Source organism: Centropristis striata, chromosome 20, assembly GCF_030273125.1.
Source record: "Centropristis striata isolate RG_2023a ecotype Rhode Island chromosome 20, C.striata_1.0, whole genome shotgun sequence".
Lineage (NCBI taxonomy): Eukaryota > Metazoa > Chordata > Actinopteri > Perciformes > Serranidae > Centropristis > Centropristis striata.
In genome coordinates this window covers 31685137-31829315 of record NC_081536.1, presented here as the reverse complement: position 1 = coordinate 31829315, position 144179 = coordinate 31685137, and the positions used below count along the sequence as shown (strand labels likewise).

The 144179-nt window shown below is 38.4% G+C and overlaps 2 protein-coding genes across 3 annotated transcripts in view; both read left to right on the top strand.

Moving 5' to 3' along the window:
- The window catches only part of LOC131993744 (regulating synaptic membrane exocytosis protein 1-like), a 142287-nt gene extending 122841 nt beyond the window's left edge, over positions 1-19446 (top strand). Inside the window, exons 24-35 of the mRNA XM_059359751.1 lie at positions 887-943; positions 1848-1913; positions 5073-5182; positions 7530-7648; positions 9142-9302; positions 10232-10446; positions 12419-12451; positions 15783-15945; positions 16828-16940; positions 17158-17259; positions 17942-18081; positions 18564-19446. Coding sequence (XP_059215734.1) covers positions 887-943; positions 1848-1913; positions 5073-5182; positions 7530-7648; positions 9142-9302; positions 10232-10446; positions 12419-12451; positions 15783-15945; positions 16828-16940; positions 17158-17259; positions 17942-18081; positions 18564-18782 — 1498 coding nt within the window. The 3' untranslated portion in view covers positions 18783-19446. The remainder of the gene's footprint in view (positions 1-886; positions 944-1847; positions 1914-5072; positions 5183-7529; positions 7649-9141; positions 9303-10231; positions 10447-12418; positions 12452-15782; positions 15946-16827; positions 16941-17157; positions 17260-17941; positions 18082-18563) is intronic.
- Positions 19447-40006: 20560 nt separating this feature from the next.
- LOC131993850 (B-cell lymphoma/leukemia 11A-like) lies at positions 40007-113689 on the top strand. Of its 2 annotated transcripts, none has more exons than XM_059359908.1 (3): positions 40007-40354; positions 44390-44839; positions 109803-113689. In XM_059359908.1, exons 1-3 carry the CDS (start codon positions 40300-40302, stop codon positions 112049-112051), a joined length of 2754 nt encoding a protein of 917 aa, XP_059215891.1. In that variant the 5' UTR covers positions 40007-40299; the 3' UTR covers positions 112052-113689. The 2 variants fall into 2 exon arrangements, with proteins under 2 accessions (XP_059215891.1, XP_059215890.1); XM_059359907.1 differs by having other exon boundaries at positions 44387-44839.
- The last annotated feature ends 30490 nt before the right edge of the window (positions 113690-144179 follow it).

The window sequence follows — 144179 nt, the reverse complement described above, 5'->3', positions numbered from 1 at the left end:
AGTCTTTATGCTAGACTTGCTAATATCTTTTGACTTTGGCTTCATATTTAAAACAAATATGAGCGTGGTATCAATCTGGGAAAAAAAGTGAATAACCATAATACCCCAAGATGTCAGAACTATTCATTTAAACGTGATTATAACTGGAATTGTTATGCAGTTACAGTACAACGTCAGGGTCTCAGGTCATTTGACCAAATACAAGATAAAATCACAAGCTCTTCTTGCCACTTCTTGCAATTCTTCTTCAAATTGCTTCCTATTGCTAAGCCTGAACTCCCGAGTCACTGAGCTGGACACAGTGAGAGTGAACATGACAGACAAATGTAGAACTTGTTCTACTTTGTTTCATACTGTGTCACTCACATTGTGTAAAGGTTGCTTGTATAGTTCCTCAGCTTGTTGGTTGGTGGTGTTTTTCTGGTTTTGTAATCTGTTGCGTTAAGAGTTGTAGCGGTAGACTTCGTAACTTCCTGGTTGCTGTTGTTGTTGCCGAAGTTTTGTCCCGCTGTTGCTTCCATTACCTTTTCCTTCGTAGGCTTGAGTTCCCAGTTTGCTCTCTCCTAAACTTAGCAGTCTGTACTAGTTACAGTGTGAACTTCTTGCCTTGTTGAGTTTGCTTCCTGCAGTCTTTCCGAGTGTACTTTCTGTTCTGGGAATTTGCATCTGCAGCTTCTGTGTGCTCGCCTTCCTTCTCCTCTCAGGCTCTAAGAAGCCTCTCTTCTTCAAGGCTAAGTGCTTAGCAATGACTTAGAATTCATGATGTTCATAATTCATATCAGAAGTGTGTCTTCGTGTGTGTGTGTGTGTGTGTGTGTGTGTGTGTGTGTGTGTGTGTGTGGCGGTGCATGTATCATCCTTGTCATCTTCATGTCCATGAATGGAGAATATGGATGCTACTTCCTACTCAAGAGACTTTAATTCACCTCAGTACAAAGAAGAGGTATACACACACACTTACGTTCACACACACACACACACACACACACACACACACATTCTTGTACTTCTATCTTTGTGAGGACCCTCATTGGAACAGTGAATTCCCTAACAAGGTTATAGTAGTTTTGGATTTTTCATCAGTTTTAGTTTTAATTTTGTTGTGAATTTTTGTTTTCAAATTCGATTAGTTTTAATTAGTTTTTAGAGTAAATTTGCTAGTTTTAGTTAAGTATTTCTTTTAAAATGCTTTAGTTTTAGTTTAGTTTTTATTAGTTGTAGTTTTTTGTAATGGGGTATTTGTTGGGTGGGAGATTAAAAGAGGTCACAGTAAATTTTGCCTTTATTTCCTTTGTCTGATCCATCTTCATTATGTATGAAAAAAGTTTACAAGGACGAAAACGAAGGACATTTTCACTATAATTTAGTTAGTTTTGTAACCCAAACAATACAGTTTCAGTTAATTATCATTATCATGTAACCTTTAACCCTTAAAACAAAGTCTGAAATCTCAAAAAGCCTTTAAAGAAGTGAGGACCGGCCGAAATGTCCTCACTTTGCAAAAATGTCCTCACTCTGTTGGTTAAAAACGTGTTCTGGTCCTCACTATGTAGGAAGTATGAGAACACACACACACACACACACACACACACACACAGGGGCCCAGTTACAGATGAAGCATGAGTGTGTGACACCTCTTATTCATATCACAACCACACCATCCATCACAGCATGCCTCCCATTTCCTGTTTTCCACATCATAAACTTATAAGGCCAGTGACAGAGTCAGACTCTTCTAAATCTAAGTGATGTATCCTCCATCATGCTCTCTTCCATCCTCTCATCCATCCATCCATATTTTTTTTTCTTTTCTGTATTGTTCCCTTTGCTCATCCACCATTCTCCAGGCAGCCTCGGACCCTGGAGACACCTGAGTGTCACACTCTTGGCAGGAAGCTCCTTGACAGTAGCAGGTAAGACATGTACTGGAGCCTCAGCACATGTCAGGCAGCACTGTGTGACGTCGTTACAGGGAGCTTTTATAACAAATAAACAGATCTATTGCTGGTAGCTTTTCAAATCCATTCACCAGTTTTAAAGAAGCCATCTATTCTTAAAGTGGTCTCAAGCCACAGGATTAATATTACGGAGGAAGGAGACGATCAGAGGTTTAGACGTATCCAGATTCCTTAATTGAGTAAAAGTAAAGGACTAAAAAAGACACAAAATGACCAAAGAAGACACAAAATTACTAAAAAAAGACAAAAAATGACTAAAAAAGACACAAAATTACTAAAAGAAAGACACAAAATGACCAAAAAAGACAAAATGAGAAGACAGAATGACCAAAAAAAAAAAACCCTCAGAACACACAAAATGACAAAAAAGACACAAAATTACCAAAAAAAGACACAAAATAACTAAAAGGACACAACAACAGACACAAAATGACATAAAAGACACAAATGAGCAAAAAAGACACAAAATGACTAAAAAAAGACACAAAATGACCAAAAAGAAGACACAAAATTACTAAAAAAAGGACACAAAATTATTTTAAAAAAAGACACAAAATTATTTAAAAAAAGACACAAAATTATTAAAAAAGACACAGAATAACAAAAAAAAGACACAAAATTATTTTAGAAAAGACACAAAATTACAAAAAAGACACAAAATTACAAAAAAGACACAAAATTATTAAAAAAGACACAATTATTTAAAAAAAGACAAAATTTTTATTAAAAGACAAAATTATAAAAAAGACACAAAATTATTTTAAAAAACACACAAAATTCTTTTTTTTCAAAAAGACAAAATTATTTTAAAAAGACACAAAATTATTTAAAAAAAACACACACAATTATTAAAAAAGACACAGAATTACCAAAAAAAGACAGAAAATTACCACAATTCCTCTTGTGAAGGACAGAAAGGTCCAAACACCATCCACAACACATTTTAATTGAGTGTCATATCATTTTGAGGACTTTTTATTTATTTGTATTCTGTTGCTTTTCTCTTCTCCATCTTTCCTCCCGTTTCTGTTCCTGCATGCTGCTGATTTCACACTGTGTTGCGGGGCTTTTGGTTTGTATGGCACTCGTGTGACTGTGTGTGTGTGTGTGTGTGTGTGTGTGTGTGTACCAGAATCAAGCCCACCTCCATCTTAAGGGGCTCCAGAGGGAAGAAGGCCCCACTGAGGCCCCTTGGTAAGGGGAACCAGTCACCAGTCTAACCCACTGACACACAACCAGTAGATCTACTGGAGAGGAACAGCCTCATTATGTTTGTGTTTGTGTGTGTTTCACTGCTGTTGTTGTGTGTTTGTGTGTCACTGGTGTATGTATTGTGTTTAGTCATCTCTGAGCAACTGTTGTGTTTTAGCTGCAGTAATTTGTTGATGTTTCCATGTAAAGCAGGGGTCTCAAACTCGCGGCCCGCGGGCCAATTGTGGCCCTCGTGACGATATTTCGTGGCCCCCACCTTGATATGAAAGTTTAATGTGAGTTTTATATGAATGGCACTTTACCGTGTTGTGTGTGGAAGGTCCCTTTAATTACTTTTTAAAAATAATTTTGTCTTTTTTTATAGTTTTGTGTCTTTTTTAGTAATTTTGTGTCTTTTATAAATAATTTTGTGTCTCTTTTAGTAATTTTGTGTCTTCTTTTTGGTCATTTTGTGTCTTTTTTACATCATTTTGTGTCTTTTTTTAAATATTTTGTGTCTTTCTTGGTAATTCTGTCTTTTTTGGTCATTTTTCTTTTTTAAGTAATTTAGTTTTTTTTCTGTCATTCTGTATCTTTTTCGGTCATTTTGTGTCTTATTTTATAATTTTGTCTTTTTTGGTAATTCTGTGTATTTTTGGGTCATTTTGTGTCTTTTTTGTAATTTTGTGTCGTTGAGTAATGTAGTGTTTTTTCAGTCATTTTGTCTTTTTTGGTGATTTTATGTCTTTTTTTTTAGTAATTTTGTGTCTTTTTTTTTTTTTTTTGGTCATTTTGATACTGCCTCCAGCGGCCCCCAGGTAATTTGAGTTTGAGACCCCTGATGTAACGAAAAAATAAATCACATTCAAAGATTTCCATTTTGACAATTTATACTATAATATTTCAGCGACATGCCAAAACATACAGAATTAACAAACACTTCACTGTGAAACAGGTTTTTTTCTGAATGCTTCTGTTCTTGGTTCTGCAGTGAGAATGTTTCTCAGTGAATGGATGTCTGCAGACATGCTGGGATTAGTGCTTGAAGGCTTTCACCTTGGCTCTGTGTTCTTCCACTCTCTAAATCTTTATTTGCTGCTCTTTCTGCAACAGGATCCCTCACTATCAGCCCCTGAGCAAAGCTTCACTCTGCTTCACTCTGTCAATATGTCGTTGCTGCTGATTCCTCACTAAACTCTTGTTGCTCTTCTTTCTTTTCCTATAACCACATTCTGTCACTTTAACTTTATATCTGATGATTTTTGGTAATTTTGTGTCTTTTTTTTGTAGTTTTGTGTCTTTTTAAAATAATTTTGTGTCTTTTTTTAAATAATTTTGTGTCTTTTTTTTAGTCATTTTGTGTCTTCTTTTTGGTAATTTTGTGTCTTTTTTGGGTAATTTTGTGTCTTTTTTGAATAATTTTGTGTCTTTTTTTGGTAATTCTGTGTCTTTAAATACTTTTGTGTGTCTTCCTTTTGGTCATTTTGTCTTTTTTCTGTCATTTTGTGTCATTTTTTTAAATTTTGTGTCTTTTTCGGTAATTCTGTGACTTTTTTTGTCATTTTGTTTCTTTTTTAAAATAATTTAGTTTTTTTTTCTGTCATTCTGTGTCTTTTTCGGTCATTTTCGGTCATTTTGTGTCTTTTGGGTAATTTTGTGTTGTTTTTTTTTCACATCTTAAGACAAGAAATATGAAGCAGTTTTCTTTCTCTTCAGGTGAACTTATAAAGTCCAAATGATTCTGTCTGAATGTGACCTCTGACCTGCAAGGGCCCGGTGCTGCAGCGTTGAACCCTGAATCACAAACTTATTAACTTAAATTCCATTTTCTCTCCATTCTTTTCATCCTTGCTTTTGTTCATTCTTCTTCTCTCTCCATCTCTCCCTCCGTCTGTCTGCTCACTATCATGTTGTTTGTATCAGGGGCCACCTCCAAGGTGGTGCGTCTCTTTCCTCCTCAGTGACGTCCTCCTCCGCCCGCAGAGTCCGGCAACTCCCACAGCTTCCCCCCAAGAGCAGCACCGCAGAACAAGGTACGTGTCCATGACTGTGTTTTTAAGTGAAAAAAAAGAGTTGTTACTTGTGCTGTACAGGACTATTATTTTTATTATTAGGGCCTCGGGGCAATCGCACCGAGCACTACTGTTATACTGTGGATTTCTTCTTATTCGTCTTGCGGACGCAATTTCGTCCCGCTACTAGTCCTACAACTTGAAGAGTTGTAGGACAAATTATATATCAAAACGTGCGGTTTGATCGGGATCGGTGTGCTATTACTTTTCTCTACGGAATATGATTTTTTCGCGACGTAAGTCGCAAAAAACTGCCCAAAATTTTGCATTGAAATGAATGGGAGGGCCGAAAGAAAATGAGCAAAAAAGAACATTAATTGAATATTTTCAGACGTCTACTTCTCCGGCATAATTTCACCTAGAGACTCCATTTAAACTTTAAACAGTAGACACAAGTCTTGTGTATCGGTGTATTACTTTGCGTTTCGATAGGTCATATAGTTTTTTTATCAATCCCTGTTCAATGACCATGATCATTTTTGGAGAAATTCTGCACACACACACACACACACACGCACACACACACACAGGTAACTTTATGTGATTTTCACTACACACACATACACACACACACATTTTGAGATTAAAGGGCATAGTTTGAAATCTCTGAAGAGTCTCATCATAGTGTACACACACCGGCAGTAGCCCCCGTGGCCCTTTCAGAATTTCCCCAGAGGAAATTTTCTAGTTATTATTATTATTGTTATTATAACAAAAGCATGCACATCCTTTTTTGTTATGGACAAAAGAGTTTATTTGAAAAAATCAGACTTTGACTTTTCGGGACCCGAAATGGTCCCTCTCATACAAATGTATGTGATGTATAAATATTTTTTTTCACTTTCACCGCATCAAACAGCTTGAAAATGTTTTTTTAAATTGAGCCAAATTAAGGCTTTAAACTAAATTGTGTTACAGGACTATAAAAAAATATCTTTATTAGAACATGGTCGATGGAGTTTTGCACACAATGACCCAACCCTAATGGAATATACTGCTGCAGTACAGCGTACCAGCAGTCATCCCAACACAGTTCTTTGAGAGCCGGTGAAGTTCACTGAGCTGTGTGCACCTTTGGATGATATTATTGATTCAGACATGAAAGTGTGTTGTTTTCCAACACATCTGTGACTTTCACATCAGCTGCAAAGGTGTGGAGGTTATTTTTAGCAACAGTGGATGTGAGAAAGTTACGGTGGCGTGCAAGTAAGATAAGACACAACTGTGATCTTACAGTCAAACTTCCGCAGTTCCGCACTTCAGCACAAAAATTTTGCTTACATCTGGTGTGAACACGCCATTCATTTCTGGCGTAGCTGCTGGTTGTCTGGCAACCTCACAGTGGTGACGGACTCCAGGAAGTCATTACTCTCTGCCTAAAGACAGTCTGCCAAAAAAACCTTTAAAACGACAAATTGTCTATATCAATAAAACTTTAATCATGCTGTTTAAGCCTTTGAATCACAACATGGGTCTAAAGTGACCCGACAGAGTTTTTATGTTCTATATCTTTGACATAAATTATTTTCCTCATTCAGTATTCCAGGTTTTCCTCAATTAGTTTGTTTTTGGTCATCATACATCCTAATTTTATGTTTTCCTTAATTCATTTTTTAATGAAATTCCCTTTTGTTTCACTACTCTTCTAATGCACAACATGGGTAAAAAATAACCCATATCCATTTTTAGCTAAGTAGCTTGCTAAGCTAACTACTTAGCCAACCTTTTGGCTAAGTATTTAGCTAAGTAGCTTGCTAAGCTAACTACTTAGCTAACTTTTTGGCAAAGTATTTAGCTAAGGAGCTTGCTAAGCTAACTACTAAGCTAACTTTTTGGCTAAGTATTTAGCTAAGTAGCTTGCTAAGCTAACTACTTAGATAACTTCTTGGCTAAGTAGTTAGCCAAGGAGCTTGCTAAGCTAACTACTTAGCTAACTTTTTGGCTAAGTAGTTAGCTTAGCAAGCTACTAAGCCAAGTAGTTAGCTATGTAATAATACAAAAACTTTTTTTCTTCATAAAGTATGAGAGGCAAAATGGAAATAATGATCTGTTGTTATCAAAAACAAGATATTTAAAGAATACTTGGAATATTTAATCATAAAATAAGTTGATATCAAAAGATAGAGCACAGAAACACACAGCAGCATTAAATAACATGGACATGAACGCGGGTCACTTTTGACCCCTTGTTGTGCATTAGAAGGGGGGTCAATATGTTGTGCACCAAAGGGTTAAACTAATTGACCGGAAGAAAATCGTGTCAATTTTGCACAATTAACTAATTTTTCCTGTGTGTGTCTTTGTGCAGCCCTGGTAGCAGAGGAGTGTGTCCGTGAGCTCACGAGGAGGGTTCATTCCAACCGGGTGTCCGCTGCCACCACCTCCAGCCAACAGGACCTGGACCGAGCCCTCAAGAACAAACGGGAGGTGGGCCACACCTTTTTTTTTTTTGGCTTTATTTATCCTGACGGTTCACTTTAAAACCGACTCATCAGGAGAATGGAGGGGGATAATAATAAGGCTTCCAGCCAGACAGCATGGGCCATAATGTTGCTGAAGTGCATCGCAGTGAATTGCATTTACTGTCTCAGAAAGTAATAAATTATCTTACAGTAATGGTGAAGACCACTCAATAAAATGAATTGGTTCTATGTGGGCAGTCACTGAAGAATGGACCTACGTAACACCTCCAATATACTAATCCATAGCGGCTGCTCCTCCGGTCCCTAACTTACAGAGAAGTGACAGTTTAATGGCCGTATCCTGACTTTCACACATGTCTACATGCCGGGAGTTTCACTTTTTGTATGTGTGGTGTCAGTCCTGTCTCTGTGATGCATTACACCGTCCCCCATCTGACTGAATGTGAAATGTTTTAAATCTGACGGTATATATCACCAGCACAAACTGAATAATATAAAAAAAAGTGTAGCTGTATTGATTCAAGATTTATAATGGCTTTTATGCTCTGTTGTAAAATCTGAATTGTTAATGTCTGCGTAACAGACGTGATATGTCCGATTTAAGTTTTTAGAACATATTTTTCAACTTAAAACTAATAGGTATCATAGAAAAAATTAAATTGAAAGGAAAAGTCTCACGGAGACCCCATCTACAGCATAGATACCCCATTAATTGTTGTGCCGGTACCAAAAAATAAAATGTCCAGCTGAAATGACTTAATGACTACAGACCAGTAGCCCTCACTTCTCACATCATGAGACCTTGGAGCGGCTGATTCTACGCCTACTGAGAGCTGAAGTCAAAGACAAACTTGACCCCCTGCAGTTTGCATACAAACAACACAGCAGGTTGGGGAACTGTGTTTCTGGGACATTAATGAGCAGCACAGGGGCTCCACAAGGCACTGTACTGGCTCCACTCCTGTTCACACTGTACACAGCGGACTTCAAATACAACTCTTGAGTCCTGCCACATCCAGAAGTACTCGGACGACACTGCTATTGTGGCGTGTATCAGGAATGGACAGGAATCTGAATATAGGGATCTGATAAAAGCCTTCAGTGACTGGAGAGTCACAAGAAATATCTCCTCCTGAACACCTCAAAGACTAGGGAATAAATTGTCCTTCATTGTGCAATATATTTATGAACACTAAATAGCATCATATCTGCTTCTGGCAAATTGAATTTAAGACTGTGCACCTTACCTATGTTTTACATTATATCTTATATATTTTTTTCTTTACATTTACTTGCCTAAGTATGTGTATGTTTATGTTTATATTGTATATTTTTATGTATGTTATTTATTGTCGCACTGCTTTTTGGAGTCAGCTCTCAAATCTCATTGTACATGTGTATAGTGACAATAAAGCTATTCTATTCTATTCTATTCTACATCGCCCAGCCCTACTAGTATCTCCTAGAAACGTTTCGTGTGATATTTGTCTCCTGCAGCTCTACAAAGACCAGAGGAGGAGCAGCGAGAACGTTTCCCATAAGTCCTCAGACAGTGATGTCAGCGACGTGTCAGCCATCTCTCGAACCAGCAGTGCCTCTCGCATCAGTAGCACCAGCTACATGTCCATCCAGTCAGAGAGACCCCGGGGACGCTTCAGGTACATGCACAAACCCACTCACCAACCAAAATAAACCCTTAATTCACAGAGCGAGATGTAAAAATACTGTGGCTCTACATGCTGTTTTCCCTACAGTCTCCAGATTCTCAGTTATGGAGGCACACCATTAAATTAGCAAAATAAAATGACAAAACATTGGGGAGTATTAAACTTACACATAATGAGCCCTATTTAAAGGATTTTAGTGTACGGTCTAAAGTGCATGGTGCAGGTACATTTAGGTTGTGTCTGAATATAATAAAGAGCAGTAATGTGTGTGGAAGGTCCCTTTAATTACTTTTTTTGTAATTTTGTGTCTTTTTTGGTCATTTTGTGTCTTCTTTAATAATTTAGTGTTTTTTCAGTCATTTTGTGTCTTTTTTTTTTAATTTTGTGTCTTTTTTTGTCATTTTGTGTCTATTTTGATCGTTTTGTGTCTTTTTTTTAGTAATTTTGTGTCTTTTAATAATTTTGTGTCTTTTTTAAATAATGTTGTCTTTTTTGGTAATTTTGTGTCTTTTTTTTGGTAATTTTGTGTCTTTTTTTGGTCATTTTGTGTCTTTTTTTGGTCGTTTTGTGTCTTCTTTAAGTATTTTTTTTCTGTCATTTTGTGTCTTTTTTGTCATTTTGTGTCTTTTTTGGGTCATTTTGTGACCCATACCAGTATGTTTTATGAGATTAGCAAACTACTCTTAGTTGTTAAAAGTGTAACACCAATGCTGGTGGTATGGTTGAATGAAATGACCCCTTTTAGTATTGAAGTACTCCTCTAAAACATGCCATTTACAACCGTTGAAAGGTACTGGAAAAGCTTGAAAATGGACCTTGAAAGTGCTTGAAAAGTGCTTGAATTTGACCACTCAAAAAGCGTACCCTGTTTAAGTCTAGTTTGAAAATATACTTATTTTTGGATGACGTGTGACTATCAGCAGGGCCATGCGCGCAACGGGCCGCCACATGATGAAGAGCACCAGCGTGAGCGGCGAAATCTACGGCATGGAGCACGCGGACGGCAGCCAATCAGACACGGCGCTCGGGAGCCTGGGGAGCGGGATCAAGAATCGGCGCTCGAGCCTCAGCCAACGTGTTGTCGCCATCCTGCCATCCAGACGCAGCCGGAGTACCTCACAACTCAGCCAGACAGGTCAGACTGAGAAATCATCACACAGATACATAACATACAGCAGCAGTAGGCCTACTTACTTACTAACTGAAGGCCTTAACCCATTTAGGCCTAAAACGGCTGGAAAAAATGCCTGTAAAACCTCTGGGCGATTTTAAAATTACCCCCTAAAACCTGAACAAAAGTGTCAACGCTTCCTACTCAATAATAGATTTTTCAGCCTCTGTAGCAGATAATGAAAATACAAAAAATGAAATACAAAAAGTATTTGAGAGCTTATAGATGTTATGTCTGAACTCCCTCCGCTATAGTCGTCTTCCTCCATGATTTCAGTTCGGGGAAAGTCCCATGATGCATTGCGACACTCCCACATGTATTCGCATTTTGTGTCTTTTTTTAGTCATTTTGTGTCTTTTTTGGTCATTTTTTAGTCATTTTGTCTTTTATTAGTCATTTTGTGTCTTCATGTGTCTTGTTTGAGTCATTTTGCATCTTTTTTTGTAATTTTGTGGTTTTTTTGGTCATTTTGTGTCTTTTTTTAGTCATTTTGTGTCCTTTTTTGTCTTTTTTGTCATTTTGTGTCTTTTTCAGTCAGTCTGTGTCTTTTTTTGGTGATGATTTCAAAGTTCTGGAAAAGTCCCATGTTGCATTGCGACACTCCCACATGTATTCTGATGCATTTCATTGGCCAAGAGATTGAAAATAGGTGGAAAAAACTCCAAATACTACAAAATGACGTATCCGCTTTCCCGGCTTTAATGGTAGAATAACGCAATAGTGCCCCAAATTTTAATGGTAGAAATGCGGTAATGCTTTCCTGGCTTAAATGGGTTAAATATGCAGCGTGTGTCATTTCATCAAAGAATCTCCACCACAATTATTTTAAGACATTAGGGTAATTACTGTAAATAAATAATACCATCGCCAAGAGGATTGGCAGCCTCCAATGGCATCCAGTCTGTTTTATACTGTGTGGTAAATCAGTCTTTGCCTTTGGAAGATGATTAACAAACTAAAAGTCTAATACAAAATGTATATCAGTAAAGCTGAAGCAGCAAGTTTAGCTGGAAAGGCTATTTAAAAAATTATTTTTCTGAAAGCCTTTATGTATATATTTTTTTACAGCATTAGAGCATCTTTCCAATCATTCTAATGGCTTATGAAAAATTAGATAGTCTATTTTGAAACTTCCTTTGTGGGCCGCCAAAGTCAGACATTTTTTTGTACACTGTACACTGCTGTATGTTAAAATAAGATAGGATAGAACTGTATTCATCCCAAAGGAAATTTTTGTTCCAGATTGCTACAAAGTTACAAAAACAACCACAATATATGATAATATAAGGGGGAAAAACAATGAACAAAATAGATTCCAATATATAATATAAATATAACAATATTAATAAAACAATATAAAAAAAATAAAAATGTTCCAACAGGCCACAATCAGCCCAACGATCTGCAATTTCCCAATGTATTTGCAGGGGCGTGTGTGCGAATGCATTGCTCAAATCCACCAGAAACAAAATTAAACTCACCAAAAAAACATCTTTGTTATTCTTTCCACAGTTTCAACTATCACCAACCAAAATAAACCCTTTATTCTTTCCACTGTCTGAATATAATAAAGAGCAGGAAAACTGACTTTAGACCAGTGTTTTGTTCAATGGTGCATTTTCTTTCTTTCTGATTTCAAACCAAGTCAACTGAAAATGAGTCAGAATAATTTAAAATGAGTCTGGTTTATTTGGTAAACGCACTTTAATGAACAGGCCCCCGGTTGCCTCAAGATTATAGATTATGGATTCAAAAAACAAACTGATCACTTTTGGGTGAAAACACACTCTAACATGCTATAAATAGAGACGTCAATGCCAGATAGACAATAACACTGTCAACGTATAGATTGTTTTATCAGTGTATCCAGTTTTGTTGTTTCTGATGATGTTGTTGTTTATTGGCTTTGTGTGTGTGTGTGTGTGTGTTATTTCAGAGGCGGCGGGTAAGGCGGCGGACAGACAGAAAGGTAAAGCAATAGTTAGACAGAAAAACAGACAGTTTGAAAGGAAGACAGTCAGACACTGTAGGTGATGCTTCTAAGGATTGAAGTGCCATGAATGTGCATAACTGGTGCATGATAAACAAAGCATGGTGATAGATTATATAACAGGATTAAATACATTATGTAGCAGCTGTTAAATGTCACATCTCTGATGTTTTTCTAATTGCAGAGAGAGATGTTAATAAGATAATTAATAAAGTAGGGCTGCACAATTAATAGAATTTTAATCGCGATCACGATTTTGGCCGCCACGATTAAATTAACCTGATCGTCGGCGATACACCATTTTAAAATGTGGCTCCAACCACCAGGGGGCGGGGCCGTTTTTCTCCCCTGAAAAAAGCCTGGTTGCTGATTGGATAGAACACTAAGCAGGGTGTGACGTAGTACTCGACGCCACAACAACATGCGGCATTTGTAAAAGCCAGGGAAGCAGTGTTGCCAACTTAGTGACTTTGTTGCTATATTTAGCGACTTTTAAGACCCCCCTTATCGACTATTTTTCAAAAAAGCGACTGGCGAAAAAATCCAGCGACTTTTTCTGGTGTTATTGGAGACTCCTTCTTACTCTTCTTAACAAGCCGCGGGGGCCGGTGGCTCTTCTTAACGAGCCGCAGGGGCCAATGGCTCTTTTTAACGAGCTGCGGGGTGGTCAGCGGCTCGTTAAGAAGAGTAAGAACGAGTCGAAAGCGGCACAGTCCTCCTGCAGCAGTCTTTCCCAGCTGCAGAGCCGGAGAGGATGTTAACCCCTTAGCGTCCAGTCTGCAACCTGCTAACAGGCTAACAGTTAGCTCTGTAGCAGTACACTCATCTCTGTTTGTTTACAACAAGCACCAGACACTAAAAACTGTTCCTATTGTTTGTTTAAAAATAGTGCAATAAAAACACAGATGTTTTCCCTAACGTGATGAATAATCGTGATTAATAATCGTGATTACAATATTGATCAAAATAATCGTGCATCCCTACAATAAAGCATCACAGTTCATTTACCAAAGAGTCACAGATTCAGACAACATAGAGCAAAGTCAGAAGGACAGGAGATTGATAGTCAGGGAGAGTTTTAGAGCAGACTCTGGCAGACTTATAGTTATAGATTATAGTTCCCAGCACCTCCAGCCCTTCCTGAACTCTGTCTCCGGCACGCTTCCTTACTCCACCCTCTTCTGTCCCCACTGTGTTCAGTTTTTCAAGAAGCCTGGCTGATTCAAAAATCATTTTCTCAATTGTCTTTTGATTGATTGCCTTTTTATTTTCACTAGGCCTGTCACGATAACACATTTTTTAGGACAATGTATTTTCCCAGAAACTATCACGATAAACGATAGTATCATTGGTGTCGTTTTAGGACCATTTAATGCCACTGATGTAATTATTTTGGAGCGTAATAATCCATCCTTTTCTACAGCAGTTCATTTTAAAACATTGGGATTTATATGTGGAAATGCTGCCCCCGCGACCCGGCCCCGGATAAGTGGACGAGAATGGATGGATAAATAAAACATTAATATCTATAGACGACAATTAAAACAAATGAGACTCTCAGGCTCTGTTAACGGAAAATGTACTTAGATAATTATATTATTATATATTATAAATAATATATAAACAGCTGTTGGGAGATTTTTTGGGCAATTCCCCATGCCTGTCAAACATTTGCAGTATTACAAAAAAAAAGCACAAAAAGTCTGCGTTAAAACGTGGACAGAGAGAAGCAGTGTTGATTGCTCATGTAAACAAACACAAAAAAGGTATCGTGTCCATTTTATATGTCAAATGATAAGTCGATATTGTAATTATCGTGACAGGCTTAATTTTCACTGCTTTCATTTCACCGACAAAAAGAATATAAATCTCAAACACTGCTTTTCTTTTTGGGTGGACTGAAAGGACATCACGTGTTAATAAAGAAACACAAAGAGAAACAGCAGGCTTTTAAAAAGATTTGACCTCTCCCTTTAAGTCCACATGTACACTGTATGTTTTTTTTGTACTTGCCAAACATTGAAGATTGGGGTGGATTGACTAAGCCATGTTATCTTCCTGCAGTGACCTCATCATCTTAATAACAATCTTATTTTCGAAAAAGGCTGTGATTTTCTACAAAAAAACCTTTTAAAGCATCCTGAAAAATTGTTATGTATTTATCGAAAATGTTGGTTTTTGTTGGTGAGATTACCATGGAATATAACTTGCATGGGATGACCTTCATACTGCTGAACCTCAGCCTATAGTATGGGCTGCAATAATGTGCCACCGGAAAAACTGAATTAGAATTATTTATATTTGAATATGAATTGCTTAACTTGAATAATTGCATTAAATAACTGAATTTGATATTCACATAATTTGAATTTGTATATTTCAATTTGAATCATTGCATTGAAAAACTGAATCTGAATTGTAATTTGAAATTTAATTTATTAGTTTGGAACTGAACATTCAGTTCTCACAATTTAAATTCAGTTTGCGAAATTCAATCTCAATTTTCTGCGACGATCATCCGGGTAGTTGAGGCAGAGCAATGAAGTGCAGAAGACGGATATGCTGATTGGCCGAAGAGGCGCTATGGCAACCGGGTGGCAACGAATGTTACAAAAGAAAACAGTGGTGCTGATTGGCCGAAGAGGCGCTATGGCAACCGGGTGGCAACAAACGTTACAAAAGAAAACGGAGGTGCTGATTGGCCGAAGAGGCGCTATGGCAACCGGGTGGCAACAAACGTTACAAAAGAAAACGAAGGTGCTGATTGGCTGAAGAGGCGCTCTGTGTATCTGCACTTGATTGCTCTGCCTCAACTACCCAGATGTTTGTTGCAGAAAATTGAAATTGAATTTCGCAAACTGAATTTGAATTGTGAGAACTTTAAGTTCAGTTCCAAACTAATAAATTCAGTTTCAAATTACAATTCAGATTCAGTTTTTCAATGCAATGATTCAAATTCTACAATACAGATTAAAATGATGTGATTCAAATTCAGTTTATTATTATGATAAATAATTAAAATTATACAAGTTAAGCAATTCAAATTCAAATATAAAAAATTCAAATTCAGTTTCTGGTGGCACATATTTCAGCCCATACTATAGTCTTATCAGTTGCTTCCTTGAATTGATACAAACACATTGCTGTATAGTAGTAGTGTATTCCTAGTTTTCCACATTCTGTGCAGTGAGTTTGTCTGTGAGTTTTGGGTAGGTATAACATCAGATGCCTGATAACTAATAGCAGCCTTGGTTAAAATATAAACACATGCAAAGTCTAACACTTTAACGCCTCCTCTTTGCCCCTGAAGCTTCAGCAGGTAAAAAAGTGGGTAAGGGCGCCAGCAGCAGCATCCAGAGGAGCGTGGAGACGGGCATGGCGGTGGAGTACCCACGGGGAGGCTCCGCCATGAACCGACAGGCCAGCAGAGAGTCGACTGATGGCAGCATGAACAGCTACAGCTCTGAGGGGAAGTACGTACACACACAATGCATGTTGTGAAGATGATGTGTTCAGTGTACTAGAGCAGTGATTCCCAACCAGGGGGGCCCGACCCCCCAGGGGGGCGCCAAAGATCCAAGGGGGGTCGTTAAGCCCTCTTGATTTTAAGGGGTGTAATAAATCTAATGGGTTTAATACATACATCTATACCTATAAATTTGAAAAAAGCCAATCTACAAGCTCACAACACATGGCAAAGCTTCATGCAAGTTTTAAACGTCTGCTTTTTTCATTTAGCATATAAGTGTAAATTTACACTAAATTTATACCTCTTAAAACCGAAACTCCACACAAACTTGGTGCCCCCATGAAAGCATAAACTACACTCATTACAAAGTGTAGTTTCTTGAAAAATGGCCACCATATTGAAAAGTTTTGATCCTTGTGTCTTTTGCTATAACTGTACCAAATTTGATGCTCCTATCACATATTATCTATTGTTAAACTGGAATTTAATCTAAAAACAGTTGTGACTGGCGGCCATCTTGAAAAATGGCTGCCATATTAAAAAGTCTTGATCCCTCCACATGTTCCCCATGTCTCTGGCTATAACTGTACCAAATTTGATGCTCCTAACTCATATTATCTATTGTTAATGTGGAATTTCATCTTATCGTCACTGGCGGCCATCTTGAAAAATGGCCGCCATATTTAAAATTTGCCGTGCCTCCACATCTAATTTTGTTCTAAATGCCTTTGGCTACAAGAATACCAAATTTGACAATAAAATGCACAATCCTTCTGGTTTTCTGCCCCACTACTAACTTATATTTGTACCCTTATTTGCAATTCCTGGTATGTTTTTTGAGAGCTGAAGTAGTTAAATAATGTGTGTGTGTGTGTGTGTGTGTCAGTCTGATCTTCTCAGGTATGCGGTTGGGAGCCGACAGTCAGTTCAGTGACTTCCTGGACGGTTTAGGCCCCGGTCAGCTGGTCGGCCGGCAAACACTGGCCACACCTGCCATGGGTGAGTGACGGCTCCATCACATACAATTACATTACATTAAAATTAGAAGAATACTGTAATGAAAGAAAGAAAAAGTCCTTATTTCTCACTGTATGTACTTTTGCCTGTCGAATGAATACATTTTTTGTTTTTTAAATAGAAAAATACTATAATGTACTTCACCTTTATCTTTATTTGTGTCTGATGTGGTTTATATGTGTTATATTTGTGCATACAGGTGATGTTCAGATCGGTTTGATGGATAAGAAAGGTCAGCTGGAGGTGGAGGTGATCAGGGCACGAGGCCTTAACTCCAAACCAGGCTCCAAATCCCTCCCAGGTAACACACACACACACACACACACACACGCACACACACACACACACACACACACACACACACTTTTTTTCCAGTACGGATGTGAAATTGGTCTTAAATTGTATTCAGTTCAAAAAGTGGAAATAACACATATAGATCCTTTACACACAGAATGAAACATTTCTTGTTTTAATGTATTTAATTTCTTCTATTATAATCTATTATAATGATTATGGCTTACATTTAATGAAGACCTAAAATTCAATGTCTCAACCAAATTTTAATATTACAAGATCAATTTTAAAAAGTATCTTTAATATGGAAATGTCGGCCTCTGAAAAGTATGTCCATCTATATGACTCAATACTTGGTTGGGGCTATTTGGAAATGGACTTTTCCATCATATTCTAATTTATTGAGATGCAGTAGATGCTGTCAGTACCTGTGCAGCCCGGTCACAATTTGAGCTGTGAATAAATTCATAAACTCTGGAAGTAATTCCAGACCTCCAATGTTCCTTTATGTTTTTTGTGCTTTTTTTCCAGTACGGATGTGAAATTTGTCTTAAATTGTATTAATTATGGTCTTTAAAAAAGTCTGAAAAAGTCTTAAATTTGACCTGTTGAAACCTGCAGACACCCTGACACACACACACACACACACACACACACTCTCCCTCTAACCCTCCTCCCTCCGTCCCCAGCTCCCTATGTCAAGGTGTACCTGCTGGATAATGGAACTTGTAAAGCCAAAAAGAAAACCAAGATTGCACGAAAGACCCTGGAGCCGCTCTACCAGCAGCACCTGCTCTTCGAGGAGAGTCCCCAGGGCAAGGTGCTTCAGGTAATCTGCTGTGTGTGTGTGTGTGTGTGTGTGTGTGTGTGTGGGAGAGAGTGTACCTAGTGACACTTCAACCTAAAATAAACTGAACAACCAACAATGGCCATGCAGTAGAGAAAGCTTTTAAAATGACGACATAAAAGCTGTGTAATTGTCTCTCTGTCGATTTGAGACTTGATAACTTGAATAGACTCTGCGGCAAAAACTGAACTTGAGACTTAAAAGCAAAAAAACATTCTAGTCTCAAGTTTTGACCTGTTACCATTCTGGAGCTAACATAATATTAATATGACTTTAAAGGGAATATACCATCATTGTATACTACAGTTTGTCATGACATGTTCTCATTTGCAACTTTGCTTGGATTTTTCTTAAAATTACTTGACTAAGTAAGGCAATAAAATATAAAAAATAATTCATGAATAAAGTGATTGTGCATGTCAACTCTTCCTGCTGTAACTCGTCTCTTCCGTTCTGTCTTCCAGGTGATAGTTTGGGGCGACTATGGACGATTGGACCACAAATGTTTCATGGGTGTAGCACAGATATTATTGGAGGAGCTGGACCTCTCAAGCACGGTGATTGGCTGGTACAAACTGTTTCCGCCGTCCTCATTGGTGGACCCTACATTAGCTCCGCTCACGCGGCTGGCGTCTCAGACGTCATTGGACAGCTCAGGACCGCCACCGGGCATTCGGTCCTAGTGACCGAGTGGCGACCGATAACCCCGCCCCCCCAACCCAAAATATCCCTTAAATGACAAAATAATGGACCACAGCTACTGGACCAGAACTGAGCAGAGGGCGGGAACACGCCCCCCCCTCCCTCCCCCACCGAGGACGACGACGAGCCCTCGGCCAACCAATGAAAAGCCAGACGGAGCAACAGGGAACGAGAGAGAGAAAGAGAGAGAGGGAGAGACAGAACTAGCCAATCAAAGCTTAGCTGGAGTCTGACAATCACGTCTCACACCTTCCCTCTTCCTCCTCTGTACGCCTTTTTGTTTTCTAAGCTTTGCTTTCTTTGTGTTCTCCTCTGAGCTGCAGCAGCGGAGGTTCCTGTCCAACATTCTTCACTTCTCGCTACTGTCTTTCTTTCTTTCTTTCTTTCCTCCTTACTTTTGTTGTGCAGCCCAGATCAAAGTGGAGTCCTCCACCTAGTAGCCCCTCCAGCCAATCAGAGCAGAGCTTGCTGTAAACGAAGTGTGGGAGTTAGCGAGTAGCTTCATTCAGCTGCACGTCACGTTGAGGTTGGCTGTCGTCTCTGCCGGTGTTACTGCGGTAACCCTGCGGTAACCCTGCGGTAACCCTGTGGTAACCCTGCGGTAACCCTGTGGTAACCCTGCGGTAACTCTGCGGTAACCTTGTGGTAACCCTGCGGTAACTCTGCGGTAACCTTGTGGTAACCTTGTGGTAACCCTGCGGTAACCTTGTGGTAACCCTGTGGTTACCCTGCGGTAACCCTGTGGTAACCCTGCGGTAACTCTGCGGTAACCTTGTGGTAACCCTGTGGTAACCCTGCGGTAACTCTGCGGTAACCTTGTGGTAACCCTGTGGTAACTCTGCGGTAACCTTGTGGTAACCCTGCGGTAACCCTGTGGTAACTCTGCGGTAACCTTGTGGTAACCCTGCGGTAACCTTGTGGTAACCCTGCGGTCGTGTACGAGGGGCATCGGTTTGGCGCGGTTTGGTAACCTCTGTAGACGAACGGAGCCTGCACACGCACGTGCACATTCTTGTCGTGATATATGAAAGCAAGCACAAGGAAAGCTTGACTCCTTTAATCGGACGGAATAAGAAAAGTTTTGCTCTTCGTCTAAAAAGAACGAAAATAAGAGGCCAAATTGACTTATTTTGCTTCTTTTTTTTTTTTTTTTTTTCATTTTGAATCATTTTTTCTGTCTTTGTTTCGAGTTCAGAATGGCGCCGTAAGGTGCAGACTCCCTCTGTGTATGTGTATGTTTGGTTTTCGAGCGATAGTGCGCCAAAGGCCGACGACGAAGGTCCGGTCACGCTCGCCCGAACACCCTTCGCCCACCCCACCCTCCCTCCCTCCCTCCCCCCCTCCCCCCACCCTTAACCCCTCACACTCCCCCTGTAGGAGGGAGCAGCATGACTCGGGGACACCCCGCCCCCGGCCCCAAGCTGCATGCACGTTTCTTTTTGTTCCGTTCGTTTCGTTTTTTTGTTTTGTTCTCTACTTTTTTGTAAAATAGAAGACGAGACAAATTAAAAACGAACAAATTCTCAAAAAAACAAAAACAGAAAAAAAGACTAGACTTATGTGTGTTAGTTCCACATACTTTTAGGCCAGCTTGTATGTTGCATGTTCTTGTACAGTTTGCTCGTACTGAATATGAATACAAACCGAGAAAAGCCAAGCCATCCCCCGCCCCCTTTAAACAGGAGCGGACCAATAGGGGAGGGATATCAAACTCCGCCCAGGCCACGCCTTCCACTCTGGGTCTAAATATCCATATTAGGAAGTCTCCGAGAAAAAAAACCAACTTCTCTTTGTTTCAGTTTTTTCTTTGAACCCTTTGAACAACAGTGCTGTTCTGTAGTACTGAGCATCCTCGAGCCCTATCTGACGGTGTAGGTGTCTAAACTGTAGTTTGAGACAGTCGGGGCTGGAGACAGAGATAGAGAATGTGTGTATAACAGCTAAATGTATATGAAGTATAATTATGAGTTTGACAGAAGTTATAAAGATATAGATATATGAATATAAAAAGAGTGTATCTGACTGTACACCCGTCACACACACAAACACACACACATACACGCACATACACCTTGTACATACAAACCAGGATGAGCGGCTTGAACTTAAGTTATGAACAAACAAAAAACAACATGGCTGACACACAAACATTCCTGGTCTTGTTGAAGGGAAATCGCGTCCTGTGGATGTGCTCGAGCTGCTGAGCGGCACTGAGCCACAAGGGGGCGCTAATAGGCCTTTATTTTTGTCCCAGTTGCAGAAAAACAAGCAGAACCAATTAGAATAAAGTTTACTTTCTTCTCCTTATAAAACCCCCTCTCCCTCTTACTGCTATTGGTTTGGACTGGACTTCTAAAGCCAATGAGAAATCTGATTTTTTGCAGACATATTTTGCGGACGTTTCTGTTGAAACCCTTGGCGGTGTGGCCGACTGCCCTTTCCTTTGTCAGTATTACTCCAGGAATACTGATTGTTTACAGCCCATGGCTCCCCACTCCCAAAACCACGATTTTAGACGAAAGACGAAGTATTCACTGCAACAGTTCTTGTTTGTATAACAGATGTGGCTCTACTGATGTGTATGTTTTATATTCAAGAGTTCATTTTTATTATTTACAAATAAAAGACTGTGTGGAAGAAGATCATGGCTTTTTGGAACCACTCGTCTCATGTTATTGTGCAGAAGGAGACTTGAATGTGATTGGTGCACATACACAGATTCATCCAGAACAATACATGGTACAGGCTGTTTTTTCCATATTCCAGGACTTCATGACTGGAGTAAAGAGAGGAGCTGCTGTGGGTAAAAATTGTTTTCCTCTATGGAGTCTTGGGCTGTTTTGTCAATTTTTGGACTTTTTTTGGTGATTTTTTGTCTTTTTTGGTAATTTTGTGTCTTTTTTGGTAATTTTGTGTTTTTTTTTTGTCATTTTGTGGGATTTTTTTTGGTAATTTTGTGTCTTTTTTGTGTCGTATCTTTTTTTAGTTATTTTGTGTCCTTTTTTTAGTCATTTTGTGTATTTTTTGTGTAGTTTTGGTCATTTTGTGTCTGTTGTTGTGTCTTTTTTAGTCATTTTTTGTCTTTTTGTGTCTTCTGTGGGTTGCTTTGGTCATTCTCTCTTCTCATTTTGTGTGTTTTTTTGGTCATTTTGTGTGTTTTTTTGGTCATTTTGTGTGTTTTTTTAGTCATTTTGTGTCTTTTTTTTTGTCTTTTTGTGTCTTTTATTAGTCATTTTGTGTCTTTTTAGTCCTTCAGAAATAATTTGAAATGTTGCAAATGTGAACAAAGGTGTCAAATCTAACATATAAGAGGGTTCCATCCAGTTCTATCATTTGATACTAAATCTATTTGAGCTTGTCTCCAGTTTTACTTGGTATATCATCATCAAACTGAAACTGGCCTCATGGAGTTTACAGCCAGAACTTTAGAGGTAAATTTACAGTAGGGCTCCACGCTGCTTTGTTTTCTAGTCTGGATGGAGTCAACAAGTCTGGATTATTTGGAGCTTTTGGACACTCCACAGGGTTAATTGTCATATTAATAACATATGCTGGGTTTTAGATGGCAAAATAAGAAAGTTGAATGTTGACTTGGGCATTTTTATTTGTATTATTTTCTGACATTTTTACCATTATGTATGCACTGTGCACTCTCGCCTCACAGCAGGAGGGTCGTCGGTTCGACTCCAGCCTGCAGCTCTTCTGTGGTGACTCTAAATTGCCCGTAGGAGTGAATGAGAGCGTGAATGGTTGTCTGTCTCTACGTGTCTGCTCCTGTGACCTGAGTTTGAAAAAGCAGTTAAGGAAAATGAGTGAATGATTGTATGTACTGTGCAAAAGTTGCAGGTGTGGAAAAAATGCTGTAAAATACGGCTTTAAAGGGTGAAAATGTTAATTGTTATTTTTACCAATTAACAAAATGCAAAGCAGGAAAAATCGAATCAATATGTGGTGTGACCACTCTTTGCCTGTTCCTAAGATTTTTGCACAGCACACATTTTTATACAGATATGGAAAAAATTATTAGACCACCCTTTTCTTCAATTTCTTGTTCATTTTATTGCCTGGTACAACTAAAAGTACATTTGTTTCAACAAAAATAGCTGATAAGAGTCTAATTTAAGAGCTGATATCTAGACATTTTCCATGATTTTCTTGATAATAAAAAAACTCATTATCAAGAATATATATATAATTTATATATAGTTTAGTAGGTAAAGTTAGAAAAAGCCATATATGCAGGCTGAGCTTTGCAGTGGGTCCAGTACACATGCTGATTTGCTTTGCTCTCTTTTTTCATGCCGTCTGTTCCAGTAAAAATCTCAATTTTAATAATTAAATGATTTAAATTATAATGAAAGAAATTTCAAGACTGAAACTCATATCACACTGGTAGTTGTTTATTGTTATGATAACTGATAATAGATGATAATCAGATTTCTTTGCCTTTCTTTTTTGTTTTACATTTACCACCACATCAGCTTGTCTTAATCATGTTGGTTTTATCTACAGTGAGGATTGACTCGGGCTAATACTGCCCCCCAGTGGTGAGAGGTGGGATAACTATCATGTTTAATATCCTTTCTGATACAGTGTTTATTAAGTTCACTCTATATAACTCTCAGGGCAAGAATCACCTTCATTCTGTTTTCATTTCAGATTTTGTGTACATCATTTCTTTTTTTCTTTTTTACTTTTACAGATATCAGGACAAATGACCTGTAACAGGTACATCAGAGTGCAACATACACAAACACACACAACAGGACTAGGTTTTCAGGGTTATGATGGTTATACTTCACATCTTTCATCTGGGACTCTTAACTCATTTACTATTAAACAGAATTTGAACCTGGGCTAGAAAACCTTATCTTCCTGCAGGTAAAGCCGCTTTAAAATATGTCATTCAAGCATATTTTATTTAGAGGAATTGATTCAAACATGTAGCGACACAGTCACTGAAGTGTTGTTTGTTTTCAACCACACTGTAAAAAATGTCTGTAGATTTTACGGTGAAAAACTACTAAACCATGACAGTAAAAGACCTTAATATGATAAATGGGTTAATTCAGTTTCAGTAACAATGAAACACCGTGAATGTATATATCAGCCAAAACATTATTTTTTACAGTTTAAAAAAAAAATACATTGGCACCGTGTTTGTAAGAAAAATATACTGTAATATATAAGCATCACCTTTTGTAGAAAAAAAATACTTTTTCTCACTGTTATATGTACTAAACACCATATCTCTAACAAAAATATACTGAAATATTTAATGGTAAAATCTTTAATTCATGCATATTTTCTTGTCAATTATATGGCAGAAAAGAGTTTCTTTTGATGGAAAATGTTTTCATTTATACGGTAAAAAGTGGTATAAAATGGCAATCTTAAACGTGAAATCAACAGTGCTAATATCATTTTCACCCATCAGGGCTGTTTCTTCTACCACCTGATATCCGGAATGAGGCGGGTCTCACTCGCCGAAACGCCCCTAAATTGAATAGGAGCCGTCCGGAGCGGACTTTTGGCGGGACTTTTTCCGTCCCTCTAGAAGAGCAGGGTCTTTTTTCTTCTCTGATAAAAGCCTGGTTGCTGATTGGATAGATCGCTAAGCAGGATGTGACGTAGTACTCGAAGCCACAACAATACGCGCCATTTGTAAAAGCCCGCGAAGCAGTGTTTAGCAGTATTTAGCGACTTTTCAGACTATTTTTCAAGAAAGCAACTGGCAACAAATCCAGCAACTCCTTCTTACTCTTCTTAACGAGCCGCGGGGGTCGGCGGCTCTTCTTAACGAGCCGCGGGGCAGTACAGTGTGTATGTGAGTCAATATCAACATAAGGTGCCTTTGAGACTTCCCCATTTAAAAAAAAAAAAGTTCAGATTTTCCATTTAATTTTAATATTTATTGTATTAAGAAGATGTTATGCTGTTAGAAATGCATGTTGGTCAAGCTCCCACACTTTTTATAAAGTAACTATAGGCAGACAATGTACATGCAAACAGCAAAATTTGTCTAATTGGGCTAATTTTAGCATTTAGTTTAGCATGGATGGACCTTCAGTTAGTAACGTGACTCAGTTAGCAAGTTGACTGAGCATTTATAAAGTATCTTCTTGTCAATTATATGGCAGAAAAGCGTTTCTTTTGATGGGAAATGTTTTCATTTATACTGTAAAAAGCCCCTAAATTGAATATGAGCCGTCCGGAGCGGACTTTTGTCGGGAATTTTTTTTGTCCCTGTAGAAGAGCAGGGTCTTTTTTCTTCTCTGAAAAAAGCCTGGTTGCTGATTGGATAGATGGCTAAGCAGGATGTGACGTAGTACTCGACGCCATTTGTAAAAGCCCGCGAAGCAGGCTATAGAGACTATTTTTCAAGAAAGCAACTGGCAACAAATCCAGTAACTCCTTCTTACTCTTCTTAACGAGCCGCGGGGGTCGGCGGCTCTTCTTAACGAGCCAGCAGTACAGTGTGTATGTGAGTCAATATCAACATAAGGTGCCTTTGAGACTTCCCCATTAAAAAAAAAAAAAGTTCAGATTTTCCATTTAATTTTAATATTTATTGTATTAAGTAGATGCTATGCTGTTAGAAATGCATGTTGGTCAAGTTCCCACACTTTTTTATAAAGTAACTATAGGCAGACAATGTACATGCAAACAGCATGTAGCAAGTTGACTGTTTACTGTTTAGAAAATATATTTCAGATTTCAGAAAGGTTTTTATATTACCTGATATTTCACTATGACATATAATATAGTCTAGTATAATATAAGCGGAAATACTTATTTTGCAACTAGCCTCTGTTTCATTCTCCATTAAAGGAAGACAAATTGACAGGATAAGTGTCACTGAGAGCGTCAGAGGGCTTCTTAAAGGGACAGTGTCCCCATAATGACAGGGTGGACCGCAATTTCAGGGACACATGAAACATGTTTGAAATGAAAATAGAATATAAATGATCAAAATGACTCATTTTATCAAATAACTTGTTGCGGACAATATAGCCATGTAATTGAAAACATGCTGCCAAAATCCTGTACATCCAATTTAAAAAAAACAGTACAAAATGAAGGAAACACATTTTAGGAGACTTTTCATTGTACTGATATGTGTGTAAATATTTGGCCATTTATAATAAGACCTCAGAGTTTCATTATGTTGCTCCATTTTCATGATGACTGGGCAATTCTGATGAGGACACCAAAGGCACTTTATAGTGATATTGGCCCATGTGTTGCTGCTGCAGGCAGTGGCGGTTCTAGACCAGTTTTACTGTGGAGCCAAGCAGGGGCCCGAGTTTAATCAGAGGGGCACATTAAAAACAGCAAATATGATATTTAAGCATTCAAAACCTTTATTTTAGCTCATTTAAAAATCTAATTTAAGTATATTTGGAAGATACAAATAAATGTATTGAAACAATGAGACTTACCAACAATAACAACTATTTTTGTACGACAATGACATTTCTCATTTTTGTCCACAATTACTTTTTTTATTTTGAAAGTGCAGTACAGTGAGAATGATCTTTTTTTATATATTTACAAAAGCTTTTATTGCACAGTTAAACTATTATACAATATACACATTCTGGTTTCCTTTTGTGTACGATGAGATATTGTTTGAACAAAAAATAGGTCAGAATTGTTCCGTCTCTCATCTTTACAAATTGATCATTTTATTATTAATTTGACACAGGGGCCTCTAGAGGCCCCTGTTTGGGGTGGGTGATTTTACATATTTTTTGGGTAATTTTACATTTTTTTGGGGTAATTTTACATATTTTTTAGGGTAATTTTACATATCTTTGGGGTAATTTTGCATATTTTTTGGGGTAATTTTACATATCTTTGGGGTAATTTTACATTTTTTTGGGGTAATTTTACATATTTTTTAGGGTAATTTTACATATCTTTGGGGTAATTTTACATATTTTTTGAGGTCGTTTTACATATTTTTTGGGGTCATTTTACATATTGTTTGGGGTCATTTTACATATTTTTTGGGGTCATTTTACATATTTTTTGGGGTCATTTTACATATTTTTGGGGGTCATTTTACATATTTTTTGGGGTCATTTTACATATTTTAGGGGGTCATTTTACATATTTTTGGGGGTCATTTTACATATTTTAGGGGGTCATTTTACATATTTTTGGGGGTCATTTTACATATTTTTTGGTCATTTTACATATTTTTGGGGGTCATTTTACATTTTTTTTTGGTCATTTTACATATTTTTTGGGGTCATTTTACATATTTTACTCATTTTTGTGCACAATTACTTTTTTATTTTGAAAGTGCAGTACAGTGAGAATGATCTTTTTTTATATTTACACAAGCTTTTATTGCACAATTAAACTATTATACAATATACACATTCTGGTTTCCTTTGGTGTACAATGAGATATTGTTTGAACAAAAAATAGGTCAGAATTCTTCCGTCCCTCATCTTTACAAATTGATCATTTTATTATTAATTTGACACAGGGGCCACAGCAGGGGCCAAGGGCTTCTTCACAGGGGCAGTGGCCCCTGGAGGCCCCTGTGTAGAACCGCCACTGGCTGCAGGAGGTGGTCACTTAGCAATCTCTGTTTGTTTACAACAAGCAGCGGAGACTTTGTGCATAATTAGCCATGCTGGTTTGTTTATGATCAGCTGCTGACGTTGTGCACGGTTAGCGACGGTGAAAACCAAACGTCACCTCCAGAGTCTCTAAATCCCTCTGGGGGCCTTTTTTGTAATGGAGACACGCAGAGTGAGCGGACTTTTTGTAATGGCGTGGCCTGAGACTTTCCCGGTGGAAACTTTTCCCCCCTAAAGGAAACACACACACACTGATGTCAACAGGGTTCTGGCAGGCCGAGCCATCAGGAGAAACCGGAGGAAGGGTTTCAAAACCAGCAGAACCAGGTCGAGGTGAGTCCTGCAGAACATCCAGAGAACCTCAGATCCAACAATTTAAACTGGACTCAATGTGTTTTTCATGGTGAGAAACTATTTCAACCAGTTTTTTTTAGTATTAGTGAATAAGTAATTGTTACTAAAATGTGGCTTTTCTACTATTTTTAGTTTACCGTTGTAGTTATTTGAATTATACACAGTCAAACTTTAACTTCAACTTCATTGTCTGGGGGGTGGATCATTCTGATGTAATGATTGATTGATTGATTGATTGATTGATTGATTGATTGATTGTCACAGCAGTCCGGTATTTAAGTACAATAAAATACTGACAACAATAATAACATATCACATAACATAATATATTATATATATACATATATATGTATATATATATATATATATATATATATATATATATATATATATATATATATATATATATATACACACACACACACACACAAGATATGATATGATATATTGTACCATTATATATGCATATAAATATAAGATATACATACAATAGATAATGTACTAAGAGTATAAGAATATGTAAATAAGAATGTGTGCAAAAGGACAAGAATAGTGTATAAATATTACATATAATATCATTACGAAAAATACACATATCACATATGACGTGAAGTAAATGTTCCAGTATTTTGAGTAGAGTGTTGTACAGGTACACAGTGCAAAAAGTGACAGTAGATTTCTTGCAGTTCAGTAATAGTGGCAAAGAGTAAGTGGTAAAGAGAACATAGATTAAACAGAAAATTATAAATAAAACATATAATGAAACCTTGTTACACAGTTATATATAAATGTATATGTATAAAATGTAATGCACATCATTGACAGCAGCTGGGACATTTCTAGCTCTTTAGTGCCACCTTGTGGTGAGTTGTATGAACTGCAGTAGTTGGTAAAACCAGTGGAAGCAAATGATTCTCAGTTTTTATCTGACTTTACTGGTATGACAGTAAATGCAATGGGCCTCATGCAGGAACATTATTTTATTCTTATCTTAACCTCATCAAATATATTTATAAATGCTTTTTAATCCTAAAATTGCTTCAAAGTAATACAAATATTGTTAGTTATTTGGTGAATTATTCACTAAAAGTAATAGAGTGGAGTTAAAAGTTGAATATTTCCTTCAAAATAAGAGAGAAAATAGAAATAATTGACTTTATGTGCCGTTTTTATAAAAGTAAATCTATTAATCCTTCAAAATAAAAGCAGGCAACTAATTTACTGTATGCAACAAAGGCTAATCAGGACTGATTTATTGTCTATATGGTTTTAAATACATCACAACTTTCATTGATTACTTGTCTATGATACTTGAGTTGAGTGAAAGAATTGATGAGGTTTCAACAATATGGAAAAAACATGTTTCACAAACATTTGAATCATTGGATAAAATCCTGGGCATGAAAATGTTCACATTTAAGTACCAGTCATTCCCAAAAATAAAACACCCCTAAATCCATCATTTGGTGAGATTATAAAGCTGCATTTACACTCATGTCTAAACCCCCCAAAATAATAATAGAATCATTCAAATTTGCAGAGAAATCTACCTGAAACCACTTTTCAAATCTTCTTTTTTTCTTCTTCATGTGTGTCTAGCACTTCTCCAGCTGCAGATCCACTCCTGTTCTCACTTTTTATTTCCTGTTGTATCATTTTAGGCTCCTTTATAGGCAAATTCATAGAACCCAGTAATGAGTTATGATGATCTTATTGCCCTTCACGGTGTATTTTATTACCAAACTCTCCAAAATAAAAGAAACTTGTCTTGTTAGCCGCCAGACTCACTGACAAAGAAGAGAAATCACTTAACTCTTTGCAGCTGGTTTTAAAAATAGTCAAGGTTTTTTACTCTGTGCCTTAAAAGCGCTCCATGGTCTGGCTCCATTATACATGTGCGAGCCTTTGTGCCCACACAGTACTCAACCTTTAGATCCGGATCTTCTTTCAGGGTCCCAAAACTCTGCAACAGCCTTCCTTTTCACCTCCTTTTCATTCTCTTCTCATTTCTATAAACTTGTATTTCTCTGTGTGCACGGCCTCTTTTTCTTCATTTTCCAAGTTATTTCTGTTTATGCTGTCTTTTTCTCTCTTTCTCTCTCCTGCAAAGCACTCACGCAAGTAACTTTATTTTGAAAAGTGCAAAAGTTCATAATCGGTGGCAGGTGAAGGTGCTTAAAATTCCTGAAAAATAATTTTGCTGGAATGAAGTATAATAACGTCCTACGCTTTATTATAAGATCAGATTCAGTATTCAGATTTCCTTTATTGTCATTGCACAGAGTAACAAAATTAGCCATCAACCCGTCCAAAATGTATAAAACACACATACAATATGACAGAGGTGGAAGAAAAGAAATACAGCACAACGTGAGGAGAGGAAAGGAGGAAGTTAAGTTAAAAAGTTTCCTTCAAAATAAAGGTATAGGAGGGTCTTCTGTTTACTATATATACTGCACCAAGTCTTAACTTTATGCATAATCATACACCATCATGTATTTTTAATTATATTGGGCATTATCAATTTTAACGTGCAAAGTAATTTCTCACTAAAAGTAACATAGGGGAAGTAAAAAGTAGAATATTTCCTTCAAAATAAGAGAGAAAATAGTCAAAAATAATTGACTTTATGTGCTGTTTTTATAAAATTGAATCTATGAATCCTTCAAAATAAAAGCAGGCAGCTTATTTACTGTATGCAACAATTGCTAAACATGACTGATTCATTGTCAATATGGTTTTAAATACATCACAACTTTCACCGACTGCTTGTGTATGGGTGTAAAAAGTAGAATATTTCCTTAAAAATAAAAGTAGCAGGAAATAGAAATAAGCAATATACTCATATTCATAACTCATATTTGTGCTCCAATGCTTCAGTAAAAGTAAACTAGATATACTGCACCAAGTCTTATCTTTATCCATAATCATACACCATCCTTTATTGTTAATTATATTGTGCATCACTTACTCACTAAAAGTAACATAGTGGAGGTAAAAAAAGTAGAACAATTCCTTCAAAATAAGAGAGAAACTAGTCAAAAATAATTGACTTTATGTGCTGTTTTTATAAAAGCAAATCTATGAATCCTTCAAAATAAAAGCAGACATCCTATATGCTGTGTGCAACAAATGCTAGTCAATATGGTTTTAAATACATCAAAATGTTCATTGATTGCTTGTCAATTATTGTTAATTATATTGTGCATTATCAATCTGAATGTGCAAAGTAATTTGTCACTAAAAGTAACAGTGGAGGTAAAAAGTATAAGCATTCCTTCAAAATAAGAGCAGCAGAAAATAGAAATAAGCAACATACTTATACTCATGACTCATAATTGTGCTCCAGTGCTTCAGTAAAAGTAACACTCCACCTAGGGATGATTTTCCACTCATAAAAACAAACTGATTGTTGATCATATGACGCAAAAAGTAATTTCTCACTCAAAGTGACATAGTGGAAGTAAAAAGTAGAATATTTCATTCAAAATAAGAGATAAATTTGTCAAAAATAATTTACTTTATGAGCTGTTTTTATAAAATTGAATCTATGAATCCTTCAAAATAAAAGCAGGCAGCTTATTTACTGCAACAATGCAACAACAATGCTTTATTGTTAATTACATTGTGCATTACTAACTCACTAAAAGTAACAGTAGAGGTAAAAAAGTATAATGATTCCTTCAAATTAAGAGAGAATCTGGTCAAAAAGAATTGACTTTATGTGCTTTTTTTATAAAAATTGAATCCTTCAAAATAAAAGCAGGCAGCTTATCTATTATATCCAAAAGGGCTAATCAGGACTGATTTTAGAAAAAAGCAACGTAAGTAAATCTAAGTAAGTAAAGCAAGTAAATCTATTAATCCTTCAAAATAAAAGCAGGCAGCTTATTTACTGTATGCAACTGCAACAAAGGCTAATCAAGACTGATTAATTGTCAAAATGGTATTAAATACATCACAACTTTCACTGATTTCTTGTCTATGGAGATAAAAAGTAGAATATTTAAGAGTAAAGTAAGTAAGTAAATCTATGAATCCTTCAAAATAAAAGCGGACGTCCTATATACTGTATGCAACAAATGCTAGTCAGTTCATTGGTTGCTTGTCAATTATTGTTAATTATATTGTGCATTATCAATCTGAATGTGCAAAGTAATTTCTAACTAAAAGTAACATAGTGGAGGTAAAAAGTAGAATATTTCTTTCAAAATAAGAGTAGCAGAAAATAGAAATAAGCAACATACTTATTCTCATAACTCATATTTGTGTTCAATACTTCAATACAACACCATGGATGATTTTGCACTCATAAAAATGACATAAATATGACGTCAGCACGCTGTTTCCCAATGGGTCCTCATACACAAGTTCAAGTCAGACATTTAGGGTGCAAAAAGGAAAAAATTTAGCCCACTGTGCATAACTGAAATGTAGAATATTTCCTTCAAAATAAGAGTAGCAGAAAATAGAAATAAGCAACATAGCCTACTCATAACACTCCACTATGGATGATTTTGCATTGATAAAAACAAACTGATTATTGATCATATGACGTCAGCACGCTGTTTTCTCCACAATCCAAAACGGTCCAAGTTGAAGTCAGAAGAAATGAGACTTGAGACTTTGTGTTGGTGAGAGGCCTGAGTGGATCAGAAGGGTGTCGAGTCACATTAGATCTGTTAAGCCCCCCCCCCCCCCTCTGACGGTGTTAATGGTTTAAGGCCCCCCCGGTTCGGCTGGTGGCGGAGCTTCAGAGCCCATTAGAAGCGGCGCAGTGATAGCAGTCATTACCGCAGTATTCCCCGTCCTGCGGCCGGCCGGCCGGCCCGCACCGCCCCTCACCGCCGCTTAATCTAATTAGAAAGCCGGGCTCGTGGCTTTTGGGCACGAGGGGGGGTCCTTCTATTGATATTCATTAAAAATACATGATTTATCACTAAGCTCTCTGAGGTGCGGCCCGCTGGAAACAAACGCTCAGCGAACATTTACTGGATCCAACTTCATTTAGAGCCGCTGATCTCTGAATTATTAGGCTGGATTAATAATCCTCAATATTTAATATTGCACCAATTATGGCGTGGGTGGTGAAATTGTTACTACCTTTATTGGCAGCCTATTATGATCAATATGAACGCCCTGCTAATATAATAATAAAAACAATTAGACGTTGATTATTATAAGGAATGTTATAAGAATTAGACAAGCATCATAATAAAGTTATAATATAAAGTTTACACATGCATTTGTTCTTTAGATTTGCACCAAAAGCAACAAATAACTAAATAAACATCGTTTTTACAACCAAATAATTTCACCTTTAAGCATCTATAAAGACAATATTTTTCTTTATGATAAAGTTTTGCTAAAACGGCACTAAAATTTCAAATATCTCATCATTATATTATTGTTTTTTGTTGTTGTTTTTTAATATGAAGATTTGGTTCGATCCATAAACACCAATGAACTGGTTTCAGCTCCGATAAAGACGTTTGAATTAGACAATTATTGTATAATCCAAAGCCATAAATCTTGACAAAAATCTATCATAATTTATGATATTTTCTGATGTGGTTTAATTCTCAAATGAAGCTGCAGCTCCTCCGTGTCCTCTTCACTCTGTATTCAGCACAAAGCTCCTTCCTCTCCGCGCTCCTGTTTATTTGGTTGATTTTAATGAATATTTCCAAACTTATCACATTTTAATTAATTTCTAAATCTAATCCGTTCCTTATAGTTTGACGCTCCGGGCCCTCCGCGGCGGCTGCAGCCTGCAGGGGCCCCATTTCTAACACAGCTTACACTGGCGGTGTGCGGACACTAGGGGGAGCTAGAGTCCGTGTTTGGAGACGTGGAGGCATTAAAGTCAGTGGAGCTTTAGATTTAAACCGGGGATCTTTGCATATTTTATTTGAACTATTATATATATTATATGACTATTAGATGAGCTAATTCCCTTCAAAATAAAACACAACTGATGATGTTTCTTTAGGAAATGTGGGATAAACGTGCGTATTTATCAGCTCTTTAGAGCGGATTTTATCATTTAAACGCACCACAGTTGCATACTTCTTACATTTATACTATATTAAAGTTTTAAAAAATAGTTTTTTTGCATCAACTTTTGCATCAGTTCCACCCTAAACCATCAAGAACTTATAACGATGATGTGTTCAAGAACACCTGACAGCATCAGCAGCACAATAGGCCCCTTCAGACCACTATACTGTTACATCCCGTGCCTTTATAGATCCTATAGCTCCTCTCAGCGCAGAGAAATCCCCAGTGTGCCATTTTCCTCCCGTCATTCATCTTCATAACAGCCCATTTAGTGTAAAATTAACAACGACTTAACTACGGCGGCCATAAACACGTCCGTGCATTACAGGCGGACGGATGGATGGATGGACAGATGGATGGACGGATGGATGGATAGATGGATGGATGGATGGACGGATGGATGGACGGATGTGGGTTTTGTGGTGATGCAGGGCTGCAGAGGGGAAGGTTGCACGGGTGCAGGACTCTCTAAAGCCACCCGACCCCGGTCTGGGACCCTCCAGGGGTCCTTTAAAGCTTTTACAAGTTATTTAGTGACACCATGAATGCAACGTGCTCTGAATGGCTCATTTATCTGGTGGCACAAAGTTTGTCTGCCCCTTATTTTTACTCCGTTTGACTGAAGTGGTCTCTGGCTGACTTCACCCGTCACATCAGTGCTGAACATTATACAGAGGAGAGGGGAGGGGGGGTCGGGCAGTGGGAGCCTGTGAGGGGGGGGGGGGGGGGGTCTGATAATTTGGTCTATAGCCGTGTAATCCCGCCTGATTTCATCTAATACCACCGGCCCGACGCACCGGCGTGCGCACACATCCCCCGATGTGATAATAGCACGTTGTGAAATCCATCCCACTCCTTTTATTGTAAAGCTTTTGGGATGGGAGGGTGCTGGTGGGTATGTGTGTGTATATATGAGGATGTGAGGGGGGGCCACCAGAGCCTGAAATTCCTCCGCAAAAAGCCAGGGACTAGATTTAACAGGGATTTGGAGCTAATTCCCTCTGGAAATAAACACACGGAAACAGAAAAACCTAGAAAACTGTATTTTTGTCACAGCACGGGGCGTGTTCTGCCACTTAATTGTCGAAAATGATATTTTTGGAGCTCATTCTTTTTGTGTTTTTTAATCGTAAAACATAATAAAAAGGCCTTATAATTAATCACACATTTTGTGGCAAAAATTGAGGATTTACTAAATTGCTTAAAACTAATATTAACTTTGGTTCAAGTAGGTGTAAAAGCAGCTAAAAATAATCTAAAACATGATTTTTAAAATATGTCTATGAATATAAACTACCGATGCGAGACGACTGTGAATGTTCCAGTATAAATAATTTTGCAGTTGATTTTAAGTCCGTACGTGTTTTGCTTACGTTGATCACAGACTGCAGATCAGATCCTTTTAATTAAAAACAAAACAAAACATGACTCTTAGGCCCCGTGCACCGCAGGTTGGATACATTTGATGTCGCCTTTTAATCCTGACTTTGTATATAAATATAACGCCGGTAATGTCAGTTTACACTGCGCGTCTTTACGCACGGTTTGGGTAAATTATGACAAAAAGAAGCTACAAAAGCATCAACTGGAAAGAAAGAGACAGAGAGAGGAATGAAGGTATGAAGAGGAGCAGAAAGGAGGGAGGTGGGGGGATATGTGTGATGGAGGGGGGTGGGGGTGATGGGGAGGGTGGAGGGATTGGAGCTGATTTATCTCAGGAGCCCCCCGGTCATTTCCATATATTGAAATGCGCCCCCAGTCACTCAATTTCCCCGGAGCCGTGGTGCGTGCAGGGAAGGCGCGCATGTGACCAGCGCCGGTCTGATGCCATGTAGTCTCTCCTCCGCTCTTTTCACGCTCTTTACAAAAGCCCAAATCCACCCCCCGCCCCCCCTTTTTTTTTTACAGTTTTATGAACCATCATCAAAGTACGCCGCTGTCCATTCACTCCGTGCACACATATATACTGAATATATAGGCTGATGAAAGTTGCAGCCGCCTTAACAAGCGAATAAAAGTGCTGAATAAGAGGAATAAAGTTAAAGACGGGCAGAGCGTGGCCTACATATGGCGCAGAGAGAATATACAGCGTGCACTTCTTATCGTAACACCTGAGCCTGAGAGCGGCCTGTGGCTTCAACCCCACTCCAGGTGATTCTTTCTCTTATTTAAATGAGGAAACAGGGACTGGATGGGCTGATGTATCTATGCACACATATAAACAAACATCCTCCCAGGCCCTGGCTGCTTCCTGCCTCCATGCATGCATGCAGAGAGCTGCTGCACCTCCATTAAACATGCTGCCTGACTGATGTATGACGGAGCCGGCGACGCGCTGCCATTTACATATAGAGATTCCCCTGCGCGCTCCCTGCGTCCGAGCAGCTCCACGGGCTTTGATCAATGTCCCGCCTTGACTTCAAGTGTGTGTGTGTGTGTGTGTGTGTGTGTGTGTGTGTGTGTGTGTGTGCGTGTGTTGGGGGGTGTATAAAGTCAGAGGAGGAGGAGGAGAAAGAGAGAGAGAGTGGAGGAGATGGGAGGAAGAGAAAAGGGGAAAAACAGTCTTTGTTGCCAACAGATGGAGCGGGGTGTAGGGAGAGGTCAAGGTTAGTGCTGTAAAACGAGGGCCCCTTTAAGTGTGGGTACCAATTGGGGGGTGGCATGGGCTCTATTAGAATCAGGGGAACAAGTTTGGCTTGATAGATGAGCTTTCGGGCTCGTATTCTATCAAAACATGATGTTTAGAAAGCCATCAGTTGTTGCTCCACTTTGTGCGTAAAAGCGTCTAAAGGTTTTGGTGCCAAATGACGCAGAGACTCTGGTGGCATCAAGTCAGTTTGAAATACATAAATGTCAATAATATGATGGAGCCTCTGCTTCCTACTAGGTGTTTTTAAGTCCGGGTGCAGCTCCGAACACTCCGCCGTGTCACCCAGCCTGTAAAGGCTTCTAGTGTTACTGGATCAGGTTTAGTGGGCGCGGTGGCCGCCTGTCGCCATTTACGCAGCAACAGGCCACCCAGGACACCCGACGCCCGGGAAAGAAAGCTAAAAATCTCCCCATTTATCCCCAATTACGCTCCTCAGAAGGTCGCTTTCATTTTTCAAAGCAACAAGCAGGCACTGCTGTGGGTTCTGGTTAGTGTTCGTGGGCATCTTTTACGCGTGTTTAATCCTTATCAGGACACGGGGGGGGATTTTTTGTAAGGAGAGGAGCCTCTCCATCACTGACAGAGCAGTTTGGATGAATTTTTTTACAGCTGTTTTATGACATGATGGTTTTATTTAAAAGTGTCCAATCTGAATGATAAATGACAAATATAATCTTATTACAATAACTCGCTTCTCAATTTCAAAAGTGGCAGAAAAAGAAATCCAAAAAACCTGAACCAGCACATAACGTTTTGGCACCATCAGATGCACTTTGAATTATTATTATATCACATTTAAAAATCAATTCTTCAAACCCATGCCCATGCAAGCAAGCGCTCCAGAAATATTAAAATAACTCAGTTAAAATGTATTCTAACATCCTGCCTTAACAGATCCCTGTTTAAAATGTCTAAATGAAACAAATGAATTTGCTTTTATAGTAAACTAAAAGTTAAAATCTCTAAATTGATCCACAAATGATCATTTTAATGGCTGAATATACAAACAAATGACTGAAGTGTTGCAGTCTGAGTGCTGTAACCCGCCTGCGCCATTAGATCACACGCTGTTTTGTTAAGATGAAATTATTACCATCAAATAAAAAAGAAAAGAAAAAAAAGCGTCTCTGCAAGGTTTAAACCTGCTGCACTTTGACACGCGGTCACACACACGAGATAATCACCCTGTGCGGGATAATCACCACACACACACACACACACACACACACACACACACACACACACACACACACACACACACACACCGGTCCGTCTAATAAGCCACGCAGCGAGTTGCAACCTGCAAAATATTTCACTCACTGGTCATGCATTTTTCCCCCTTGACGTTGAACCTCCTCCTCCTCCTCCTCCTCCACTCCTCCGGCTTCTCTCTCTCTCTCTCTCCCTTTCTCTCTCTCACCTCCCTCCTCCTTCTTCTCCTCCTCCTCCTCCTCTTTCTGTCTTGGCTCCCTCCACCACCACCCCCACCCCCTCGGTATTAAGTGCGCGTCCTCTTCGGTCAGTGCGCGTAGCTCCAGGTCTCCGAAGCACCACTTGAGTCGCCGCTGCCGCTCCGCCGCTCCTCCGCCTCTGCGCCTCCTTCTCCGGGCTCCTTCTTCTCCGGAGCTGCCGCCGCTTCTTCTTCTGCTGTCGGTGCCACCACTACCTCTCTCCGGGCGAATCCTCCCGTCTCCTCCTCCCTGTACCATCCCTTCCATCTAGTCCACTCTTCTTCCAAATTCTGCGCCGCGTTTCCTCACTTCATATATTCTTAAAGCTCCGGTTCGCGTCGGGCTGCGCGGCGCCTTCGCCGTTTAAAGCCCCGCGTCTTATATTACCAAACCCCCTTTATTACAAGAGTATTTACAATCTCTTCCCCCTCCTCTTCTTCTTCTTCTTCCTCCTCCTTCTCCTCCTCTCCACACCCCCCCACCACCACCACCACCACCAACACACCCTCCCCTGTACCGTATGCAGCTCGAACCTGAGGCACATCTGAAAGTTATTACACGGGGCGCTTATGTGCCCGCTCGCACTCCCACGGTCTGCACGGGGCTGCAGTGTGGATTTCACGCAGACAGATAGAGACAGACAAACAGGCAGACCCGGACCCTATAGTGCCCCGTCTGAATTACCCCCTCCTCAATTCATACACCTCCATAGAGTGAGTGGAAAGGCTGGATTTTCATTTATGGCACATGCATGTATAAGTGTATAAGTATAAGTGACTCAAACCTTAAGATCAGATATAAATGCATTCTTATGTTTGTTTATGTCTTATGTTTCTTATAATAAAACAACATAATAAGAAACCAGCAAAACTTTTTTTCTTTAGCTTGTAAATCAAGTGATTTGGTGCAAATGTTCAAGCACAATTTCTTCCCCTTTTCCCAACGACTCTAAGTCATCATAAACATAAATAAGCATGCATATTGCAACTCATGCTCCCACCTAATAAATCACAACAAACATTTTGTCATCAAACTGTTTTTAGATGCTAAAAAAATGCAATGCTGCAGATCCAGGTGCATGATGACACCGCTTATAATACTAATAAAATGATTCTTCTTTGTTTTAAGGGGCCGGGCTGTGATTATCATCTGCGCGCCACTGTGTATATGCAAAGCATATGTGAAGCCACCCAGGTTATAGCCCGAGCCCTGCGCTGCTGTTGGTTGTTCAACCTGTTCGTCCTGTTCGCTTCTGGATACTTTTCTTGTCATTTTATCATCTCATATCTGCAAAACACAGCCCGCAGAAACACATATATAGACATATATATATATATATATATATATATATATATATATAGAGAGAGAGAGAGAGAGAGAGAGAGAGAGAGAGAGAGAGAGAGAGAGAGACAGGTCCAGGTGAGCTTGCGGCCAGCATTGCGCGCTCTCCTCTCACTGAAACAGTGGCCACCACATGCGACAGACTTTGTTCACACACGCACACACTCCTCCGCTCTGTAGTATATGCAGCAGCATCATATCCGCCCCCTCCAGTGAGCTCCTGTCCGCGGCTTCCCTTGCCCTGTTTTGCGTCCACCTCTCTCTCTCTCTCTCTCTCTCTCTCTCTCTCTCTGCATATTGCTTTCATTAGACATCCTTGCCTCTCTCTCTCACACACACACACACTCGCGCACACACACTCCTCCCTCCCTCCAAGAGCCTCTTGTCCGGCCCCCCCTGATCTCTGTGTCCATTGGCTTCCACTGGGTCTATTTCTCATGTCCAGCCCCCCCTCCCTCCTCCTCTACCTCCGTCCCCCTCTCTCTCTCTCTCTCGCTCTCTCTCGCTCCGCTCTCTAATGACCGTCCATTGGTGTTGTTATTGCGCGTCCCGTCCGTCCCTCCTCCCACTCCCACTCCCACTCGGGTGCCTCGGCCCTGCCCATGTTTTTGTATGTCGGGTGTCCGTCCATCGCCTGACGTTCAAGTTCGCCGGGAACGTCACGTCCGTGCACTTGAACTTGCACAGCTCAGAGGGGGGGGTGGGGGGGGTTGAGGGGAGGGGTGGTGGGGGGGGGAGGGAGGGGGGGGGGGCTTTTGCCATTTTTTCCATCTCTCTCCCCTTCTCTCTCTCTCCATCTACCTCTCTCTCACTCTCTCTCTCTTTTTTCTCTGCTCTCCTTTCTCAAAAAAGCCATGACGGCGATCCCGCGATCATCTTCGCCTCCGCGCCATCTTTGTATTATTTCTAATTTATTTTATTTTTTTTTTTCTTCCCGTGGATGTCAAAGGCGTTGGATGAAGATATTCTTTGCCCCACTGGAGTCTCCTCTCTCACCCGGCTCTCCCCGATGTGATCCGCGCTGAACGCCGCGCCGCCAGCCACCATGTCTCGCCGCAAGCAAGGCAAACCCCAGCACTTAAGCAAACGGGATTTTTCGCGTAAGTAGATATGAGGAAAAAAAGAAAGAAAATGTCACTTCTGACTCCCTTTCATTTCATTCAGCAAAGAGAAAAGGGGAGGGGGGGAAAGGAAAGGCAGCGGAAGAGGAGCTTGTGGACACCGGACAGCACCGCTCGGACCCGCGGTCAACTGGACTTAACAGTGTGGAGAGAAAGTGCGACAGCTTCGTGCGTAAAAGCCGCTCGGAGATCCCATAAGCCCGAAAGAGAGAAAAAGTTTTGTGTGTCGGTACACGTTCTCTGTTACACGGTGAGAATGTGCAGGCATAGGCTGTTAGATGCACTCGCCGTGGCTCCGGTGCCCCCACGGTCGCTCCGGTCAGTGGAAACGCGCAGAGAGGCTCCCGGTAGCAGAGCGCGTCCTCTCCACGGAGCTTTGTGGAGCAATCACCCCCTCCCGGAATACCGCTGTCTGATAGCTTCTGCGGGCAGGTTCCTCATCTGCTTCTCTCTCGTTCTATTTTTGGATTATTTTCAGAAAAAAAACTTGGAGGTGGATTTTTTTGGATCGAGGGGGGAAAAAATCTCGTGTCCGACTGTTTACAACTGCCTCCCCTCTCACTGCAGCTCCGCATTACAGACAACACAAATCGATTTATTTTTACACACTTGTAAAAAAAAAAAAAAAAAATCTAATGGCTCTAATGTAAAAGCTCTTTATTGATGTTAAGTTTAGATGGGAAGCTTTCTTTGTAAAAGAGGCAGCAAGCAGAGCCGCTGCAGAGTTAGAGACACAGCAACAGGACAGAAGCATGCAGTCCTCTCGCTTTTCACTTATTTTTCTTATGAAGTCAAATTTGGACCGACAACAATTCCAACTTAGGACTCTAAAGCCTCATGTACAGTTAAGGTAAGACATAAATATCAGCTCCTTGGTGTGTTGCAGCTGCAGCGTGTGAGGAAAACGACCAAAATTGCAACAATGTGAAGTTAAAGTCGGCAGCTTCTGTCTTTACGCACGGCGTTTATTCACCACCGAAGCGTCATTTTCCCACTTTATTAAACGCATAAGTCTCATATGTGTCAAGTGAGCAGATAAGTGTGTTTGGAAACTGCGGAGCAATTGGCAAAGTGGCGCTTATCACCGCACCATGTGCCGCACCGTGCGCGTTTTTGCGGCTCTTTAAGTGTCCCGCAAACATAAAAACAACAAGATATTTGGGCATCTTTACGCATCAGTGCTTGATTGTGTTTCGGTATGTTGACTGGCTGTCGCCTGTGTTTGGTTTGGGGAGTGTGTTGGGGAGTGTGTGTGTGTGTGTGTGTGTGTGTGTGTGTGTGTGTGTGTGGCCCCGGCTGGGTGACAGCGCAGTCACCATGTCCATGTGCCGTCGCTAGGAGGCAGAGCGCGATCAGAAAATCCAGCGCTGAACTTGAACCTGATCAGTTTCACCGACACCCCATCTACACGGGCTACTATTTGGCGATCTCTTTAGAATAAAGAGAGAGTATACAAGACATGGGTAGGGTGGGGGAGGAGGGGGAGGGAGGAGGAGCCCCCCCCCCCATCTTCAAATCTGCAATTCCTCTTCATCACCTCACCTTCCCTCCCTGTATCGCCTTTTTTGTGCATCCCATTTTTACATACATGCACGCTGCAATCAGCATATGCAGCTCCACTGTAGTGTGCAGACCTCGGCGTTTACCCCCCTCAAACCTCACAGCACACACACACACAAACACACACACAAACACACACACATTTCATTTAGTTACAGATTCACATTTGCTACAAATGGAGCTTTGGAATCTGGCCTCTCGAGCAAACACCAACCCATCATTATCTCCTATTTTAACGCCTTTATTTAAATATTCTACATTTCTGACAATTCTATATTTCCATGAGGTTATTTAGCATTTAATACATTTCCACTGTTTGCTTTGTAACAGCATGATCAGGCTGAATTTAAGTAGCAAAAGACTCAACAGTGTGTTTTTCCAGTGTTTACAACTCCACATGTCCTCCTCCACATTAAATCACATTATCACTATTTTACATATTTTGCCAAGATTTTAAAATATATTTAGGGCAGAGAGCCTGTGTGCCCACAGTTAAGTTTTCTAACTGTTTTATGGATTTTTAACACAAGTGGAACTTTTAACCCTAATGCTCAGAAAAAAATATTCCCAGTTGATAGTGCAATTACACCTTCATTTTTTGCTATTATTTTTTAGCAAATGTGATTGAAGTGTTATGCATGTTTTGCTATATTAATATGGTGTAAAGACACATTATCCTCTCTGCTCCTCATGCTGTTTCACCCACCTTAAAAATAGATACAAATAAGTGGCTAATGCATGTTTCTATTGCACTGAAATCGAACCTTGTGCATTGAGCTGCTTTGTATTTAAAAAACATCTTATTTAGGTCTCTTACTCTGCCTCCTCATGCACCATTAAATCCAACAAAATGTTTTTTCAAACCCCGGATATCCACTCTTGAGTTCAACTTAAGAGGTGAGGGGCTTATGCAGCTTTCATTAGGTTTTTTCTCTTTTTTTGTTATTTTTTTTTTATCCCGTGAATTTAATGCCCCCCCCCCCGGGAGCTGTTGTGTAACTTGCGTGGCGTTGTGCTGACCTGAAGTTAAATCAAAGAAGAGAAGGGTGGGGAGGAGGAGGAGGAGGAGGAGGAGGAAGAGGAGGGGGTGTTGATGGGGTGGAGGCGAGGGGGGGTAACAGCGGTGGTGTTGGTGCAAGCTGGGAATTTATCATGTTATCTCCATGTCCCAGTTTGCGCACAGATGTCGTGCAGGTTTGCGTCGTTTAAATGATATTTCCTTGAGGGGATGTAGTCCACATTCAGACCCTATCTCTCTCTCTCTCTCTCTCTCTCTCTCTCTCTCTCTCTCTCTCTCTTGCTCTCTTTCTCACACACACACACACACTCCCCACACACACACACACTCTCACACATGCATGCACAGGATCCCTTTTATCAGACAAAATCTGTACCAATCACCCAGACAGTGAAAATTAAAATCTATTTTTTGATTCTCAGTGGTTTTAAGTTCATTAAAATGTGAAATTGGCGGCTGAGTAAAGAAGGTCAACATGCATTAGGCGGCTACCACTGAGTCAGACTCTTCACCTTGGACTGGAAGATTTTCTTTAAAAGAGGGACAGTGAATTATGTTCTCCCGTTTCGCTTCTCTAATTCAGCGGGCCGCTCTCTTCACACTCCTCTCTGCCTCCACTGCAGGACGGTCTGAGCCTGACAAAAGGCTTCTTAAAAAAGTAGTCAGGAGTTAATCCGGCCTCGGAGGGGTGAGGAATCGGGTTGAACGGCTCATTTTGGGGTGATTTCCTGCTGTAAAACCTCCTGGTATCTAAGAACTATATAAGTCTGGCACGTGTAATCGAGATCCCCTCACACACTCTCTCCTTCGGCACATATGTTGGACATGTTTGTGACAGTTTCCCCTTCTGCTGATTACAGGATCAAAACCTGTACAAACAAGGTTAGGCAAGTCAAACTCATCCACATATTTAGTTTTTCGGCGAATGCTGTGTTTAACCGTCATCTCCTCAGCTTTCCCCTGTCATTGGGTATGAAATTGTTATCTTTGAGGATTCTGATTTGAGCTCTGCAGCTATTCAGGATATTCTTTCCCACCGTTTTATTCCTATGATGTGTGATCCAGATCAGCTCGCATTGCAATCATTTCCCCTGCATCACATGCATTTCTTTCATTACAAGGCACATTTTTTCACCCCGTTATTGTGTGCACCACATGTCTTTTTGCTCAGCTTTGACTCTTTAACTCTGCTGTGGAAGACACAGTGTGCTCTCCTCTTGTCATTTATTCCCACAAATAGTCGTATCAATAGGTTTAAATTACAAGAGACACAAAGATAAATGTGGTTTTTGCTTTTTTTTTAAGAACCACCTTCTAATTTTCTCCTTTTTGCTCCCTCTCCCTCAATCCTACCACCCCTCTCTCAATCCTACCACCCCCTCTTCTTCTTCTTCTTCTTCTTCTCCCTCTGTTCCCCCCCTCTGCCTCGCCAGCAGCCGAGCCCCTCTCCACGGCCGCCGTCTCCTCGGAGGAGCTGTCGGAACGCTGCTCGGAGCACTCGGAGGAGAGCGGCAGCCTCAACGGGCACCACCCGAGCTCCGCCGTGAGCCGGTTGGCCCGGCTGGGTCACGATGCCCACCCCTCTCTGGAGCAGGACCTGCTGACCTGCGGCCAGTGCCAAGCCACCTTCCCCCTGGCGGACATCCTGCTCTTCATCGAGCACAAGAGGAAGCGATGCCACGGGCCGCCCTGCCTGGCCGGGGGCCGGGGGCTGGACAAGCCCCCCTCGCCCTCCCCCGGCCTGGCGCTCACCCCGTCGCCCGCCTTCGGCTCCCTGCGCAGCCGGAGGCCCGTGGAAGTGGGCGTCCAGGCCACGATGGCAGACGACGACGACGACCGGTTCTCCTTTCCACGGGGGATTTGCCCCAAACAGGAGCCCCTCCCAGGTAAACAGACCTGCTTTCACACACACACAGCCGCACACCACATCAGTCTGGATTTGACTAGTTGAACTCAAATAAAGACAGAAGCAGCAGATCGTCTTGTGATCGTGCCTCTGTTTCAGCTTTGGTGCCAAAAATGAGGAAAAAGACTAGGTTTTCTAATTGTCATTGTTCTGATTTTGGGTGTGTGTGTTGCCCCAGATGTGTGTTTTCGGCAGTTTCGACACAATGTGAGTGTGTTCGACCAACAGTTGTCTAGCGCAGCTTATTTCAACCTTGGGGTCCCGACCCCAGTTGGGGTCGCCAAATCATTTTGGAAGTCAGCTCTGTCTCCACTGTGTTAAAGTGTTCATGTGTTTTAGTCTTTTTGGTCATTTTGTGGGGTTTTTTGGTCATTTTGTGCCTATTTTGGTCATTTTCTGTCTTTTTGTGGTCATTTTTTGTCATTTGTGGTCAATTTGAGTCCTTTTTTGCTTAATTGAATGTAATTTTGTGGTCAATTTGATTCTTTTTTGGGGGTAATTTTGTGTCTTTTCTGACAAATCCCAAAGTATCAAGTTGTTACTTTCCAAGGAGTCTCTGGCTTGAAGCTGACTGTTACACACTCAGGAGGTCAGAATGGACCTTTAAACTGATAGCAAAGGACTTAGATTAAAAGTCACAATAAAATATATAAAACATATATAAATACACAGACAGAGAGATGTTTTAGTTGTTGTCTGCTTCATTATTTGTGGGCGCTGTAGCAGTCTGAGATTTTTTTTTTAGGGGACACAAACACACGCGCCAATCCTTGTTAAGGCGAGAAATCTGATTGGCTGCGACTTGTTTGAGGGGGCGGGACGAGGTGGAGGGGTGCGGTAGGTAGGTAGGTGACTGTTGTCAGACAAACAACAACAGAGGGTCGTCACAGGTGGGGAGGAAACCCAAGAGAATACGCCTCTGTTCTTTTCTCTCTCTTTTTTTTTTTCTTCTTACAGCTGGCACAAAAGCACACACACACTGGTTTGATTTAGGATGGTTTTCTCTCTCCGTCAGCCTGTGTGTGTGTGTGTGTGTGAATAGTCTTCTGTTTTTACTGACTCGTGTGTAGGGCAAGTGTGTGTGAGACAATGTAGCAGATCTAGTCGTCTACCCACGTCTGACCATGTTGTGCTTCCACTGAGCGACTGAATTCGATGCAGGAAGTGTGTGTGCGGCAGTAAATGTGTGTTTTCCCAGTTTACCCATTTTGGCCATGGTGACCAAATCCCACAGGCCACTGGCAAAGAGACACGGGTGACCTTGACTATGTGGTACCACTGGTCAGTGTTGAGACCGTGTGTGTGTGTGTGTGTGTGTGTGTGTGCAGATGGAGGATCAGTGGCTGAACTGGATGTAGGCAAAACTGTTTGTGTGCGACTTTCAGTCTGGGGAGTAACTGCAGCCTCTTTCTGGGATTGGGTGCACAGAGTGTGTGTTCTTGCATAACGTGTGTGTTTGTGTGTGTGTTTGTGTGTGTGTGTGTGTGTGTGTGTGTCTCTCATGTGGCCCTAGCAGATGTGTCCTGCTCTCAGTGTGGTTTCCCCCCTTCCACTGCCACATCTTATACCCGACTAAATGCAGCCCAGCTCTCCATCTCTTTCATTCTTTTCCCTCTCTGACTTTTACCTCCGTAACAAACTTCATAGGTAAAATACACGATTTTTCCTCCCCGCTTTTTTTTAATTTTTTATCTCTCCCTTTCTGTTTCGTCTCCTTTCCCAGTGCAAAAAAAAAAAAGAAAAAATCAAATGAGAGGCGAGCGGAGAGAGAGAGAGGGAAAAGCCAGTTTTAGTTTTGCTCTTAGAGGGAAAGTCGTTTATTTAAAGCGTCTTAACACCACTAATTATTTGTTGCAGTGCCATTTTTTTCTTTCCTTGTGCATTTTAATTAGCAGTAGTTTTTAGTGGCGGGCTGCCTGTACTAAATTAGCCGTTACAGAGAGAGAGGGGGGGTGTGGTGGGTTGGTGGGGAGAAAAAAAAAAAGGGGGTGAAGATGAAATAGAGCAGCGGAAACACACTAGCAAAATACACACTTTATCACTTTGCTCGTTGAATGCAGCTCAGGAATCCTAAATGTTGCAGTTTTTTTTTTTCATTTTCCAGCTCGTGTTTGTTTGAGGAAATAAGCACAATACCAATAAGCTGGTTGAGGCTCAGCTTGTCGTTCCTCATAATTGAGATCAGTTGGAAATGAGGGAAAAATTGCCGTCAAAGATGCATTTGACCTTTGACCTTTGAGACAAATCTATCTACTGTATGTCAGCTGGAAGGAGTTAGTGCAACATTTTTTTTGCTTTTTTTTTTGTCAAAGCTGCTTGTGTGTCTCTGCAGTGACTATACATTTCAACACCCACTCCCACACACACACATATACTGGTTTTCATAAATCATGGGGACCACAGTTTTAATCATCACTTGTGGGGACCACCCTTTCTAGACGTTGTAGAGAGCTGAAAAAAAGAGTAAACTTGCCACAGCTCAGTTAGCCTATACACGCCTTTAAACCTCTGAAGTGATGAAGTGATGTTTTAATCAGGCTTTATGGGGATATTCGGAAAAACCCGTAAACATACTTTCAGGGTACATAATTTACATGAATTAGCATATTTCACACAGATTATTTGGTGACTAATGGGGACCTACTTTTACACAAAACAATGAAAATTAGATACTTTTCTAAGACGCCAATTCTATAATTGTGGATTTTGCAAAAAAAAATACTAAAACTTCAATTCAAACCTTGAAGCAATCACACACACACACACACACACACACTCACACAGACACTCACCAGCTAAACTGGGTTATTAGAGCGATTTACATCATAATACAGGCGTCTGGTTGCTTCAATAGCGTTGTGTGTGGGAACGTCTTGGTAGGAACAGCTGTACACTCAGACAGGAGGAGAAAACAGGACAGCAGCGTTATATATCTTGTCTGATGTTGACGTCAAACTGAACAGCAGACAGACCGAGCATTATTAAATGTTTGCTGTTTGGAATTTTAAACCAAAAAAGGGAAGAGAGAAAAAAAACTCTCGTAGCTTGTAAAATATCCCTGTCTGTGTCTGCATAAGGAATACATCATTTTGTTTACGTCTGTCCTCTTTAATCGATTGCTTTTCTTGGACCTCAGATACTGGACACACACCAGCACATCTACACTCACATGCTGGATTTATAATACGCAACACATCCATTCTGATAGCTGATAATTAAAGCCAGTATTTTCCTCGCCGACCCCAGCTTTCATCTTAATTGACCCCAAACTGTCACGGTGAAATAAATATGTGAAAGGCAAAGTAAAAAAAAAAAAAAAAAAAAAATCTGCTGGAATTTCAGCTGCGATTATAGCCGTCCAAAGCATTCCTAATGACAAAAAAAGGAGGCGAGGGAGGAATGTGTGTGTGTTTCTTATTTATAAATGCTGGCGTGGTGTTCCGCTGGTTTTCCTTACAGTATATAAGGCCTCTGTGCAGCCAAAATGAACAGAATAACACAAAATTATATATTTTTTTTATCCATTTAACATATGCACGTTTAACATGAGACATCAATATTTAAAATTCAACACTGTGGCGTTTAGTTTTTAGGGATTTTAATGAGTAAAAAATGATCCAAACGCATCATTTTCAATCCATCTTCTTGTCTTTTTCTGGGATTTTCTTGCTCTAATGAGAATAATATTTTATTCTGACATCTTCCCAGGGAATGTTTTTCATTATATGCTGCAGGAAAATCAGACACCCTTGTTTTTTTCCCCCCCTGCATGCATGTATGTGACTATGTAATGTGATGGCTGCATGTCTGCTTGTTGCAAAAAAAAAAAGAAAATGTGTATCAGTGTCTGTGGTCAGAATGCTACAGAGCTCCTCTGGCTGCTGCGAGGCTCAGAGGAACACAAAGCGTCGGACTTGTGCCGGAACGCTGCTATTTACATATCAAACAGCTCCGACCGAGGAGAGCCGAGACATTACCTGTGTGTGTGTGTGTGTGTGTGTGTGTGTGTGTGTGTGTGTGTGAGCGAGGGAGAGAACTGTACAGGCAAAATGCCGATCAGTGATGCAAAAAGGCAGCATACCCGCCCACCCACACCACACACACACATGGTTAGTGCTCTCTCTCTTGCCCATTTATTCTATTAATCCCTGACTGAGATGAAAATTCTGATTATAATCCCTGAGGCGCCCCTCATTCAGAAACAGCATCGCTAATGTCTCAAAAGAGAGGGGTGTGTGTGTACGTTTATGTGTGTGGATGGCTATGTCTCTCCCTCTTTCTGTCTTTCTGTCTTTTTTTTCTTTTTCTTTTAGCCGAAAGTGGGGAAAAAAAAAAATCTAGAAAATTGAAATTTAGAATGAATTCTTTGTGGATTATTACCACAATAAATGCAATTTCTGCTGTCCAGTTTTCCCCCCAATTGATTTCCCATAATTAGCATGAGAGAATTTAATCCTTTCCTCTGTGTAAAATCAGGCCTAATATGTGTGTTAATGAGCTGCAATTGATACGCAGCCAGTACACATAATTATTCGTTTTATTGATTTTATTGAGCAATATTGGCTGATAAACTGTATTAGCCTAGCAATATTAGCTCATTAACAAGAGATATTATCAATACTTGTGCATTAAATGGGTGGTAAATTTAAAAAAAAATGTCTCCAGACTCATTTATCAGACAGTTTTCGCCTCAAAATATCCGGTTTTCAGTCCTTCAGCCCAGTGAAGAGTCATCCTGGCTTGAAGCCTCATAACATGAGTATTGTTAGTCTATGATCTAGTGATTAGCAATTAGCTTATCATCACTGGCTAATGCTATCCACCTCAATACACATTAGTGCATTTTTAACACCCATTCATTGTCTGGCTCGGTGTCAGATCTCTCTCTATCTCGTGTCTATTCTCTCCCTCCTCCTCTTCTTTTTTTTTTTTTCTTTTTTTTCATTTTCTCTTTTGGCTCATGCATCTGTCTCTCTGCAACATTAGCAGTCAATGCAAATCCGGGACAGCCAATTGATACTGAATCAATTACAGTATGTTTGGTGTGTGTGTGTGTGTGTGTGTGTGTGTGTGTGTGTTGGTGTGTGTGTCATGCTGTAGCACGTCCCGGCGAGCCTACAAAGAGATTTCACACACTGGCTGCCATTACTAATCTATTGTTGCTCTCTCTTTCTTTCCCAACATAAGATTTTTATAGTGGACTCAAGTGCAGCGTTTGAACTCCAGCGTTTCTCTCCCAGTGCACTGAGAATCTGACTGTGTCGGCATTTTGAATGAGCTTACTGCGTGTAAACATGTTCGTGTGTGCAGAGAACATCAGTCGAGGGATAATGCATACAGCAGGCCACTGGAATGACTGGAAAAGCTAATAATCTGCCACCAAGGCCAACAGGCTGTTCCGTGTTTTATATTCAGCACTCGCAAAAAAAAAACTCCATAAACTGCATATTGACTGAAGTGAACTGTTGATTATTGTCTCGCTGTAAAAATGTGTGGGTGTGTGTTTGCAGAGCGTGTCTGCGATCCAGACGGAACCGAAAAACTTGGAAATCACTGCTGACAAATTTTGGACATAGTATTAAAACAAGGAGCGGAAAGAAAGAAGAAAAAAAAAAAAGAAGCTTTGCTCGAAATAGAACGTGAAGCGTTTCATGTGAATTTAAAGTTGCTTTTTTTCTCAAACTGTGCCTGGAAAGTCCACACCACACCACACCACACCGGTGAGCCTGTTGATTTCTCCTTTATCCTGTTTGGTAATGCTCACAGCACACACACTCAGACACACACACACCCATATTTTGTTACATAAGAGAGTATTAGGGCAGCAGCATTGAATTGCTGAACTAAATCTAGTCTGCTTTTGTCCTGGCTCTTTATTTAAAGGGATACTCCTGCAATTTTTAAAACACACTTTGCAAAGGCAAGAGGCTCTTGAGAGACAGGTTTAAAAAAAAAAAAAAGTATGATCAAAATGAAAGCGCCAGAAGCTGAGATATCATCACTCTAAAACCCTGAGTATGGGTCAAACTGCATTTCCCATAATGCAATTTATACATTTTAAAACCCTAAAACCCTTTAAAAACTCTAAAGCTCAAATCCTGGCTTTTTCTTATAAACGTGTGGTCTCCAGACGCATGCTGGGATAACCCTGATGACATCACAATGACATCATCAATTTCACAAAAGGAAAAAAAAAAGGCTGAGCTGAGTCAGATAAACTGATTTGATCCTACATTTCCCATAATGCACCACATATTTTTTTTTTACCTTTCCTACCTGGCAAAAAACCTACATATTTTGAATTTTAAAGTTCCAGTCCAGGCTTTTTTTTCTGTTATAAATTTGTGCTCTCCTGGATACTGCTGATATGACATCATCAGGCTGTCAGGCAGAACTTGGACCCCACATGTGACCTTTGACCTGTGGGAGTGTGTAAGGGCAGAGATAAGTGAGTTAAATACTGAGATGACATCATCAGCGTTCACTTTCACAGAAGAAGAAAAAAGTCTGAACTTGGTCACATAAACTAATTTGTCTGTGTAGATTCTGCAGAGTTTGACTGACCATAATAGGTCAAGATCAATAAATGCTAGATCCTACATTTCCCATAATGCAACACATATTTTTTTTTAACCTTTTCTACCTGGAAAACACCTACATATTTAACATTTTAAAGCTGCAGTCCAGGCTGTTTTGTTGTATATTTGTGGTCTCCTGGATAACACTGAGATGACATCATCAGGCTTTTAAGGCAGAACTCGGACCCCACATGTGACCTTTGACCTGTGGGAGTGTGTAAGGGCAGAGATAAGTGAGTTAATTATGAGTGGTTGAATGATTAATGTTGAGATTTTTTTTTTTACAGTGCAAATTAGATTCATCATTGTTTAATCGTGAGAGATTTTTTAGCAACAGACGGACTAATCGTCTGCAGGAAATGATGCGTTCTGTACGTGCGGCCGGCTTTAGAATAAATAGAAGAAGAGCACAGTAATCACAGCCACACAACAACAACAACAACAGCAGCAACATCAAAGGGTAAAAAAAAAAAAAAAAATCCAAGAGAAAGACGTCACGCTGCCCACGCACTTTGATTGACAGCTGATCCCTGGGAAGTGCGGCGCAGACACACCGACCAAAGATGGAGACAGATCTGCAGAAAACAAAAGATCTCCCAGATTATCGCGGTCGGTGAACCAAAACAATGACAACAGCGGAGAACAACAAGACATTAAAACGACCAGTGTTATTTGCAGTATTTGTAGCAGTGACAGTGTGTGACGTCAAGCCCCGACTACTGTATACGCTGCCTGTGATGGAGGATTGTTTATTGATCTGGCTCTTTGTGTTTATGCGAGTGATTCGACATCCACGCTACATCTACTCCTTCGTGGTGAGAGGGAAAGCTGCTGTTTTTGGCTCACTCGCTGCTCGCTGTGTGTGTGTGTGTGTGTGTTTATTCCTGTGCGCTCATAGACACACTCACAAAAAAGACACACACACTCCTCTCGGTCTGCTCAGGGGGTGCACATGTAACTCAGCTCTCTTATTATGTTGAAGGCAGTTGAAGGCCTGTTCATAAAACTGTTTATACACTACAAAGCTTATTTATATAGGCCACTGGATTACAGACTGGCTCTACACGCACGCACGCACACACACACACACACACACACACATATTCAGATCTCACTGGCTAGAAATGTGTTCATTTGTTGGTGCTTCTCTTTGTATGTACCTGTTATTACATCTGTGTATGAATGAGTGTGTGTGTTTTAATGTGGCCTTAGTGAACATGAAAGGGTGTGTGTGTGTGTGTGTGTGTTTGTGTGTGTGTGTCTGGCAGTGTGGATGCAGGACATCCCCTGGTACCAAGTGTACCAAGGCTGAGCTGGCAATATACAGTATGTGTGGCCATTATATATATATGCGCATATGTTTGTACATCCTACATCGTGGGGACCATGACACTTTCTTAACCAAAATAGCGGGGACACTTTGGATTGTGGGGACATTTTGGTTTCTTCAAAGGCCTTTTTTGAGGGTTAAGACTTGGTGTTAAAGTTAAGGTTAGAATGACGTTTAGGGTTGGGGTGAGGCATTTATTTGAGATTGTTAAGGTGAGAGTAAGGGGGAAAAGTAGGAAATGCGTTATATGAATGTGTCCTTACAACGCTAGACAAGGATGTGTGTGTGTGTGTGTGTGCATGTGTGTAGAAGGACCTGGCTCCTTGCTCTGGTTTCATGTTTCCCATTTGGCTGAACTACTACTACAACTGCAGAAGAGCAGCACACACACACACACACACACACACACACACGCTGCCACCCTGTCAGTGTGTGTGTGTTGATAAGTAGAGCATGTATAGTGTATGCACAGCTCCATACGAGTGGGTCTAATCTTTTATTTTGGCATTGTGCGTGTCAGCCTGCTTCTTTCTCTCTCACTCCCACCACCTTTTCCACTTTACATCCTTCTTCTTCAGCAAATCAGAAGCATGTTTAGTGCCAAACAAAGTGATCCTCAGAGCAGGATAACATGTGTAATTCTTACGCTGTCAGGCTGCACACTTGATATTTTTCTTTACATGTACAATTCTCTGCAAGACAAGACAAACTACAGGCCTCTGATGGCGTTTCACAATGCATTGACAAAAACAAGCTCAAGCATTCATAGTGACGATATCATGAAGCTACAGTTTTTATACGTATTTTAGCCACTTTTCAAGGAGACTCAACATATGTCGAAATGTTGTGAATTGATTGAAGAAGTCACTTCCTCATTACGACATTTAAAAAAAAGAAGCAAAAATGCTAATAACTCAATGGTTCTCTAATGTGAGAATTGTACATTGAATATGTTCAGTTTCAGACAATACAAACAATGTGAGAACGTCATAAAGACAACAGTGATGAAGAGAATGTGAGGGACATTTTTCACTATTTTCAGACACCTTATGGACAAAACTATTGATTGATTAATTAAGAAAAAAACAGATTATCATTCATAGATTCAGCCTTAAAATGCCTCTCCTTCTTCTTCCTTTTCTTCTTCTTCTTCTTCTGCTTCTTTGTCCACTAAAACAATATAAAACTCAGTGGATTGTCTGTGTGTATTTACTCGTCACGGCCTGCTGTACGGTTTGACCGCTGCTGTTTTCACACATAGCTGCACAGTTAACTTGAACTATTGAGACATTGTGTTACATCACACTGTAAATATAATTATAATTTCTCTTCCTCTGTTATCCCCCGTCTACCCGCCCTAATCCTCAAACCCTCACCACCCAAGCGGGTTGGGAAAGAGATAATAATAATAATAATAATAGCAAAAATGATATACAGGCACATGAATCTTCCCCACATCACATTTATCCCCCCACAAATTTAAACATGCATCAGTAATGTACAATGCACATACTGTTTCTTTTTCCCTTTTTACTTTTTTTGTGAGTTTCTGGACAATTTTAAATACATTTCCTGTAAAAATAGACATAAAAAAATTGCCAGCTCAGAAAAAGTGCGTCATAAATCTTTATCTTATGATGTCACGTTAAACCTTTTCATTACACTTGTTCACATGTCGAGTAATACACCGTTTGATAATGTTTTAAAAAAAAAAAAATCATAAACATAAACACACACACAACATTTATAAGGAACTCCCCCATCGCCACCAGCAGCAGCAGCAGCGCTGACTTTTCCGATAATTTGCGGAGGCTCATTTGAATTTTAAGCGCTACTTTAATCTTCAAAGCTCAAATAGCTTTATGAATATGCATGCAGTGGGCAGACTTTAGTTCATTACCTAGTTGTAAATTCTAATGACCATTAGGTCCTCACAGTAATTGCCAATTGTTTTGCATTTTTGATTGGCCTATTACCATGCGCATTCGTGGTGCACATCAGCTACGCTTGTCAGAGCCGGCATGTCAAGGGGTGTGTGTGTGTCTGTGTGTGTGTGTGTGTGTGTGTGTGTGTGTGTTTTCATGCCTGTGTGTGTGTGTATTTTCTCATTTGTGCCTTGGGTGTGTGTGTGCGTGGGGTGTGTTTTTTAGGCTAATATAAATGAAAGTTGCATTTTTTTTAATTGTGTGAAGATTGAGAGCCGAGCAAGAGATTGGACATATTTAATTTACATGATGTCTCGTCTGTTCCCTCATTACACTGCCTGTCTCTCACAAACACACACACATAAACACACACAAAGTATACCCAATGCAAACCATCTGGCTCGCTCCTGTATGTGTCGGTCTTGACATGGTAAAATGATTTCTCAATGCCCATCTCTCTCTCTCTCTCTCTCTCTCTGTCAGCCTATTCATTCTTAGAGTCACCCCCCCTTTCTGTTTCTCCTTGAACAAACAGATGTCAGATACCTCTCTTTTCTCTCTCCTCTCGTCCCTCCCCGGCTCTATCTAAGGCTGCCATTTTGGAGACAGTGATTCGTCTTCCTAAGTGAGTTTCTCTGTAAACATGGATGAAAACTCGGAGCAAAAAAAGAGTGAAAGAAAAAAAAAAGAATTCCATTGTTCTGTCCTCGGCAGAAAAATGCTGCTCTTTCTATGTGTGTGTGTGTCTGTGTGTGTGTGTGTGTGTGTTGTGCAGTTGTGCATGCACACAAGAAAATAGGCACCTGTGTGTAAACCCTCACTTGCGTACACACACCTAATGCTTCCTTTGTACTCCAAAAGAGGCCCTGTTCTAAAAAAAAAAAAAAAAGTGTTTTTTGGGTGAGAGGAAGACAAAAGAAGAAGAAAAAAATCAATAAAATAAATCAATTTTCATCTAATAATGAGGCTGGACAATTAAGAAAATGAGAACAAAGATGGAAAAGCAGCAGCAGCAACAACAAACAAGAACAACTGGTGCACAGGCGCTAATCTTTCTGTTTTCTTCTCTGGTTCCCTTTGTTGCTTTTCTCCCCATCTTTTCACCCTCCCCTTCTACTTCTACCCCCCCCCAACACACACACACACACACACACACACACACACACACTCCTCTTTTTCCTCACGTCTTTCCAGTTTGTGTACAAGTGCTGTGAGGGAGATATGTGAACCTACATAGCGATGAAAAGGAATTCTTAATTGCCCAGAAATGAGCAATGTTACAAACGGCGGTGTAATGGACGCAGCCGAGGGGAAGGATTGTGTGTGTGTGTGTGTGTGTGTGTGTTTCGAGGGGTTGTCTCCGGTGGGACTCACGAGGCCTGTTTCCTGAGGTCTCTTTTAGCCCCCCTACAAATACTCACACACACACACACACCCTATATACCTCTGGCTGCTGTTACTCACTTCAAAGTTGTTAATATTCAGCTGGGAAACTGTATCCAGAGCACAGCTAAATTATTAAGCGTATGAACTTTTTAGGCAGTAAGATGAACTGATGGGCCACATCTATGAGATCCTCTTCTTCTTCACATGTGTGTGTGTGTGTGTGTGTGTGTACATGCCCTCTCCTTCTGCCCGATGCTTGGTCTTTGGCCAAGGGCATGCATAATTGATCCCATGCCCGCTATCATTTTCTTGATGTAATTGCCCCGGTAAGATATGATGAAATCTAATGGATAATTTATCCCCCCAAAACGGATAAAGAACCGCCAAAATGTACTTTATAGGCATTTTTTGTCGGAGTGTCTGCACGTACGTTTAGTCGTACACTAATATGCACAAATGCTTCGGCTGTGTGTGGTCAGCCGGGGAAGAGAAAAAAAGGTAACTGATATTGTATCAAGGGGGTAAAGAAAATCTTTAAAACGTTGTTATTTTTACTTTTTTACATAGAAAAACTGCTCGTTTTCAACGTCATACATGACACATTCTAATGCAGATTTATAATGTATATTATTATAATAAAAATATAGGGATAAGTAGTAAATAAAATCAATGCTTTCTAGGAATTGTAACTGATTTGTCTTCTGTTTAAATTCTGCTGCATCAAATGTGTAAATATAGACTATAAAAACATGAGTCTTTTTTCCGATCCTGTCATGCAAAAAAATGTTTTAACCCCAAGCTAAAATGACTAAAATTGCCCTTAAAATTACAGCGGTAGCAACAACAGCAATATTTACTTCATCTCACCTTAATGTTCAACTCACCCTGCCCCCCTAAAAAACACAACCCTCCCAAAAAACCCATGTAGTTAAAAATGAAGACATCACTGATCTTGTTAAATAAATATTGAAGTGTGAAAAAGACTGTAATTCCTTGAACTCTTGCCCTGCGACAAATAAGCCAGGAGGAAAGCCAGTCTTTTGTGTGTGTGTTTAAAAAAAAAATAAAAAAAACAGCTTCACCTGCTCTTTATGAATTCATTTTCTTTTACTCCATTTCTGTCTGCTTCCCCCTTCTCTCCCTCTCTCTCTTTGTCTATCTCTCTTTTTCTTCTCTTTCATTTTTTTTCTCCTCCCTCCAGTTCTGCAGTTTTCGTTGGAAGCCAGATGTGTTTCAACATGCTCTGGACTGTAGTTAACACTGATCTCGCTCACTCGCTCACTCACAGACACACACATACTTTCTATCTCCCTTAATTTTATGGAACCTAACCTCTCGTCTTTTGGCCTTTTGTTTGATTTTGGATTTTTTTCAATTTTTTTCTTAAATTCTAGCTTGTTGAAAAGCGTCTTGTTCAAAGGTGTACTCTCTTAAGAACACCGTCTGCTGACAGACAGACAGACAGACAAAGGGACACACACACACACACACACACACACACACACACACACACACACACACACACTTTCTTGCACTTCTATCTTTGTGAGGACCCACATTGGAACAGTGAATTCCCTTGCAAGGTTATAATAGTTTTGGATTTTTCATTAGTTTTAATTTTTACTAGTTTTTTGTAATGGGGTATTTGTTGGGTGGGAGACTTAAAGAGGTCACAGTAAATTTTGCCTTTATTTCCTTCGTCTTACCCATCTTCATTATGTATGAAAAAAGTTGACAAAGACGAAAAACGAACGACATTTTCACTATAATTTCAGTTAGTTCTTTTTTTAAATGTGAACCTAATTGTAGCGTGAACCCTTAAAACAAAGTCTGAAATCTCAAAAAAGCCTTTAAAGAAGTGAGGACCGGCCGAAATGTCCTCACTTTGCAAAGATGTCCTCACTCTGTTGGTTAAGAAACGTGTTCCGGTCCTCACTATGTAGGACGTACAAGAACACACACACACACACACACACACACACACACACACACACACACACACACACTGTTTATCTTTGCAGTACAAGGGAAATGTAGGCCCCGATCTGCAACGCTGGAAGAGGTGGGATGGGAGGACAAAAAAAGAAAGACAGAAAGACGGAGACAGGGAGATGAGTGTGAGAGGGCATAGGGGTAGAGCGCCCTCGGGGGATAGGGGATGTGTGTGTGTGTATGTGTGTGTGTGTGAGAGAGAGGGTGAGGGGTAGAGCGAGGTAGGAAAGGCTGGGTCCTGACGGTGGCTGTCCATTAACAGATGAACTTGGCCGACGTCCAACTGTTTGATGAGACTGGTGTCATAGGGCTGTGTGTGTGTGTGTGTGTGGGTAGGTGGGTGTGGGGGCTACACACACGAACACACACACACACACACGATTACACACACTATCTCCCTTTGCTTTGGCTCTGCATATTAACCCACTGTTAGCATTCAGTGTGAGCTCTCATTCCCATTTTATCTACCTGCACACACACACACACACACACACACACACACACACACACACACACACACACACTCATAGTTCAACAGGACCAGTTCAGACCGGTTTGCTGGCATAGAAACAGTGCCACGGAGGGTTAAAGAAGTAAAGTAGAAAAAAACAACAACAAAAAAGTTCAAACACACACACACACACACAGAAAAAAAGAAGAAAATAAAAAACATACAGCAGATTTCCACTAATGCCCCTGACCTGCCGGGCCCTCCACTTCAAGAGGCAGAAAGATAGCAAGGAAGGAAAATCACAGAGAGAGAAAGAAAGACAGACAGACAGACAGACAAGGCAGAAAGAAAGCAGGAGGAAGTAGAATATACATATTTTTAACCTTTGTGGAACTGCTGCTTGTGTAACCGAGTGCGAGTTGACAGTGCAGGAGCACATTTATATTTACAGCAGCAGCCGGGGTCAGGAGGTGCAGCGAGGAAGGAGGGAGGGTTACACACTTTCTGTAAATTTACACTGCCGAGGCTGCTGCCGCCGCCGCTGCTACTGTTGGCTGCCGAGCAGGTTCAGTGGGTTTGATGCCTTGCTTAAGGGCACTTACATATCGGTTGGCTGTTTGGCTGCAGCACGCTGGGAAAGTGGCTTCAATGAGTTCCGACTCTGCAGTTCAGGCAGCCGTGACATTCCCTTTTTACTTTTTGATTGATGGGATTAGAGGTTGTCAAAAGTATCGATACTCCAAAAAAGTATTGATACTAAAACGTTGTATCCGGATACAATACTCATTTTCACAAGTATCCAGTATCTGAAGCTTGTTATCATAGTTGCAGTTTCTTTTTGCACAACTGTTTTTTATTATAAATATTTAACCTGTGGTTCTGTTCATTTTAACATGTTGCATTTTTCTTGTGAATACAAATATTTCTGTTCAATTTTGGGGTCTTTGTTTTTATCCTTGTGGTATCGAAAATGGTATCGAGTATCGAATATTTTCCTGAGTATCTGTATTGAGTTGAAAATTTGGTAACGCTTTATATTAAGGTCCTTGTAATAACCATTAATTAACAAGTAATAAGGCCCTTGTAAGTCCTTACAAGATGCTTATTAACAGTATTGTGTGTTTATAAGCTTATATAAGTGTTAATAATGGCATTACAAACACCCATGACCCACCCATTATGTCTTTACCATGCCTTTATTAATGTTATTTTGTTTGCTTATTGATATTAAAATATACCTTATTGCTCATCTATTATAAGTTAACTATAAGTTAACTATGCTTTTTGCAACTACCGGATCTAAAGCGAGAACAATGCCTTATTACTTGTTAATTAATGGTTATTAAGGACCTTATTATAAAGCGTTACCAAATATTTTAGTGTCGTGACAACCCTAGATGGGATTAGTGCCTTGCTCGCTGGTTTTTCTGACATTTCAGGCGTTTATTTCCAGTTCTGGGTGTCGTGCTGTTGCTTTTCTGCACTGGGAGGCTCAGTGTCCTGCTCAAGGGTTCCTCAGTGATTGATTCGAACCTTTCTCCACATTTACATTTTAGGGTTGTCACCATACTAAAATGTTTAACTCGATACCGATACTCAGGAAAATTTTCGATACTAGATTCCATTTTCGATACCACAAGGATAAAAACAAAGACCCCAAAATTTAACAGACATATTTTAATTAACAAGAAAAATGCAACATGTAAGAATGAACAGAACCACAGGTTAAATATTTATAATAAAAAACAGTTGTGCAAAAACAAACTGCAACTATGATAACAAGCTTCAGATACTCAATACTTTTGAAAATGAGTATCGTATCCGGATACAACGACAACCCTATTACATTTACATTTAGTCATTTAGCAGACGCTTTTATCCAAAGTGACTTACAGGAAGAATAAAAGCAAACAATGAAGGTCTAGTGCAATAAGAGCTATTAGTGCATCAATAAGTGCTAGTGACAATTCTTTAAGGAGGAGAATTATCACTCTTCTTCTGTCACTTTCTCCTCTCTGGCATTATCACGAACACGCTGTACTTTACCTCTGCGTGGTTTCTTTCTCTGCCCATATGATAAAGCATGTGCTCTTCCTCTATACGAGACGCTCCGTCCTATATACTTGTAATAAAGATCAAAGGTGACATGTGGAGAGTGGCGTGACTAAAATATGGCTGTTAACATTCAGGATCTAAGCCATAAAATGTACAGTTATTAGTTAGTAACTCACACACACACACACTCACACCTTCAGGAAGAAGATGGCAAAGAATCAAGACCATTTTTTAAACGTATAGAAACCTGGCAAACGATTAAAAACTGAAGGTGCAATGGTTTAATTTGGAAAGAAAAACACTGGTAAGACTTTACAATAACCAGCTAAGTGATGTTTATAGATGGTTTATAGACCAGTAATTAACAATTTACAAAGTGCTATACATATTTAATCTTTCTGAAAGGTATATGAATCATTTCAAAATCATTAACATACTTAATATGCTATTAAAAGTGCAACTAAAACTATTGATAAACTATTATAATTTAATTGTTTGTTAATGGTAAAGTGACTATAAACTTACATTAATATACCATCTATTTGTCGTTTATAAATGATTTAGTTAGTTAAACATTAATAAATTATGTATTTACCATTCTAAATGGTCTATATACGGTTTATAAATGATGATTAAACATTAATAAACTATCTGTTTAACATTTATAAATGATGGTTATTGTAAAATGTTACCATCTATTTGTCGTTTATAAATGATTTAGTTAGTTAAACATTAATAAACAATGTATTTACCATTATAAATGGCCTATATACGGTTTATAAATGATAATTAAACATTAATAAACCATTTATAAATGAGGGTTATTGTAAAGTGTTACCAAAACATGTATTATTTAATACCTTTTTATGATAAAAACACTCATTCTGAGCATGCACGATGAAAAGTTTTGCTTTTCTGCATTGCTTTTTCTTTTTGTTGCACAATTTATCCTCAACAGAAGTTGTTAAAACAAATATTATCACTTTCTAACAGTCCTCATGTTCACCCTTTCGTCAGTAAAAGTCACCAAATAAAAAGGTTACATTTCTGATATTTCCTGCACTGTGGACTAACTGTGTCCCTCTGCTCTTGTACATATTTGTGCCGGTATCGTGTTGAACCTCAGTGCAAACACAAATCAGAGCTTTCATAAGAGTTTCACAATAAAGGCATGAAGGCACACATGAAACACATGAAACATTCATAAGCATAACATGTATTTGCACTTTATATAGCATTTTTTTTTTTGTGTAACCGTGCATATGTGAGAGTGGAGACATACGGTAGGTTTTGCTCGGCTTTATTGCAGTGCAGTGACATCACGTGTCCTTTACCAAGGGTCAGTGGGTGTACACACACTATATGTGTGAGGGTGTGTGCCATATGATAGGGCAGCTGGTATGTGGACTTTATGTTTGCAGTGTAGGCCAGTACAGTACATGCAACATGAACTGTGAACTGGACACCCTGACCTGCATGTACAGACTGAAACACATGCAGAAATACACTTTATAAGGTACATATGTTAGGTAACAGTTGCTTTTAACACACATTTGGCAGTCAAGTTGTAAAATTTGCTAGTTATTTTTGTCTTGTTTTAAAGTATATGAGTCTGCAAATCACTCACTTTTTCACTTTTTGCTCTGTTTTTGGTCTCCACCGTCATTAACTTAGTCTGTTTGTTGTTTGCTGCTGGGTATCTTGAATATACAGGTGCATCTTAATAAATTAGAATATCATGGAAAAGCCCATTTCCAGTAGTTCAAGTCAAGTTTTGAGTGCAAAAAAATGGACTTACTTTTCAGAGGCCAACATTTCCATAATAAACATACTTTTTAAAATTGGTCTTTTGTAATATTAACATTTTAGGTCTTCATTAAATCTAAGCCATAACCATTATAATTAGAAGAAATTAAATAAATTAGGACATGAAATGTTTCATTCTGTGTGTAATGGATCTATATGATGTGTTATTTCCACTTTTTGAATTGAATTACTGACATAAATAAACTTTTCTATGATATTCTAATGTATTGAGATGCACCTGTAGTTGATTAGTCAGAACTTTTTGCTAAAAAATAGTTGTTTGGTTCATAGTTGTTGGGTGACATCTCTGTGCGGCTTTAATATGAATTTTAAAGGGGACCTATTATGCCAATTTTCAGGTTCATTATTATATTTTGGCTTTCCACTAGAACATGTTTGCATGCTTTAATGTTCAACAAACACATTACTTTTCTCCGACTGTTTGTCTGAATATATCGTTATTCACCCTCTGTCTGAAACGCTCTGTTTTAGTGCCTGTCTCTTTAAGCCCCGCCTCCCAAAAAAGCTCAGCCAGCTTTGATTGGTCAGTGTTTCTGGGTCTTTTCTGAGTCTCTGATACGGTACTTTATACCTATATATAGCAGTGTGTGTTGCATGTTGTGACATCACAACGTTACGGAAAGAGCTCGGGTCTCATTTAAAGGCAAAGTTTATGAATTCGGGCTATTTGGGTCCAAAATACACTAAAAAATGGAGCCAAAAAAGCCTAATTTTGCTGTTTGACATATCTTTAGACCATGATGTGTCCTCAGTTTTGTATGTAAATTGAATCACTTGTTCCAAGTAATATTCACTAAACCAGTTCATTGGCTTCATTAGTTGATATTTCCAAGTAAAATGTAATTGAGGGACATCAGTGAATCTGCAATTTACTTGTGTATTTTCATTAAAAAAAAAAGTGGTTCTATTAAATAAATATTACTCAGAAACAGCCTGAGTAAAGATTACAAACACTTTCTGTATGGAAAAACTTGCCTATAGCTTTTATTTAAGTAAATGTCACTTCAATTTTTTTCAATGTATCCAGGTGTTAACTGTCTCTTTTTTTATATATGCTACCATATTTAGCATACACTGCTTAATGCTACACTATTATGGATAAGAAAATGGCGGTTTTATTACCGTCTCAATGATAAACTTTATGTATTTTTCTGATCTTCTCGTGCTGAAGGCTTCTCATGTGGCTATTTGCATTGAGATACTAAGAAATATTAGACAGAGAAATATCACAAACGAGCAGCGTTTATGTATCTCGGTTTAGGATCCCTGACCACTGCTGCAAAGCCTGTATAGGCAGGGCAATGCAGCCGTAATTATAACACACACACACACACACACACACACACACACACACACATGCATGCACCCCTCAGGCCTGTAAGTGGTGTAACTTACTGTTCCTACCGTTGGCTATATCTCTCCTCAGCCCCTCTCCTGCAGGCTGTTTGTGGCAGCATTTGCTGCATTAAAAATGAGCGCTGCCTGGCTCGGAGCTACCATATCGGCTACCTTCTTTTCTCCCTGCGCTCTAATCTTATGTAAACATAGAAATGAGCTCCCAGCTCGCTCTGGCAGATGCAGGCCAGCAGTGATGTCCCACTGTGATACATCCCTCTAAAGCCTGGATTAAAAGTTTGGAGGCACGGGGCATTTAAAGGGGGGAGGGGGGGGAGTTTATGTAGGAGTTTGAGGGGGGGCAGCTGTCATCTCTTCAGAGTATTTATACCTGAGAAAAAAGGAAAGAAAGGTTGGAATCCAGAGAATCTGGTCAGATTTAGCAGGAACGAAGCCTTAAGAGAAAACTGTAATTGTTCGGGAGAAACAGATCGGTTAGAGTGCAAATGAGAAATCTATTTTTTCATAAAAAATTAACTTTTCTATGATATTCTAATGTATTGAGATGCACCTGTAGTTGATAAGTCGGAACTTTTTGCTAAAAAAAATAGTTGTTTGGTTCATAGTTGTTGGGTGACATCTCTGTGCGGCTTTAATATGAATTTTAAAGGGGACCTATTATGCCAATTTTCAGGTTCATTATTATATTTTGGCTTTCCACTAGAACATGTTTGCATGCTTTAATGTTCAACAAACACATTACTTTTCTCCTACTGTTTGTCTGAATATATCGTTATTTCCCCTCTGTCTGAAACGCTCCGTTTTAGTGCCTGTCTCTTTAAGCCCCGCCTCCCAAAAAAGCTCAGCCAGCTTTGATTGGTCAGTGTTTCTAGGTCTTTTCTCAGTTTCTGTTACGGCATTTTATACCTATATACAGCAGTGTGTGTTGCATGTTGTGACATCACAATGTTACGGAAAGAGCTCGGGTCTCATTTAAAGGCAAAGTTTATGAATTTGGGCTATTTGGGTCCGAAATACACTCAAAAATGGAGCCAAGAAAGCCTAATACTGCTGTTTGACATATCTTCAGACTACACCATATTATGCCAATTTTCAGGTTCATTAATTATATTTTGGCTTTCCACTAGAACATGTTTGCATGCTTTAATGTTCAACAAACACATTACTTTTCTCCTACTGTTTGTTTGAATATACCGTTATTCACCCTCTGTCTGAAACGCTCCGTTTTAGTGCCTGTCTCTTTAAGCCTGCCTCCCAAAAAAGCTCAGCCAGCTTTGATTGGGAGAAACAAATGCGTGCACTCTGCAGGGTTAGAGTGCAAATTAGAAATCTATTTTTTCATTAATGGGAGGGAACGGCAACTTTAAAGTGTCTAAATCTGCTAGAAAAAGACACAAAAAAAAAAAAAACGCAGGAGAGAGAGGGAGACAAGCATCCCAAAAAAGAGAGACAAAGATAAAGTGGAACAAGAGCCAGAGAGAAAAAGATATCTGCACGGCGCTGAAAGAAGCACGTTGTGATGTGACCCATGTCCGGCTCCGTGTTCGCATAAAAGCATCTGTCTTCAAAGACATATTTTATGTATGTGTGTGTGTTTATCTGCGTCTGCGGCTGTCTGTGTGTATCTGTGTCTGTGAATGATCTATGGTTTGTGTTTACCGTGCCATATTTCGGCCTGGCCTGCCGTCACTGGCGTATGAATGATAAATTGCGGATGTCCATCGGATTCACCCGAGCACCTGTGGTCCCTCGCTCCCCCGGCCGTGTGGCAGGAGAGCAGAAATAATAAATAAATAAGCAAAGTGAGAGATAAACAAAGAGGGCCTCACAGGGATGGGACTTTTTCTCTCTCCGGGGCTTTGCAGGATTTTTGAAAAAGCGTTTTTTTTTACTCTTTCTTTGCCTGTTTTTAAGACCTGGGTCAACTTTTAATCTTTTTTTTACACAGCAAAATTCAAAACGACCGAAGCTTTTAGTGGAGATTTTTTACTGTCCAGATCTGTTTTGAAAAAGCCACGAAAGTCCGGGTGGAAAGGCTAATTTAGTCTTTTTCAGATCATTGATTCATTTGCTGATTATTTTCTCGATTTAGCCCTTTTTTTGGTCTTGCAGGCTGCAATCTCAGAGTCAAAGGTAATGCTTTCAAATAACCGACCAAAACCCAGAGACTTTTACTAATTTTTCAGCAGATTCTCCACCTTGTGAGACTAAAACCAGCAGATTTAAGACTTGCATTAATTACTTGAATAATCAATCGATTCTTTAAATTACTGCACGTTCCTTTTCTACACATTGACTCGTCTATTAATTGACTAGTGAGAGATAAACAAAGAGGGCCTCACAGGGATGGGACTTTTTCTCTCTCTGGGGCTTTGCAGGATTTTTCAAGAGCATTTTTTTTTACTCTTTCTTTGCCTGTTTTTTAAGAACTCAGCCACATATGACCCGGGTCAACTTTTAATATTTTTAACACAGCAAAATTTAGTGGAGATTTTTTACTGTCCAGGTCTGTTTTGACAAGCCACGAAAGTCCGGGTGGAAAGGCTAATTTAGTCTTTTTCACATCATTGATTCATTTGCTGATTATTTTCTCGATTTACCCCTTTTTTTGGTCTTGCAGGCAGCAATCTCAGAGTCAAAGGTAATGCTTTCAAATCACATATTTTATCCGACCAAAACCCTGAGATATTCATTTTTCAGCAGATTCTCCACCTTGTGAGACTAAAACCAGCAGATTTAAGACTGCATAAATTACTTGAACAATCAATCGATTCTTTAAATTACTGCGCATTCCTTTTCTACACATTGACTCGTCTATTAATTGATTAATTGTTTCAGCTTTATGGTCGTTTTTGCATGGTGGCATGGTGGAAAATAAACCTTTTTCCTTCTCATTTTGCCTTCTCCCTCTCCCTCTTTGTCTTCCCACCTCGCTTAATCTAATCACAAAGGAAAGCTCTTGGTCACTTAGTCATCAGTTTATCTTCTAACTGCCGTTATCAACTGCTTATGAAGTTCTTTAGCTGCAGATTGGAGCTTCCCCATGAACTGACTGACTGGTAAATAGGCATTATAGACACAGATTCAGATCGTATAGGTTTTATAAGAGTGCGTTAAGTGTTCGTGATAGAATCATTGTTGTTTCATCCAGAGAGAACAGACATTTATTTAATCCTTAGAAGTCTAAGCATTCACATTACTTAACCCTTTGGAGTTTGGGGCTGTTTTGTTGGTTTTTGACTCCTTTTCATTGTTTCTGTATAAACCATTTAAAAATCTTTACCCTGACGTGTTGGTATAATTGTTTTCAAGACAACCTCACCTATATGACCTAATTATTATTTTCATTTTCAATTACTGGATCAACATTTTGCACACAAAAACACAAAAGAATTACAAAAAACACACCAAAAAACACATAAAACATGAAAAAACAAACCAAAAACACACAAAATTATAAAAAAAAACACATAAAACACACTCAAAACACACCAAAAACATGATAAAAATACAAAGAACACACAAAAATTACAAAAACACATAAAAAACACAAAGACATTACAAAAAAACACAGATAAAAAAACAAAAAAAAACCAGTAAACACGAAAGATTGCATTACAAATGCTAAATGCACAAAGCTAAATTTGAAAAAGCTCTGCAAAAAAAGTAAAATAATGTGAATACACTTTGCTAAAAAAGGGTTAATGCATTAAATTGGACATGGAAACTTGCTCCACGCTGCTTCGTTTTTACGCCGTGACGTCATGAAGAAGTCGTTCTCCGGAGCGTTCATGGACTCCAGACGGTTAAATGAAAACATCCTTTTAATTAAGCTGTCCGACATTAGAGGCGTGTGGATATTCTGCTGTAAGGTGAATGCTCCCTGTAGCCCCGAGTTCTCTTTGGACATAAAAGTGATTATTGTGAGAGCAAATGAAGGAATGAGTCTCTGCCCGCAGCAGAGCTAAAATACACTGGAATAAAATGTAAGAATCAGAGGAAACAGAGAAGTTAACAGCACGATGTGTGATGTGTGTTCATGGTGTGGAAAGTTCAGAAGATAAATGAGTGTTCAGGTAGCGGAGCAGTCAGGGGTGTGACCGGATCAGGAGGTTTGTGTTTTTTTTGGTCGCACTCCAATTAATTTCTGATGCAGACTGCTTCGTCAGTCACACACATGAATCACACATTTCCACATTCTGCATTACGTCACACGGGGCTTTTCCCACACTGTTTTCTGTCTCCTATTTTCTTTTGAACGCCATTAATGCATGAACTATTACGTTTGTTTATAGAGATTTTAGGGTGTTTTTTTCCAGTGGAGATCAACTGATAAGGGATATTTGACATTGGTAGTGATTTTAAAGAGTAAAATAAATCTCAGATTATGCAATATGTTGACCAATATGATGAATTTTTGAGCTGATAAAAATAATAATAAATAAAAATAAATATTTTTTATGTGTATTGTGCACTGGTTTTTGCACGGATATGACTGCAAAGGTACTCACAATGCATGTTTTTCTTCAACAAATAACTTAATCAAATCATATTAAACATTATTATACAATTCCAGAAATGATTACTGAAAAATAAGGAATAAAAATAAATAAATAAATGTATGAAGAGTGTCAGTCAATTCCTGCCCATTTAAATAAATAAATAAATAATAATAATAATAATAATAATCATTATTTTAGAAATAAATAAATACATAATTAAACATCAGTTCTATTTGTTCAGTGTCAATCAATTCCTTGCCATTAAAAAAATATTAAGAATAAAATAAAAAATCTGACATCATTCTGACTTTTCCCAGGCATTGTTTTCTGCATTATTAGTTCTGTAAAAAAAAAAAAAAAAGGAATAAAAATAATTATAATTTGATAACAGTTGATGACAGTTGATACAGATATGCCTTTGATAAAATTTGTCACCTGATATATGAGTTGGGCTCTAGTGTAAAAAATGTTCTACATAAACTGTAGAAAACACACAGTTTTGCTGTTAAAATATCACATTTTAATGTAAAATCAATGGAGAAATACCATAACGTCACAATGACACAATTACCCGAAAAAAATAACGGGATTATTCAGTCAAAATGACAGTTTCTGCTGATATTTACATTTAAATTTACAGTAGAAAACCCACTCACTGTATTTTTTACGGTCATGTTCTGGCGACCACAGCTGCAGGAATTTTACCGTAAATGAAACAGATGATTTTTTACAGCGTACAGCGGCCTGATGTCTGAATTATGTTTTGCAGGAATAACTTGTCAGCTCTGTTTTCTGCCCTTTTAACACATGCTCACTTCTCTCTCTTTCTCTCTCTCTCTCTCTCTCTCTCTCTCAGTGTGTGTTTGCATGTCTGATGTCTCACATGGCCGCTTCCTGTTGGCCACAGAGGCCTTCAAAGCATCCACACTCGTCCTTTACCTCCTCCACCTTTTACTTTCTTTCTCACTTTCTCCTTGTTTTTCCTTTCAGCCTCTCTCTCCCTCTCTCTCTCTCTCTCTCTCTCTCTCTCTCTCTCTCTCTCTGTGCTGTGTTTGTGTTTTCCCGGCCTGCTTGTCTCAGTAACAGTAAATACCCTTGCTACCTGACACAGATCCACCTTTCTACTTGACCGCGCACACAGAGAAGGGCAGCTGTGTGTGTGTGTGTGTGAGTGAAACAGTGTATTCTCCAGTGACCCTCTGCCCTCTGGTTTAAAGGACTGAGTGAGCACACACACACACACACACACACACACACTCTCCCCGAAGCAGCCCCCTTCTCTGAGATAAAACACAGGTTTAATCTTTGACACTGTGTCCAAACTGGCCTCTTTGCAGGTGAGGAGAGCCTCCTGGGGAGTGTGTGTGTGTGTGTGTGTGTGTGTGTGTGTGAAGCTGTTAGTATCGGCCTGACCTAAATGTGGAGGACAATAGCCTGGAGGCTGTGTGTGTGTGTGTGTGTGTGTGTGTACATGCGGTACAGTATGTCTTGTCTTCTTCGCTGCCTCGGTGTGTTTGTGTGTTCCCGTTTTTTGGTTTTCTTCTCTTTTTTTCCGTCTGCCTCCTCGGCCCTTTTTTCTTTAGTCGGTGACGCAACATATTGACTTTTTAATTGTCCTTTTCATGATGTGGATGGTGTCAGACAGTCAGTTAGTCCCTCTTTGTTAAAAATCAGAGCTGGAGGAAGAAAAGAAAGATACTTTATCACGTCTCTCTCTTGATATCTAGCCTTGGTTTTATTAGTTTAGATATTCAGGATATCTGTTTCGGAGATATCTGCCTCTAAATCAAGACAGTGGAGCTGAATAAAATCTATTTTTGGGTGCTCACAGTATTGAAAAATCACCAAAAAGAAGAAGCAGTTACTCTAATAATCAGCAGAACCCAGTGTCAATCATTGCAGCGGGACTATTTCTTCATGAGACGTAGTTCCAATTAAAAACGCTCATAGTGATTTCTGTGGCTGATTCAGTGTAACCGGGACATTGTCTCTGGAAAGAAATGTTCATTTTTTTGTATTTATTTAGAGTTTTTTTAATGTAGTCTTTCCAGCTGTAAGACGCCAAACTTGCTTTAAAGTTTGAAACATTGTGGCGTTTGTATATATTTAAGTCCATGTCTTCTTTATACTGTCGTTCAGGAGATATGGTTATGATTCAGCTGATATTTAAAGTCGCAGTGAATTTTTTTAGGTGTTTATATATGATAATCATAATCATCAATTACTCAAACTGTACTTAAGTACAATCTTGAGGTACTGGTACTATACTTGAGTATTTCCATTTGATGTAACTGTATACTTCTACTCCATTTTGAGGCAGATATTGTACTTTTTACTCCACTACATTTAGCTGACAGTTTTAGTTACCTATCAGGTAGAGATTTAACATAAAAACATAAATTTAAAGTGATTAGTTAAAAAAAACCTCATAACAGTATATTAAGTGAATAAATGAGCCCTGTCTTTATGAGATTAAAATGCTACTTACATAAATGCATCAATAGAAATAATGTAATAAGTATATATTTAACAATCTGAGTGGGTTCATTCTGCATAAAATGTACTTTTACTTTTGATACTTTAAGTACATTTTGATGCTGATACTTTTGTACTTTTACTTCAGTAAGTTTTGAATGCAGGACTTTTTACTTGTAGTGGAGTAATTTCACAGTGTGGTATTAGTACTTTTACTGCAGTAAAGGATCTGAATACTTTTTCCGCCACTGATGATAATAATATTCATTTTTCTCTTGATATGTGGCAAAAAAATAGGTCAAAAATCAGTATCAAATGTCTGATGAGTCATCCTGCACCCAGGGGTGTTTAAAAAAAATCAGTGCAGAGAAATGAAACTTTGGGTGACTAGTTGTTCTAGTAGCAGGACCTGTGGACCAGGACTTGGACTGGGCGTGTGTCTTTTAAAAGTCATCAAAGTTCCCCTTTATATCTCTCCCTCATCCTCTCAGGTGTGTGTTTAGCCAACAGGCCTTTCTTTAAATCATTACTATAACTGCTCAAATATTCCTTTTCTCTGGAAAACACGTCACAGTACAGAAGCTGAAGGCGCTCTAACTTCTTTTTATGGGGACTTTCAGTGTTTTAATCCTCCGTCATTATTGCACATACACACTTTAGTCTGTTCGACATGCTTCAGTGCTACACAATAGAATTACACAGAAGTGTTTTGCATAAGTACTAAATAAAGTTAGTTTCATTTTCAGTTCTCCTCACACCCTCGGCCACATGGTGAACTCTTTTGCCTCTGTGTGTTTACTTCTGTCTCTTTTATCTTACAAATTGTCAGACAAATATCATGTTAACCCTGTGGAGTCTCCAAAAGCACCAAATCCAGACTTCTTCATCACATCCAGACTAGAAAACAAAGCAGCGTGGAGCCCTACTGTAAATTTACCTCTAAAGTTCTGGCTGTAAACTCCATGAGGCCAGTTTCAGTTTGATGATGATATACCAAGTAAAACTGGAGACAAGCTCAAATAGATTTAGTATCAAATGATAGAACTGGATGGAACCCTCTTATATGTTAGATTTGACACCTTTGTTCACATTTGCAACATTTAAAATTCTTTATTGAGCATGAAAGTGTTTTGAAAGTAAAAAAAAAGATTCAAAATCACATTTTATGTTGGTCTAAAGGACTAAAAAAAGACACAAAATGACTAAAAAAAGACACAAAATGACAAAAAAAAGACACAAAATGACTAAAAAAAGACACAAAATGACAAAAAAAAGACACAAAATGACCAAAAAAGACACAAAATGACCTAAAAAAGAGACTCAAATAGACACAAAATGACCAAAAAAAAAAGACAAAATAACCAAAAAAAGATGCAAAAAGACATGAAAATTATTTTTAAAAAATGGACAAAAAGACTCCATAGAGTTCATTCAATTAATTTATTTGTAATTAACATTTCTCAAGTCTGGGCAGAGTTGAAAGGGATAGAAAAAAGGAGTTTCTTTCTTTAAGTTTCCTCTTGTTTACTATAATGATTCTAATCAGCATGATAAGTGGCTGTATTCTGGTTGGAAAAAACAGTTTGGGACTGGACACTATTGACAATTCTGCTCAGAAAGTTTCTGTTTCAGAGCTTCAAAGTGAAAGTCAGCCCCTGGAACCTGATAGAGTCATGTGTTGGACAGCCACACGCTGCCTCTGACTCACTCCAAAGGTGGAAAATCACTCCTGCTGGCTAAATCTTTGCCATAATAGATGCCTAGAAATGGTATTTTATGTCCCCTAGCTTGTGTAAAATCCCAGAAATCCTGTCTCTATTGCCGCGCTGTGTGATGATGGTGATGTTTCAAATGGAGATATTGACCTTTTAGGAATATTTACCATGTAATGCAATTATACCACTAATGGATTTGGCCCACTGATCTTTTTATGCACTGTGTCAGCGGGCCAGTAAAACATTGCTGGCTTTATTACAACACACACACACACACACACACACACACACACACCATGCATGCAGACCAGTCGGGCCCTGTGCTCATTTGCGTGTGTATGTTCAACATCTATAATCCTCCCTCCCTTGTGCAATCACACACAGGCTCAAACGCACATGCATGCATGCACACACACACACACACACACACCCCCACACACACACAGCCACAAACACACACACACACACGTGCACAGCAGACCCCTCGCGAGTGTGTGTCTGCCAAGTCGGACGGCAGGCTGCCAGCAAAAAAGGGGGCTGTGATTGGGGTGAAGGCTCATCTGCTGGGGTAAGCCAGCTATAGCCACACACACACACACACACACACACTCAGAAACACACACACACACGTACTGACCCAGCGGCCACTTAGATTAACAGGGTTAATTAGCTCAACACGGCCCCCAACCTTTGCTACAGCAGAGGGGCGTGGGTCCGTCTCAGGCCGGGTTACAGGACTGCTAGCGCTTTGTGTGTGGAATGCTAATGGTTTTAGCCACCGGGGTCAAATTGGTGTTGAGCTGGAGTCGACTAGCGCTAATGAGCTACAGATACACTCTCAGGTTCTGAAGGTGCAGTTTAATATATAGAAGGAGAGTTTAATGACTGTCACGGATGATCAGAATCACTGTATTTACTGCAAATAACAACAAAAAGTTGCAGTACAGAAATGCAAGAAGAGTGTCTGTAAAGTAAGTCTAAATTGATACATATTGATAGCTATATTTATTATGAAGAATAGTTTTATATCCATAATATGATCTCGAGCTGCTACAATTCCTATTTTGATAATTCAATAATTGGTTTGAGTAGTTTTTTAAAGACAATAAGTTAGGAGATAAGGAGACATATTTGTCAGGAAGCTGAGTTATAAAGTGAGGGTGTGGATTTTGATAGAACATTTAACAGACAGTGAATGAAAGATGTCATATATATATATATATATATATATATATATATATATATATATATATATAAAAATATATAAAAGTTTGGTCCTTCAATTCCCATAATTCAACTCAGTGACATCTTTCAATCACTGTCTGTTAAATGTTCTTTCAAAATCCACACCCTGAATAAAAGAAAATATATATAAACAAGGTACGAAAAATTTTTATCATCCTTTTTTTTAAAGGTATCTCTCTAAACTTTATAGAAGTGACATATTAAAGCACAAGCTTTACAATTTGCTAGTGTTTTATGCTTTGATGTATTCATTTTGAAACTGTAAAGAATCAATGATTCAATTCAAAGTGTTTATTGTCACAGTAGAAAACATGTTTCCCTGTACAATAACATTCTTGCTTTGCTGTCTGCAGAATGCCAGCCAATGGAAAAGCTAAAAAATATACAATATATATATTAAAAGATAAAAAAAAAAAAGTAAGGCAGCATGTGATAATAAAAAAGCAACAATAATAATAATAATAATAAAACAGTGCAAAATGTCTTGTGTTGTACAAGTTTTGGTCACAGTTCTTCAGTCACAAAATGTACAGATCTTCATCAAAAAAATGCTAATTTACATTATGTGTTTATGTAAAAAAAAAAAAAAAAGAGAGAGTGTTTTGTTTTAGCTCCAATCAAAGGAATCTGGTACTTTTGTTTCTGGGGCATTAAGTTAAGGGTTGAATTTCTATTGTACTTCTTGTGCTGTGTTAACAGAAATAGTTTACAGTGAACACTATGTGCTATATATAGCAGCGTATATACAGTATAGCAGCAGAGTGCTTCTCAGCACTCAGCAGTACAAGACCACACAACTCAGTCAGGACACCGTTTACTCATGATACGTTACCTGGAAACTGGATTTGAAGGAACTAGTGCAGGACCCGTAGGAAGAATGTATTCGTATAAAGGGAGATGCAACATAAGAAGTGAATAAAGCTACATTTCCGGTTAGCATGCTAATCGCAAATAGCAGAATTTGCACATTACATGCAGACAACAACAACGTCTGCAACTCCATAAAGAACTTACTTTTCGTAAGGTACCACACCATCCAGCACATACACATTGAACATTGATATTCGCTGGAAACTATTTGAATATTATTGTTAAATGGAACCTTGTAGCCACTTTAAAACTCCTAAAGATAGGTAGGCTAAATAGACTTCCAGATGAGACGAGTCAGGGTGTAAATCCAGAGTGAATTGTGTTACTGACCAGGTGTAGGCCTATCACACAAAGGGGCGGAGCTCCAATAAAAGGGGCGGGGCTACCCTAAAAGGCGTCCGATCGGAAACAGTGCAATGCTGCAACACATCCTACATAAATAATGATATTTTGAAAAATCTAAATCGAGGATGCACACCTTCATGCCATGAACAAGACACATAGGAAATCTGAGGTCAGTTTGACTGACGGTCAGAGAGATATGAACTAAATCAGGGGTCTCAAACTTGCGGCCTGCGGGCCAATTGTGGCCCTTGTGACGATATTTTGTGGCCCCCACCTTGATATGAAAGTTTAATGTGAGTTTTATATGAATGGCACTTTACTGTGTTGTTTGTGGAAGGTCCCTTTAATTACTTTTTTGGTAATTTTGTGTCTTTTTTTAAAAAATAATTATTTTGTGTCTTTTTAAAACTAATTATGTGTCTTTTTTGGTAATTTTGTGTCTTTTTAAATAATTTTGTGTCTTCTTTTGAATAATGTTGTGTCTTTTTTGGTAATTCTGTGTATTTTTTGGTCATTTTGTGTCTTTTTTTAATAATCACACACACACACACACACACACACACACACTTCTTGCTTTCATAGATTGATTTGACAACTTATTATTCTAATCTGAAATCTGCATTTTTTCAGGACACAATATGAATGACCCATTTTCACTGTGAACTTATCAGACTGCGACCATGATAGAGCTTAGTGCAAACACCTGGTCACTTCCTCTTTCTCACACACACACACACACACACACACACACACACACACACACACACACACACACACACACACACACACACACATCTGGTAGTAAAACAGGTAGTGAGAGACGTGAAAGGCCGTTGAGGCGAAACGTGTCCGTCTGCGATGGGATTGATTTTAGAATGATTTGTGTTTGACTGAGTGTGTCTGTAATCTCGTCTTCTTTCTGTGAGTCATGGTGGTTTGTGTTGTCTAGTCTAAATATACCAGCGGACCATGAGAACGAGTCTCTGTCCTGTTTCTTTTCTCTGTGGCCACCAGCCTTCTGACTCACGTCGCCACTTTGTCACCGCCTGATATTACACCATTTGCCGGGCGGAAAAAGATTTAAATAGGAGCCATTTTAAGGCCAGAAACTGCATTTTACAGAGCCGTGATGGCCGTCGGGGGTTTTCGAAGAGATATGTGAGATGTGCTGCTGCCTTGTTGAGACCTTGAGGCACTTTTAATGGAGGGAAGAGGAAGAAAGGAGGTGGTGGGAGGTTATACATAAGCCTGTATCAGCGGGGCGGGGAGCGACAGTTTTAGGAAGAAACGGCAAAGAAGAAGAGAGTGATATACAGACACACACAGAGAGAAAGAGAGAGGGCAGATGGTAAAAAGAGAGGGTGATATGTGAAAAGCAACAATTAGCCTGTGTCTTTGCTGTGAGCCTAAATATGGCGCGCTTTCAACACTTCCTCCTCTCACACACATGGAGTCAGTATCACACGTCATGGGTTAAAATGGGTCGTAGCTTTTTAAAATAAACATATTTTAACACAAAAGGTGTCACATCACTCTTTGGAGTAAATCTGCAGCCCGTTCTCTTGAATCTGTGTAGAAATAACACAACTTTAGACCTTCAAATTGCATGCAAAGCATATGCATAAATCTCATTTTGCGTGCATACGATACGCCAATCCGTGCCCATGTTTACACTTGGTGATGATAATACTCAAGTAAAGTACAAGTATGTCCAATTTGTACTTAAGTACAGTACTTGAGTAAATGTACTTAGTTACATTGCACCACTGCTTCCAGTGGTCATGTTGTCCATTTACATGCATTTATTTGCTTTTTAAACTGTCTTTTATAATTCATAACCAGGAACTTTTTTGCCTTAAACAAAAAGAAGTGGCTTTGTTCCTGCAACTGTTAGAGTTGCCATTTTTGGAAAAGCTCCTGTGCGTATCATATATGCATGCAAAATTGGATTTTGGCGTATGCATTGCACGTAATTTCATAGTCTAAAGTCTAGTAGTGATGTCTCGATTCAATCTTAATGTTGCTTGTTTGTCATTATAACAAATTTTTCCTTTTCAGTACAACAAAGATTTGTGCAAGAGCAAGATTAATTTGAATTAACACCATTATCTTTGTTGTCTTGGCATGAAATTCTTTCGCAGCATCGACACTAAAATATTTAGCCTGAAACAACAAGTTTGGTTTTAAAGTGTACCGACACTGATTCTAATGCACAAGCAGCCTTTAGCCGTTAGCCTTTAGCCTTTAGTGTGTATAAGACACACCTGACTTTCCATTAACTCCCATGTAAATCAGAATCAGAAGCCTTTATTGCACAGGGTAGTAAAACGAAATTTGCCATCAACCCGTCCAAAACGTATAAAACACACAAACAATATGACAGAGGTGAACAGGACAGGAAGACAGAGATGAAGAGAAAGAAATACAGCACAATGTGAGGGGAGGAAAGGAGGAAAAAACTATGAAAAAAACATCAGCAACATAAGCATAATACACTTCACAAACATGAACATCTGTATATGTGGAAGTTAGAGTGTGTAAAACCATCCGGAGAGTAACGTCCGTACTAATAAGACAGCAAAGGTCAGTTTAGGGTGGGAGAGAGTGGTGTTGGATGGAGGAAAAAGAGAAAAGAAAGCTGTGTTTGTGTCCCTTGTAAAACCTTGTTAGAGCCAGTGTTGGTATCATGAGTCATCCTGCATAAATGTCAAGTGGTGAAGTGTGGAAGTAGTTAAGCTCAACCCTGTTCTTCTTCTCTAACCTTAGTCAAGTGGTTTTATTTCCTAAAGTTAACTGTTTCCTGCATGTGAACAAAGTGAAAGTTTATTTTGAAAAGCTGCCAACCTGCAGAGCTATTCTCTAACTGGAGCTGCATGATGCATAATTAGGCTGCACTAAGCCTTTATTAAAATTAGTAAAGCAATTTAATTTGCTATATATGAAGAAGAAAAGGGCCTTTTTAGTGTGTCTGTGTCCAGGGAGCTGCTGTCTCATACCTGATCCTGATCCAGTGGTGGAATGTAACTAAGTACATTTACTCAATACTTAAGTATAATTTTGAGGTACTTGTACTTTGCTTGAGTATTTCCATTTTTTGTACCTTTATACTTCTACTCCACTACATTTATCTGACAGCTTTAGTTACTTTTCAGGTCGAGATTTCACATAAAAACATGATCAATTTAAAGAGATTAGACATACAGATTTAGACAAAAAAAAACCCTCATAACAGTATATTAAGTAGTTAAAATGAGCTCTGTCTTTACTAAATTGAAGCACTTACAGAAATGCATCAATACAAATATTCTAATAACGTATTTGGAATAAATAAAACAATCTGAGTGGGTTCATTCTGCATAATGAGTACTTTTACTTTTGATACTTTAAGTACATTTTGATGCTGGTACTTTTGTACTTTTACTTCAATAAGTGTTGAATGCAAGACTTTTACTTGTAGTGGAGTAATTTTAGAGTGTGGTATTAGTACTTTTACTGCAGTAAAGGATCTGAATACTCAACCTGGTGTAAAAATACTTTACTGTAAGTAAAATCCTGGCTAGCACTTTACAATAACCATCATTTATAAATGATAATTAGATAGTTTATTAATGTAAGTTAATAGTTACTTTACCATTTAAAAAACAATTCAATTCTAATTAATAATGTGTATTGATGTATGTAGCTTTAAGAAAATAGTTGTAAACATCTATAAATACTAAATATGTAGACTTGATTGTGGGGCTTTGAAAATGGTTAATATTTGGTTTATTTACCATCTATAAACATAACTTAGATGGTTATTGTAAAGTGTTACCAAATCCTGCTGCAGAAATCTGCTTTACACTTCATCTCTGTCACTTTTATACTTATGATTTGACATGAACTGTAAGTAAGTAAGTAAGTAAGTAAGTATGTTTGTATGTTAGTAAGTAAGTAAGTAAGTAAGTAAGTATGTTAGTAAGTAAGTATGTTAGTAAGTAAGTAAGTAAGTAAGTATGTTAGTAAGTAAGTAAGTAAGTATGTTAGTAAGTAAGTAAGTATGTTAGTATGTTAGTTAGTAAGTAAGTAAGTAAGTAAGTAAGTATATTAGTAAGTAAGTAAGTAAGTATGTTAGTAAGTAAGTAAGTATGTTAGTAAGTATGTAAGTAAGTAAGTAAGTAAGTAAGTAAGTAAAGTTTATTCATATAGCACTTTTCATAGATAAAATCACAAAGTGCTTTACAGAAGATAAAAAGAAAGAAATAAGATAGGGGAACATAAGACAATTAAAACACAGTTAAAACACAATTCAAACACAATTAAAACACAATGAAACATCATTTTTTAAATAAAATAATATGTATAATGCCTGGTGGTCATTCAACATGGTCAAAGATTGAGGTAATTTTGACGATTCAATCATTTTATCCACGTTAAAACATTATGATTATCACTAATCTGGTGCAATAATGTGCCTTTCTTTGTGCAAAAACCAAACAAAAGGGAACAGTGGTAGACAGTCGTGGCAGTGTGGTTAGTTTTTCTCCCTGCCCCACTTGAGATAAGCGTCCAGGATATGTTCCTTCAACCCGTATGACCCTGACAGATAGCACCAAACTTAATCCCACACACACACTCACACATACGTGCATGCCTGCGTCCCCTCTGGCTCTTCCTCCTCCTATAGGCAGACGTTATAGGGAGGTAAGGGGGTGGTTGGGACACATTTTTTGGCAGCGGTTAGTAGGCAACATACAGGCCATACACACACATATGCAGAGCTATGTTTCAACTTGATTTACAGGGCTCAGCTGCAGGGAACGGGAGACAGAGAGAGAGAGAGAGAGAGAGAGAGAGAGAGAGAGAGAGAGAGAGACATGGGGGAGTTTAGCTTACAGGTAGCAGGTCTGGGAGGAGAAGACGTATAGCGATTGTATAAGTGTTTTAAACAGAAGTGGTGCAGGGTTTTACAGGGCTGCTCTGTAGGGAAATGTCTAGTTTGCGGTGAGGAAATTTCGAATTTGTGAACCTGACACATTACTAAATGTCCTCCATATACAATACAGTCATGAAAAAGTGGACAAAAAGACACAGAATTCCCAAAAAAGACACAAAATTATGAAAAAAAGACACAGAATTACCAAAAAAAGACACAAAATTACAAAAAAGACACATAATGACAGGAAAAAACTAAATTACTTAAAAAAAGACACAAAATTATTTTAAAAAAGACACATGATGACCAAAAAAAGACACAAAATTACCTAAAAAGACACAGAATTACCAAAAAAGACACAAAATTACAAAAAAGACACATAATGACAGGAAAAAACTAAATTACTTAAAAAAAGACACAAAATTATTTTAAAAAAGACACATAATGACCAAAAAAAGACACAAAATTACCTAAAAAGACACAGAATTACCAAAAAAAGACACGAAATGACCAAAAAAGACACATAATTACCAAAAAAAGACACAAAATTACCTAAAAAGACAAAAAAATATTTAAAAAAAGAAACAAAATTATAAAAAAATGACACAAAATTACCAAAAAAAGTAATTAAAGGGACCTTCCACACACAACACGGTAAAGTGCCATTCATATAAAACTCACATTAAACTTTCATATCAAGGTGGGGGCCACAAAATATCGTCACGAGGGCCGCAATTGGCCCGAGGGCCGCGAGTTTGAGACCCAGAGCTTACAGGTAGCAGATCTGGGAGAAGTGTTTTAAACAGAAGTGGTGCAGGGTTTTACAGGGCTGCTCTGTGGGGAAAAGTCCAGTTTGTGGTGAGGAAATGTTTAATTTGTGAACCTGACATATTACTAAATGTTCTCCATATACAATACAGTCACTGGCTGCATGAAAAAGTGGACAAAGGACATTAAGAAAAATCTACAGACATATTTCTCTCCATAAACAGTGTCTTAATAAAGGCTGCATTCCACTTAGGTGAGCCAGTTTCGGAGACATGCTGGCTTACTGGGACACTTAATGGAACAGAGCCATTATTAATGTTGTTATAGTAACACCTGCCATGACAATGTCTGCAATGATAAATGATAAATACTCATTTTGGAAAGAGATGTTGCTGTAAATGTTTGTAAAAGGTCATTTTTCAAAGCTATGAAATTATTAGTGATACATTATTGTGACAATACAAAGCCAAACAGCTTTCACTGACTTATTATATGTGTCCTCCAAGCCTTTTTTATTTATTTATTTAGCATAGAAGTCTACTATATACTTTATCGCTTTTATCTGAAGAGATTCTTCAGAGATTTCAAACAATTAATACCAGTAATGTTAGGAGCACAAGGGCTGTTGGTGCGTGTTGGTGGAGCATCTGTGCGTCTTACGCCCAAACTATAACTCTGACAGCTTTACCAGAGGATTGTGAGTGAGAAGACTAATTTTCCTACGTTTCTATGTATAAATTATTTCTGTAGAGTGGAATTTGCGGCCTGGAGCGCAGTTTTCAAATTAATGTTTTTGACAATTTTTTCTCTCCCTCTACACTCTGGCGATGATGTCACACACTGTGACACGAACATTCCGTGCACTACACACCTATTATAATCTCAGAATTTCTCCAAAAATGATCATGGTCATTGAACAGGGATTGATAAAAAACGATATGACCTATTGAAACGTGGATTAATACACCGATACACAAGACTTGTGTCTACTGTTTAAAGTTTAAATGGAGTCTCTAGGTGAAATTATGCCGGAGAAGTAGACGTTTAAAAATCTCCAATTATTGTTCTTTTTTGCTCATTTTTTTTCGGCCGTCCCATTCATTTCAATGCAAAATTTTGGGTAGTTTTGGGCAAAAATTCATATTCTGTAGAAAAAAGTAATAGCACACCGATCCCGATCAAACCGCACGTTTTGATATATAATTTGTCCTGCAACTCTTCAAGTTGTAGGACTAGTAGCGGGACGAAATTGCGTCCGGAAGAGGAAGAAGAAGAAATCCACAGTATAACAGTAGTGCTTGGTGCGATTGCCCCGTGGCCCTAATAAAGCAGGCTGATATCGTCACTTTGGCCAGCGTTAAGATCACAAGCTCCAGTTTCTTCTCTTTTGTTTTCCTCTCACACAAGTGATTAAATTAATTTGAGCACAAAGGAAATCTAAATGAAGGCACAGACGGTTCAAAATATGAATAAAATGCATTTCATTCATGCCATTTCATGCACCAACTTGTGGCTATAAGATCACGTCTGCGTGGCCACTCCCATGTTCTGCAGGTTATAGACCAGCAAACACTGACAGGCTTTTCTAATAGGCGGAGTGACCTTCTCATCACCAAGCTTTTTTTTTTTTTAAAAGATTGCTTAACAGCTGTTATGAATATGATGGCCTTCTGGGTTATTAAGAGCTAATGAGGAGGAGAAAGATATCCTTCCCTAACTGTGAGGAGTGTGTGTGTGTGTGTGTGTGTCAGGTCCCAAGGGTGCCTCAATGTTTCCTCTTTGTTTCTCCTCTTCTTTCACTCCTTTTTATCACGAGGGCTTAGAAAATCCTGCTGAAGTGCTGAATGATTTGCTGTTAATGCTGAATAAGGTTGAGTCAGGAGTGTGTGTAGGTGTGTTTGCTCCGTGATGAGTGATGTTTATGTTTTGTCTTCTGCTCTGAACGAGACAAAGAGACAAAATTGTTTAGGAGGAGGTAGGAGGAGACGAGGAGGAGGAGGAGGAGGAGGAGGAGGAGGAGGAGGGCTGGTATTAAACAGGTATGCCAAACCCACCAGCTCCTTCTAGGAAAAAGTTGCCTCAGTGTCTAAATCGTGTCTGAACTTGACCTGACGTGAATCCCAGCGCTCTTCCAGGTTTACCCTGGAACCAGAGCTATTTTCTCCCTGTCAGGAGCCTCTGTAGGCTCCCTGCCTGCATTCAAATCTCAGGGTTTAAAATGCACAGTGGAGCTTAAAGTATGCAGGAGTGTGTTCAAAGTTTAAATTCTACATTACAGCCGACTCTGGGTGAGAGGAAATATCAATACGGGAACATTTTGTATCGCTGACGCCAAATACTGATATATTTTTATTGAAACATGCAGGTGATCTTAACAGATCGGCCGGTATTTTGACTTAGAATAAACTAATGGGGAAATGGTGGACAGCGAGGGAAAGGCACCGTCTTTATGTATTTTGGAAACTCATTTAAAAGGATTGAAATTATTTTAGCAAGGCATAGTTTTATCTTTCCCTTAAACATTTTAGCCCCAGAACATGTCACAACACATTTTTCTGCTCATGCATCTTAGTGTTATAACATCTCCTCTTTTATTTATTTATTTATTTGCTACTATTTATTAGTCATATATATATATATATATATATATATATATATATATATATATATATATATATATATATATATATATACGTATATATGTATATATACACACACACACACACACATATATATATATATATATGTATATATATATATATATATATATACATATTATCATGCTTTGTTTTTTAATTATTTATTTATTGTTTTTTTTCTTTTTTATCTACCTTTTTTTTAACTTTCTATTGTTATTATTGAATTTTATTTTTTTATTATTTATTTTTTATTATTATATTTATTTTTTATCTTATTTTATCTTATCTTATCTTACTTTATTTTTTATCTAATTAATTTCTGAGTTATTTTCTCCTTTTTTAATGTAAAGCGCTTTGTGTTGCATCTCTCTTGTATGAAAGGTGCTATACAAATAAAGCCTGATTGATTGATTGATTGATTGATTGATTGATTGATTGATTGATTGATTGATTGATTGATTGATTGAAACAAATATTAGTATTTGGCGTCAGTGTGTCGATCACAGGATCTTATTCCAACTGGACAATAAAGAATAAAAACAACTCATAAAAAAATCTACATTGGCTGTTTTTTTCAATGAATGTAGCTATTTTTTTCTTAAAGTCACAGGACATCACATGTGATAACAAGTCGACAGAACGTCCCAAAAGCAAAATAGAAACTAAAGTCCTTCCTGTGTGACCGACTCCACACACTCTTCACTCTGCAGCACGTGGACACTCCTCTACCTTTATCTCCGGGGGGAAGTATGGTTTCTCAATTATCCTTGTTTGGCTTTCCCCTTCCGACCTGTGGCTGTATTTACGCGAACGCCCATTTTATCCATGGCTTTTAATGGCATATAAAAAAATCACTTCCCCATCAAAATGCCCTCTCCTAATAGCTTTTCAGAGTTGTTTGGGAGCTGTTTGGGTTTGGTCATTAGTGGACCATGTGTGTGTGTGTGTGTGTGTGTGTGTGTGTGTGTGTGTGTGTGTTCTGGACCCGGCTGAGAGGCGCTACGAGGTCGTTCTAGGTGGGATAAGGGTTGGTGGAGGGTAAGGGGGGCTGTGGGTGGGGTTGGTGAGGGTTTTGGAGTGTGTGTGGTGCAGCACTTAGGCCATACTGGGCCTGATGGGAATGCCAGGCCCCCCACACCACTTTCCAAATCACTAATGGAGCATCTTTGGGCTCACACACATAAAGACAAACACACAGAGATACTCACACAACTTGTTACATGTATGTAGATCAGGGGTCTCAAACTGGAGGCGGTAGCAAAATGACCAAAAAAAGACACAAAATGAGTAAAAAAAAAAGACACAAAATGACAGAAAAATGCTAAATGACTTAAAAAAGACACAAAATGACCAAAAAAAAAATACAGAATTACCCAAAAAAGACACAAACTTACTTAAAAAAGACACAAAATAACAGAAAAAAACAAAATGGCCAAAAAAGACACAAAATGACCAAAAAAAGACACAAAATGACTGAAAAAAAACACTAAATTACTTAAAAAAGACACAAAATAACCAAAAAATACACATAATTACCAAAAAGACACAAAATTATTAAAAAAAGTAATAAAGGGGGAACTTCCACACACAACACGGTAAAGTGCCATTCATATAAAACTCACATTAAACTTTCATATCAAGGTGGGGGCCACAAAACATCGTCACAAGGGCCACAATTGGCCCACGGGCCGCGAGTTTGAGACCCATGCTCTACACCCATCGCCTGTAGATACTAAAAAGTTATCCAGATTTTTTTTTAAAGGTTTGCTGCATTGTGGCACCGCCCACCACCCTCTATCTGTTTTTTTTTCTCCCCTCCGTTGCTTTTCACACTTCTCAATTATTTACTGGCCTTTTTGTCCTCTGCTGGTGGCCAGGCCCCAAGCATATGTCAGTGTGTGTGTGTGTGTGTGTGTGTGTGTTTGTGTGTTTGTGTATGCAGAAATGAATACCACTTCACACACAAACAGAAGAGGCTTGCACATGCATCACAAGCCTTTTATCATGCAGAAACACTGTCTATACCAGGGGTCTCAAACTCAAATGACCAAAAAAAACCACAAAATTACAAAAAAAAGACACAAAATGACAGAAAAAAACACGTAATTACTTAAAAAAGACACAAAATTACTACAAAAAGACACAAAATTACTACAAAAAGACCCAAAATGACCCAAAAAAGTCACATAATGACTGAAAAAACACTAAATTACTAAAAAAAAAGTCACAAAATTACTAGAAAAAGACACAAAATTACAAAAAAGACACAAAATTATCATTATTATCATTATTATTATTATTATTATTATTTTTGTAAACGTCGTCATAGAAACAAGTGAAACAAAGCTCCAGCTTGCGCAATAAACGGTACAGTGATTTTTTTTATAATTCTCTCCTCTTTATATCGCATTTGACTTTGATTGCCACAAGTTTCTCCTTCACCGTTATTAATTATGACACTTTTCCTAGTCATCTCATACTCCATCACTCCATAAAAGTTGCTGCAATCAGCTGTGCAAATAAAAAACAGGGGTTTCTCTGGTGAAATCTGCCTCACACTCAGGACGAGTCGAACGTTAAACTGTAAGCGACGCGGTCTCTCCCGTGTGTTTTTCTACTGGCGGTTTCACACAAACCAAAAGTCTCTCCATCATCTGACTCCGGTTCCAGCTCATGCACACCTTGTTTCTCTTGGAGGGCGAAAGATTTCCTTTGGCGGCGGGCGGGGGGCTTTTCTCTCCGGGAGCCGTCACAGTCGCCTTGCACACTAGAATGGATTTAAAGAGGCAGGTAAACTGCTGCTCGCTCCGTATTAACAGAGCCATATATTCAGCCTGTCTCTCTTTGGGAGCTTTTTTTTCTCCTTCTCCTCCATTTCTCTGTTTCTCCATCTCTCTGAGTTTTTTCTTCCCCGGCCTGTAGAAAGCGTCTGGGGGATCGATAGGGCTCTCAGGGTGTAGTGACTGCAGCTCTAATGAATCAAGCCTATGTGTTTGTTAAGTAGACAAGGTTGTGAAGGAGCGCTGGAGGGGAGTTTGTCTTCGTGCTTTATCTCATCGCAACACTCCCTTTGCTGTTTGTCTCCGTGTGTAGCAGAACACTCACTACATCTTTGATATTTAATATTTCAGTTTCTTTGCCTGTTAGCAGGGAAATAAAACGTAGAAACGTCTAGAAATTGCATTGAAGTTTCCCTTTTAAAATGCACATTATTCAAATTCTTATTATGCACATTATGTTAAGCCAAAAACTTGAATTTAAATGTCCTTTTGTGCAATAATTCTCTTGTTTGTGTATGCAGAAATGAATACCACTTCACACACAAACAGAAGAGGCTTGCACATGCATCACAAAAAAACGTAATTACTTGAAAAAGACACAAAATGACCAAAAAAGACACTAAACTACTAAAAAGGACACAAAATGACTGAAAAAACACTAAATTACTTAAAAAAGACACAAAATGACTAAAAAAAGACACAAAATGACCAGAAATCGCAACACTCCCTTTGATGTTTGTCTCCGTGTGTAGCAGAACACTCACTACATCTCTGATATTTAATATTTCAGTTTCTTTGCCTGTTAGCAGGGAAATAAAACGTAGAAACAACTAGAAATGGCATTGAAGTTTGCCTTTTAAAATGCACGTTATTCAAACTCTCATTATGTTCATTATGTTAAGCCAACAACTTACATTTAAATGTCCTTTAGTGCAATGATAAGAGTTTTTCTGATCATATTATATTTATTCTTTGGGAACATGGGCTGCAGTTTCTTTTTTCCACGTTTCATCATATTTTAGATGGGTAACTGGAGGCCCGGTGGCCGCATACGGCCCGCACCCTCACTTGAAGTGGCCCTCACATGCATTTGAGCATGAAATCTTAAAAGTGCAGTGTAAAAATGCACAAAATTGCTTCTTGCAATTAATGTTGGTCTGCTGTTGCACTGCTTGCACTGATAAAAAATAAATCACAGTAAGTGGTTATTTTTTATTTGCTTCAAACTTTTTGTATTCCTATTTTTACTGTTTTACATGCATTTGAGCATGAAATATGTTAAGTTACTGCACTGAAAACAAATAGACACAAAATAAACTCACAAATTGAACAAAAAAAGACACAAAATGAACAAAAACATGACATCTTAAAAGTTATACATGCATTTGAGCATGAAATATCTTAAGTTACTGCACTGTAAACATATTTAAAATAGCAGTTTCCTCATATCTGGTTAAGTGCACGGTCCTATATGTGGCCCTGTGGTAGTGAAGATGAAAAATTGTGGCCCCCTGCAGCATTTAAGTTGCCCTTCCCTGTTTTAGATATTAATATGATGGAGCACAATCAAAAACCCATAACAAGTTGAATATTACAGTTTTGCACACATATGCTGTGCAAAAAAAAACCCCCAATAATAAACACAATGTCTCAATTTTTAATAAAGAATCGTGATTATCAATAAAAGTACGATCTTTGTGACCTAAATATTTAAAACCCGTACAGTTAGATTATTGTGTTAGTGCATCTGAATCAGATTTCAAGACTTCAGAACAATCTGTTGTGGCATTTTTCCTCCTCATACTGAAAAAGGTCGAGTAAAATACACCATGTTTCTGTCTTAATATCATTTTCACCAGCGGAGGAGCAGTTTTTTTTTCTCTCTCAAATTCTAAAATAACCAGTCTCTATAATAATTTATTATCCCTGCCAGAAAGTGCCGCTGTGCTGGAGTCCATCCTGAAATCCTCTTGTGAACTGTGCACTAAAATCAAATGCCTGAAAAACCTCCCAAATACACCCGAGACCCACTTGAAGTTGAAGCCTTGTCTGGAAAAAAAAAAAAAAAAAAAAAGAAATCTTGAATTCTCGTGTTTTTCTTGCAGCTTAAACTGTATCTCTCCAAGGTCGGACAGTGAGACTGTGGGAGGCTGTTTGTGTTAAAAGCAGGATGGCTTGTATTTCCTCTCCTTCCTCCTCCTCCTCCTCCTCCTCCTCCTCCTCTCTTTCTCTCTTTCACCACAAGCAAGAGCTATCTAGGAAGAAGAAGAAGAAGAAAAAAAAAAAGAGGCTTTTTATCGCTGATGGCTAATAGTCATAAATTTGTATTAAATATGTCCTCTATCGATTGGCCTTGTCGGATGAATACAATTAAAGAGACGGCGCTGAGTGCTTCCCACCTGGGAGGGGAGGATGGAGGGATTAAAGGAGGAAAAGTGGGAGGGAGTGAAAGAATAAAGAGCGGCGAAAGGGTTTTTGGCACCAGCGTGGCTTCTTCTTCGCTCGAGTCGCAGCTTGTCCACATGTTGCCCTAAATGTGTGTGTGTGTGTGTGTGTGTGTGTGTGGGCGTTTAGGGTGTGTGTTTGTATTTTTGTGATTCATCGTCTCTCATCGTGCTCTCCTTCTTTTCTTTTTGTCTCTTTACCGATTCTCCCTCTCTTCTCTCCTCTCCTCTCCTGATCCTCTCTTTTTTCATGGGCGAATCATTGAGAGACAGTGAAAGAGATGAAGACAGGGAAAAAGGTGGAATGTGGAAAAGAAAAAGAGGGATTTAGGAATAGAGAGAGGAAAAAGGGAGAGATGAGAGAGAGAGAGAGAAAGAGACAGAAAAGAGAGAGAGAGAGACAGAAAGAGACAGAACGAGAGAAAGAAAGAAGGAGAGAAAGAGACAGAAAGAGAGAGAGACAACCCTAACCCTAACCGAACGAGAGAAAGAAAGAGACAGAGAGAGAGAGAGAGAGAGAGAGAGAGAGAGAGAGAGAGAGAGAGAGAGAGAGAGAGAGAGAGAGAGACAGCCACCTGTATGCAATGTTGATGGACAGATGGAAGGATGAAACCAACTGGGCGGAGGAGGGATTAGATGAAGAGAGGAAGCAAAGAGCTGGGTGTGTGTTTGCATGTGTGTGTGTGTGTGTATGTGTGTGTGTGTGTGTGTGTGTGTGTGTGTGTGTGGGCCTCCGGCCAGCTGAGGTGTTTGCTCGGCTCGGAGTGATCTCCCACTGTGGTCACTGCAAGACTCACACACACACACACACACACACACTGATGACTGAATTGTCCTGCTTGGCAGCTGTTGCAGGTCCCTACAGATCACTCAATACCAGACTGGCTTTGTGTATAAATGTGTGTGTGTGTGTGTGTGTGTGTGTGTGTGTGTGTGTGTGTGTGTGTGTGTGTGTGTGTGTCCTCAGTGACCACCAACCTCTTGCTTGTGGCACTAAAGAAAATCTGCTTCCTCTCAGCGTGTGCTCTTGTTTCATCAGGGATTTAAGACTCGAGTGTGTGCGTGTGTGTGCTTTCAGGAGACATAAAGTAAGTATTGTTAGGAATTAAGAAAACAGAAAAAATATATATATATATGGTGAAATGACCTGCTTTAATTTATCACACTCAAGACTCATATCATTCTTTCTGAGGCTGCCAAGCTGAAAAAATGTCATAGTTTTATGAATTAATTATTGTTATGCTGAATCTTCTGCATAATTTTATTTGGTTCTAACATTTTGAGCAGCACTTAGAGCATGGGACTTAAACTCGCGGCCTGCGGGCCAATTGTGGCCCTCGTGATGATATTTTGTGGCCCCCACCTTGATATGAAAGTTTAATGTGAGTTTTATATGAATGGCACTTTACTGTGTTGTGTGGAAGGTCCCTTTAATTACTTTTTTTGGTAATTTTGTGTCTTTTTTGGTAATTCTGTTTCTTTTTTGGCAATTTTGTGTCTTTTTTAAAGTAATTTTGTGTTTTTTTCAGTCATTTTGTGTCTTTTTTGTAATTCTGTTTTCTTTTTTTGGTAATTTTGTTTCTTTTTTTGGTCATTTTTTGTCTTTTTTGGAAATTTTGTGTCTTTTTTAAAGTAATTTTGTGTCTTTTTTGGTAATTCTGTGTATTTTTTTGTCATTTTGTGTCTTTTTTTAAAGTAATTTAGTTTTTTTCTGTCATTTTGTGTCTTTTTTAAGTAATTTAGGTTTTTTTCTGTCATTTTGTGTCATTTTGATAGTTCTAATATCAACTTATTACTCAAACTATCTAATTGAAATCATTCATTCTTTTAACACTCGATCGAACATTACCACACTACTGAATGGTGTCTACGGGCTAGTAGGGGCCTCCTCCATCTATTGGGTCCTAACCCGATCGACTGATTTTCAGCAAGGTGTAAAATACTGCGTATCACGGTTAATCTGACAATGACACTTTCTGTGTTACCCTGCTAAAAGCGACTCATTTGACCAGTGATAGTGATGATTTGGCACACTCAGTTCTGCTCGAGGGCACGATGTTAATGTGTTTGTTCACACACTGGATAGCTCCAATGCTAACTGGACCACATCCTAAAATAATTGGGTGTTCAGACTGAAAACAACACTGCATTAGTGGATGTGTTTCGCTTCAACTGCTGACATCAGGAAGGTCAGTTTGAGTGATAGATACAAGAGTTTAAAGTCGGGAAAAAACAAAGCTTTCATGTTACACAGAATGTGTGCTTGCATTGGTTTGATTGGCTGTGCATTACCACATGATGTCACCTGGACTTTGCAGAAAAAGTGGATCCAAGACTTACTTTTTGCCAGACAATATTGTGTTTTTTTTTGTCAGAGACATGATGCATCAATACAGTGGCCTCATTGAAATGAATGAGGAGGTAACGTCTTTGTTCAGGGTTGGTACACTTTAGCAGTGGTCAAATTCAAGCATTTTTCAGGGACTTTCAAGGTCCATTTACAAGCTTTTCCAGTATCTTCCACCTGTTGTAAATTGCATTTTTTAGATGAGTTCTTACATACTAAAAGAGGGAGATTTCACTGAACCATACATTTTTCTTCATTTCAGATAGGCTACTCATTATTTTATACATTGAACATGTGATTATCTATAGTCTATAGATGGATACAGTCAGATTACAAGAGAAATACAGTAAACATTTCAAGCATTTACAAGCACTTTATCCAAAATCCAAGCACTTTTTAAACCTTGAAAATACAACATTTAAAATGTAAGCATTTTCAACTCAACTCAACTCAACTTTATTTCTAAAGCACTTCAAAACAACCACAGCCGCAAGTAAATTTTCAAGGATTTCAAGCACCCTGTTTGTTACACAGAGTCTCTCTCAACCACAGACTACACAGTATATACAGATAAATGGCCTGACAGCTCCCCAAAGTTAAAACATGATCTCTCCCCTGGTTGCTGGCTTTAATATAGGTCATATGTTTAAGTATTCATTTTTCTAATATGTTTGGCTTTAATTAGATGCTTTATGCTATAAAATGGGGATGCAACGTCATGATTGACTTGCATCTTTTTTTTTTTTTTTATAATTTTGTGTCTTTTTTTGGTAATTCTACGTCTTTTTTTTTGGTCATTTAGTGTTTTTTTTTGGTCATTTTGTGTCTTTTTTAATAATGTTGTATCTTTTTCGGTCATTTTGTTTCTTTTTTAAAGTAATTTAGTGTTTTTTCATTCCTTTTGTGTCTTTTTTGGTCATTTTGTGTCTTTTTTTGGTCATTTTGATACTGCCTCCAGCGGCCCCCACATAACTTGACTTTGAGACCCCTGGTCTACAGTCTGATCATATAATTTTGCAAATCTACTAACTTTCCTCTGTCTGTAATCAATGAAATGGCTGCATGACAGTGACAGCAACATCAAAACCAACCTGAAGGTTGGACCACATGAAATCTCGTTCAGGGTCACCAAATCTGCAACAGATTAGAAGTTAAAAGACAGTTTCTGCATTCTGGGTTTCAAGTAGAAGTCCACAAGCTGAGTCAGTCAGGATTGTGTGTATGTGTGTGTGTGTGTGTGTGTGTGACCAAGTTTCCTCTTTCAAACCCCATTCTCTCTTTCTGTGTCCGTCCCTCTCTTTCTCTCTCTCTGCTTGCCTAAGTGTTGTAATTTGGATGCTCTGTAATTTCACCATGGCGGTTTAGGGTTAAGTGGAGGCTGTTCCTGCCATCATGAGTACCGGTCGTCCAAATGGACACACACACACACACACACACACACACTCTCGCTCGTAGACGCATGCACACACACTGGATCATTGCTACACTACGCTTGGATGCTTTTACAAAGGCCGGTCCATTTAATTACATTTATAAACACAGTTTAAGGGCCCTGGCTGTGTCATTAGAACAGACTTTACGAGATACATTACTATGTGTGTGTGTGTGTGTGTGTGAGTGTGTGTGACACAGAGAAAGAAAAGGAAACTTTGTCACATGGCAGCTATAATGGGTGGTTGGATGGACACACACACACACACACACTCATACACACACACACAAGTAGATTACTGGTGAGAGAGTTGCAGATAGCACAGTCTGTAGCCCAGCAGGGGTTCCAAACACAGAGACAGAAGGTATTGATATATCCCCCCGACACACACACACACACACACACACACAGGGACAGACGGTATTGATATTTTTGCTCGTCGGCCCAGAGTGGCTGTTCAGGAGGACCACACAGATACACACATTCTCGTGCACAATCCATGCACACACAGCATGTAATCAGACAGGCTCAATAATCCATTGTTGTTTTTGGTAATTCAAATGCGTTCATAGTTCTTCCTTCCATAAAAAAAATACCAGATCATTATTGTCTGGCCTGGAGGCTTCTTTTTTTTTTTTTTTTTGTTGCAAAAGTTGTTTGGAGCTATTTTAAGTTACCAGTGACAGTATTTCTGCTTTCCACCTTGATTGTCGATATCTATCAATCAGACAACTTTAAAGTGGATTAAACTGCTTTCTTTCAAAGATGAAAAGGTTTTTTTTTTTTCTTCCAAGTTTCAATTTTGACTGTGTGGAACTTTTTTTTGTTGTTGCAACAATTCCCTTACATATTGAGCATAGCAAGGCGTTCTCAAATGCACAAAGGTCTTGTGGTTTCCAATCAGCCCTTTAACTGTTTAATTATCTGCATTGAGGTTAATACTGTTAGCTCAAATATGGTCATAATATTCTAGTGTTTGTTTTTTGCTTGCTGACTCTTTCCTCCTCTTTCAATTAGCAGCTAAGTTAGCTGTGAAGTTAGCGGTTCTCTCCTAATTACTTGATTGGCCAACAGACACTGAAAGCAGCTTACTAGCTAGCTAACCAACTAGCATGTTTGCTAGCATAACTCGTGTCCGGTACATCGTGCTATGAAAGAACGAAGCAAGCTAATGTCGCCAGCTAGCTTAATGAATCAAACTTTTACGCTAAGATACTAAAAGCAGTGCCATGACTTTTCTTACTCCACAGTCCCAGGTGGCATTTTATCAAGTAATTATATTAAGTTACAACACACAACAGCATAAGAATACGATTTGGTTATTGAAAAATGTGATTGCAAATGGCTTGTAATATATGCTGTAAATCTTTGGAGCACGTTTGACTTTGAGAGAGAGAGAGAGTATTGCAATTAGTATGTCTACATGCATGCTAATATCCTGGTTATTATCAAGATTTTTGCAGCTTTGCTTGGTTGTAGTAACCTCGATGAATTAAATATTTGATGATAATAAGGCATGTAATTATATTCCACAAGGTAAAGTCAAGGTGTACATTATTTTTTTCCCCAGGCTAACATTATTGCAACTTAGCAGCATATATTGGCAATAAAAGCAACAATTTAGTGGACATTTCCAGCACAACTACAAACACAGATGTAATAAGGCTTTAAGAATTCTTCCTGACCACCAGAGACGGTATGGAACGAACTCTGGCGATCAAGAGGAATGAAATAGTACAAGAAGTATGGATGGAACTATGGTTTTTATCAATTCTAGATGAATGAAGAAGAAGATTGGGCTTTGAGATTAGTGGAATTTCGCTGGTATTGGTATTGACTACTACATTCCTGGTATGGTGACATCCTTACTTTGTATTCTTGTAGCAAGCACTGTCTTTGAAAGCATTCTTGTCCACAGAAAAAGTGATGGAAGTGTAAAGAATGATGGCTTGAAAGAGAAGTCCAGTCCTGCCTACTGTCACATCTTTGTAAATCTAGCCACTGCAGAAAATGCTTGTTGGATTGCATGCCTTAGAAAGCTACAAACTAATGTTAAGAGCAACTCCAATGACTGGAAGTGACTCCAATGCAGCTGTAAAACTGGTTCCAGAAGTTAGTAGACACGCACTTTGTTTGGAGCATACTGAGGCATTGAAGCCTAAACACTGTTCTCCAATCTAGTAACATCACCAAGAAAGGTTTCTTTAGGACAGGGGTCTCAAACTCAAATTACCTGGGGGCCGCTGGAGGCAGTATCAAAATGACCAAAAAAGACACAAAATTACTAAAAAATGATACAAAATTATTTTAAAAAAGACACAAAATGACTTTAAAAAGACACAGAATTATTAAAAAAGACACAAAATTATTTAAAAAAGACACAAAATTACCCAAAAAAGACACAAATTAACAAAAAATTACACAAAATTACAAAAAAAGACGCAAAATTACAAAAGAAGGCACAAAATTATCTAAAAAAGACACAAAATTACTTTAAAAAAGACAATTATTTTTAAAAAGTGATAAAATGATATGATCAGACTGTAGACCAGGGGTCTCAAACTCAAATTACCAGGGGGCCGCTGGAGGCAGTATCAAAATGACCAAAAAAAGACACAAAATTACTTAAAAAAGAAACAAAATTACTTAAAAAAAGACACAAAATTACCAAAAAAAGTAGTTAAAGGGACCTTCCACACACAACACGGTAAAGTGCCATTCATATAAAACTCGCATTAAACTTTCATATCAAGGTGGGGGCCACAAAATATCATCACGAGGGCCACAATTGGCCCGTGGGCCGCGAGTTTGAGACCCCTGCTTTAGGACCTATAAGAGGTCAAAGGCCTTCCCGACCTGCAGAAACGAATCATTTGACAAAGAGAGTTCAGAATGCAGAGTCGCTACTAGACAAGGAACACTGATTTTGCAGGTTCACCATCTCCTTTTTATGATTACAGCTGTTCTTTCTTTGCATCTATTGGCATATTCTTCCTATATCTGCAGTATTTGAGGAAGTTGCTTTGATCTCGGCTGCAGACTCGTATCCAGTAATAGATGCTGATTCCTCCCAAGCAGAGTCCCGCCTTTTTGAGCAATTGCAGTCATGTTGTTATGCGACTGCAGCGCTCCCTTCAGCGAGCGGACAGGACACCAGCTGCCACTGTTTGCATTCCAATTGTTCGCTGTCCAGTTAGCAGGAAAGCTTGAGCATAGAGGGGAAAATAATTGGGGGAGAGGAGGAGAGTGCAGATCCCTTCTCTCCGGACTGCACTGACTGGGGGTTGGCTTAGGATTTCTCCCAGTACATCGGTATGACAGTTTGGGATGCCAAAATACCAATTACAGGAATTTTGTGACAATTTAATAGGCTGCCACTCCAGTATGCAACTTATTTTTTTTTGTTGGAACCACGGATTTCGTAACAGCTTTGTTTTTTTTTAATCCTTAGAAGTCTAAGCATTCACATTACTTAAGATACATAATATCTACTCAATAAAATTAAGGCAACAGATTGCACACAATATTATTAATTAAATCTAATTACGTTACAAGTTGAGTTAATTAACAGGAAGTGCCTATCAATTAAAAACAGGCTTATTCTATTGTGTTGGATTCATTCAGAATTGTCTTGATTTAGAATTACATACATATAAAGATTATATTTAATGTGGTTTAAATAAGTAGATTCTATCGCAAACTTTTTCATATTAAAGTTACTTAAACAACTGCCTCAAAATCAAGGACGCATTTATATTTAATATATTTTATCAAATATATTAAGTAAAATGAAATGACTACAGAATAATTTATTACAGTGTTTGGAGTTTGGGGCTATTTTGTCGGTTTTTGACTCCTTTTCATTGTTTCTGTATAAACCCCTTAAAATCTTTACCATGACGTCATTGTTTTCAGGACAACCTCACCTAGTATATGACCTGGTTATTATTTTCATTTTTAATTACTGGATCAACATTTTGAACACAAAAAAAAAACACACAAAAACACAAAAAAATGACAAAAAACACACAAAAAACATGAAAAACAAATCAAAAACACAAAGAAGTTACAAAAAACACAGGTAAAAACACAAAGAAATAAAATAAAAAATAAAAAAGTAAACACAAAAGATTGCATTACAAATGCTAAATGCACAAAGCTAAATTAGAAAAATCTCTGCAAAAAAAGGAAAGGGTCGAGGTGTTTTTTTTATATCTTTGCTAAAAATGGGTTGATGCATTAAATTGGACATGGAAACTTCTGGAAAAGCCAAAACTTTAGAGTTCAGCTGACAGCAGGGCTCCATGCTGCTTCGTTTTTACGTCGTGACATTATGAAGAAGTCGTGCTCCGGCACCATCATGGACTCCAGACGGTTAACTTGACCACCGTGCGTTTTTGAGTTTAACCAAAAGGGTTTTGAAATGGTTTCGTTTGTTCCCAAGGGTCGTTGAATTTCCCCGGCTCAAACGAAGAGCATGCAGCTCTGAAATTAAAACATGAAAAGAGCCATAATTAGGGCAACAAGATTTTCACATGACAACAATGGTATGGTAAAGTGCTTTTGGGCAGTAAAACTGACTGTTGGGATTGAAGCAGAAAGCCACAACTGTTGCACTTTAGTGGGTGATGATGGAGGGAGGAAGGCTGGGTTATGACAATGGAGTCGATAATGTCAATGTTCTGCAGAAAAACCATTTGGAAATCCTTTTCACTGGAATGAGAGTCATAATGAAAGAGGTTCAGTGAATCAGTTACAGTACATATGTATTGTGGGAGTCATATGAGACATATGAGTATGAGTGATGATCACCAAGCACTAAATATGTGTCGCTGTAAATATGGATTATAATGGAAGAGAGAGGGAAGGTGAGGGTGAACATTATTACACAGTGATTATAATCATATGATTTCACACATTTTCCCATTATAGTTATTGTCAGGTGTAATCGTGAGATAAACACTTATCACATTCTGTTAATTTGCCTTATTTTAAAGGGATTCATTCGGTCTGTGACCAGGCATTTAAGATAAAAACATTGCCTTTTAACTGTTTAGTCATCTGCAGCAAAGTTAATACTGTTAGCTCAAATATGGTCATAATATTATAGTGTTTGTTTTTTGCTTGCTGACTCTTTCCTCCTCTTTCAATTAGCAGCTAAGTTAGCTGTGAAGTTAGCCAACAGACACTGAAAGTAGCTAACCAACTAGCATGTTTGCTAGCATTACTTGTGTCCGGTACATCATGCTATGAAAGAACGGAGCAAGCTAACGCCAGCTAGCTTAATGAATCATACTTTTACGCTAAGATACTAAAAGCAGTGCCATGTCTTTTTTTAGTCCACAGTCCCAGGTGGCATTGTATTTTATTATATTAAGTTTCATAATATTGTAGTCTTAGTATTTCAGGAGTCACTTTGTGACTTGCTGTCTCTGCCTGCCGTCACCTCCTCTTTCCATTAGCAGCTAAGTTAGCTGTGAAGTTATTTTTAGTTAAGTCCTAATAATTGGATTGGCCAACAGACACTTAAAGTAGCTAACTAGCTAGCTAGCAACTAGCCTGTTTGCTACAGCATAACTTGTTACCAGTAGCCTACATCATGCTATGAATAAACGAAGCAAGCTAACGCCAGCTAGCTTAATGAATACGTTACGATGCTAATGGTATTAGCAATGCCATGACTCTTCTTACTCCACAGTCCCAGGTGGCATTTTATCAAGTAATTATATTAAGTTACAACACACTACAGCATAAAAATATGATTTGGTTATTGAAAAATGTGATTGCAAATTGCTCGTAATATATGGTATAGGTTTTTCGACAATGTTTGACCTTATAGATTAAACTGTGCTCAATTTTAAGTTTTGTGAGTGTTTTTCTACGTGTCGACTAGTCTAAATTTAAGTTAGGAATGAAGAAATTAGGAATGTTTAAATATTATTTATTTATTGTGGCTTCTGTCATGCATAAGCCTGTGTAAACATGAACAATGCATAGGTATTAAATATTAATGATAGGCTAAAATTGAGCGCTACAAATTTGAATATACATTGAATATATAAAATAGTAAGGAATTCAATTCTAATAGGAGTATATGGGAAGATTACCAGCATTGCAGCCCATATATCTTGTGAAGTCTATTCCGTAGTCTTATTTTAAAGCAACAATAAAATAATTTCCCCTGGAATTTCATTCAGTTTTTGACCAAACATGTTGGTGGAAAAGACTTTAAATGGTTTATAATTTCTCTACTGCAGCTAACTTTTTTTTTTAAATGTTGGAAATTCTTCTTTTTCTTTCCTTCTCTGCTGTGAGGTCAGAGGTCAGGTGACTGCACACAAAAAGTTGCACCAAAAAGATTAATTTTTTCTTCTTCTTTTGCTTAAGCAAATGCCTTCAAACATTAAGACATGTGTGCACTTTAATAGAAAGCTGAAATTATAGTAAAAACATCCAGGTAGCCCTTTAAGATAAAGCTTTGGGGTGATCAGGGGTGAGCTGCGGTGCCCAGATGTAAATACAAGCAGCAGATCCTGAAAGCCTGAGGCTCAGACAGAAATCCCAAATTGTATTAAGGGACATTGTCCCTCACTCCCAGTATGCGTACCTAATCCTGTTTCAGCGATGTTCCATTACCTCAATTACTATCATCTCACCCAGAGGTGGACCCAGCCAAGGACACAAACGGAGAGCCACCGATGGGTGGAGAGAGAGGGGGGGAGGTGGGGAGGAGGGCTCCTGTTACAAAGAAAGTAAGGGAGAGGAAATATCAAAATCACATTTTATGTTGGACTAAAGGACTAAAAAAAGACACAAGATGACCAAAAGAAGACACAAAAGGACTAAAAAAGACACAAAATGACTAAAGAAGACACAAAAGGACTAAAAAAAGACTCAAAAAGACCCAAAATTACCAAAAAAGACACAAAATGACTAAAAAAGGGTAGCTGGTATCACCAAAATGTATTTTATTAAAATATACACATATTTTGATTCAAACAATTCTATCATTACTTTAACATTTAACCATTTTTTCTCATAAATTTTCACTCAGATTTTGTTCTTTAACCATTATGTTTGATTATATTCTGTTAAATTATACATTTTTAAACACATGTATGTAATGTATACAAATGTATATATTTTTATAAAGTTTATTAAATATTTATTGTATATAAGTGTGGGGGAAACCATGACATTTTTATCTGGACACATTACGGTAATGAATTTGTTAAATAAGAAATATGTTCAAAAATATAGAAAATATTATTTTAGCACAAAACAATGAATTGTGCCTCATTATGGCTATATTGTTCATTCATATAAAAGTGAAATGTATTTAGTGTTATAAAGTATGTCCTTATAATCTTCACAGACGTGATAGGACAGGAAGTGATAGAAAGAGAGATAAATTAGCACAAGGGCAATAAATGGAGAGATGGATAAAAGCGTCTAAGGCCAGTAGGATAGTTGCTGGTCTGTCCGAGCTGGTTAGCCAAGCCCTGGCATCCATTTTTCTTTCCCAGCTGGTCGGAGAGGAATGCAATGGTGGCCATCCAGCTAATTTACAGAACAGCATGACTGGCTGCAGAACAGTTCTGCAGGCTGACGTTATGAGGACGATGTCTTTCATGTAAATGTGTTGCTGGCCTTGCAGTATGTGCTGCTGTTTGAATGTACACTCTTAGTGTTCCATAAAGTAGCATGAACATGCCAAAACAGGCGAGGACAGAGGATCACACACAGTCCTGCATGAAACACTCTGCCGTTTCTAGACGTGGTCCAAACATACACACTTGAAAACTAATTGGCAACCTTTTGATTTTTTTTTTTTTGAGCATGTGCAGCCTACACAGACAAAATGACAGAAAAGATTACTAAATTACTTAAAAAAGACACAAAATGACCAAAAAAGGCACAAAATGACAGAAAAAAGACACAGAATTACAAAAAAGACACAAAGTCACAGAAAAAACTAAATCATTTAAAAAAGACACAAAATGACCAAAAAAAGACACAAAATTACTAATAAAAGACACAGTTATTTAAAAAGACACAAAATGACCAAAGAAGACACAAAATTACTAAAAAAAAGACACAAAATTACAGAAAAAAAAATTAAATTACATAAAAAGACACAAAATGACCAAAAAATACACAAAATTACAAAAAAAGATACAAAATGACAAAAAAAGACACAAAATGACCAAAAAAGACACAAAATTATTTTAAAAAAGGCACAAAATTATTTTAAAAAAGAAACAAAATGACCAAAAAATACACAAAATTACTAAAAAGACTCAAAATTATTTAAAAAAAGACACAAAATTACCAAAAAAAGACACAAAATTACCCAAAAAGTAATTAAAGGGACCTTCCACCACAACATGGTAAAGTGCCATTCATATAAAACTCACATTAAACTTTCATATCAAGGTGGGGGCCACAAAATATCATCACAAGGACCGCAATTGGCCCCGCGGGCCGCAAGTTTGAGCCCCTACTGTAGAAACCAGCCATGCATTTGGCCCCTGACTGCGTTTTAAACTGTGTTCTACGCGTCTCGGCCCGAGCGGACCCTCTTTCCTGGATGTGTCTTGTCAGTTTGCTCTGGCTTTATTTCAGCTCCTTTGACAGCCATTGGATCAGAGCACTACACTTCCTTTAGAGAGGCCAGGGGAAGCTGCTGCACACACACACACACACACACACACACACACACACAGAGAAAGGTGTCGTGAAACATGAGCCAAGCTGCCTTACTGCCTCTCTCCCATCTTGCACCACATAAGTGTCCAGGCAATGCCCTTGGCTTAATAGGGCTTAATGCCTGTGCTTGTCACTGTAGCATGGCTGCTATTGAGTGCTAGGACATTTCTGGAACTGTGCGTGTGTGTGTGTGTGTGTTCTCTGGAGTCTCACTATAGTGGCTGTATGGCTTTGACATTTACCCCAGGTAAAGCACCGGATGCTATTATTTACCCCCCGCCCCCCTCCCTCTTCCCCCTCTTAACATTCCTGCTGTATCCCGACTCAAAGTTGCAGCAGGTATTTGTCACCTCCATCTAAAAATTTAACTCTGTGAAGTCTTTTTGGGCTATTTAGTCCATTTTTTAATCCTTTTCATCCTGCCTGTATACACCACTTAAAAAATGTTTAAATGGTAAATGTTGGTATATTTTTTCCAGCGATATGACCTGATAATAATTGTTTTTTTATTCTGACTTACTGGATCAACATTTTGAACCAAAAAGAAACAAAGAAGAACGGACATAAATGTGATCATTTTGTGTCTTTTATAGTAATTTTGTGGGTTTTTTTGTAATTTTGTGCCTTTTTTTGGTCATTTTGTGTCTTTTTTTAGTCATTTTGTGTTTTCTGTGGGGGGTTTTTGGGTCATTTTGTGTCTTTTTTCTGGAATTTTTTTTGTCATTTTGTGTCTTCTGTGGGGGGTGTTTTGGGTCATTTTGTGTCTTTTTTTGGTCATTTTGTGCCTTTTATTGGTAATTTTGTGTCTTTTTTGGGTAATTTTGTGTCTTTTTTGGTCATTTTGTGTCTTCTGTGGGGTTTTTTGGGTCATTTTGTGTCTCTTTTGGTCATTTTGTGTTTTTTTGGTTATTTTGTGTCTTATCTGGTCATTTTGTGTCTTTTTTAGTCCTTTAGTCCAACATAAAATGTGATTGTGATGCTTTGGTGCTTTTGGTGACTCCAGAGTTTTAAAGCAGAGGGATCACTGCTCCTATCTCATCTCTTTCTCTGACTCTATCTGTCTTCATCTAGCGTTCTCCATCCCGTTTTCTCACTTCATTTTTCTACCTCCCAGTGGTGGAGAGTTTGCCTAATGAAGTGGCTGATGGGAGTATATTACAGAGAGACAGAGTGGAGTGGTCGCCTACTCTAAAATCCATTAACCTTACAGTTTCAATCAGTGTGCAGACAAGTCTGAGCTACGAGTCAAAAAGGAGCGTATTAGCTCAAGAGTTACACTATTGTGCCTCGCTCTTGTTTTTCTCCATATTTTGCCCACATCTTCCTATGTAAACAGACTTTCTTTTGTGCTGTCAACATGTTACGGTGCTACACAAGCATTATTTTCACAAATTTATGAGATTTTCTTGAGTGAAGCTGAATCAGAAACCTGCACACATGCAGCTTCTTTACCCTCACAATACATCCATTTTCATTTATGCAATTTTAAGATTAGATTTCCAGGAAGATTTCTTGAAGTCAGCTATCAAAATAAGCACAATTACACACAAAATAACCTGTTTTTTTTTTACTTTTTACTCCTGTAATTAAATGCACCAGTCCAACCAAAGAGTTGACCTGCTGGGTGTCTTCTCAGATGAGGATCGGCTCTATTATGAGACTGGTCTCCCCTCAAAAACGTCAATATAATTGCTATAATCGTTTGTGCATGTGGCAACATTTTGGCTGTTTTAGACTGTCCTCCAACAATATCTTGCTGACGTAGCAGTAATGATTGATGGTGATGTGGAGTTTAAATGGATGATTGGATGAAGAACATTGGATGCGTTGAACAAACGGCATATTTTCACCCCAGAGGACGTGGTTTGGGTCCTGTGTGGAAATAAAAATTAATTACTTTTTACGTAACTTGCGCTTTTTTTAAAAACGAAACTTACATATTTTACGTTACGTACTCACATCACCCTTGTAACTACTTCACTTCCGGCATTTACAAACATTTTTTTACAGTTTAAACTGTATTTTATATCAATATCCTTTATTTAAACAGGTAAAAAAAATTTTTAGATTAAAAAAACCTCTTTTCCAAGTGTGACCTGGCTAAGACAGAAGCACAAAAGTAAAATGGTTACACTAAAACACACAAGACACAAATAAAATACAGTCACACGCTACAAGAAAAACAAGAGCTGGATTTACATGATTACACAGTATAATCACAAGATACAATTGAGCTTATTTCTCTTTTATTTCTCCGTTTCTCTGTTATAACACCTTACCAGGAAGTGTTTTTGTCCTGAACCTTGGTCTGTGGTTTTGTAGCCTAAATTCACAGAAACTGCAGCTTCGTTATATATTCTGGTTGTATTATCTGAGACATCACCGCAAAGCATTTAATTTTGACGGAGTGTTTTAACATTTACAGCACCAAGTGCATGAATCATCTTACATCACTCTATTCAGCCAATCAAATTAGGATTCCAGTAAGTGAGACTGATACACATGGGAGAGAGAGAGAGAAATAAGGTCTTTATTGAAAATAAATATTGTTATTTTTGATTTGACAGTCAGATTTGTGACACAAATTAGACCTTAGGATGATCTGGACCTTTGATTTTTTATTAAATATGACCTGCAGCACTGATGAAAACTCTTGTAAATACAGTAAAAAAAAGCTAAAACATGCAATTATATACAATAAAACTATGTTTTTTTTCTCCCTCAGGGAAATGATGTTGAGATATTAAGCACCTTGTCACCCAACAAATGTAGTTTGTGCAGAAATCAGACCTTAGTAGAGACATTTTTCATGTTCAAATCCACTGTCTGGAAACGCTGTTGCTCCATTTAAAGCAACTGGCACTTCATATCTAGTCAATAAAGTAAAAAAGTGGCTGCCCACATGCTGCAGAAATGATGATCCTATATGAAATGTAATGTGAAGTGAAAGGATAACTCGTCTCCTGTTTCAGCCAAAGTGGAAAAAGTGCAGCGTTTCTGTCAATACTGTCAGGATTAGAGTGGTTTAACCCTCCGGAGTCACCAATCATGGCAACATTATCAAATCATATGACTTATAATAATATAGTATAGTATAATATATAATATAGAACTAGATGTTATCCTCATTTTACGTCTTATATGCAACTTGTGTCCACTTTTGCAACATTTTGTTGTGTTTCTTTGGGTTCAAAGTGTCGATACAGTAAGTCAAAGTGAAAAAATAATGATCAGGTCATAAAGGTGAGGTTGTGCTGATGAAAAAAAGATACTTACGTGATGTGGTAAACATTGTTTTAGGTCTTATATACAGGCAGAATGAAAAGGATTCAGAAACGGCCAAAATAGCCCCAGACTCCAGAGGGTTAACCAGAAGAGGGGGGAAAGAAAAAAAGATGAATAAATAAATAAATGAAGCCTCGTTGGTCCTGATAATGCAAATGATATTCACAGGTTAGATCCAATGCAGGTGGCCACAATTAGTGGTAATTTGTGCCGATTGTAATGATCCATAATTTAGCTGCCTTTCCAAACTGTTGGTCATGTGGGAGAAGTGTGTGTGTGAATGGAGGAGATGGTCAGAAAGAAAAATCTTGACACAATCACAAAAAACATCTCACTTTATTATAATCTATGTCAGGGATGGGCAACTTAAATGCTGCAGGGGCCACAGTTTTTCATGTTCACTACCACAGGGCCACATATAGGAGCGTGCACTTAACCAGATATGATGAAACTGCAATTTTTATTAACAGTGCAGTAACTTAACATATTTCATGCTCAAATACATGTATAACAGTATAAATAGGAATACAAAAGGTTATTTTGTGTCTTTTTTTGTTCATTTTGTGTCTTTTTTTGTTCAATTTGTGTCTTTTTTGGGTCATTTTGTGTCTTTTTTGTTCATTTTGTGTCTTTTTTTGGGTCATTTTGTGTCTTTTTTGTTCATTTTGTGTCTTTTTTGGGTCAATTTGTGTCTTTTTTGTTCATTTTGTGTCTATTTTGTTCATTTTGTGTCTTTTTTTGTTCATTTTGTTTCTTTTTTTGGTCATTTTGTGTCTTTTTTGTTCATTTTGTGTCTATTTTGGTCATTTTGTCTTCTTTTTTGTTCATTTTGTGTTTGTTTTTTTTTGTTTATTTTGAGTCTATTTGTTTATTTTGTGTTTATTTGTTTACAGTGCAGTTACTTAACATATTTCATGCTCAAATGCATGTATAACAGTATAAATAGGAATACAAAAGGTTTGCAGCAAAAAATTTTGTGCATTTTTACACTGTACTTTTAACATTTCATGCTCAAATGCATGTAGTTGTACTGAGGGCCACTTCAAGTGAGGGTGAAATAAATAAAAAAAGTCCCATATTGTGAGGGAAATAACACACACACACACTCACAAGCACATGCACAAATGTTCCCTTTGCAGATATTATGTGTTGAATCCGTTTTTTCCCCAACAACCTCTTTGACTCTCTCTTTCTGGCTATTAGAGGTAAATTGCAGCGTGCAGATGTATAAAAGCTTCCATGTAAACCATGACATCCTTTTAGTATCACTGCTAATTTGTCGTGTTGGTTCTGCCGGTAATTAGCAAGTGATTTGTCCCATTTCGTGTGTATTTTTTACAACCCACCTTACCTGTTTACATATTAATATTAATGGGATGCATTGTTCGTGACACGTTGCAGCTAAAATGGCTTTTTACCAAAAAATCATCGGAGATAATTAGCATCGATATTACGACCCCCAGAGTGACTCCTGTTTATTTATTCCGCTTTTGCAATAATATTACAGCATGTTTCAATTTATTATGTATTGCAACTTTTGACACTGTTGGATGTTGATATAATTGTTGGGGTGGTTGTTTTCCACATAAATACACACAGTATTTCCACCCACACCGGACACGGAACATTTTCACATATCGGCTTTAAACACAATTTAAAGTATGAAAATGTAAAATATTTGGATTTTTTATTCAGATATATAGTCATTAATGTAGTAAGTAATCAATGTATCTCCTGATATACCTGCTATGCAATTATTAATGCAATTATTTGCAAGTCCTTTTCAACCTACATTCAATTAAATACAATACAAAGAAAATATATAGAGATAAATGGTGGAATGTAACTAAGTACATCTACTCAAGTACTGTACTTAATTACATTTTTAGGGTACTTATACTTTACTTCAGTATTTCCATTTTATGTAACTTTATACTTCTACTCCACTACATTTATCTGACCGCTTTAGTCACTTTTCAGGTCAAATTGAACTTAAAAACGTCCATCCATCCATCCATTTTCCTCCGCTTGTCCGGGGCCGGGTCGCGGGGGCAGCAAGTATATTGAATAGTGAAACCAGCAATGCTACTAAATAATATACAAATTTTGCTTATATAAAACATCAATAATAATATTATTATGTTTAGAATATATGAAACAATCTGAGTGGGTTCATTCTGCATAACAAGTACTTTTACTTTTGATAGTTTAAGTACATTTTGATGCTGATACTTTTGTACTTTTACTTCAGTGAGATTTGAATGCAGGACTTTTACTTGTACCACTTCGACCACTGATAGAGATAGATATAATGCTCAAACTGGCAAACTTTTGTTTTTGTAAATATATACACTTTTATGTATATTTTACACAGTGTCCCAACTTTTTTGGAATCAGGCTTGTGTGTGAGTCTGTCCTTGTATGTTGTAATTTTCCCACTATGATCCATGTCAATAAAAGTAAAAAATACCCCAAAAATAATCTAAAAACAAAGAAACAACTGAACAACAAAGTGTATATTCAAATTCCAGAGTGGCCTTCAAAGCAGCGTTTTTCTCTTAAATACATTTTCTTTCAACTCTTACTTCAGTTCTTCCTGTAGTTCTTTGACCATATATGGTCGCAAGAATGTTGTCAGGCCTTAAAGTTTAACTTGACAGAATTTAGACATCTAAACCTTTTTTTATACTCAGTGTTTGTTTCCATTTGTGTCTTCATGTAAAAAAACCCTGATGCCAAAGAAGTTGGGACATAAATAAAACACAATGCAGACATTAGTGACATAAAATCAATTTTAAGAAGTAGGCTGTATTGGACATATGTAATCGTTAATGACCCGCCCCGCCAATAAAGTGAACATTTCTTGATCCGACCCGCGGGTTACGGGTTTAAAAAACGATAATTAACTGAAACTGTATTGTGTGGTTACAAAACTAACTAAAACAAACTAAAATTAAAGTGAAAATGTCCTTCGTTTTAGTCTTTGTCAACTTTTTTCATACATAATCCAGTGTTTCTATTTCTCCGCCGCTGAGTGTGTCTATTTCTTAGATTTATTATATTTTAACAGCCCAAGATTTCAGAGGGTTAAACAGTTTTTTTTTTGTAAATATAGACTTTTTATTCACGGCGTCCCAACGTTTTTGGAGGTTTGTGTGAATGTGTGCACTGTGCCTACAGTGTGAGGGTCTGAATGGAGGCGACTGGGTTTTTTTTGTCTGTCATCTAATCTTGTAAATGATCTGATGGCCGTCCGTTCGGTTTCCCTAATGAGATTACACATGCACCGCGGGTCCCACCGCGGGTCACCATCACCGAGGCCATTCAAAGGCAATTATTGTTTTAAATGTTCCTCTCAAAGTGACTCTGCATGCTTCAGTGAGGGGAAGAAGCTTTGAGGGGTTATTTCTCCTCTCCGGTTGGAGCCAAAATGTTTTTACACTCCTACTGTTTTACTTTCCTCCGGCGGCTGCAGGGTGTTCTGCTCTGTGTGTGTGTGTGTGTGTGTGTGTGTCTGTGTTGGTTGGAGTCTAAACACTGACTAAGAGAATACAGAGGACATGAATAAACTTGCATGATTTTTTTTTTACTGTTTTGTTGCCAAATTATGAACTCAGTATTTACTGATACCTTAAATCAGGGGTCTCAAACTCGCGGCCCGCGGGCCAATTGTGGCCCTCGTGACGATATTTTGTGGCCCCCAACTTGATATGAAAGTTTAATGTTCAGTTTTATATGAATGGCACTTTACCGTGTTGTGTGTGGAAGGTCCCTTTAATTACTTGTTTTGGAAAATTTGTGTCTTTTTTGGGGGTAATTTTGTGTCTTTTTAAAATAATCTTGTCTTTTTGGGTCATTTTGTTTCTTTTTAAAAAAAATAATTTTGTGTCTTTTTTTGGTAATTTTGTGTCTTTTTTTAAATTTTATTTTTTGTGCTAATTTAGTGTCTTTTTTTTAAGTAATTTTGTGTATTTTTTGGGTCATTTTGTGTCTTTTTTTAAAGTAATTTGTGTCTTTTTTGTAATTCTGTGTCTTTTTTAAGTAATTTTGTGTCTTTTTTGGTCATTTTGTGTCTTTTTTTGGTCATTTTGTCTTTTTTTTAGAAAGTTTGTGTCTTTTTTTGCTCATTTTGTATCTTTTTAAAGTAATTTAGTTTTTTCTGTCATTTTGATTCTTTTTTTTGTAATTTTGTCTCTTTTTTTGCTAATTTTGACACTGCCTCCAGCGGCCCCCAGGTAATTTGGGACCCCTGCCTTAAATAAATGCATAATCTATCTCAGCTTTCATCAGCTATATAAAGGAAAAACTATTTATCCGATATAATTTGTGGTTGATACAGACAGGAAGCAGTCATTCAAAGGTCTAAAGGATTCTTCTGTGTTGCCTCTCCTGCGTCTGAGTCTATGTGTTTGTCAGCGGGCCTCTGTTTTGGTAGATCAGTGGGAAGTGGTAGTCCGCCGGGATAGCCCTGCTTCTTTGTTCTCCTGCTGACAATGGAGGACTCACAGTCAGTCTAAAGGGAGAAATTATGTCCCAGAGCAGTCTGGGAGAAGAACAAATGCACACACACACACACACACACACACACACTACTTCTCACATGCTACTCATGTGGGGCATGACCTCAATAACAGCTACTGTTGTATTTGGAAAGCCCTCAACACCATGTGCCGACCATTTTTAAAAGCTGTAACAGTTAGGCCTAAGGTTCAAATAAAAAAATTGTTTCAGCCAAGTTGAAAAGAGTTATCCTTCACGGATTTCACAGGACTGTTTATTTACAACTGTTGGAATGTGTACAGCGTTTGAAAATCCTTGATTTTTTTTTTTTTTTTCGACAAAAAGTGATTCAGACTTACAGACTTTTATTGGCTGATTCGTACAGTAAATCAAAACGTTTGAGGTTTTTTAAACCTCTGAAGTCCAGGAGATTTTGGTTCAAATTTGTCAACTTCCTCTGCATTAATTTATGTCTCTGTTTAGTATCTTTCAGTCTGTCCTTACATCACATGCATGGCTCCTTTTTCTCCACACAAACTTGGCTATCAGTCAGATTTTTCTTCTTCTTTCTTTAATTCAAAGTATAAAGCTTTCAGGAACCCAAAATACAAAGAAAAGACACAGGTTTCTATGGAAGTGTACCAATTTGGGGCTCTAAAAGTATTTGAATAGCATTGTTTATTCAAGAAAGTTGATTTGTTACAGTAAAATAAGTAACAACAATTAGTTTTGCTTTGCAAAATTAAGATTACTTTTAAAATTGAGATTCATTTTAAAACCCACTTTTGTTTACTGGTTTTTACCCAGCATGAGACTCGCTTTGTTTTAGTTGTTTTCGATTGTTCTCTGTTTTTATTGTTGGTCTGTCCTGCCATGTAGAGCACTTTGTATCCGCTAACGCTGTCTTAAAGGGCTCTATAAATAAAGTTGATTTGAAGTTGATTTATTACTTTATTCTGCATCAAAGGGTTGAAGTAATACATGCATTTAGGCAGAAATAAATAGGAAAAATTGGCTTAGACTCCCTTGGGTTAAACCTGCTAACATGCTTCTTTCTCCTCTGTCTCCTCAGGTAAGGAGGAGCCCACCACCTACACCTGCACTACCTGTAAGCAGTCGTACGGCAGCGCCTGGTTTCTGCTGCAGCACGCTCAGAACACCCACGGCTTCCGTATCTACCTGGAGAGTGACCACGGCAGCCCTCTCACCCCGCGCATGGGTGGGCCGTCGTCCCTGGGCGGGGGCGCCGACTGCCCCTCCCAGCCTCCCCTCCACGGCCTCCACCTGCCTCCCGACGCCAGCCCCTTCAACCTCCTGCGCATCCCCGGCTCGGGCTCAGGTGGACGGGACAGCGTTGGGATCGGGGGCGGAGTCGGTGCCATGGGCACCGCCGGCGGGGGCCACCATCAACGCTTCCCTCCCACGCCGCCCCTCTTCAGCCCCCCTCCGAGGAACCACCTGGACCCCCACCACCTGAGCCCAGAGGAGATGGCGCTGGCAGCCCACCACCCGAGTGCCTTCGACAGGGTGCTGCGCCTCAATCCCCCTCTGCCCCTTGACCCCCCTCCGACAATGGACTTCTCGCGGCGGCTACGGGAGCTGGCGGGCAACACTTCAGGTTCCACTCCCCCGCTCTCCCCCAGCCGGCCCAGCCCCATGCAGCGCCTGCTCCAGCCATTCCAGACGGGAGGAGGAAGCGGGAGTGGAGGAGGCGCAGGGGGGAGCAAACCTCCATATCTCGCCACGCCACCCCCTCTTCCAGGCTCCATGCAGTCGCCCGTGGGCTCTCAGACCACTCCCACGACCCCGCTACCCTCCGCAGGGGCCACGCCCTCCTCCACCACCCCCTTGAAATCAAAGTGTTGTGAGTTTTGCGGCAAGGCCTTCAAGTTCCAGAGTAATCTAATAGTGCACCGGCGCAGCCACACGGGAGAGAAACCCTACAAATGTCACCTGTGCGATCACGCCTGCACGCAGGCGAGCAAACTGAAACGCCACATGAAGACACATATGCACAAATCCTCCTCGCCGAACACGGGCAAATCAGAAGACGGCCTCTCAACGGCGTCCTCCCCGGAGCCCGGCACCAGCGAGCACTTGGGCAGCGCCAGCAACGCCCTGAAGTCCGTCGTGGCCAAGCTGAACAGCGAGAATAACCGCATGCTGCGTGAGAACGGGGAGGAGGAGGAGGAGGAAGAGGAGGAGGAAGAAGAGGAGGAAGAGGAGGAAGAAGAGGAGGAGGAGGAGGAAGAGGAGGGTGAAGAAGAAGAGGAGCAGAATGGAGATCGGGCAGCCAGAAGAACCAACAACACCAACAGCTACCACTTCGGGTTGAACCTCGAAGCGGCGCGTCAGCATGAAAACAACGGCGGTATCGGAAGCCGGCTGGGAGGAGTCGCCGACGAAGGGCCCATCCCCCGCTCGCTGCCCGAGGTGATGCAGGGGATGGGGCTCGCCGCCAGCATGCACCACTTCAGCGAAGCCCTCAGCGCGCACAAACGAAACGCCATGGCCAAGGAGAACCACCTGCACCATCACCTCAACCAAGACCACCACCACAACCGCGAGATGTGCGACGGGGACTCGGTGTTGGAAACAGATCGCGGGCAGGAAGGCTCCGTGTCGACGGTCAACGGGCGGGGCGCGTCCCCCAACGAATCCGCCTCTGTCGGCCTCTCAAAAAAACTTCTTCTGGGTAGCCCCAGTCCGCTCAGCCCGTTCACCAAACGCATCAAGCTGGAGAAGGAATTCGACCTGCCCACTCCCACGATCCCCAACACGGAGAACGTCTACTCCCAGTGGCTGGCCGGCTACGCCGCCTCCCGACAACTCAAGGACCCTTTTCTGAACTTTGGGGATTCCAGACAATCGCCCTTCGCCTCTTCGTCCGAGCATTCGTCCGAGAATGGCAGCCTCCGCTTCTCGACCCCGCCGGGGGAGCTGGACGGCGGGATGTCGGGCCGCAGCGGGACGGGCAGCGGGGGCAGCACGCCACACCTCGGCGGCCGGCCCAACTCCAAGGACGGCCGCAGGAGCGACACTTGCGAGTTTTGTGGCAAGGTGTTCAAGAACTGCAGTAACCTGACAGTGCACCGGCGCAGCCACACGGGGGAGAGACCGTACAAGTGTGAGCTGTGCAATTATGCTTGTGCCCAGAGCTCCAAACTTACTCGCCACATGAAGACCCATGGTCAGGTGGGCAAAGACGTGTACAAGTGTGAAATTTGTAAGATGCCCTTCAGTGTCTACAGCACCTTGGAGAAACACATGAAAAAATGGCACAGTGACCGTTCTTTGAGTACCGAAATAAAGTCAGAGTAGAAGGCCGAACTATGGGACCTTTCCCCCCGCAACTATGTCCGCCATCAGTCCCCTGTTTATTCCCGGCCCCTTGTAGATTTGCCCCAACCCTAACACTCCACTTTCGCCAGTCTGGTGGAAGCTTAAGACCATGTGCTCTGCACCAGCACACCCCGTTTCCATTACCCATTGAATGCATGATCTGTATCGGGGCAATACTCTGCATTGACGCAAAACTTCGAGCCTTTCTCTTGTGCAATAATTTACATGTTGTGTACTATTTTTCTTTTTTGAGTTTTCCTTTTCCATTTTTAAGAATTAGTCAGCATGCATAGTATGTTTTTGCTAATCAAAAAAAAAAAAGAAAAGAACTTGTCCCTGGTTGGTTAGTTGTTGAGTAAATGTGTTGCTGTTTTTCTCTTGTTCTGTTTTTTCTTTTTATTCTTCAAAAAGAGAAAAGACAAGAAAGATTACATTCATGCTGCATACATTCTGTAACACATATCATGTACAGTTTTGTTTTGTAACATGGAAAAGTGAACAGTCTATGACTTGACCCGACTCTTATATATATATATACAACCCTGGAAATGCACTCATCCTGATCTTTCTAAAAGACGGCATGTTCACGCAGGGTTAAAAAATAAAATGCATTGGCTTCATGGCTGAACTTAAAGTGACGACAGCCTTCAAAATTTCTTTCAAAAAGACATGGGTGTGCTACGAATTCAATCTGTACTATCATTTGGAAGAATAAGAAAGAGTGCCTTTGATATCTCAAGACTGCATCGGCCATAATCTTATCTGGTATAAGTTTGGGGTCACATTTGACAAAGCTAAAAAGGTTCAAGCCACCCAGGAAAGGTCCTTGCATCAAGCACCTGACTGCTCAAAACGGACTGTGACAACTCATGATGAAAGATCAGAGAGTTCTCGTTAATCATCACTTAGCTACCTATTACATGTTCAATAGGCTATCTTTAATATGTGGATTTCATGGCAAGCATGGTACAAGCAGTATTGTGTATATCTGAATTATTTGTAGTTTTGTTTCTGGTAAGGAGGTACTTTTGAGATAAAGGTAATCTGTAATGTACAATCCTGAACTCGAGGGATACAGCGCATGGCTGAGAAGCGTCGTGTATCTAGCGTTAGCACAAAAAACCTATACGACGCCGCGTCGATATGTCAGTGTGTGGAACAATGCATAAAAGTAATATATGAGCTCCGACTTTATTTGAGAGCATTGAAATAACTACAAGCTAGACAGACAGAAAGCTACACAGAACTGGAAGCTACGGTTTACGGGGACGGGAGCCAATCTCTTTCACTTTACATTATCAAAAACAGGGTCATTAGCTATGAATTGCAGAAAAAAGAAGTGCAAAAAATATCCGTACTCCAGGGCTCTTTAGAAGAGTGAATGCGATAATTTTAATCAGTATGCATAGGCTAATGCAGGGCACATTTTTTTTATTTTTGTTTGCTGTTGCTTTTCAACCCAAATGGATTTTTTTTTCCTTGTTGAGTTTCATTCTAGCTGTTCGTAGTATAAAGCACTCTGCCTGAGAGTAACATCTCTCTTGCATTTTCCCACACTGATGCAATGTTGGATTGAAAAAAAAAGCTAGATTGTCATTTATAGGACATGAAGTGCACTGTTTCGATTTTTCCCAGTTTACAAGTTTACGCTGTAGGGAAAAAAAAAACCTTGTTGAAATGCTGTTTGATGATGAGGGTCCCATTTGTTAAAAAGCAGTTAAAAAAATGAGACACATAATCTGTCGCCAGCAACTCCACCCTCATGAACCTTGACCTTTGTACCCTTGCCGTTTCACTTTTGACCATTTGTCAGTTTGTTACCCCTTAAAAAAACCCCAGTGCTTACAGCCTGGGCTGAAAATTCACTCTGTCTGCAAGGTGTGTAGATTAAAAGGTTTTGATAGCAGCTGCAGAAGCAACACTGCAAAAAAAGAAAACTTGGGTGAACTCAAAATTTCAAGGCAAGAAACTTTGATAAAATTTTAAGTTGGACAATTAAAGTAAATATTTTAAGTTTTGTTTTTGAGTTTGCTCAACTCTGTATTTTTGAATTTATAATTTTACATTGTAGTAACTTTTAATCCTTACTTCTGCTAACTTCTGCAATGTGCTGAATTGGCACAATTGTAACGCCGCTATGAAATGTCAGCTAATGTTGCGACCACAATTTTGAGTTAGCATTTATATGCTAATGGCTACTCCTGTAGCTGTAACAAGCAGTGCTGCTAGCATCAGTTAGCCGCTAGCATCAGTTAGCCGCTAGCATCAGTTAGCCACTAGCATCAGTTAGCCGCTAGCATCAGTTAGCCGCTAGCATCAGTTAGCCGCTAGCTTTCGCTAATGACAGAATTTCACCCGCATTTCACAACAAAGAAATAAGAGTTAGCAGAACTATTGTCCCTTGTTGTGAATCCCAACTTAAAGATATAAGTAACAACAACTCACCAACTTGTTTTTGAGCAGACAACTGGCTTCCTTTGTTGTGCTAACTTATATTATTGCCCTAAATGTCAATAATTTATATTTCCAAGTTTTACCAACTTGTTTTAGGCAAAAGATACAAGTTGGCTTTTTTTGCAGTGAACCAACGCATTTAAAAGTGGTCTTGGAATGGACGCAGCTCTCATTGGCTGCAGAAACATCCACATTTAAAAAAAAAAAAGCTGCACTGTAACTTTAATGCATCTACCTGGATAATCTGCAGACCTTGCCGACTGGACAACAGACACTCAAAATCTTGTTGCGCAACACTGCGAGAATCTGTTTTTGTATAAAAATCTTCCTTTAATTATAGATATGAAAATAAACGTTTTTTGCAAATAACACTTCACTATCTTTTAGGGGGAAACTGTATTTAAGTTTTGTTGTCGTTTCTCTTTTTCCTCAGCGTCTTGGTGGTGTTCAAGACTCCGATCACAGTATATACGAAATGATAAAAGAAAAAAAAGACGAAAAAACAAACAAAAAAAAAATCCTGTGATGGTTTTTTGTATTTTATTTTGCCTTGGCTCTTCACAGCTCTTCAGGTTGAAATACAATTTGCATTGGGGAAAGGATTAAGATTATATATGAATATATAATAAAGAACTTAAAAATATAGGAAAATGCACACTCATGTCGATTCCTATGCTTAAACACATTTATGGTCTACTTTTTCTGTATTTCTAGAATTGTATTTGAATTCAATGTTCACTTAGAGTAGGCACTATAGTATTTATATTGAGGCTCGTATTTTTAACTGTTGCTTGTTCTCTCTAAAGGTATTTACCATACCTTTTTTTGGTAGTGGAAAAAAAATCCCAAGCTGCCACGGTATATTTTTTTAATTTGGCAGGATAATATAGTGCGAATTATTTGTATGTTTAAAGAAATAAAAGGAAAAACCCCATAAAAAAGCAGCTAAAGTATGTGGCATTGGGAGGCATCACGGGCCATCAGATGGCCGCCGCTCTGTTTCCTGTCCACAGAGGTGGTTGTACATATCTTCTTTGGTTTTTTTGGTTCGGACCTCCCCCCCCTCCCCCCCCCGCTGCCATTCTTGTATGCAGTAATGCAAGCTGACGTCGGCCTGTTCTGTTGTGTGCTTCTGTCTCTCTCACCCCTTTACCCACCTGACTACATTCCAACATCAAGAAGAGAGGAAAAAAAAAAAAAAAAAAAAAAACTTCATATGCAGTACATGGATTACGAAAAAAGCGTCAAAATAAATACATTTAAAAAGAAATTAAATGTTTTGCAGTTTTTTTTCATTGCCAAATACTAAATGGTGCTTTATATTTAGATTGGGTATACTTTCATATGCAAAGCATATTTAGAAAAATGACCCGGGGGACGTGGAGAAGCCTGCTTGAGTTGAGACTTTTTTGTAAATGGCAATGCGGAATATTTTGTTATCAGCCTTTTCTATTCCTATTCTGAGAGCTGTTTGTTGTAACTTGAACTTGAACTTTATCTTTTACTATGGGAGTTACTATTTATTATTACCTTTATGCTCTGTTCAAAACAGAGACATGGAATGGATCCTTATTTTTATTTTGGTTTCTTTTTATTTTATTTTTTATTTTAATATTATTTTGGTTCATTTTTTTCTTTTGTAATGGTGGCCCATGGTCATTGGACAAACCTAGCTCTTCAGTTTCTGTTGTACTTTTGGGGTCTCTGTTCAGTTGTATTGGGAAAACCACTGTCTGTGTTTTCTGGCAGATGTCTGCATAATCCTGTTCACACACCCATTTTGTCCCTTTATCGAAAAACAATTAATAAAAAAATGAAAGTATAATGGCACTTGTCGCTTATCTCCACTGTGTGTTAAATCAAGTGTGTATGTGTATGTGTGTGTGTGTGTGTATGTGTGTGTGTGTGTGTGTGTTCTTGTACTTCCTACATAGTGAGGACCAGGACACGTTTCTTAACCAACAGAGTGAGGACATTTTTGCATAGTGAGGACATTTTTTCGGCCGGTCCTCACTTCTTTAAAGGCTTCTTTTTTTAGATTTCAGACTTTGTTTTAAGGGTTAAAGGTTACATGATAATGATAATCAACTGAAACTGTATTGTATGGTTACAAAACTAACTAAAATTATAGTGAAAATGTCCTTCGTTTTCGTCTTTGTCAACTTTTTTCATTTTCAATTTACTGTGACCTCTTTTAATCTCCCACCCAACAAATACCCCATTACAAAAAACTACAACTAATAAAAACTAAACTAAAACTAAAGCATTTCAAAAAATACTAAACTAAAACTAGCAAACTCACTCTAAAAACGAATTAAAACTAACTGAATCTGAAAACAAAAAAAATCACAACAAAGTTCAAACTAAAACTAATGAAAAATCCCAAACTATTATAACCTTGTTAGGGAATTCACTATTACAATGAAGGTCCTCACAAAGATAGAAGTACAAGAATGTGTGTATGTGTGTTTGTGTGCGTGTGTGTGTGTGTGTGTGTGTAATTGCACCCCATCCTAAAGCACCTTTTGATAATAATATTATATATAACCATAATAATAATAGTAACAATACTAACCTTTATATCTGACATACTTCTGATGTAAATGCTTATTTGGCAACACTTAACACATTAAATTATAACAGTTTATTATTATTTTACTATTAACCAACAATGCAATGATACGTTATCGTATTCACTAACTATTAGTAATGCTACAACTTGTTATTTTAACAGTTTATTAAGTAGTTCTTAATGATTACCAAAGGTATTATTTATAATGTGTATTGTTTGGATGGCTATAATAACTGAACTGATAATTATAGCACCTTATTAAATGGCTAATAGTCCCAATTATTACAAGCATTTACAATAGATGTCCAAATAATGTTTATTTTACTAATCATTTGTAATCCCGATCAAATACTAAATATTAAGGATAAAATGTTACAAGGTGTGCAACAATAAACTGTTGCATAACAGAAAATTGCATCATTACATTGTCAATAAAATAACTCTTAACTAAAGACATGTAGTTCAGAGGGTTCTTCCGTCCTAAGTATGTGTCTATATGTGTGTGTGTGTGTGCGTGTGCGTGTGTGTGTGTGTGTGTGTGTGTTGACCTGTGCAGGGCGTATTCTTTACATGCTTTCTCTAATGAGGCCTTAGTGTCTTGCAAAGTTGCTTGAACCTAATGAACTCAGCCCTCCACCCCCAGCCTCACCCTAGCCTTTGGCCCTGTACTATATGTACTTTATGACTATCTGTGTGTGTGTGTGTGTGTGTATGTGTGTGTGTGTGTGGGCTGAACAGGTGGATATGCAAATGCTATAAAACTTCTAAAACACCTGACACCTGCATGTCTGCAGCGTCATCCTACCTGTTGGGCGAGACTGCCCAGCTGCTTTTAGTGCATGCCTGTACGTGTGTGTGTGTGTGTGTGTGTGTGTGTGTTCTTGTATTTCCTACATAGTGAGGACCAGGACACTTTTTTAACCAACAGAGTGAGGACATTTTTGCAAAGAGACAACATTGTTTTTTTTAGATTCAAGACTTTGTTTTAAGGGTTCAGGTTACAAAAAAAAAAGATAATTAAGTGACACTGTATTTTGTGGTTACAAGCTAAAATTATAGTGAAAATGTCCTTTGTTTTCATCTTTGTCAACTTTTTTCATACATAATGAAGATGGATAAGACAAAGGAAATAAAGGCAAAATTTACTGTGACCTCTTTTAATCTCCCACCCAACAAATACCCCATTACAAAAAACTAAAACTAACTCTAAAACTAGTAAAAACTCAACTGAAACAAAATTAAAACTAACTAACTAACTAATTTGAAAACAAAAATTCACAACGAAATTAAGACTAAAACTAATGAAAAATCCAAAACTATTATAGCCTTGCAAGGGAATTCACTATTACAATGAGGGCCCTCACAATGATAGAAGTACAAGAATGTGTGTGTGTGTGTGTGTGTGTGTGCGTGCATCACACCATTTTCACCTAGATTGCATGCTATCTCAAAGCACATATGTGCACTATGCATGTCACTCCTTTAAAGTACAGTGCAGTACAGTATCTGCTGCTGATAATGGCTGTTCCCTATGTCACACACACACACACACACACACACACACACACACACACACACACTTGTGCAGTATACAGTATATATGTGTATACGCTCCTCCTTTCACAGAGTGTACTTTAAGTAAATATCATTATGTCCTTGTGTTTGCTCAGTAGGCACAGAGTCTCATGAAGCTGTCGGGATCAATCAGCACTGTGTCCTCCAACCACCACACCCTTCTGTTAGTTCACACACACTCATCAAGTGTCCTCACAAGGCATTAATACACCTGCTATAAGGGGACACGATTTAACATTCAAATCTATGCCATTTCATGGAAGGGTGCAATCATTAAAAAGGATACAAGGCTCCATCATTTAGCTTGAAAGAGATCTAAAAATGCACAATATTTTGTGACATCCACACTTTTCATTGGATTTAACCCTTTATCAGGCGAAGAACTATATTTGGTAACTTCAGTGGATATCAATGAGGTCCCCATGTTTCTCTGTTTGGTCGTAGAACCACATGGATTTCTTCCAGCTAATCAGCAAAGATCAGGCTACGTCACAGACAGTGACACCATGACATCTGACCAATCTGTATGATAATAATATAATAATATTAACTTTATTCACCTTGACCTCCAATGTAAAAACTGAAAACTTTAGAAAAAAAAACTTCAAGAAACAGTCGTACAAACAGAGTTATTCTTCAGTGACTTGTACGAAGAGAACTTGACTATGACGGCATATTTGGGCCAAATATGAATGAAAATAAAAATATAATTTACTAGATTAAAGTGGCAAATCTACAAGAACAAAAGACGCAGATTTAAGAGATTTAAAGTGGCAAATCTGCAAGAAAAAAGTTGCAGATTTATGAGAAAAAAGTTGGAAAAAATCAACTTTTTTGCAACTAAAGTTGTAAATTTACTAGATTAAAGTGGCAAATCTACAAGAAAAAAAAGTTGCAGATTTAAGACTTTTACAGTGGCAGATCTGCAAGAAAAAAGTTGCAGATTTATGAGAAAAAAAGTGGAAAAAAAAGCAACTTTTTTTCAACTAAGGTTGCAAATTTATTAGGTTAAAGTGGCAAATCTGTGTGAAAAAAGTCGTAGATTTACGAGAAAAAGTGAAAAATCACAACTTTTTGTCTGGCAGGTGTGTTTGATAACCCATCCATGCAGGGACTCTCATAAATTAAAGCAATCACACATACCACAAAGAAACATGATATAATATTGCTTTAGCATCAATAATTGCTTCAAAAAATTAGAACTACAGAATGTTGGATTTGTTAGAGAGACAGATCTCACGTGTGTCCAAAATCTTCAGTCACTCACTGGTCACACATGTTCATGAAACAGAACAATCTACAACTTGAGATGACATGTTATCTGCTGATTTTGCAAGTGGCAGTCGGAGAGGAATACTGCACATTATTGTGTTACTTATTTGTTTTTCCATGCATTCAGTGCATTTTTGACATTGGAATCAATGTAGCAAAGTTGCTTGAGAATTACAGTTATGTCTTTGTAAGTCATTTTGTGTCATTTTTTGGTCATTTTGTGTCTGTTGTTGTGTCTTTTTTAGTTATTTTGTGTCTTCTGTGGGTGTTTTTGGTCATTCTGTCTTCTCATTTTGTGTTTTTTTTTGTCATTTTGTGTCTTTTTTTAGTCATTTTGTGCCTTTTTTTTTAATGTGATTTTGAATCTTTTTTTTTTTACTTTCAAAACACTATCATGCTCAATAAAGAATTTGAAATGTGTCAAATGTGACCAAAGGTGTCAAATCTACCATATAAGAGGGTTCCATCCAGTTCTATCATTTGATACTAAATCTATTTGAGCTTGTCTCCAGTTTTACTTGGTATATCATCATCAAACTGAAACTGGCCTCATGGAGTTTACAGCCAGAACTTTAGAGGTAAATTTACAGTAGGGCTCCACGCTGCTTTGTTTTCTAGTCTGGATGGAGGCAACAAGTCTGGATTATTTGGAGATTTTGGACTCCAGAGGGTTAATCTTAATGTTCTATGTTGGAGTTTCAGGTTTTGATATAAATTCTATTTGTCCCAAATATATGAGCATGCCTTGGTGGGACTCATTTTCTCCAGCACTTGTCTGAATTGGTTAGTTCCACTTTGTTGGCTGACTTTTTGTACAAAGTAATTTTGAAGACACTTCTGTTCTCACTTCAAAGGGAAGACCTGTAATAAAAGAACAGAATTCAAGTATAACAAACAGGTTCAGTCTCTCTATGAGATTTGTTGTGTGTTCTCCCCAAAGGGCATTTCCACTCAGTGACAGTACACGGAAATGAGATTGGATGCAAAGTTTCCCTGCAAGAATAAAGGCTGCGAAAGGTCACAAATTCAAATGACTTTTTATGGATGCAACTTAATCTGTGAAGCTTCCTTTAGTGCCCATTGACTTCAATGTTGCAAGAGGTTCATGTGTGTTGATGTGAGGACTGTAAGACTTTATTTACTCTATGGAGTCTTGGGCTATTTTGTCCATTTTTGAATCCTTTTCATGTCTTTTCATGTGTTCGTAAGTTATTTTGAGTCTTTTTTTGGTCATTTGTGTCTTTTTGTGTCTGTTGTTGTGTCTTTTTTAATAATTTTGTGTCTTTCTTTGTCATTTTGTGTCTGTTGTTGTGTCTTTTTGAGTTATTTTGTGTCTTCTGTGGGTGTTTTTGGTCATTCTGTCTTCTCATTTTGTGTCTTTTTTAGTAATTTTGTGTCTTTTTTAGTAATTTTGTGTCTTCTTTTGGTCATTTTGTGTCTTTTTTTAGTCATTCTGTGTCTTTTTCTAGTCATTTTGTGTCTTCTTTTGGTCATTTGTGTCTTTTTGTGTCTGTTGTGTCTTTTTTTTAGTTATTTTGTGTCTTTCTTTGTCATTTTGTGTCTTTTTTTGTTCATTTTGTGTCTGTTGTGTATTTTTTAGTTATTTTGTGTCTTCTGTGGGTGTTTTTGGTCATTCTGTCTTCTCATTTTGTGTATTTATTAGTCATTTTGTGTCTTTTTTTGGTCATTTTGTGTCTTTTTTTGGTCATTTTGTGTCTTTTTTTAGTCATTTTGTGTCTTTTTTTGTCATTTTGTGTCTTTTTTTTGTTTTTTTAAAATGTGATTTTGAATCTTTTTTAACTTTCAAAACACTATCATGCTCAATAAAGAATTTTAATTTTAATCTGTGAAGCCATTGACTTCAATGTTGCAAGAGGTTCATGTGTGTTGGGCATGTGAGGACTGGAAGACTTTATTTCCCACCTCAGGACCCACAAGTGGCAGCAGTTTCCTTTTTACTCTCTGTTAAACAATGCGACTAGCCACCAGCAGCACCGCCTGGCAAATAAAACAAATCAGCACCATATTTTTTTCACTTCCTCCCTCTCTCTCTCTCTCTCTCTCTCTCTCTCTCTCTCTGCCTCTTTCCCTCTCTCTCTTTCTGTGATAAATTCATTGTGTTATAAACCCGTGAAGCATTCAGGCCTTTTCTGCTTTACTGGGGCTCTCCTGTGCTAGTTTATGTGAAAAGCATAATGCATTTGTCACCGTTATAAAATCTATACAACCATGACCTGCAGTCCCCCATAAACTCCCATGGATTTGTCTTTGGCCTGCAGGGTTTAAACAATAAAAGATTCTCCAAAGAGAAAGCATGTTTTCACACTGCTTTTGTCACTGTATGGCCTTGGCGCAACACTGTTCCAATGGAGCCCAGATAAAGGAAAGGAATGTATGTGTGTGTGTGTGTGTGTGTGTGTGTGTTTTGTCTGTCTTTCTTTTACTGAGTGTACTTTGGTATCTGTGTACATACTGTGCTACGCCTCAGAAGTGCATTGCGTCTTGACCGACCCCTGTCAGCCGTACAGAGGAGTAGCTACTTCTATACGTATCGAGCGGTTTAATACGCGCTGACCACTGCGGTCTATAGGAACCAGCTGCAAAGTAAATGGCTCTTACTGTAATGGACAATCATTGAACATTACTTAGCACATATAATGGCCACAAGGCCAGTCCAGCTTGTGGAAAAAATGCAATCAAACCCAGTAAAAGAATAATGCATGGACATTGACCGGCTTTGACCACAACACACTTAACGCTCCTGTGTAGGAGTTACAGTTTAAGGCGCTGACTTAAGAACCGCAGGATGAAACTAGGCGATCCCTGGAGGAGGTGAAAATAAAGTTTATCTCTGACCTGATATCAATTCATGGTTGCATTGGATAAAAAAAAAGAGGTCAAAACAAGCATGACGCACCACACAGAAAGAGGCCAAAAAAATCTGCAAACTTCTTGGAACTTGAACAATGTTCTTTCAGGGTTACAGACTGGAAAACAGTTAAGTTATTTTTTTATTATGAGATAAAAAAAAAACTATGAATGCGCACAACTGGGGTGGCTGTGGCTCAGTTGGTAGAGCTTTTGTCCAGTAACTGGAAGGTTGGTGGTTCGATCCCCGACCATGGCAGCCTACATGTTGAAGTATCCTTGAGCAAGATACTGAACCCCAAATTGCTCCCCAATTCTCTACGTTGATCGGTGTGTGAATGAATTCCCAATGGTACCATTTTCAACCCTCTTTGTATGAGATCGGGGACCCTTTTTGGGAAAAGCGGGGAAAAATGGTCCTACATTCCCCAGTCTGTTACTTTTTCCACCATTACTGCCAAATGACCTGGCAAATAGGCCTAACCTTAACCCTAACCCTATTTAAAAAGCCAAAAAATGAACTGCAAAGTACCCGTTTTCCTGATGTTAGCATGTAGCTAAATGTAGCATTGTATGTGTCTATGTATGAGACTGGGGAACATAAGACCCTTTTCCCTCGCTTTTCCCCAAAAGGGTCCTATGTTCCCCATTCTCATACAAAGAGGGGAACATAGACACGCTTCCGTTTTCCTGACGTTAGCATGTAGCTCTATGTAGCATTGTATGTAATGTACTGCAGTAGCATGCCCTGAAGCAGAAACCTGGCATGAGCTGATGTGAGTTTGGGACATGTTTAATATAACCATATGACATGCTCACATCATATATAGGATATAGGACTGGAAAAAGGTGTCTTTTTTTTAGATAATTTTTTGTCTTTTTGGGGTAATTTTGTGTCTTTTTTGATAATTTTGTGTCTTTTTTTTAGTAATTTTTTGGTCATTTTGTGTCTTTTTTGGTCATTTTGTGTCTTTTTTTAAATAATTTTGTGTCTTTTTTTTTTGTAATTCTGTGTCTTTTTGGTCATATTGTTTCTTTTTTAAGTAATTTAGTTTTTTTTCTGTAATTTTGTGTCTTTTTTGTAATTTTGTGTCTTTTTTGATGTGAGTTTGGGACATGTTTAATATAACCATATGACATCGTAACATCATATATAGTATATAGGACAGGAAAAAAGGAAAAGCACGGGTTCCCCTTTAACACCGGACATTTTGGATGACAACAAAATATTTTTGATCCATGGCTAAAACTACATGCACGGTGCAAAAATGTGACTGCAAAGTTCCCACATTCCAAAACCATTAGTCATAAATGGAACGACAAAGCAAACCAAGCCACAGGTGGGACCGTCTTAAGCTTACATCATGCTCCTCTGTCACGAGCAGCCGAAGCTCTGCTGTTAAAACATAGCAGGCAGCGTTTTTCACCAAGTCAGGCTATTACTGCCAGCTTTGTTTTGATATGAGTATTGATTTTACTGGGGGATTTTTTTCATTTCATAAGCTTGAAAACTGTTTAAATACTGCAGAATGTCTTAATCCTGCAAAAACATGCAGAATTGCTGTTAGTGTTACAGTCGTGTGTTGTGAAAGGGAGTCAGGAGGTGAAAGGTCAGAGTTCACGTGTTTATTGCTCCATTCTTTATCTGACCTCGTTCATGTTATGTCATGGTGCAGCCACACAGACTGTTTAGACTACTCTACTGCAAAACATATCTGTGCTAAGAAGTTATTTAATCTTGTGTTCTGCCCTCAAACTCTGCAGCATGGGTCTCAAACTCGCGGCCTGCGGGCCAATTGTGTTGTTTACCGTGTTGTGTGTGGAAGGTCCCCTTAATTTTTTTTGTAATTTTGTGTCTTTTTTAAAATCATTTTGTGTCTTTTTTAAAATCATTTTGTGTCTTTTTTTAATAATTTTGTGTCTTTTTAAATAATTTTGTGTCTTTTTTAAAATAATTTTGTGTCTTTTTTGGTCATTTTGTGTCTTTTTTAATAATTTTGTGTCTTTTTTAAAAATAATTTTGCGTCTTTTTTGGTCATTTTGTGTCTTTTTTAGTAATTTTGTGTCTTTTTTGGTAATTCTGTGTATTTTTTTGGTCATTTTGTGTCTTTTTTAATAATTTTGTGATTTTTTTTAGTAATTTTGTGTCTTTTTCAGTAATTTTGGTTTTTTTTTTAAAATAATTTTGTGTCTTTTTTGGTCATTTTGTGTCTTTTTTAGTGATTTTGTGTCCTTTTTGGTTTATTTTGTGTCTTTTTTTATAATTTTGTGTCTTTTTTGGCAATTCTGTGTATTTTTTGGTCATTTCGTGTCTTTTTAAATAATTTTGTGTCTTTTTCAGTAGTTTTGTATCCTTTTTGGGTCATTTTGTGTCTTTTTTTAAATAATTTTGTGTCTTTTTTGGTAATTCTCTGTATTTTTTGGTAATTTTGTGTCTTTTTTTGGTCATTTTGTGTCTTTTTTTGGTCATTTCGTGTCTTTTTTAATAATTTTGTGTGTTTTTTAGTAGTTTTGTGTCTTTTTTGGTCATTTTGTGTCTTCTTTAGTAATTTTGTATCCTTTTGGTTCATTTTGTGTCTTTTTTTAAATAATTTTGTGTCTTTTTTTAGTAATTTTGTGTCTTTTTTGGTTCATTTTGTTTCTTTTTTTGGTCATTGTGATACTGCCTCCAGCGGCCCCCAGGTAATCAGAGTTTGAGACCCCTGACGTAGACAGAGCATGCACATTTGACACATGTTGCTGGTTGTGCTCCTCCGCTGACCCTCCCCCATCCCCCCATCCCCCCGTTCATTCATTCTTTCATTCATTCACTTTGACAATGAATTTGAACTTCAGACCGAGTTCAGGGTGGAGTGAAAGAATGAAGGAATGAAAAGAGAAGAAAAGGGGGAGGGAGGGCGCTTTTCTTCTTCTAAGCCTCCTCCATGACCTTTTGACCCCGCACAGGGCCAGACAGCCCGCCCCTCCCCCCTCCCCCCGGCTTCCTCAACCCCTGACATTCTCAGTTACAAAACCCTGAGCACATCCAGCTCCTAACGTATGTCACAACATGAATATGACGAAGTTGGCGGGGGAGAGTAACGGACACATGGACACAGATCTCCACACCTGCCACTGCTCTGTTTGACTTGCATTTTCTACACCTGCATTCCTGCACTGAAGGGCTATCAATAGACTTTGACCTCTTATCCCTCAGCTTAGCTGTGTGCATGTGTGTGTGAGCATGTGTGGGTTCTGTGGGGTTGGGTGTTCCTAATACTGATTCAAATAGAACTGGAGATTGTGACAATATTATCAGTTGGACCAGTGATTGTGCAACTGCAAGGCGGATTTGAATTAAATTTCTAAAGAAATGTCATTGAAGTGGCATAATTCAACATTTCACTTTTAGAAAGATGCTTAGAGCAGGGGTCTCAAACTCAAAAATACCTGGGGGCAGTATCAAAATGACTAAAAAAGACGAAAAATTACTAAAAAAAAAGAAAAGAAAAAAGACACAAAATAACTGAAAAAACACTTAATTACTAAAAAAAAAGACACAACATTATTAGAAAAATACACAAAATAACAAAAAAAAGACACAAAATGACTGAAAAAAACTAAATTACTTTAAAAAGACACAAAATGACCAAAGAAAGACACAAAATGACCAAAAAAAGACAAAATTACTAAAAAAAAAGACACAAAATTACTGAAAAAAAACAATAAATTACTTTAAAAAGACACAAAATGACCCAAAATTACTAAAAAGACACAAAATTATTAGAAAAAGTCACAAAATTACAAAAAAAAAGACACACAAATTACCAAAAAAAGACAAAATTATTTTAAAAAGACACAAAATTACCATTATTATTATTCTTTTTATTAACGTCGTCATAGAAACAAGTGAAACCTTCCACACACAACACGGTAAAATGCCATTCATATAAAACTCACATTAAACTTTCATATCAAGGTGGGGGCCAAAAATTATCGTCACGAGGGCCGCAATTGGCCCGCGGGCCGCGAGTTTGAGACCCCTGGTGTACGTGGTTGTTAATAGATGAACATCTTTCACAGTGTTACTTCAAATTAAAATTTTATTTAAATCTTTAAATGTCACACTAACTGGACAATATCCAAGCTTTTTATGATCATTTAATATTAAACTGATATCCTTCAAGGTGCTGCACACGTTTTACATGCAGTTTTAAAGACTCGATTACAATAAAATCTTCAGACAAATGTCAGAAAATTAAATTTAAGTGTGTCATGAACTTTACAGTTGTCCCATACATGAGCTTATCATTGTTTTTATGACTTCCTGCTCAAATTAAAACAATTATCAGACAACCGCACTGTGCTTATTAACAGTTTATGATCTTGTGTTTGCCACTTCAAGGACTGTGTTATCTGTCGGTCATCCGTCTGGTTTCACTGCTGCAACACGGGAAGCAAAGAGGCCATTAAACCTCTGAAGTCCAGGAGGTTTTGGTTCAAATTTGTCAACTTCCTCTGCATTAATTTCTGTCTCTGTTTAGCATCTTTCAGTCTGTCCTTACATCACATGCATGGCTCCTTTTTCTCCACACACACTTGGCTATCAGTCAGATTTTTATTTTTATTTTAATTAACAAAGTATAAAGCTGCCAGGAACCCAAAATACAAACAAAAGACACAGGTTTCTATGGAAATGTACCATTTTGTTGTTGTTTCTTTTTTAAAGTAATTTAGGTTTTTTCCAGTCATTTTGTGTCTTTTTTGTGATTTTGTTTATTTTTTTGGTCATTTTGTGTCCTTTTTTTATAGTAATTTTGTCTTTTTTTGTCATTTTTTGTCTTTTTTTATATTAATTTTGTCTTTTTTTTTGTCATTTTGTGTCTTTTTAAAGTAATTTAGTAGTTTTTTCAGTCATTTTGTGTCCTTTATGTAATTTTGTGTCTTTTTTGGTCATTTTGTGTCTTTTTTTAAGGTAATTTAGTATTTTTTCTGTCATTTTGTGTGTTTCTTTTGTAATTTTGTGTCTTTTTCTGTCATTTTGTGTCTTTTTCTGGTCATTTTGTGTCTTTTTCTGTCATTTTGTGTCTTTTTCTGTCATTTTGTGTCTTTTTCTGGTCATTTTGTGTCTTTTTAAAAAAAAAGTAATTTAGTTTTTTTCTGTCATTTTGTGTCTTTCTTTTGTAATTTAGTGTCTTTTTTGGTCATTCATACATCACATGCATGGCTCCTTTTTCTCCACACAATCTTCAGTCAGATTTTTCATTTTATTTTAATTAGCAAAGTATAAAGCTGCCAGGAACCAAAATACAAACAAAAGACACAGGTGTCTTTGGAAATTAACCATTTTTTCTTACCATTGATACACACAAAAACAGCAGAAAAAAATATAAATAATAAAACTACAAAACAGTCTATTTGCATGTAAATTAAAAATAGTAATAGTTTTCATTGTAGAAAGAAAATTCACATTTTAAAAATGGTCTAGAAACATAAATGGCACACTGTGAAAGCTCCTATGATTGAACTTTAACTGGCTTTCTCAGCTTGTCTACATATCATATATAAATAAAATTATCTTTATAATTACTGTAAATAAAACATGTGTATTTTCAATAAATAGATAGACTCCAGAGTCTAAAAGCTAAAGTTGACAGCTATAGACACTCAGTAGAATGCAAAGTTGGATTTTCAGTACAATAAATAAATGCAATAAATAGATGGACTCCAGAGGGTTAAGCCACGTTAAAGCCTGATAACCTGCTTTTCTCCACTGTGGTTGAATGATGGAGAAAAAAAAAAAAGTCTCACTCATCAACTCTACAAGACGATGGTCTGTGTTATATCATCCTCCATGACTGCGTTGTGACCCCGTGGCCTCCCAGCGCAGCGCCGGCAGACGGCTGTTACCGTGCTTGGATCCTCCAGGGTCAGGGAGGGCATCGCTCTGATCTCTGACCCCAGAAAGAGGCCTCTCGGCCTGGCCGGGCCAACGGAAAATCCCTGGGGCCTGAGCTGGATAAAAGGATGTCGAGGAAAGGCATGGATTATCACTGTGCATGTGTAAGGGTATGTGTGTGTGTGTGTGTGTGTGTATGTGTGTGTGTGTGTGTGTGTGTGTGTGTGTGTGTGTGTGTGACATGCCCTGGAGACTCATGCCTGTCTTGTGTAACCAAGTTCAGGAGACAAACTCTGCAACACACATGCAAAAGGAGGTTATGGAGGTTAATTGCAGCTACACAGATGAGGAGGTTCGGTCACCTTAGCCGGAAAAGTGTGTGTCTGGTGTGTGTGAGTGTGTGTGTGTGTGTGTGTGAGAGAGAGAGATAGTACAGTGCATGAGCTCAACATGTATAAATGTGTGTGTGTGTGTGTGTGTGTGTGTGTGTGTGTGTGTGTGGGAAAGACAGATAAAGACACACACACATGTGGATAAGGGGACACTGTGTGTGAGGTTGTTATGTCTGGAACCCAATGTGTATATGTTTCTGTGACCCTTCTGCATGTCTACACACACACACACACATGTACACAGACACACGTACAGACACACACACACACACACGTACACCCACACACACACACACACACACGTACACACACACACACACACATACACACACACACACACACACATGTACACAGACACACGTACAGACACACACGTACACACATCCACACACACATGCACACACACACAAACACACTTATGCACACACGCACACACACACACACACACACACACACACACACACACATGCACACACACGGACAGACAGACAGACAGACACACACACACACACACACATGTACACACACACACGTACAGACACACACGTACACACACACACAAACACACTTACGCACACACGCACACACACACACACACGTAAACACACATGCACACACACACACACACATGTAAACACACACATGTACACACACACATGTACACGCACACACACACACACACACACACACACACACACACGTAAACACACACATGTACACACACGCACACACACACGCACACACACACGCACACACACACACACACACACACACAGACACAGACACACACACACACACACACACACTAACACTTCCACCCTCCCCCTCCTGTGGGTTCATATGTGTGTGTGTGTGTGTGTGTGTGTGTGTGTGTGAAATGTCAGAGGTCAACCTGCGGTTTCAGGCTCAGGTTTCACATGACTGAACACCTTTGTTGCATGCCGCAGGGGGAGACTAAACTAGTGTGTGTGTGTGTGTGTATAGGGTGAGTTATTCAGTGTGTTGTGTCTACTTCATGGTGGACGCAGACAACAGCGAGGCCCCGCCCACTCAGCCAGGTCCAGCTTTCTGATGTCTGCTGAACGCCGTGTGATCAGACAGAAACGTGTGAATGTGTCACACATGATAGATTTACTTTTATTTTCCCAACAGCTGCAGGAGGAGTCAGATGGTCCAACCTGAAGGAGAAAAAACGGCCTCATCCTGCCGTCAGGAGCTGCTGAAAGGAAGTGAATTAGTCTCATTATTGTCCAAATACTGTTTGACAATGGCCAAATTTAAAGACAAATTGCTAAACAATTAACTGTCAAAAGCCTCATAAGAATTGAATTTGAACATTGAATTTCTTTGATCACTTATTTCACAAGAATTGTAAAAAATGTCCAATTTAGTGCATCAACCCTTTTTCAGCAAAGGTAAAAAAAAATAACCCACCTCGACCAAGTGTACGTTTTTGCAGTTTGCATTCAGCATTTTTAATGCAATATTTTGTCTTTAATGTTTTTTTTGTGTGACTTTTTTCAATTTTTGTGTGGGTTTTTTGTGTGTTTTATGTGTGTTTTTTGTTTTGCTTTTTGTAATTTTTTGTGTGGTTTTGGTAAAGAAAATCTATGTGTTTTCGGTGTGTTTTTGTGTGTTTTAAGTGGGTTTTTTTTTGTAAAAAAAAAATGTCATTTTTATGCTTTTTGTGTAATTTTGTGTGTGTTTTTTTAATGTGTTTTTTGTAATTTTTTGCGTGTTTTTTGTAAAGAAAATGTATGCTTTTTCGGTGTGTTTTTGTGTGTTTTTATGTGGGGTTTTTTGTAAAAAAAAGTGATTTTTTTGTGTGTTTTTTTTCGTGTTTTTTTAAGAAAATGTATGTGTTTTCTGTGTGTTTTAAGAGTGTTTTTTTTGTAAAAAAAGAAAAAAAAAGAAAGTGATTTTCATTTGTGCTTTTGAATTTTGTGTGGTTTTTTGTGTGTGTTTTTTATGTGTGTTTTTGTAATTTTTTGCGTGGTTTTTGTAAAGAAAATGTATGTATTTTCAGTGTGTTTTTTATGTGTGTTTTTGTAATTTTGTGTGTGTTTTTGGTGTGTTTTTGTGTGTTTTTTGTGTTGAAAATGTTGATCCAGTAAGTCAAAATGAAAAAAATAATAATCAGGTGAGGTTGTTGTTTATACAGGCAGAATGAAAAGGAGTCAAAAACCGACAAAACAGCCCCAAACTCCAGTCGGGTCCTGGTTAACCTGTGTCAAGATGCTGTCATCAGTATTTTCTATCCTTCTAACTGCTTCTTCTGCTAAGAACTGAGGTGGTGAAGCTCTGAATCCACTGACCCCAATGGCTGCTTGACAAAAGTTAGTTGTAGGTCGCTGTTAAAGGAGCGTATTCTTCTTTATTCCTTTAAGCAATGTGAGTATTTGTCTTTTCAACAAGCTCTATTTTTGACTTACAGGTGGAGGGTGAACCTGATGAGGCGGCTTTTTCTCTTTCTGGGTCAGGGAGGATACGAGAGAGAGAGAGAGAGAGAGAGAGAGAGAGAGAGAGAGAGAGAGAGAGAGAGAGAGAGAGAGAGAGAGAGAGAGAGAGAGAGATGTAGCACTGTAAAAAAGGTCAATCTCATTAAATCATTTAGACATTCGGAGTTGGACGTAGGTGCGAACAAACAAACCTTTAACACTGACATCAAACACAACAAGCTGGTAAACAAAGCCATAAATAAAATGAATTGTCTTGAACATTGTTTTAAGAGCATTTAATTACCATATGTTATTATTAGAATTGGGAAAAAAAAGTTTTACAAAGCCAAAAGGCCTCTAGTGTTTAACTGTTGTACCAATGAGTTTATACATATTACACAATCAACCACAAAGTTGGAATAAAATATGTTTTACCTCTTTCGATGAAATGTGATTTATTCTCGACAGATAAAGTCTATATCTTCTCACAAAACGAAGGACATTTTCACTATTTTAGTTTGTTTTGTTTTTGGTAATGTTGTGTCTTTTTCTAATAATTTTGAGTAATTTTGTGTATTTTTTGGGTCGTCTTGTGTCTTTTTTTGGTCATTTTGTGTCTTTTTTTAAAGTAATTTACTGGGTTTTTTTCAGTCATTTTGTGTCTTTTTTTGGTCATTTTGTGTCTTTTTTAAAAGTAATTTAGTGGGTTTTTTTCAGTCATTTTGTGTCTTTTTTTGGCCATTTTGTGTCTTTTTTTAAGTAATTTACTGGGGGGGTTTTTTCAGTCATTTTGTGTCTTTTTTTTGGTCATTTTGTGTTGTTTTTTTTGGCCATTTTGTGTATTTTTTAAGTAATCATAAAAAGTAAGTAATATTAATAGTAAAAATTTAAGCTTTATTAATCAATCTCTCCCAACCATGTCACAATGAAAATGAAACCACAATTAACAGAGAATCGTGTCTGAAAACAAAATTATTCTAACTTTATGGGCGATATAAGGATATAAGCAGTGAACAGGGATGGACTGGGACAAAAAAAACAGCCTTGGCATTTTTGCCCACTACCATTTGGTTGGACACCACCTACAAGTAAACCATTCTTAATCATGCACACATATTCTACTAACGCCCCAAACCACTTCAAAGCAGAGTCATATTTCTAGAATCAAGCACAGACTTGTGAACGCAAGCAGACACAGAAACAGCCCATTAAGAAAAAGGACTAAAGCTGACAGCGATAGAGACTCACTAGAATGCAAAGTTGGATTTTCCGTACTAAAACTCCAGCCAGACAGTTCTGTGGCCAAAGAAAAAAGAAAAAAAAACACCTGCTGACCATTGCCAGTCCACTTTTAGGGCTGTTTCCATTACCGCTCAATACTCGGAATGAAGCAGGTCTCACTCGCCGAAACTCCACTAATTTGAATACGAGCAGGGTCGTTTTTCTTTTCTGAAAAAAGCCTGGTTACTGATTGGATAGATAGCTAAGCAGGATGTGATGTAGTACTCTACACAACAACAACACGCGCCATTTGGAAAAGCAAGCGAAGCAGTGTTGCCAACTTAGCGACTTTGTTGCTATATTTAGCAATTCCCCCTAAAGCAGACTCAAATTACGCTGGAGGCAGTATCAAAATTCCAAAAAAAGACACAAAATTCCAAAAAAAAAAGACAAAAATTAAAGAAGAAAACTAAATCACTTAAAAAAAGAAACAAAATGACCAAAAAAAGACACAAAATTACTAAAAAAAGACACAAAATGACCCAAAAAAGACACAAAATGATAAAAAAAAAAGACACAAAATTGCCAAAAAAAGACACGGACTTACCAAAAAAGACACTAAATATTTTTTTTTTAAAAGACACAAAATTATGAAAAAAAAGACACAAAGTGACAGAAGAAAACCAAATTACTTAAATAAGACACAAAATTATTTAAAAAAGACACAGAATTACCAAAATTACCCCAAAAGACACAAGATTACCAAAATATACACAAAATTACAAAAAAAGACAGAATTACCAAAAAAAGACACAAAATTATTATTATTAAAAAGACTCAAAATTACAAAAAAAAAGACACAAAATTACAAAAAAAGTAACTAAAGGGACCTTCCACACACAACACGGTAAAGTGCCATTCATATAAAACTCACATTAAACTTTCATATCAAGGTGGGGGCCACAAAATATCATCACGAGGGCCGCAATTGGCCTGCGGGTCGCAAGTTTGAGACCCTTGCCCTAAAGGAAACATGTCTTTTGTGAGTGAATGAGAGAAATGCATGAGTGTTACGGTGTGCAACAGATAGAGGAAGTGGACATTGGCAGAAACAAAAGCGAATTAATGACAGAATTATTAACCCAAAAAGGTTTCTACAGTCATGAGTTTCTCTTTAAGACAGAATTTTTGCAGTGCAAGAGTAACAGTCATAGTGAGAGATAGAGAGAAAAGAGGTGAACATGTACGGTATGCTACCTGCCCCATCCCCTCCGGCTGGTTCTGTACCAAACGCTCACACACACACACACACACACACACACCCACACACTTGGCTGTGTGCCACTTGTCTCTTTGTGTTCCTGCCTGCCACACACACACACACACCCTGTGGCTGAGCACTGGCCATATGACTGACCTGTTCTACCTGCCCATCTGCACCTTTGTAGACACGCACAGGTACACACAAACACACCTGTTATCAGCCACACCCAGGGTGCTGAGTGACATTACAGGGATGCTGGGAGGCTCTTTGTAAAGCAAACACACACACATACACACACACACACATTCTTGTCCTTCTGTCTTTGTGAGGACCCTGACTGGAACAGTGAATTCGCTTGCAAAGTTGTAATAGTTTTGGACTTTTCATCAGTTTTAGTTTCAATTTCAGTTAACGAAAATGTTTTTTCAATTCTAGTTTGCGTTATTTCGTTTCGTTTTCGTTAAATATAAAAACCTTGGGTAAAGCTTTATAATAAGGTCCTTAATAACCATTAATTAACAAGTCATAAGGCATTGTTCTCGCTTTAGATCCAGTAGTTGCAAAAAGCATAGTTAACTTATAATAGATGAGCAATAAAGTATATTTTAATATCAATAAGTAAACAAAATATGATTAATAAAGGCATGGCAAAGACATAATGGGTGGGTCATGGGTGTTTGTATTGCCATTATTAACACTTATATAAGCTTATAAACACACAATAATGTGAATAAGCATCTTGTAAGGACTTACAAGGGCCTTATTACTTGTTAATTAATGGTTATTACATTATTGGTTAATGGTTATTATTATTATTAAATATGTCCTCACTTTGCAAAACTGTCCTCACTCTGTTGGTTAACAAAGTGTCCTGGTCCTCACTATGTAGGAAGCACAAGAACACACACACACACACACACACGAAGAAGCACTCAAATAAGTATACCTCATCCGCACCGGGTCAGCTGAGTGCATTTGTGCATTATTATAATTCCAAGACTTGTTTGTGGAAGGTTATTGTGGTTGCCAACAGGTTTTAGATGATAGACGGCTTTAATCTGAGGCTCAGGGCCGATACGCTGGAACTAGTCATGTTCAGATTATCAGACTATAGACAGATATGAACACACACACACACTTAGAAAGGATGTGAACATTTTCTCCCCCTAATTTTCTTCTCTCCGTGTTTCCCTGCTTTCATCTCTTCTTTCCATTCATCCACCCATTCAGCCTATTAAAACACAGTAACAAAGTAATGATAGATTGATGACAGCCAGAGCTGATTGTGTTTATTTTCATCTCTCTTTCTCTTTCTGTGTGTGTGTCTATGTGTGTGTGTGTGTGTACTTCAAATGAGTTGAGGCCAGCTCCACTAAACTAAGCACCATTGCACTGTAATAACAGTAATCAGTTTGGCCCATTTTAAATAAGACCAAAGTGAGTGTATTGTTATGCTCAATTACTGTTTGTGGTTAGGTCATGCATAAATAAATACATACACGTGTATATGCTTAATTCCATTGCTATATTTATGCTTTTTGTCTGCCCAGCTACACAGAGGTGGACCTAATCTGGTTGTTTTTATTCACTAAAAGCAAAAGAACAATAGAAACCATCAATATAATGATAAATAATTAAAGTGGGTACACTGTGACCTACAGCAAGCGAAAGAGAGGGAAAACAACCACCAATAAAAAACAAAAAATAATTATATTTTTCCAAAAAGGTAACATTAGTTTGATACTTGTTGTGCTGTGAAACGTTAAGCTACTATGTGTGTTTTATCTGTTTTGTCTGGAGCTCTTTTAATTCATTGTACATGTCTATAGCACACATAGTGAAGAGCAAACCGGTGTGAGATTAAAGGTATATTATGGAGGATTTTCCTGAAGAACAATGTATAGATATTACTATAGATGTACAGATATAGTCCATGTTAATCACCACTTATCACTCACATAGAACAATGCTATAAAAATAAAAGACAAAGCGCTGAAAAAACAAATATATCAAAACTGAATACTAAGCCGCGGGGGCCGGTGGCTCCTTAAGAAGAGTAAGAACGAGTCGAAGCGGCACATTCCTCCTGCAGCAGTCCCTCCCAACTGCAGAGCCGGAGGGGATGTTAACCCCTTAGCGTCCAGTCTGCAAATTGCTAACAGGCTAACAGCTAGCTCTGTAGCAGTACAGTGTGTATGTGCTAACAGGCTAACAGCTAGCTCTGTAGCAGTACAGTGTGTATGTGCTGCAGGAGGTGTTCACTTAGCGATCTCTGTTTGTTTACAACAAGCACCAGACACTCTGTGCACAGTTAGCGATGCCGGTTAATTCACGATTACTATGTTCATGATCAGCGGACAAGCTGCGCATAATTAGCCATGCTGCCTTGTTTATGATCAGCTTCTGACATTGTGCACAGTTAGCGATGGCAGGTTCAAAAACAAAAAGTGAATATTTAGTTTTTCTTCACTTTTGTTGAGCGAGGAAACGGGGTAAGCCCGATTTCTGCATAGAAAGCCTTTAAAGAAAATGAGAGGCAGATTTCGTTTTAGGAGACTAACAACATGTAGATTAAAAAATAATGGTAAAGATGGAAGCAGCAAAACATAAGGTATTCTCTCAATTAGTCACTGGTATGGGTAAAGCTCCAAAACAGGTGTTAATACTATAATATATATAGTACTCCCTGCTAGTCAAAGCCCAAGAAGTCAAAATCCATAACTCCAGTTTATACTGGTAACTGTGGCCCCCAGGTAATTTGAGTTTGAGACCCCAGTTGTAGAGCTAACACCCATTCACAAAGACTGATTCCTTAGCAGCAGGTGGGGCTCAATTTCGACCCACCTTTCCCTCTTTTCATGCCCATCTACAGCTCTACTATCTAATAAAAATAACAAAAAATAATCCGAAAAAAAGCAATGCTTTCAAAAAACAGCTCTACATTAATAAATCATGTGTTGTATGATAATGCATTTTCAAAATACTGTTTTAGCTCTGCCTTTTGTTGCCAACACAGAGTGTAAAAACAATCACAATGCTGCTGTAAAAACACATCAATACTGGAACAATCTGCATTGCGGTGAGGATTTTATCTGAAGCCCAAACACTGCAATCACAGAATATTTTCCACTGTTAACATGTTGATTTTCACTAACAGTGATTTAATGTCGAAAGTGTTGATAAATTGACAAATGTTGTCTCGTGTTTATTTTCACACCAACGGTTCTCAGCAAATGTGACAATGGAATGTAGAAGTCAGAAAACATTTTTTTTTCCAAAACCAAAAACATTGATCAAGCTTGGAAAATGCTTATCATTTGACTTGTATGTTTTTTGCTGTGTATCTGTATCAGTGACCAAAGTCAGGGCCGGCTCTAGCCCATTTGGTGCCCTAGGCGAGATCCATTGGTGTTGAACAGCTCCGCTTGCTGTTTCACGGAGGGTGGAACTCCCGTTTTTTTTATTTTTTTTTACCCATGGTGCCAACAAGGCTATATAATACAACTGTCTGTCTATAGAATTATTAACTTACAAGTCAATTCGCAAAGAAGCACAGCTGGAGACCGCTAACAAAGTTAGAGACAAGAGCGACAATGAAAGTGCAAACCCCGCGAAAAACGTGCCTAGCGTTGCTTAATTTCAACCTAGCTAGCAAGCTAATACAAATGAAACGTCGTCACAATAAACGGCATTTAAAAAAAGATTGGGACTTCTCCTCCTCTTTTCTTCTCTTTCGATACTGCAAAATTTATCAAAACATAACGTGTCTGTCACTTGACGTGACCTGACCTCTGTGACAGCGATCTGACCGTCTAAAGGGGGGCAAGGCAATGATCTGTGACAGCGATCTGACCGTCTAAAGGGGGGCAAGGCAATGATCTGTGACAGTGATCTGACCGTCTAAAGGAGGGCAAGGCAATGACCACACGTCACGTGACTCAGCACCACAAGTGACAAAATCTCATTGTTTATCTGTTTCTTTATTTTGTTAATACCGTATTTCCTCAAACAGTAGCCGGGGCTAATAATAGGGGCAGGCTATTAGTTGAAGGAGGGTTTTATTCAAAAAAAGGAAATCAGAGCAGCTCTGACCGGCACTTTGGCACGGGATTTGACTGTCATTAACTTGCATTGTAGCGGAATCCAATTTGAGTGATTCCGTGGCTATTCCACGGATTTTGAGTTAAGCAAATCCGTGGCTGTTTCACGGATTCCTGTGAGACCAGGTTCTATACACAGCTATATACAGAATAAAAATAAAACAAGCTAAAAAATATGCAGACTAAACATATAAAAGGCAAAATATACAGGCTGAATAGTGCAAATGGTTGTAAAGTGTCCTAGTGTCGGAAGTGTAAGTATGTGTGTGTGTGTGTGTGTGTGTGTGTGTGTGTGTGTGTGCTTCAGAAGTGGTCTCAGTGTCCTGGGGGCTGGGGAGGTTTGAATGTCAGTTTCTCTAATAACGGGAATCGGTGAAAAGGTCAGCCCCAGTCGCCTGACCACTCCGAGGGGATGGTGTGTGTGTCTGTGTGTCTGTGTGTGTGTGTGTGTGTGTGTGTGTGTGTGTGTGTTTGTGTGTGTGTTTGCAATAGTATCTGTGTATTCGAGTGCATATGACAATGTGTGTTTGTGCGTTTCATATTCTTATTTGCGTTAGGGTGTGAAAAGGTATGTGTGTGTCTGTGTGTGTGTGTGTGTGTGTGTGTGTGACCATGAAAGGGGGCGTCGGCCAGGCCCGGGGCAGAAATTGATTCTTCTGGCGAAAGGAGAGGAAATGAGGAGGAAAAAAAAAATTGGTAGAAGGTCGGGAGGTGTGAGAAGAGCAGGGAGGAAGAAAGAAGGGGGGAGTGGAAGGAGGAGGAGGAGGAGGAAGAGGAGGAGATGGAGGAGGAAATAGGTATGAAAAGATGGAGACAATGGAGGAAGAATTGTGGGGACGTGTCAAGGAGGAGAAAGAAGAGCAAAGCAGGAGGACTGAGGGTAAAACAAGAGAAGAAGAAGAAAGGATTATAAGACAATGATGGAACAGAGGGGGCAACGGTTGCGGTCGAATAAAGATGAATCAGGATCAGGAGGAGGAGGAAGAGGAGGAAGAGTGACAAGAGGGAGATGTTGAGGAAGGATGAGGAGCAAAGATAGGGAGGAAAGAGCTTTGATCCTCTTAGAATGGAGAAGGCTTTGAAATATATGACTTTTTGTTCAAATTTCAAATTTTAGACATCTCAAAATATGGTGTTTTTTTTGTTATTTCTGGAAAAGTGTATCAATGTATCAACAGACTGAAATAAGACCATTTTGAAAGTATTGGGGCATTTAAAAATGTAATGACTTTTTTCCCCAAATTTTTGTCATGCTATACTATGACTTTTTCTTCTCATTCAAATTTTGGACATCTCAAAATATGGTGAATTTTTGTTATTTCTGGAAAAGCCACTATGACTTTTTCATGAAAAATTCCGACATGCTATAGTTTGACTTTTCTTTTCAAAATTTTTAGTGCATCTTCTAAAATTGTTGTTTTTATAATTTTTTTGGATGTATTATACTATTACTATGATCCACAAGCTATTTTAAATCAACAACAGAATGACCATGTTTTAACATTTTTTGACATACAACATGTGCATTACTAATGTGACATACTAAAATATTGTTTGTTTTTTTTATATATTTTTATACCACCCAGAGCTATAATTTTATCTTCATTTACAAAATTTTAGGCCATATTATAGTATTACTATGACCAACAAGCCAAAAAACAGAGTGAACAAATTTGGACTTATTTTTGAAAAGTCATACTTTAGCATATCAATTTTTTTCATGAAAAAGTCATACAATTTTTAAATGCCCCGATACTCTCAAAATGGTCTTATTATAGTCTGTTGATACATGTAGTAGGTGGCTTTTCCATAAATAACAAAAAACACCATATTTTGAGATGTCCAAAATATGAAATTTGAAAAAAACGTCATATTTAGACCAGCATCTGTTTTATTTTGCAGGTACATCTTTTCCTTATAATTTCCTTGGTAGTCTCCTGGAAACAACAGTGTAATCTAGAGATCAGATTCAAAGACACTGAAGTCAAAGTTTGCTTTTTTTTCTGTCAAAACTCTGTCAACTGCATGACTGTTGAGCCAGATACAACTTCCAGGTTTGGTTTACGGACAGTAAACGTCTTGGTTCCTGTACTTTCTGCAGCCACGGTGGTGGTCTGGTCTGCTCAATAATGTGCAGGAGGCACAAAGGAGGGAAATTGCATTAATATTTGACATAATGAAGCCGTGTGGTCATTAGGCTGGTCTCCTCTGCTTCCATAGCAATACATTAAGCAAAGACAAGCGCCATGTATTTTACATGGTCCTGCCAACGCAGAAGATGGATCCTGCGGCATAATGATGTCCTCTTATAAGCTCCTGTAGGTAGAAAGAAAGAAAGGAAGAAAGAAAGACGGACAGAGAGAGAGGGGATGGCGTGCATGTGTGTTTCAGACACCAGACTGTGGCCTAACACTAAATCACTTAAACTACATTAACACTAAATTACTTAAAAAGAGACACAAAATGACAGAAAAAAACTAAATTACTTTAAAAAGACACAAAATGACCAAAAAAAGACACAAAATGACCAAAAAAGACACAAAATGACCAAAAAAAGACACAAAATTACAAAAAAGACACAGAATTACCAAAAAAGACACAAAATGACCAAAAAATTACACAAAATAACTAAAAAAGACACAAAATTATTTTAAAAAGACACGAAATTACCAAAAAAAGACACAGAATTAACAAAAAAGACACAAAATTACCAAAAAACGTAAATAAAGGGACCTTCCACACACAACACGGTAAAGTGCCATTCACAGAAAAACACCATATTATAAGATGTCAAAAATTGGGAGAAGATGAAAAAAGTCATACTATAGCATGTTGATTTTTGTCAAAAAATTGTCATATTTTAAAATGTCTAAAAATGTTAAAAATGGCCCAATTATAATATTGACTTACATATGTGGATTTTTGTCAAAAATGCTCAAACTTGAAAATGCCTAAAAATGGCCCAATTATACACTGTTGATGCATATTAAAGCATAATTTATCCTGAAATCACAGAAAAACACCATATTATAGGATGTCAAAAATTGCCTAAAAATGTTAAAAATGGCCCAATTATAATATTGACTTATATATGGGGATTTTTGTCAAAAATGCTCAAACCTTAAAATGCCTAAAAATGTTAAAAACGGCCCGATTATACTCTGTTGATGCATACTATCACATAATTTATTATGAAATGGCAGAAAAACATGACAATTAAGGACGTCCAAAATGTGGACGGCAAAAAGATGGATCCTGCAGCATAATGATGTCCTTTTAGAAGCTCCTATAGGTAGAAGGAAAGAAAGAAAGAAAGAAAGAAAGAAAGAAAGAAAGAAAGAAAGACAGACGGACAGAGGGAGGATGGCGTGTGAGTGTTTCAGACACCAGACTGTGGCGTGTCCCCTGGACAGCCACTCACCTGATCTGACTTCTAAAGCCTCCGCTTGCCTGTCTGAAGGAGCGCTTGCTTGTTTTAAAGGCTTGTCCGGTACTATCCCACACATACACACACACACACACACACACACACACACACACTGCGTGACACACGAACACACAGGGTGGTGAACCCAACTCACGTTTAACCTCGCTGGAGATTTTGTCCCAAATCCCCCATGTGGCAGCGACTGAGCCAGTGATGTGTGTGGCAGAAGATCACCGGACAATATTACTGTACACTGTGTCCCCTGACCGCACAGTGTGTGTGTGTGTGTGTGTGTGTGTGTGTGACGAGGACGGTGGAGGGACAGTGACGTCCAAGCGATAATCAGTTAACCCTCCAAGATGAGCGGCCGACATTAAGCGGCTGTAGAGAGAAACAGACGCTTAATGTACGTCGCTCAACAAGACGACAAACGACAGAATTGTTTGTCTACACCAGGGGTCTCAAAGTCAAAACATTAGCTGGGGGCCAAATGACAAAATGACCAAAAAATGACACAAATTAACTTAAAAAAAAGACCCAAAATTACCAAAAAGACACAAAATTACTAAAATAAGACACAAAATGACAGAAAAAACTAAATTACTTTTAAAAGAAACAAAATAACCAAAAAAAGACACAAAATTATTTAAAAAAGACACAAAATTATTAAAAAAGACACAAAATTATTAAAAAAGACACAAAATTATTAAAAAAGACATAAAATTACTAAAAAAAGACCCAAAATTATTTTAAAAAGACACAAAATGACCAAAAAAGACACACAATTATTAAAAAAGATACAAAATTATAAAAAAAAACACAAAATAACTAAAAAAGTAATTAAAGGGACCTTCCACACACAACACAGTAAAGTGCCATTCATATAAAACTCACATTAAACTTTCATATCAAGGTGGGGGCCACAAAATATCATCACGAGGGCCACAATTGGCCTGCGGGCCGTGAGTTTGAGACCCATGATTTAAATCATCAATCAGTGAAAACATGTTAGCTTAGTAATATTCTCAGCCCAGTGAGAAGTGACTGTTGTGTAGCATGAGCTCCTCTAAAGCTTGGAGCATTTTGGTGCAGCAGCAGATGGTGAAAGACAAAGAGATGAAGGAAACATAAATCCTTTCTGCAATAGGAACCTACAGGGTTTATGGTCAACAGAGTCATTATAAAGGACACTTTCCCCATCAGTAGTTGGTGGAAGATGAATTGTCCCCCCACTTCCAAAGCACACACCGTATTTCCTCAATTTAAAGCCGGGCCCCTATTAATGACCGGCCTCATTCAGTAACCGGGTGTAAAAACAAGCTCTGTCCTTATGTTTTAGTCTTTTTGGTCATTTAATGCCTTTTTTTGGTAATTTTGTGTCTTTTTTTGGTAATTTTGTGTCCTTTTTTTGGTAATTTTGTGTCTTTTTGGGTAATTTTGTGTCTTTTTTTGGTAATTTTGTGTCCTTTTTTTGGTAATTTTGTGTCTTTTTGGGTAATTTTGTGTCTTTTTTGATAATTTTGTGGTTGATTTGAGAATTTTTTTGCTTAATTTGATGTACGTTTTTGGTCATTTTTTGTCTTTTTTTGATAATTTTGTGTCTTTTTGGGTAATTTTGTGTCTTTTTTGGTAATTTTGTGTCTTTTATGGTAATTTTGTGTATTTTTTGGTAATTTTCTGTCTTTTTTTGGTCATTTTGTGGTCAATTTGAGACATTTTTTGCTTCATTCTATGTAATTTTTTGGCCGTTTTGTGTCTTTTTTTTAAAAATCATTTTGTGTCAATTTGTGGTCAGTTTGATTCTTTTTTGGGTAATTTTATGTCTTTTCTGACAAATCCCAAAGTAGCAAGTTATAACTTTAGAAGGAGTCTCTGGCTTGAAGCTGACTGTTAAGAGGTCAGAATGGACCCCAAACAGTTCTCTCTACAAGGCCTAACCTTAAACTGAAATCCTAACTCCAACCGTGGAGGTGATGCTACGGAGAACACCATTCAGGAAACATCATTTGACGGTAACAGATTTCCACGCAACACCTGTATTTAGAAGTTTGCCCACACGAGTTAGTACTGTAGGTAAATATGGTTGTTTCTCCTGCTGTCCTAGTCATTCTCTGTAGAGTCGAGCCGTTTACACACGACACAAAATGACCAAAAAATGACACAAAATTACTAAAAAAAAGACACAAAATTATTTTAAAAAGACACAAAATGACACAAGAAAGACAAAATGACAAAAAAGACATAAAATGACAGAAAAAAACTAAATTACTTAAAGAAGAAACAAAATGACCAAAAATGACACAAAATGACAAAAAAAATACACTAAATGACCAAAAAAGACACAAAATTATTTAAAATAGACACAAAATTACTTTTAAAAAGACACAAAATTATTTAAAAAAGAAACAAAATGACAAAAAAAAGACACAAAATGACAAAAATCCTAGTCATTCTCTGTAAAGTCGAGCCGTTTACGCACGTTCTTCTGGGCTTTTTAATAGTTTAGACGTTTTAAATCCTGCTTAAAAGAACATTCAGCGTGCTGTTCATTGTTTGTTTACATCCCAGTACTTCCAATATGGCCGACATCCGGGTAACTGGCTACAATGTGCTGTGTAAAACACTCTAAAAAGTGCCGGTCAGAGC

What these genes read in the sequence shown, in the direction of transcription:
- LOC131993850 (XM_059359907.1), top strand. Translation starts at nt 40,300, where the DNA reads ATGTCTCGCCGCAAGCAAGGCAAACCCCAGCACTTAAGCAAACGGGAT. An exon ending in AAGCAAACGGGATTTTTCGC is followed by an intron (nt 40,355 to 44,386) that starts GTAAGTAGATAT and finishes CTGCCTCGCCAG; the next exon opens with CAGCCGAGCCCCTCTCCACG. An exon ending in CAAACAGGAGCCCCTCCCAG is followed by an intron (nt 44,840 to 109,802) that starts GTAAACAGACCT and finishes CTGTCTCCTCAG; the next exon opens with GTAAGGAGGAGCCCACCACC.